The sequence below is a fragment of the Oryzias latipes genome, chromosome 14 (assembly GCF_002234675.1).
Source record: "Oryzias latipes chromosome 14, ASM223467v1".
NCBI lineage: Eukaryota > Metazoa > Chordata > Actinopteri > Beloniformes > Adrianichthyidae > Oryzias > Oryzias latipes.
Window position 1 is genome coordinate 28,788,220 of NC_019872.2, and position 142,498 is coordinate 28,930,717.

Consider the following 142,498-nt stretch of genomic DNA (forward strand, 5'->3'; position numbering starts at 1 on the left):
TCGAGCCACGGCAAAGCATCAGCCAGGTTCAAATGTGAAAGAAATCTGGAGATGTTCCAAATGAAAACAGACAAACTCTTCTTTATGTTCATGTTTACTGAGACGGAAACACAAGTCCAGGAATCAACAACTCATCAGAGAAATACATTTTAAAAAATGGCTCAGGTTTGATTAAATAACTTTTGTTTTGAGAAGCAAACTTCACATACAACTTGTTAGTTTAAAAGAAGAATACAGAAAACACAAAATTACACAAGAAAAGGCAGAATTAGCCAAATGCTAGTTTTCATCTATGGTTGTCTGGCCATGATGGAAAAAGCACAAAATATAACACAAAATCCATATATAACCGCTAACTAGATGGTTAAACATCTAATCTCAATATGAAATCAGGCTCATCTCTGTTGATAAGCCAGAGTTCTCATTTTAATTGAAGACCTCGTATGTTTGACAGTAATTTAATCTGCTCAGGTACTGAGTTACGTACTTTTTTAGTCTATGTCATAAAACAGTAGAAAATGGAGCATTTAAACATGTTTATTATTTGTTTACATAATGCAAAAATTACTTTTCTGCCTACAGTATGGATCACAGCCATGATTTCACAGGTTTCAGCAGGAAACACGAGAAAGTCCATCCATCTTCTGAACCCACTGAATCCTTTTTGGAGTCAGGGGGTTGCTGGAGCCTGTCCAGTTGGGTGGAGGCGGGGTTTATTCTGAACTGGTCACCCGTCTGTTGCAGGACCCCACTCTCACTCAGATGCACACTTAAGGGCACCAATTTGCACTGCATTGGAAGCTGGAGTGGAGAAAAACCCACAGATGCACAAGGAGAACATGCAAACTCCACAGGCAGGTCCCAGCTGGGATTCGAACCAGGGCCTGTGAGACAATACAAGGCACCGCCGAGCAGTGGTGCCTTGTAGTGGAAAATGTCAATGCAAAAGATAAAAAATCACTTCATCAATAGAATAAACACACCTTTAAAGCACATATTATTTCACAAAGGTGAAATTCAGTGCCTCGAATGTCTGCCACAACAGCTTCAGCTACAATAAAAAGCAAAAGCTGCCATCTAGAGCTTGGAGAAGGTATTACAGAACTGAACAAACCTGTGGGAACCTACCTAGTGACCTCCGGATTGAAGGACATTTAAAAACAAACAAAAAAACACTTGAAATAATTAAGTTCACCAAACAAACTAACACTCACCAAGTATTTGAACGTGAAATGAAAAAACTTGGCATCAGAATAAGAACGGACTTTAGGTCTGCTCCCAAAAACATCAAATATATTTGATGACAATTGTACTGATAGTGTGTTTTCATAAAACCTCATCATCTGATTTAATTTTTAAAAATAAATCACACTTTGGTCCGCTTAGCCAACGTATTTATTTTTTTCTTTTTAAGAAAGACAAAGTTACATCTACATAATCTATTGACAAGACAAATATCCTACTATTAAAGGGATTTGTGTTTAAATTGGACTTTTTAAGTGAAAACTTGCGATTTTTTTCACAATAACTGATGATGGAATAAAAAAATATATAAAATGACTGTGTATCTTAAAAAAATGAACTTAAAAATCTCTCTGTCATACTTGAACTTCAAATAGTTACCCCTAAAAAAAAACACACTAAAACAGCTCCAACAAACACAATGATTGAATGTTATTCACCCCTGCTAGGCCTTTCAGGACCTTTCAAAACAAAAGCACAAGTCAGCAGTAATTGTGCCCGGTGTCCAGCAGCACCCGGGGATCCCAATCAGTGTTTACTCCTCAGTCATTCTGCGCGGCTGTTGGTGATTCGTACAACTGGACCTGAGATTTGACTCGAAGAAGATTCTGGAGTCTCTCTGATCCAAACCCGGCCGGGGAACCCACTGAAACTGAACTTTGGAAGCTTTTTTGCCAAAATATTTCTCAGGTGACGATGATGATGATGATGATGATTTTCATCCAACTGCTGTGTTTTTGTTCATTTCAGGTGACAGTGGGGTTTCTGAGCAGGACCTTTAACAGGAAAACGCTTGTGTCTGTGTTTCTGTCAGAGGGAAGATGTCTTTGAAGCGCCGCCTGATGTCCATGCTGCTGTGCTGTGTGTACTGCGTGGCCTCGCTCTTCTGTCTGCATCCAAACCGAAACAACTGCTTTGCGGCGGGAACTCGGTGAGTCACGTGTTTGTCCTCGACTGCAGCCCAACGAGCCCCGATCTCAGCCCCCAGAACGACCCATGACCCCCAACGTTGACCAGAGGGGCAGCAGGCGCTAACTTTAGCGTTTTTGGTTTGAGCTGACTGTGTGGATTCAAACCTACAACTCAACCATTTTAAGAAGGCAGACGATGAAATGAAATACATTGAAAAAGGAAACAAACTTGAACCAAAATTCACAAATGTATTCAGATAATTTCATTTTTTGACTCATTCATGGTATTTCTACCAGCGTTTACTTCTAAACTGGATTTTTAGAGTCACTGAACATTATTTGCTGATATGACTAAATAATGTAAAATATATGTATCATAAATGTTTTCCTCATAATGAACCAAATCATTTCTGACAAAGAGTAATTTAAAATTTTGAAAGGACCTGCATTTTTTCATTTAGAGCCAAAGTGTTTCAGGACAGCGAATCAGGTTATGGAAAGATGTTCAACCACAAATCAAAGAGGCTAAATCCACAAACAAGCTTAAACACATAAATGTTAAAAATGTAATATGACCAACAAGAAATCCACATTTATGAATGTTAGCTATCTGATTTATTTGGGTTTTTTGTATGATTATTGTTAAGAGGTAGGGGGAAATAAAGTGTACTAATTCATTTAGTAATTAAGTAAAAGGGGCAGAAATAGTTTTATTTCTTCTGTTCCCTTTTTATCATCACAAAAAAGTTTGTGTGTTTTTACAATTTGTTTGTGTTATCATTTTGTGGTAAATAAATTCACCTCTTCTGCACTGATCCAGTTGACAGATTTTCAGAGACAGGAGTTAAACTTGGCGTGTTTAAATCATTATTTGTTTACATGCACAGAAACGGTTTTAATCTCATTTCAATGTAATGTCATTTTATTGTTATCTGTTTTAGGTACTGTTATTTTGAAATTCCTTCCTCTTTTTCATCTCAACAGGACCGTCCTGTTAAAAATTAAACTAATGAAATGATACAGAGAGAAAAAAAGCGACGCAGGAGGAGAATCGTGTCAGGAAGTAGAAAGTTCCTTTGGGTTCATCTCTGTGTTCGTGATCATCAGATCTGATTAAAAAGGGACTTTAGCTAAACACATTTGTATGTATATATTTTGCAATATAGCATAAAGGTATGTTTATGGTTTACATCGAACTATTTTGTCTAGAATAACTCAGAATATAGCAGACACGATTAATGCTTATCTGATTTCTTATTTAAGTCAGGCAACAAGCTTCCTTTATTCTACTTTTTCTAACAAGTTTTTTGAAGCTGATTTGTGATTTGGTTTCTTGAACTGATGGTTTTAGATAAATGATTTAGCAAAAAAAGATGTGAAAATCATTTCCCTTTCAAACACAGGAACATTTACCTTCTCTTACCTTTCATTTTCTCCTCTCCTGTCAGGAACCCAGCGTCAGTGGTCCAGCAGATTTTCCAGCGCATCATTCGGGTGTTGAGAAGCACGCTGTGACGCCCCCCCCCCTCTCTGAAGAAACCTGCTGCCGTCATCCACGACCTCCAAACACTAAGAAGAAAGGAGGGAGGGGCCTTCCTGCTGCTGGACTGCTGAGCTTCTTTCTAAACTTTGCTGCTTGAGCTCCGATCGCTCAGAACACTGATCTCTGACTGTGCGGCGACCTGCTGTGTCTGAGCAAGTCTCCTTTTCGACTGATGGCAGTGACTAGTTTCGGTGTGTGACTGGAGGATGAAGTGGAGCAGCTGCTGCTGCTGCTGCTTTTTAATGCAATCTGATACATGATGATGGAGTTTCATCAAATTTTAGATTTTGTCTGTAAAACTCTTCAAATTGTTGTCACAATGAGGACAAATCAACAAAACCCCAAAATCTGAACACTGAAAAGTACAGTATAATTCACTTTATTTCAGACTCAGGTGCAGTCCGTAGAAGAAGATACAAATACAACATACATAATAAAATAAAATAATAATTAAAAAGAGTATAATCGCTGTATCCAGTGTTTCCTCAAGGCGGAAGTGTAGCGGCAGGAGCTTCAGTCAGAGACATGATAATTGAGTTCTTAGACTTGTCCAGGCGTTCCATGAGGCTGTATGTCAGCTTAGGTGGGGATGTGAGCATCCACAAACAGCTGACTGGCTCTGTACCACCTGGGTACCTGTAGCAGAAGCCTGAAAGCCTTGTTACAGGCCACTAAGAATTTAAGGAATGTCCCACATCCACAGTTCCACCAAAGAGGAGCCGTGTACAGAGGAGTGCAGTGAGCTCTGAGCAGCGAACACTTCACTTGAGGAGAACACGTTCTGAATTTTCTCATCAGCATATTTGCCTGAGCATAGAAGTTACAGCACTGTCTCTGAATGTCTCCATCATCCCTCCAATCATCAGTAATGAAGTGTCCAAGATATTTGATAGTGGAGGTTTGTTCCAGAGGCTTTCCACAAAGCTTAAAAATAGGAAAGTTTACATTTTTGTCATCTTTGGTCCTTACAATGATGATTTTGCTTTTAGAAGATAAAGTTACAGATACAGATACAGTTTATGGAGGCTTTAGATATCTGTGATTGTGTGCGCGCTGCAGAGGAAAGCTTTTCCGAATGTTCAAAGATTTTCTAAAAGTTGGTGTGAGGAAGAAAATACTGGACTGCAGGGTGCAGATAGAAGAATGAGATATGAGGTAAAACTGTTCAGGGAAGGTACAAGACAGAAAGAAAAGACCTTTCAGAGTGAGACGCGTTGAGACACTAAAGAAAAAGATTGAAGGGAATCTTGAAAAGAGAGCATTGATGGAGAGTCGCAAAAACGGTAAATCAAAAATATTAGATGGAGGATTATAAATGGGAAAGATGTGAGGCTGAAAGATTTAGGTAAGTGGGTAAAACATGCAAATGTAAAAAAAATAAAAAAGAAGTGTGAGAGAATCAGAAAAGGTTCTTAAAGGAAAGATATTTTTAAAAAATTAGACAAAAAGTACTCAGACAAGAAAAAAAAGCAAAGTTTTAAATTAGAGAAAGAAGATTTGTAATCAAAATAGATTTGAGAGTAAATCAGTTGTATAAGAAAGGAAATGCAAGATGGGAAAAAGAGAGAAAAGCTAAAAACAAGAAAAAGAAAAGACTTAAAATACATCATAAATAAACTAAGAGTTTATTTAAGGAACAGGATGACCAAAAAGTGTAACATTTAGAGAACAGAAGAAATGTCAGTCATGAAGACAAAAACAGACGGATCTGATTGGATGAACAGTACAGAATCAACAGAAAGTTTTGGATCTGAATGCAGAAAAGAAAATCCCTCAAAAGCAAAGAGACCCTCAGCAGATGAAACCGCTTGTGGTCATTTCAGTCCCCTTTTTCTTTCACATTTTGTTACCAATTATGAACATGTTGTTTGTGTTCATATGGTTTCAACTCTTCAGCTGTTTCATTGGAGTTCACGTCTTCGTCAGCCTCCTCTGGCACAAAACACGAACGTTTGCAAGATAACTGAGTTTGTTGGTCTTTCCCCTATTCCTTCTGTTGATGGAATATCAAAACTGTTTGCATAACAGAATTCTGAAGTCGCAGAATCGCGACCTCATCTTAAACTGTTTATGACTGAGGATGTGCTGCAGAAATACCAAACATGTCTTTTAATTTGGAGCTGTCTCAGTCCAGTGAAGCACCAGTTTGGCTGATGTGAAGTTACTGAAATAACAACCGGCATGGAAATGTGTTTTGGTATTTAGTTTGATCATTAAATACCACCAGAACAATAAAGTTTATTCAAAAGTCACATACAGAATCACATTAAAGTCATTCTTTTCTATTCTTAAATACCCATACTGTCACACAGGTCAAATAAAATATATATTTATAAATTTATACATGATAAATGTTGATGTTCCAGCATGAATTTTTTGTGTTTTTGATTTGTTTGTTTTTCCAGATAATGTATGAAAATGGGAAATACTGCTGGAAATTTGTGTAGAGATGAGGGGTCAATAAATGGAGACAAACTAGAGAGATTTTTTAAAAAACTAGTCTTAAAATGACAGTTTTCTGTTTGTGGGCTGACTATAGGGAATAACTTGGAGGTAGACATAAAATAAGTAAAAATTATATTAAAATAAAACATGAGAGAAAATTCAGAAGAAGCTACCAACAAGAAAGTTATTCTTCTGCTTAGGAGTTGTCTCTTTTCTAAATATGTACAAGTAAGAGAGAAAATAAGTTAGAGGGAATGTAAATAATGAAAACATTAAATTAGTGTAAAAAAAATCTAGAGTTAAAGGGAAAATAAAATAAATGTTTGGCTGAAACAACAAAGACTAAGGTTTGAAAGGCTTTTGCTTCAACTCCCTTTTAAACTTAAGTGTAAAAAGGTTTTGTGCTAATTTCTTTTTAGTTTAACACTTTATTTTATTATTTTTATTTTATTTTCACTCATGTAGAGTCTGTTACTCTAAATGAGTAAACTCCATTACTGAGAATGAATTGTTAGTTACAAAATAAAAAAAAAGGCTTAAACTTTTTTTAACATTAAGTTTAAAAAAGGGTGAAAGAATGTGTCCTATTTAGTCATTTAAAAGGCAAATAAAAGCCTCATTTGTGTGCTGACCTTGATGAGCGTTTTATTTTGAAAGTACAGGCGGAAATCCAGTTTTGGTCATCTTTATTTCCATTAGCTGCGATGGGCAGCTAACACCTCAGGAGAAGTTTCCTGATGAGATGTGTTTTAAAGTTAACGCACGATTATGTTTGTAGAGACATAAAACAAGTTTGGACTGTAGACGGGGGATTTTATCCGCACACCAGGTATGTGACGGTTTAAACTTTAGCTTCACGTGACCCTAACTAGTAGTTAGCAAAGAGTAACCTTGCTAACGAGTTAGCTTCCATCTGTTAGAATTTGCTCGTCTGCTGTTTACTAAATAAGATTTTTTTATTATCATTATTTTGGACCCCCTATTTAAATGTATATTTTAGCCGGTTATGTTTGTATTTAGTTTTATTTCTGCTTCGTGACGCTGTTGCTTTCTTGTACTGTCACACACCGTGTGCCGTCTCATCCAATGGGATCGCTGTGACGTTTGATTGATTTGACTCCCAGCCAATAGAAACCCCTCGCCGGCCGTGCCGGCAGGCTTCATATGCCGGGCGTCTCTTTCCGGCGCAGTGTTGCTGGGATGCTGATGCTGCCGAGCCCGCTCGATCAGTCGCATCTGTAGACCTCCATGGTTGCCGGCATGCTGTACAGTCAGAGGTTGCGGCATTGCGTTGACCTCTGCCTGGGTCTGTTCTTGTTTTTAGCGGGGCTGCAGCAGGTGGAGGCTGCCGCCGCCGCCACGGACATGGAAAACTTCAACTGGAAGCCGTTCGTCTACGGAGGGATGGCCTCGATTGTCGCAGAATTCGGTGAGTGGCGGAGCCTCCGGTGCAGTCAGAGGCGCGCGTGTTGGTTAGGCGGCTGCATGTTTTATGCAGATCCTTTTTTTAGCTTCTAGAATTTGCAGTGGAGGGAAATTCTTGCTGCATGGCTGCTAGACGGTGGAGAGCAAAGGATGATGCACGCAGCTGATTTCACATTAGCGGACATAGATATTCTACATTCTAGTCCATCAGCTGAGCAGACAGAAGCTTAGAGCCTTCTAAACAGGACCGTTTACCATTGCAATAGGAGTTACGGGCTCTGCAATCAACTTCTTGGCCCATCCATTGATGTTTGTGTGTCAAAACATTGAAGCTCCACCTGCAAGACGTGGAAAGGGTTGGGAGGAGGACAGAAAAACAAGTTTCCTGAAGCTTAATTCTCTCCTGTAATGGGTCCAAATCCAGTATCGTGTACAAAAGGCGATATTTTCTGCACTAATAAATACACACATCCATCTGATGTTTAAGAGTCTGCCTGTTACAAAATCCCCCACGTAGAGACAGCGCTGTGGCAGTTGGCCTGGGTTTGCATCGACACGTCTTATCGCAGACGTGTCGATGCAAAGTAACAGGAGAGGCTGCCCTCTGTCATAATACTTTACTGGGTAGAAAGGTAACTCAAACTGAGCCACATTTGCATCTTTAAACCAGAGAACTGAAGGTTTTCATTTGGGTTTTTCAAAGAGTGTGAACTGAAGTGGTCAAAAATCCACCATAAATGGTTTAAATCTTTGCTTTTCTCTCCATATTTGTAGTGCTGTAACCTTTCTGTGTCCTTCTTAACCTTTGCTGTCCTTTTTCATTTCCAGGCACGTTCCCCATCGACCTGACCAAGACCCGGCTGCAGGTCCAGGGTCAGTCCCAGTACATGGAGGTGCGCTACAGGGGCATGTTTCACGCCCTGTTCAGGATCGGGAAGGAGGAGGGTATCCGGGCGCTCTACTCTGGGTATGCACTGAAGTTTTATGGTCACATGCAGGACTCCTTCCTCTTAAAATGTCCAGAGTTGATGCCCTTTCATGCTAAACTCACTCATCAGTGAGAAATCCTCTCCCTGAACCTTTGGCGCCTGTTTCCAGGGGAGAAAACGTCAAATTGCAGGCCAAACTTTTGTATCTACATACTGCAAAACACTTGTGACATGAGCCTCGGCCGTAAAAATGTGGTCTGTTCAGAATGCAGCACTGAGCTCACCTCTCTGAGCAGCTACACTTCTTGGCTGCACAAACTTTGATTTACTTGATGTCTGCTAAATTGAAACTCCAGATGGTGAAGCAGAGCAGCGGAGCAGCTTCAATGTCAGGTTTTCAGCAGCAGTTGGAACACGGCACACTTTTTCAGCAGCCTCAACATTTCTGTGTTCAATCAAAAGCAGAAGGCTGTCGTCATTCCTGTTGTCCTCCGGTGGATCTCAAAACTTCTTCTTCTTTATCTGCAAAAGTTTAGACTTCTGCAGGAAAATCGAGAATCTCTGATCTCGATACGTTTTAAAACATTTTCTAAAAATCGTCCGACTGTCTGTAACAGGAGCTTCCGTCAAATTTGGATCCACTTTGACTTTTCCTAAAACATTTTATATATCAACACAGGATTAAAAGCAAATTTAAACTTTTATCCCTGCTTTTTGCTGCTGACACATAGAAGGACATATTCCCATAATGGTGCTAAAAGCTGCACGGTGGTGTAGTGGTCAGCAATCGCAGTGGTTTGAACCCCTGCTTGGTCTTTTCTCTGTGGAGTTTGCATGTTTCCATGCTGCCTGCAGGTTTTCTGAATGATCAGGTTTGCAGCAGATTCTCAAACCATGAAGATTCTCTAGAAAACGGCAAAAAGACAAACAGGAAATTAACTAGAACCACGTTTTCTCTCTGCAGATGCTGAGGCTTTACGTTTCTTATAGGTTCTTATTTGGTTTTTATTAGTGTGGTCCTAATGTTTTTACTATTTTTATACTTGTGTCCTTTTCTTGGTATTTATTTTCTGCATGTTTACAGTGAGGACAGTTATTCATGAGCTGTAGCTCTTTTTCTGCTCAGGATCTCTCCAGCTCTGCTGAGACAAGCGTCTTACGGGACAATCAAGATTGGAACCTACAACTCTCTGAAGAGGCTGTTTGTCAGTCGCCCTGAAGGTGAGCCGCCTCCTTCTTGTTCTCTGCTCTTCATCTCTCTGGAGTCGTGGTGAAGACTCCAGGATGTGGACAGAAATATTTAATTCAATCCAATTTGCGATTCATCAAATCCATAAGTTGATTTCTTTTTTAAACTTTTTCTTGTTAACAGTTTTTAACATAAGAATTAAATAAACTTTATTAGCAAAATGCCCACCTTTGATCGGTCTAAACCACTGAAATGTGAAAACAGTTTTTTATAACCAAACTAAACTGTTTATTTAATTTTAAAAATGGACAAAGTGAATTATATCAAATGTAATCCTGTGAACTTGATATCCTGGCCTGTTCAAACATAGAAAGGCTGTCTTTGGCTTGTCAGATACAAAGTAGGTCCAACCTGAGCTGCTTTCTGTTTGACTCAGTCTGGATGAGGATGAGGAGGAGGAGGGGGAGGAAGCACACAGGTGTACTGCTTGTCGGTGACGGGGTCTGTGATGTGCACCTCTGTATCTGATGCTGATTGGCTGCAGATCAACACCTGAACGCTCTGTAGGTTTGAGATGATTGAGAATCAGAAACGCTGCAGCTTGAAGCCGTTTAGCTTTGAGCAGAAATCCCGCCGAGGTGATCCGTGTGGGATCAGATCAGGATCAGCTGAAAGTGAATAAAAGAACTAACTCTTAAAAAAACAACAACTAGTCATTAAAAATTCTAAGAAATATTGAAAATGTCAATTAAAAAATCTGAAAACCTAAAAGTGTTGCCATATGGAGAATGATATTTATTAGTAACGATTGCTGTATTGTTATTTACCAGTTTCTTTTTAATTTGCTTTCCATCCCCACTTTACAGTTTCAATTCAGACTTTTAGTTTTCGGAGTTGATTCTAATTTCAAATGGGGGGGGGCATGATTGACATCAGGTGATGGTTCATAGTAACGTCATTTCCGCTCCAGAACGGCGTCTGTTGTCGGCGCCGCTTGTGTCACTCCTCCTCTGATGTGGCGTGCAGCAGTAAGTTTGGTCTGATTTGAAAAGCTGCAGGAAACGGTCAAATGTTGACATGAAGTCCCTAAAACTGACAGACAAAGGGACCTGTACGGCATTTATCAGAGCGTGGCCGGCGCCAGCGGGTTCTGGAGGCGCCGCCGATGTTTACGACCACCTGGGTCCTTCTCCGTCTGCCTCAGTATATGACCTCTCTGTTGACTGATTTCTGTCTTATCTGTCGGCCGGGCCACTTATCCACGCTCGGTGACTGAAGCGGGAATCCTGATGATGCTCCTTCCAGGACGACTTTTCACAAATCGCAGCAAACGCAAACATCTGTGAATGAAAGAAGTCTTTTCTGTAGAATTGAAAAAGGGAAGATTTGATTTGATGCTGCAGGTTCTTCTGTACAGGCGGGGAGGGTCATGCAGAAATGTTGATTCCGTTTCACACGGCATTGATAAGGAGCTATTGTAGAGATAAAAGCCTTTTTTCTAATACATTGAACTGATATTGGTAAACTTTAGTAATGTGGCTGATGTGGCCGAAGCTCTGATGATGTTTGCAGAAACAGTTTAGCTCTGAACTTTCTGTGTTTTCACAATGCTGCATATTTTTTGGACAATAAGTTGCTCCGCAGCACTTAAAAGTGCACAATTAAGAGAAAAACTCGTATATAAGTCGCACCGGAGTATAAGTCGCACTTTTGGGAGAACATCCGGGAACAAGAACAGACATTTCATGTTGATAAACAAAACACAATAATGGAATAAATAACAATAATAGACTGAATATCTATGCACTTCACTACAAGAACACACTGATGCACTTTTAGCTTCAGGAAACATTGTGAGAATCTACTGGATTAGTGAAACACATGAACAATTATTCAGATCACTAATTTCGGTGATTTCTTCATCATCTGTGTCGCTTTGGAACAATTTCGCCAAGCCCGACGTCAGACGGAGTGCCGTTCCTTCTGCGTTGCTGTTGGTAGCAAATACTGATGCACGTCTACAGCGCCATCTATTGGTTGCTGCTATTTATTTTTGATAACATCACACAAGTTGCACCAAAGTTTAAGTCGCACCTGCAGCCAAACTACCAAAAACAATGGTACATAAAAATCGCTATTTTCATTGTGTTGCACCAAGAAAATCTTTCATTTGGTATCAAATTTCTAAAATTTGTTGAGGTTTTAGTCCAAATTTGAGCATAATAATATGAGAGCAGTTTTTCTGGAAAGAAGAAATGAAGAAAATTAAATCCTCTTTCTGTTAGAAATACTCCTCACCTGATCAGAACCGTCCCTCAATGAGCTGCTTCATCATAAGATGAGATAAAACTTTATTTATCCCACAATGGGGAAATCTTCTTATCGTCAGCAGCAAAAAAAGACATCCACAAATACAAACGGCAAAGAAAAGAAAAAGTGGCATTCACAGAGGATAAAGTGAATTTAAACAAAAATAAATAGTACAAAAATACGCAGCAAAAAACAACCGGCAGAGGGGGGTTGGAGGGTGGGTGGGCGGTGGCTGGTCTGGAGCTCTGAGTTGTTGGGGGGGGGGGTCCCTTTGTTTGAGTTGGAGGAAGTGGACTGCTTGAAGCTGAGGTGTGAATAGCTGCAGCTGGATCATCTGAATCTTTCTGTGTGAAGTGTAGTTTATTTTCCATACACAGTAAAGTTGAACAGATTGCAGTAAATGTCACTTCTTCTTTTCTTTTTTTGGACACTTACAGAAATTAATAAATGTCGCCACGATACCTGCAGAGAAAAGATCCGAAAACATCATCTTATTGCCTCTGTTGATGCTTTGCCTCTCGGCCTGCATACATTTTGCTGCATTGCTGCCTCTGTGTTCTGATGCAGGCCTGTTTTCCCTGTGCTTGTGCTGGGATCGAACGCCCGTCCCTCTGGCCTTAAAGCCGGCGGCGTGAGGACGGACGCTCTAACTGTTGGTCAGAACGAGCTGGACTTATTGAATCGCCACAAACAGGACATGGATCGATCTCCGGCTCTATGCTTCCCCTGACTGTAAACAGAACACCCAGAACTTCCTCTGCCCCACCTGAAGGGGGCATCCTGTTAACGGCATAAGAATATTTAAATCTTCAAAATAATCCTCAGTGGACGTCCTTGTTCTGCTCTAATAGAGAGATCCTCACCATAGTTTCATTCTAAACATAGAGCGAAGCAAAACAGTATTTAGTCAGCCACTAACGGTGCAAGTTCTCCCACTTAAAAAGATGAGAGAGGCTGTCATTTTAATCATAAGTAAACCTCAACTATGAGAGACTAAATAAGAAAAAAATCCATAAAATCACATCGTCCGATTTTTTAAAGAATTTACTTGTAAATTATGGTGGGAAATAAGTATTAGGTCATCTACGATCAAGCAGGATTTCTGTCTCTCATAGACCTGTAACTTCTTCTGTAGAGGATCCTCTGTCCTCCACTGGTTACCTGTATTAATGGCTCCTGTTTGAACTGGTCATCTATAGAAAGACACCTGTCCACAACCTCAGACAGTCACACTCCAAACTCTACTATGGTCAAGACCAAAGAGCTGTCTGAGGACACCACAAACCAAATTATTGACCTGCACCAGGCAGGAAGTCTGAATCTGCAACGGGTAAGGAGCTTGGTGTGAAGAAATCACCTATGGGAGCAATTATTTAGGAAATGGAAGACATACAAGACCACTGATGATCTCCCTCCATCTGGGGCTCCCCCCAAGTTCTCACCCCGTAGGGTCAAAATGATCACAAAAACGGTGAGTAAAAATCCCAGAACCCCACGGGGGACCTAGTGAATGACCTGCAGAGAGCTGGGACCAAAGTTACAAAGGCTACCATCAGTAACACACTACACCACAAGGGACTCAAACCCTGCAGGGCCAGACGTGTCCTAAAGCCAGTACATGTGCAGGCCCGTCTACAGTCTGCTAGAGAGCATTTGGAGGATCCAGAAGAGGATTGGGAGAATGTCCTATGGTCAGATTAAACCACAATAGAACTTTTTGGTAAGAACTTCTTCTCGTCGTGTTTGGAGGAGACAGAATGCTGAGTTGCATCCAAAGAACACCAGACCTACTGTAAAGCATGGGGTGGAAGCATCATGCTGTGGGGCTTTTTTTCAGCAAAGGGACCAGGACGACGTTATCCGTGTAAAGGAAAGAATGAATAGGGCCATGTATGGGCAGATTTAGAGTGAAAACCTCCTTCAATCAGCACTGAAGATGAAACATGGCTGGGTCTTTCAGAACAACAATGATCCCAAACATGCGTTGCCCGGGTAACGAAGGAGTGGCTTCATAAGAAGCATTTCAAGGTCCTGGAGTGGCCTGGCCCGTCTCCAGATCTCAATCCAATAGAAAATCTTTGGAGGGAGTTAAAAGTCTGTGTAGCCCAGCGACAGCCCCAAAACATCACTGCAGTAGAGGAGATCTGCATGGAAGAATGGACCAAAATACCACTGCTCTAGAGGAGATCTGCATGGAGGAATGGACCAAAATACCACTGCTCTAGAGGAGATCTGCATGGAGGAATGGACCAAAATACCACTGCTCTAGAGGAGATCTGCATGGAGGAATGGACCAAAACATCACTGCAGTAGAGGAGATCTGCATTGAGGAATGGACCAAAATACCACTGCTCTAGAGGAGATCTGCATGGAGGAATGGACCAAAATACCACTGCTCTAGAGGAGATCTGCATGGAGGAATGGACCAAAATACCACTGCTCTAGAGGAGATCTGCATGGAGGAATGGACCAAAACATCACTGCAGTAGAGGAGATCTGCATGGAGGAATGGACCAAAATACCACTGCTCTAGAGGAGATCTGCATGGAGGAATGGACCAAAATACCACTGCTCTAGAGGAGATCTGCATGGAGGAATGGACCAAAATACCACTGCTCTAGAGGAGATCTGCATGGAGTAATGGACCAAAACACCACTGCTCTAGAGGAGATCTGCATGGAGGAATGGACCAAAACACCACTGCTCTATATCTCTGTGTTATACACCATTTGCTGTCATTGCCAACAAATGGTGTATAACAAAGTATGGAGGTTAACTATTGTTATTGACCAAATACTTTTTTTCCACCATAATTTACAAATAAATTCCCTCAAAATCAGACTTTCTTGTTTTCTGGATTTTTTCTTCTCCTCATTTTGTCTCATAGTTGAGGTTTATCTGTGATAAAAACTACAGGCCTCTCCCAACTTTTCAAGTAGAAGAACTTTCACAATCGGAGTCTGACTAGATACCATTTTGCCCGACTGTAATGAAGTGTGATAGTTTGGGCCAGGACTTTTTTTCCTATAATTCACATTTAGTAAAGTTCTGTAACCGTCACGGATTATTAAATCCATCCATAACTGATTTATACATGTTGGTTTGACATTAACCCCTGGTTTCCTTGCTCCCACAGTTCAGCCTTGGACCAAAAAAATCCACCAATTAACTATAGCTTCGGTCATTTCTCTGGTTTTGTTTCACATTTTTATGACACTAACCATAAAGGTTTTGACCCAAACTCTATGAAAATAATACAAACACAAAGACAGGAGCTCGTAGGCAGTAACTAATGTCTTTAATGTTGTTTGCTTGTTGGATGCTTGTTTGTACAAAGTCCTGAATCGGTTTCCTTTTTCTCCTGACAGATGAGACCATGGTCCTCAACGTCTTCTGTGGCGTGGTGTCGGGAGTCCTGTCTTCTTCTCTGGCAAACCCCACTGATGTTCTCAAGGTGATGAGTCAAACAAAAGCCCCTTTAAGATGATTCATTCAGCTCCACTCACCAACCTAGACATTTGGATGTTCCTGCTTGTTTGTGTTTCAGATCAGAATGCAGGCGCAGGGCAGTCTGCTCCAAGGCAGCATGATGTCCAACTTCATCAACATCTACCAGACAGAAGGCACCAGGGGGCTGTGGAGGGTGGGTGCTGCCTGACCATCGGCCAGCTACTGGATTCGTTTTTCACTTGTCAGAAGTTTCAGAACGTTCCAGTTTTTTTAAGAATCAATGTAGAGATGAAAACACGAAAGAAGCCACTTTTTACAGATGTAATATGTAAACATAGTTACTCCATTCCGTCTCTAAGTCTTCTTCAGAGATTCCTTCCAATTCTCCTGCAGTCCGTCCCCCAAAGGATTGACTCTTGGGTTTCAGTCTTTAGTTTAGTTCGTCCCCCAAAGCATCTTGCTGGGAATCTGGAGTCCAGTATTTGCTGGTCCAGATGAGTTCATTTGTTTTATACTGTCTGATTTTTTGCTGCTGCTTCAAGTCTTCACAGTTCAAACTCACCGCGGCCACGTGAAGCTCTTGTCCTGTCAGGTAGAGGGCTGCATTGGGATTGGCGGGACCCAACCCAAATCTCGCGGGATTGGGCGGTTTGAATTGTGCTGCGAGTTTTGCGGGTGCGGGCGGGAGTGGACATACATATTGCAATATTGTTGCATAGTGCATATGCGTTACACGTTGCATAGTGTAACGCATACGTTGCGGGAGCGGGCGGGATTGGTCAGAAATTCAGTGGGCGCGGGCGGTAGCGGGATGAAGAAAATAGTCCCGCGCAGGGCTCTACTATGAGGCGTCCATCATGCTGGAGATCCGTCTCAGGAACTGACTTTCCTGGTTTCCCCCCCGACCAAAGGTCCAGTTTCTAGCAAACCTTTGATGCAAAAAGGAACTTTTCTGACTTTTTTTGCCATTCAGCTGAACCTCAGGAGAAATTTTGAACAAAAGGGACAAAACAAATGTAAATATGCCAGACTTTAGCCACGGGGTCCTTTCCAACTGCAGTTCCCTTTCAGGTTGATGTTACTGAAGAAATAAAACACATTTTAAGAGGAAGAAACTACAAAATGCAAAATAAATGAAGACGACATACAAAATACAAACAGAAATGCAGTATAAAACTGACTCAACTATAACATTTTAAAATCAATATGGGTTCCAGCTCTGCTTTAATGCAGACAGAGAAGGTTGGAGGTCATCTGGAATAGTTTGAAAGAACATTTTAAAGGGTCTATACTATGCTATTGTTAAATTTTTCAGAGTAGATCTGTAAATATGATCATTTGTTTCACCTCTGGCACACTAAAGAACCATTTGTTTTCATGAAAAGTAGTGATTTTCACAGCTCATTCTACCTGGAAGTAAGCTGACTTGGTCTCTGAGGCTCCGCCTTTTTCTCCATGTGGGTGCCGCCCATTTCATGCCATTAACCTGTGTCTGCGTTTCTCCCATGAAAACAAACAAACAAACCTTAGCAAAGATGGATGTGCACATTGCTCATAGGAAATGAAAGCGTTTAGCTAGCTCTGCAGAGAAAGTGGGCGTGTGTGTTAGCATGGGGCGGGGCTGGGAGTGCAGACTCTTCCTGGAAGGGGCGGTGCCTCACTTTGTGATGTCACAATGTGAGGAACTGCTTATTTTGGTGGATTGGAGGGGCTGCTGCTCAGAGAGCAGGATTTAGAGGAATGCTCAAAAATGTGTGGAGTGTGCAAAAGGCTGATTTTTGCCTGACAGTCCCTTTAAATCCTGATTAACTGATATCTAACAGATGTCAGTATCTCATGCATTTACATTCCCCTGAAAAGGCCCTTTTGTGTAAATGTGTGTAATTCTTTGGTTTTAATCAAACGTTCCTAATTTTTGTTGTCCAAAGCGTAATCTGGACTCCGTTTTCAAACCTTTTCTGGAAGCATTCCGGATAGTTGTTCTTTTTTTTCCTTTAGCGATTCATAAATGACTTTGGCTCCATTTCAAGCTTTTCGCTGGACTTTAAACAGGAAAAAAAAAACTGTTGGGAGTTTGAATTTTATAAAACATTTGTGAGTTCAGATGTTTTTTGGAGCTGCATTGTTCCTGCTTTTGTGTCGCAATCCAAAATCTTGTCACAATTGTACCAGCATGAAGTTTTTATTTATTTATTTTATTTTATAGTTGAGCTTTGATTTCACAAACGTATGTCCTTCCTCCTCCTCTTCCCCCGCAGGGCGTTATTCCCACGGCGCAGCGGGCAGCCATTGTTGTGGGTGTGGAGCTCCCCGTCTATGACATCACAAAGAAGCACCTTCTGGGCTCTGGCGTCATGGGAGACACCGTGTTGACTCATTTCATGTCAGTTTCCTGTTATTTCTCTAGGGTTTTTTTTAACTTCCTGTGTTGACGTGATTGGTGTGTTGTTGCAGCTCCAGCTTTGCCTGCGGCCTTGCGGGGGCGCTCGCCTCCAACCCGGTAGACGTGGTGCGGACTCGGATGATGAACCAGAGGGTTTTGTCTGGAAGCCCCACCTACAAAGGGACCCTGCATGGGGTGATGCAGACGTGGAGGAACGAGGGCTTCTTTGCTCTGTATAAAGGCTTCTGGCCAAACTGGCTGCGACTGGGACCCTGGAACATCATCGTATCCTTCAAACGCAATAGATGGGGAAGTATGAAGCCATACCTTCGGTTTGTAGAAAGAAACTTTGCATTAGACGTAAATAAACAGCAGTTGAAGATGTCAGTTTATCCATTAAAAAAAAAGCTCAGTCCAACTGGGATATTCTGGGATAACACGCTCCTACATATTGTAAACTGATCTTTGTAGCTCCTCCCACATCCCCCCCTGTTTGCCACCCGCATAGTTAGGTGATGCCGCTCTTGTTGCCAGGTCAACTCTGGTTTCTAATAAAACTGTAACGGAGCGTCTCGGTTCGTGCGGTTTCTTTACCAAGTTTAGAGGTGGGACCTGCTCAGAACACAAACAGGTGGGGACGATTCCCGTACTACACAATTTACATTTTTAAAAATTAACTTGGAGGTAACTAATATTTATTTACATTCAGGTATTCAACACACCGAACTTTTTATGAACACAAACAGACTCAGATTTTTTCAGCAGACTCCTGGCCGATGAAAGTCTCTGATTTAAAAAGTGACAAATTTAGCTTCATACCAAGTTTGTTTGTCATTTTTGTAAGATAAGTGTTTTCTATGGAGAGGTGTGAGGAAACAGATCATCCACTCCTGCCCTATAGAAATAATATGTACAAAATTGGGCGGTAAGGCAGGTCATCCAACAACCAAAGGGTTGGCGGTTCGATCCCCCCGAGCGCGGCTAGTCTGCAGCTCACCGCTCCCCCCAGGGGAATGACCAAAATGCGGAGAAGAAGTTCCCCATTGCGGGATAAATAAAGTATCAATTATTATTATTATTATTAAAATATAGAGTGGTCCCTCGTTTATTGCTGGAGTTGTGTTTTAAAAATAACTCACGACAAGTGAACTCCCCAAAGTAGACATCTTCATTTCCTACTTTAACCTTTAGATGTTTTAAGGCTGTAAAACTCCTCATAAACACTTTCTCCACTTTTCTCTCTGGTTGAAATTCTCAAAGTTCATAAAAAAATTAGTCCAGGATTTTAGAATTAAAAACATTAAAGATCTGATCGCGATCAAAGATTGATAGAAGTCTGGAAAGTTAATAGCAGGCGGCGTGGATAAGATTGATTGACAGTGGTCTAAAGCCAATAATAATACATCAAAGAAGCTGTTTGGTTGCTAAGCAGCACATGAAAGGCTTTTAGGGCAATGTAAAGACAACACTCCCAGCTGCATTTGACTGTACTGCTCCCTTGTGGCATGTTTGGCTAACTACAGTCAGGTTAAAGACCATTTCTAGTGAAAATTGTGTGTTTTTAACATGCTCTTGTAGCATTTTCCTCACTATATTAAAGTTAAAACAGCGTTTCTGACTATTCCTTTATTCAAATCGTGAATAAATTGAAAAATGCAATTTAAAAAAGCTCTTAGTTGCGACGCAGCAGCGGAAATGGGCGGAGCCACAGTCTCCTTCCTCCACCTGCAGACACATAGATCCATGAACGCCCATGAAGATCCCTTGTCTGAGCCAGAATCTGGATCTAAACTGTACGGCTGATAGCTCTGATATTGCTGCCGTTTTTGCGAGTGTGGGGGGGTGAGGGGCTGTAAGCTAGCAGGAGAGAGTGCAAGAAAGGGATGAGGGGATTTCAGCGGAAGCTTACTTCCACAGAGGGATATTTCTGCCACCACGCTGCACACAAAACCTTCTGAATTGCAAGTGAAAATATTAAATATTTGCTTTTCAATTATTTTTTATTTTGCTTTCACAAACTTTTTTTGCCTTTGCAAAACAGGTTTTCATGCGTTGTCTCATCTCATCTCATTAGTTTCTGTTTAGCGTGACAAAGCTGCCATCAAACAGCTGCTGATTGGTCCAGAATCTAACCAATCAAATCGCCGTATTTATCTAACATGGTGTCTGCTACCGAGGCTCAGAGGATGACGCGGCTCTTTTTAGCCTCAATGTTGTCTCTGTGGATGAAGATTTCATTTTTTTATCATTAATTCCAGTTGATACTTTCTTTCTTGTTTTAGCATTGGTTAATTTTTATGAAGTCAGATTTATGAACTTATGGCTGAGCATCTCCTGAAACTGTAAAGTTTATCTGCTGACATTAAATCAACAGGTCTGTGTGATGATCTGTGAATCCTGCAGAGCAAATTATTGGTAAAAAGTTTGATTTTCTTTAAGATATGTTTCTTAAAACAAAACAATAAAAGATTTAAAGCACATTATTTTATGCTGCACACGTGTTTTGGAATAGATTAACAGCAGTTTTTAATAGAGAATGACGGCTCACCAAAGGAGACTCGATGAATTTAACAGAAGAAGCTTTTTTAACTTTTATGTTCCTTTTCACAGTGTCTCATGTTTTAGAACTAGAAATGCTGTTTTCTCTTCATATTTCAACATTTATTGAATTTCAACATTTATTGAATAAAACAATAGTTCAGATACAAATCTTAAAAAGTGTTACTTCCTGCTTGACGGAGTCGGAGCTCTGACGTTTTCTTCTGCTGCAGACGTTTTAAACACGTTGGTCACTAAATAAATACAAAACTCAATTTTATTTAATTTGCTCCTTCTGGGTTTTACTCTGAGAAACGGGCCAAAATGGTTGAAAACGGCAGAATCCTGTACGAACAGAACCGACTCAAAGTCCATGTCTGCCTCCAAGCATATGAGACAGAGACACCTGATTGGTTAGAATCTGGACCAATCAGCAGCTGTTTGATGGCAGCTTTGACACGTCAAACTGAAACTAACTCGGCAAAATCAAAGATAGTAAAAAGACGAGAGAGGAAAAAAAGAGCAAAATAAAAAATACTTGAAAAGCAAATATTTAATATTTTCACTTGCAATTCAGAAAGTTTTGTGTGCAGCGTGGTGGCAGACAGAAATATCCCTCCATAAACTTCCACGCCAACGGAACCACACCTCACAGGTGAATTTCTACTGAACTCCTGCCGCTCTGCAGAAACTATGTTCTAGTTTCATCGTCATGAGACACCACTGGCTTTGAGTCCAGAACCAACAGTGTTGTGATTCCCGCCTGTCAGACTGTTTGACCCGTAAAGGAAGATGTTTAGCTGGGTTCCCCACAGGACGGCGAGCAGGTTCTCCCTCAGTGTCTGCAGCTTTTTCTTGACTCTTTGCTTCTGCAGTTCTTCATCACCTTCGAGCAGCTGAAGAAGCTCCCGTTCTAACCCGAGCAGAGCGCTGGACGGCCGGGGTCAGAGGGGGCGGGACCACAGCAGCAGCCTGGAGTTTTCTCACCTACACACCGACAGTCCCTCCGCCACATTCATCCGTCGTCTGCTTATGCTCCTTCAGTTTCTTTTGGGTTTTTTTGGGCTGCTGCTGCTGAATTCTGATGAAGAGAAGACCTTGGAGAGAAAAAGTGGTTCTTACTAAAGAGTTTAATGACTTGAAATCGGTAGGTGGAATTAGACTTTTGAAACAAATGTTTGTATTTATTGGGAAGTCCTGGAGTTTCCGAGCGTTTCGGATGAGCAATGCGTACAAATCCTGAATATTGGGAGGTAACAGCTGACTGTTGGAAACGGCGAGACGACTGTTACAGCGGTTTATTGTCAAACAGTGACTCCAAACGGCAGCGGAGTCAGATGCCATTCGCAATAATCATCTCATCTACAATCTGTGGATGACATGAGACTGAAACGTTTGACAGTTTGAGCTTCCTGTCGCAGACTGGAGAATCGTCTTAACACAACATGACAAAAGCGCACAACTCTGGATCAGAACCAGTCCTCAAAACCAGAATCCTCATAAACCTGAGGCCCCCAGCGGCCGCCTATCGGTAAAAAACCCAAAGCATTTCACCCCCTCTGGTGTTTCCACTGCTGTGGGTCATCCAGAACATCATGCGTTTTACGAATCAAGCTAACGGTCCCACTTTGACAGCCTCCTCTTTTAGCTGTGTCTGAGATATGAGGCCACCAACATTCATAGACAATAATATCTAGTTGTGTTTGTGAAAACATCCACTGCTTTACAAAAAGAAGCCCTTTTACAGATGAAAGGGTTGTGGTCCTAAAGATTTTCCCATGAACTGCAACAGCTACTCTAACTGGACATCGTTCCGTTAAAGAAATGAACTGCATGTGAGCAGAAGCAGACGCTCGTGGAGATGTTTGTCCAGACGGGGCTTTTCTCAGAATCAGGTGTTCGTACGACACCGTCTCTTCTTCCTTTGTGCCAATATTGTCTTCTAAAAGAACTGAAATGTTCTCAGCTCTCTGTCACAACACTTCAGTCTCGTCATGCTGCACAACCAGCCCGAACAAACGTTGGTCTCTGTCTAAATCTGACTCCATGACTCCACCCTTAAAGTTACTATAAGCTCCACCCTACTGAGTTCCAGGGTCTTGGTGTTTATAAAATCCACTTTCAAACTGATCGTTCTGTTGGACTGACGTTCTTTAAAGCCTTAAACGGTCATGTGCAGAAGTTTTTATCCTTCTAAGACCACAAATCCACATTTAGCATTTCTAGCATTGAGTGATGATGACACTCAGAGCGTCTCAAAGTAAAGTTGGCTGGAAAATGGTCTCAGGATTTGGACACTTCTGTTTTTTACTAGTTGGAAGCTATAAATCCTTCAACCATTGTTTTCCTGTTTCTCTTTCTTTATTCTAGTATCTTCCTCCATTTTTTGTCCCTTAACTCCTCCTACAATGTTTAATCTATTTCAACTATTCAAATGTTCAGCTCTTTCATCTTTTTCCAGCTGTGACTTTTGCTCCTTCAAATCCTTGAACTTTTCCAGATATTCCAGGATTTCCAGGATGTTTGCCTCCATTGAAATACATGGGGAATCCTTGGTGCAGGAGGTCGCTGGTTCGATACCCGGCTCTGGCATTTTTCACAAATATATCTTTATTGATATTGTGCTGTTTTCACTTTATTTATGGTCAACTTTGATCATTTCTTAATTTAGCCAAATATGAGCCTTTTTAGGTTTCATTTTCATTCAGCAACATGGCATCAATGCTGCGTTTTGTTCTGGAAGTGCAGCTCCTGCTAGTTTTGTTGCAAACCCTAGTGGCTGCTGCATGAACTGCATGTGTGAGTCTTTTCTTCTGTTTTCTGGTTTTGAGGTCACTCTGCTGAGGCGTCCTCTGGGACTTCACAGGAAAACTCCAAACCTTTAGTCGTAACTGACTTTCTTTAAAAAGTGAGGAACGCTTCTGCACATGACTGTTCTCTGATCACCTGTTCATGTAGACGAGGAACGATCACTTTGCTCTGTTGCCTTCTGTTTCTTTGTCCACACACTGTTTTATTGTTCAGGTTCAGATGAGGAACCTTTGTTTTTGGTTGAGTTTTATGGTGGAACTGCATTTGTGTGATCGGTTAGCTGAAGGACGGGTCACTGAGCCTTTGGATCGTCTGTGTACTGTGAAACTGTCAGGACAACGGCGGCAGCTTTAAAAACCCGAGGAGGTCCTTCTGAAACCCTGTCAAAATTAAAGTCAAAGGATTTTAGGGAAAAAAAAGCTTTACTGTGTTATAAAAGTATTATTTATTATTGTAAAGCTGATTATTTAAAAACTAATTCACGCGTTCATTTTAGGATTCATGCATAAAAGCGTCAAATCGGTTCATTTCAACACAAGTTTGTGCAGCTGAGAGATAAAGCTGATGACATCACAGCGTCTAGAGAGAAATCATTTTTCAATAGTAAGTCAGAGACGACCAGAAACTCCACACATGTTCAAACGCTGAGCTGAAGCTTGTAAAAAACTTTTTGCAGTTTCATGAATGTAAATGCTGTTTTCTATTGACGGGAAAAACAAAGTCTGTTCAATTTTATTTATGAAAACATTGAAAGTGAATGGATGTTTTTAAAAAATGCAAAATGTGTTTTTTTTTTTTCCTCTTGAGGTGAAAGTCAGAAAAATTAAAGATGGGAATAAAAGCGAATTGATAAATGTGGCTGACTTTAAGATGATCAAGTAGTTCAATGTATTCCTAAGAAAATGTATCTATTTGTTGTTTATTTATTGTGATTGATCATCTTTAATGCCACATGGTTATTGTCTTATACAGTTACAGGAATGAAACCCATTATTGTTGAAAAAATTGGGCTAGATAAAGAAAATCCAATGGAATTAAATGTTTCATTTAAGAAAGATAATCTGAGGGGTTTTGGTAGCAATAATCCTATTTAAAAGTGATAAAAATGCATTAAGTTTAAAATGAGGAGGTCCTTTATCATTGAAGTCTCCTCTTGACTTCCTGTTTGAAGCAGACTGAAAAGAAAAGCCAGGTATGTTCACCAGGTGACCACTGGGTGGCGTGTGAGTCCAGCAAATCTGTTCCTGTTACACAACAGCACACATTTACGGGAGACATGAATGATCCAGAATTAATCAGAAATTTGAGGTGTATTTTTAAGAAATGTAAAAATGTTTTGAGATTGAAAAATGTATTTTAGCCAGAAATCTAAAGTTTGTAGCTTTTCAACATTTTTGTCTCATCAGTTTGCAAACATTTTTATCCTTTTTTTTTGTTGCTTATTTTCTGACTTAAATTATTTGAAAAAAACTTTGTATTATTTTAAGATGATTTTTCTTTCAAATCATATTTACACCATTGATTAAATTAATCACATTTCCACAGCTGCATCTTTGTACATGAATCTTTATTTTTCCTTTAATGGTTGTTACTGTCGCAGCTCAAATGTGGATCCAAACGCATCTTTCCTGCACGTTCACACGCCGTTTCCTGTCTTATCCTGACCAAAACTCCATATTTTGCACTGAATTTGAAACAATATTGGGGATTAACTTAGTGCAGCTCAGAAAAGATTCCTCTATGTGACCCAAAAACAGAGAAGCAGACGGATTGCTGCTATTAAAATATGGAAATTGAATCATTTAAAACATAAAACGTCCTCAGATCCTTGCACTTTGCATTCTGCTCGGCTTGTGTCATTGTTGCTTGTTGATGAATGTTTTGATTTAGTTTTTTTGAACAATTGTTTGGATCCTATAGAGTTACTGTTCACTCAAATAAAACAAATGCTGTCATTGCTAAAGGCTGCTGTCTTCATTCCAATCAAACGCATCACACACTCTGAGAATGGGAGGATGATACCACGTTCGTCCTCACGGCGGCGCCGGATGCTGATGAGCAGCTGCAGAGGTCATCAGGTCAATCAGGTTCAGGTGTGAAGCTTCTTCAGCTGAACTCTGAAGAGTTGTGACGACGGCAGGTCACAGTATGAACCTCTGCAGAAACGGCTGTCTGTCACCCCGGTCGATCTAAATGTTTGCATTTCTTGATGTTAAGTAGAGTCAGAGAACCTCAAGTCCTTTTTATTGTTTTTTTTTTTGGGAGTAGGATCCCCCCTACGTTTGTTTTTGGTTTTTATGCTCTGGTTTAACTTTTAGCTGCACGGGTTGGACTTTTCCTCTGCCGGAGACGATGAAGGAGGAGATCGCCGCCGCCGTGTTCTTCATGGCTCGTCTGGTGAAGCGGTACGGCTGCCTGGACAACGACGGCAGGGAGCGCTTTGCTGCCGCCCTCACCTCTGCACTGTTTGAGAGCTACAAGAACCACTGGCACCCCGGCGCCCCTGCCAAGGGGCAGGCCTACAGGTCGGTGTCCTGGGCCTCCGGGGGGACGGGGAAGGCGGCTGAGATTTAACCACAAGTCGCTTCATTTTGGTCGGTCTTCTGTCCCATTTTACATCAAGTAAAGATGAGAAAACGGTTGAACTGATGCTGAACTTCTCGTTGGTTTGGGTTTGTGGGGGGCCTGTCCAGCTTCTCACTAACCCTTGTGCTATCTTGTGGGGTCCAGATGACCCCCCCACTCCCAACGTTGACGTGCCTCCAGTTCATCAGCTTCATGTGTGGCAGAACTGTAAGCTGATCAGAGGACGGGAGATGGTCTGTTTGCCTTTAAAATGGGAATTAAAAATGCGTTTTTTTTGAAAATAAACCTCGTGGATTTTGCAGGCAAATGCGGATGTTTTAACAAGCAGGAAGGTGCTCTCCAGGAATGTGAAAATCCTTTGGATCATAGCTAAATTTAAAAGTCTGTCATAATTGTAGGAGGGAGTGCACTGCAGGTTTTCTCCGCCTTCATCAGACGAAGAGTTCTGGTATTAAAGACAAAGTTCTGGGCTGATAAAATATTCACAATTGGTAAGAGTGTGACTGAGTAACATCCTGAAAGATGAAGGACTTTACTGTGTTCCAGGTGTTTGCGTATGAACCACGTTCTGCTGCAGGACCCGGTGCTTCTGAAGGCCTGTGAGCGCGGCGCCGTCCGCTACGAGGATCTGGGCCTACCTCAGGAGCTGACGGTGTGGGTGGACCCGGGGGAGGTGTCGTGCAGGTCCTCTTGTTTGTTTCACTGATTCCCTTTTATAACCAATTGGTATCGTATTTGATACGTGCAATTCTGAGCCCCCCGTCTCATTAGCATGATCCAAACTGTCCTTGGCAACAGTGGACCAGATTCTCTGCCGTGTAATTCATCATCGCTCCACTAGGGGGCAGTAGAAGGGCATTTCTGGCTCATTTCAAAATGGCTGCTTCCTTGAAATCTGAAACACTTTTTGGCTGAAAGTTTTGCTAATTTTCCAAATGTTGGGGTGAAAATAACAGCATAAATCAATAAAGTTGTTATTTTACAATTTAATGTTGTGCTTTTAAAAAAAGGAATCTCATGACAAAGTTGTACATTAGCGAAAAAGTAATGCAGATTTAGTGAATTCATGACCAGTGTGACGTCCATCCAGTTTCTCAGAATGTTTTATACTAAATGTAACATGTTTATTTTTTTTGTAAAAGTATGACTTTTTAAATCTTAGATTCCTGTAAATTTGATGGTTTTTTTTATTTTGGTTTTTTCATATTTGGTTTGTTCTTAATTTTGACTCAAATCCTCCTTGTCGGCAACGTATCATCTTTTTTAAATTGCTGCTTTGAACATAAAATGTGTTTTAGTTGTTCTTTATAATCCGGCTACATTAAAAAATGTTTCACATCAGAGACGTGGGTAAATAAGGGCCTTTTAAATAATAAGGACAAACATCCAACAGATCATAACCAATACTGTCTATATCTCATTCAAAAAAGGCTATTGAATGGAATTCCTTTTGTCGATCAATTAAAAGATTAAAAAAACATTATAAAGAATAGATTTTTCTGTCTTCGTCGTGGGCCTCACAGGCTTGGGTTCTGGTTGTAGGTACGGGGAGCAGAGCACTCCATTCTGCGTCTCTGTGCTGGACAGCTGCCCACGTGGCGACAGGGAATTTTCCCGCCGCATCCATGACGCCGTGGAGCGAGCGAGCCTCGAGGTCCAGTCGGGGAGCTCCTCTGATGAAGAGGAGGTGAGTAGGGACAAAAGTTTCAGCAGCACTTCATCAGCCCCATGTCCCGCTCCTGCCAGCACCGAACCCAAAACCATCCCGACGGTCAGCAACCCCAACAGCGTCTACAGGGTAAGCCGGCTCCGGACCTCATGCCCCTCGGCACCAGCTCGGCCCGGAGACTCTCACTGCTCACTCCCGTCCACAGTTCAGCGAGTTCTCCCCTGGAGCGCCCCAGACCTGGCTGAGAGACAAGCGGAAGGGCTTCGGGGAGGCCTTCCAGCCTCATGGCCCCACTGCTGGAGGTCCACCTTCCCAGTACCCCACCCAGAAAGGCTTCAAGTCCTACAGAGCCACCTTCACCTTCACCGGGCCTCGCGTTGACAAGTACCACTGGGTCAGCAAAACACGCTCCTGAGGCCCGGAGCTGCAGAGCGCTGACTTTGTGTTTCAGGACTCTTGTCAAATCTTTAAATGACTTTAATATTTGTAATTGGTTTAATGTAATGATTTAACGTAATGCTGTTTAAGCAGGTTTTTAGAGTATTTTAAAATCTCCTTTCTACAGTTTTTAACATTAAAGCAAGTGTGAATAAAGGAAGATTGAACTGTGAAAGAAAAGAAATAAATGTTTCCGTATCAACTCTGCAATGTTCGAGTCTCATTCTATCCCAAAAGGACCCATGGTGTCATTTATTTTTAATTTTTTTTTTTAATGTAGCAAGTTATTTTCAGTCATTTTCCGACCCTGAAGAAAGATGACTCAATGTCAGAGGCCTCGCTTCTTGTGGGTGACGCCCATTTCATGACATCATCCTCGGCAGCGTGTCGCCCACAAAAACGAGCATCTGAACTTTTCCAAAGCTAGCTGATCACCGCTAGCTCCACAGAGAAAGTGTGTGTGTGTGTTAGTCTGGGGGCGGGGCTGACAGCGCAGATTCTCACTTTGTGATGTCACAATGTGGGGTCCCACTTGTTTTTGTAGATTGGGAGGGGCTGCTGCTCAGTGAGCAGCTTTTAGAGGAAAACTCAAATGTGTCAACGGGTCAAAATATCGCTTTGGGGTTGTTTTGTGAGGAAAAAGCTCTAATTGATTTTGCTTGATAAGTTTCAGGCAACTGGAACTGATCAACTTTACCAAAAGTATTTTGTCTTAATATTATTGTAAAGCATTTCAGGTAATCATCAAATTGCAAATTATGCAAAGGTAACTATAAGATGCAGTTTGAAATACTTGTGTGGATAAAATCATTTCTAGGTTTGAGTTGGGATTTCAAAATAAATCTAAAATGGTTCCAAGAGACTTGAGGTGATCAAAGTGTGTCTTTGTTAAAACCATCTAGATCCCCAAAACATTTGGATCAAATCTCTGTTCACTGAGTTAGGATAAGAATGAAGGTCAGAGTTTAACAACTCAGAGGTGCACCAATCGACTTCTGTTCCCACGATCCAACCAGATCCATCTGTCAAGTCAATTGAATTAAATCAACCTATATGTACCATTATAATAAAATCGTTTCAAATTGAAATAAATCGATTATAATCAATCCAACAATTCTTGTTGACTTGTTTGGACACATTTCATTTACAGTTTATTATCTTGAAGAAATCCAAGAATCTGGAAAACGTCACTGTTCAGTAGCAGGAATGTCTGAGTCACACTGGCTGAAGTTTTGGATAAAGACGTCCTGGAACCGATTTAGGTCAGTGAATGGGATCCAATCGGATCATTCAAAATATTGACTATGAATCAGATGGGCAACAACAATAAAATGCATCGAATCGTTGTCAAAACAAATCGTTAGGCCCTTATAACTGTCTATTCCTTGACTGCAGACGTCTCAGTGCTCTCCCCCTAAAAGAAGGAAAACCATTTAAAAAATACATGTATGTCGATCAAATTAAGTTTATTTTTTGGTTGCAACAGATTTTTCTCTCATCTTTAGAATAATGTTGACAAATGTTGCATATTAAAAAAAAAAGTTCACATGTAAGTGTAGCTGTTAGTGACAGAGGCCTGCATTCAAAAGTGATCATTCAGGCGCAGCAAAGCAACTTTGAGTAAATTCAAACAATGATGTGACTTGTTACTACCAATCTTTCTTTTTCTTGCATTTTTGAGACATCGGCCACAAAGTTAGGAGAATTTCGAGGATTTTTAATGCCAATTTGTCCAAAATGCTTTTGGGACATAAAACAGGAAACGACCTGGGAAAAGAAAATTCTTGCAGGTCGTTTGTTCCTTGAACTGCAAACTGCCGGCAGTTAGTGAAGAACACGCACGGTTCCCACAGGTGTCTACATGTTGAAGCTTCCAACCCTACTCCAAACATAATTAATGCGTATCGATGGCAGACGGTCCAAACTACATTATGTGCCTCCAAAAAGGCCTATTTCAGATGAGATTCAAGGTTTTATATATTTTAAATAAAAATTGTGGGTTGGAGCAATTTTTCTGTGGCTCTGACATTCTGCTAGGGTCAAGAATAAAAGAAACTGTATGGAAATCAATTAGGAAATAACAAATGTGGCACATTTAAAAACTTTTTTATGGTGCAAAAAGTAGATTTTTTTTAAGTTCAATGTATGTGTCCACTGAATAAATCCTAAAGTAACTTTCTGGTATGAGAAAAAAGAAATAAATTGGTAATTAATAAGAAAATGCAATATTCTAACAGTGTATGATGCAATGACTGTGTTGTGTTTTTGGAAATATACCTAAATACTGTTTTATTCCCATATATCCTACAAAGATATCCATCACCTTAATCTCTGACATAAAGATAAAAGTCCGACATCTTTTTAACGGATTAACCAGCTGCCTCACGCTTATTTTGATTCGTCAACAACATTACCTCGATTAAATTTTTCTTTTTTAAAAAAACCCAGAAATACCGCGATTAGTTTAAATGCGAAGCAAAATTTCACACACCGAAAGGAAAATGGCAAGCACGGCCCTTTGTCGTTGCCGTTTGAGGCCTCAACCAATCAGGAGCAACCTTTCAGTTTCAAATAGAAGCCTGGCGACCAATCAGAGACGTTTTCTTTACGGTGTCCCGCATCGTTCTGTCACATCCGGTCGTATATATGATGCCACGAGTTAGCGGCGAATTTGGAGAGTGTCCATTTTGAGCAGCGAGTCGGCGTCCCGCTTTCTTCATTCGAAGTAAGACGATGGTTTGTTTTTGGGCCGCGCAAAAACACGCGAGAATTTTTACTGACTCGAGCCCATCATTTTTAGTTATTTTAAGGATGTATTTGGTGTTTGTTTAGCGCGCGGAGGCTCGGCTTTAGCCTCTTAGGTGGCTAGCTGCGTCTTAGCCGCGCGCTAGCTAACGTGCGTCAGCGCGGTTTTAATGTATTTTTGCACGTAAAGTTTGCGTTTACTTACAAAGAATTCATGCTAAAGGTTATTTCTTAATGGTTTTAATGTCTGTAGTGTTTTACCTGCGTCTCGGCTGCTCTGGTAACTGCCCGTGGATGAGTGTTTGCTGCTGAGGCCTGCTGTCCGCCTCGAGCGGTTAGGCTGCGAAGCGCGGTCTGCACGAACACAGGGAGCCGCGCCGGCTAATCTAATGCTGGCTTTTTGTTCGCTGTTGGCGTTTCTGCGGAGCTTGGAGAGGATCTTCTACTGCATATAAACGCATTTTGTAGAAACCAGGTCACTTTCTACTGACATGGTCTTTATTTATCAGTTAATTTTTATCAAAATTTGAAATAAATACAAAAGCTCGTTTTCAGAAAGGAGCGCCAGAGTAGCGGATCCTAATCTTCTCGTTTGGCTTGTTAAAAGCTCCTTAAGTGAATTTAATTCTGTTCTAACATATATGCAAAATGTATGGTAAATGTAAAATGTCAAAAGATGTACATTTTCCTGTAAAAAATTTAAGGTTTTCAGGGAGGAAACAAAGTTCAAAATAGATGGTCACTTCTTGTTCAGACTTGATTTAATCTGTTTTTAAATGTTTAAACATTGTCAGGATCCATAGAACTTAATTCTAGTAACTCATTGTACCATCCTGCAGACCTGCCATTAATAAATAGGCTCTTCATTTGAATTGCAGTTTAGAGTTTTCATTGTTTTCTCACTTAACCAGAAAATCTCAGAGGCAATTTTTCCCAAGTTACCATTTTCTGAATTCTAGTTTTAATGCCACACAGCCATGCATTAAAAGCAGCAGTATGTCATCAAATGAAGGTTCTCAGGAGAGCGACCGGGGCCTTGCGCTCTTCTGCACCAACCGGATTTCTCATGGTGGCTTTGTCCCGTTCCAGTCTCTCGACAGGACCACCGTCAGGATGGCAGACGCTGAGAACCAGTTCATGGAGACCTCTGAGCAGAACGGCAACGAAGGGGAGGAGGACCAGAACGGAGCCGAGCAGGAGGCGATGGGAGGAGACGAAAGCCAGGACAGCGGCACAGACGGCGGCAAGATTGATGCAAGTAAAGGAGAAGATGATGCTGGGTGAGGGCCGCCCTCTTTACAGGACGCACATTGGAACAAAAGCATTGTTTTGATGAATGGAGACGTTGCAGAGGCCTAAAGAAGTGACCTTCACGTTGCAGCAAAATGTTTGTCGGCGGCCTCAGCTGGGACACGAGTAAGAAGGACCTGAAGGATTACTTCAGCAAATTTGGGGAGGTGTCAGACTGCACCATCAAGATGGACTCCAACACGGGCCGGTCCCGGGGCTTCGGCTTCGTGCTCTTCAAAGACTCCTCCAGCGTGGACAAGGTGAGCCGCTCTGACCCATGTCTGGGCCCGGTGGATGGATGTGGCACACGGGTAAAATCTGGTGTTTCTGCAGGTGCTGGAGCAGAAGGAACACAGACTAGACGGACGTCAGATCGACCCCAAAAGGGCGATGGCCATGAAAAAGGAAGCTGTCAGGAAGATCTTTGTAGGGGGTTTGAATCCTGAGGCAACGGAAGAAGCAATCAGGGAATATTTCGGCGCCTTTGGAGAGGTCGGTGCACTGCAGCGGAAGCTGGTCTTTGTAGTCCTGGCAGGTCTTCTGATCGTGTCCACTTTGCCACTTTAGATCGAAACCATCGAGCTCCCCATCGATCCCAAATCAAAGAAGAGGAGGGGTTTCATCTTCATCACGTACAAAGATGAAGCCAGCGTCAAGAAGTGTCTGGAGAAGAAGTACCACACTATTGAAGGAGGCCGGGTATGTCCGCGTTTGCCGGGCGCACGTCCTTTGCTTTGAAGAGTCCTGCTTCTCTGTGGACCGACGGTCTGTCTGCTCCTCAGTGTGAGCTGAAGATCGCTCAGCCCAAGGAGGTGTACCAGCAGCAGCAGTACGGCGCCGGGCGCGGCGGCTACGGCGGCCGGGGAGGCCGGGGGCGCGGCGGTCAGAACCAGGGCTGGAACCAGGGCTACGGAAACTACTGGAACCAGGGATACGGCAACCAAGGTTACGGTGGTTACGGTGGATACGGCGGCTACGGCAACTATGACTACTCCTCCGGTTACTATGGATACGGCCCGGGATACGATTACAGTAAGGGCAGACCTCCTGGTCCTCCAGTCAAAAGATGAAGGTGTTGAGATGAAAATGACCGGTTTGTGCTCTTCAGGTCAGGGCAGCGCCAGCTATGGCAAGACCCCACGGCGGGGGGCTCACCAGACCAGCTACAAGCCATACTGATGACCGCCCGTTACTCAAAAAAAAAGTGAGCCCCGCCTTGACCTTTTTGTCCAGGATGTCCAGCTTTGTGTCTGACGTGTTTGTCCTTTTGCAGGACTCCAGTAAGACCGACGGCTGGGCAGCACCCCGGCCTCACTCGACCTCTTTTATGACAGACGACCATTTGTACAGAAAACATCCTAAATGTAACTTTTCCATGTTTTCTTTTTTTTCTTTTTTTTTTTAATCCTGTGATTTTTAAGTTTTAGATTTCCGCTAGTTTTTTTTTCTCTCTGCCCCCTCCCCTCCACATTTCCACAGGAAGTGTAATTTTTACTGTACTTTTTGGTACCTGTTTTGATTCTAATGTATTGTAAGGGTTGTATTTTACATGTGTGCTGGCTTTACAGGTTGGGAATCATGGCACTGTAAAGGAGCTTTTTTTGACAAATAAAACAAGTTTTCAGTAATTTTTTTTTTTTTTTTTTTTGCCCCCGTTTTGCTCTGATGCTTCCGCGTACCGGGGTGAAATTAGCCGTTTGTTTAAGATTAAAGTTCAGTTGTCGAGTTTCCCTTCGGCATGGCGTCGGTTTTTTACTTTTGCTAAAGAAAACGGATAAAAAAGTAAAGCAAGTTTGAATTTTAGTGGAAAACAATGAACCTCAAGGGAATATTTGAGAAAATTTTAAAGACTTTTTAAAGGTCCAGTTTACTAATGAAGGTCAAAAACCTGTTTAGGGTGGAATAAATCCATTTTTGCCTCTTGTGGGTGAAGGCAGGAGACATCCTGGACATTCCACCCGTCTTTTGCAGGGCCACGAATCACACAGATTCAGAAAAATCAATGAATCTGACCTAAATTCCATCCTTAGCTTCAAGATTTTCCCTTGATGCAGATTACAAACTGTTTCAAACTCAACTGTATTTTAGCATCTGAAAGTATAAAATGGAAAAATATCAGATTTGGAAACTAGTTCAGTTCTACCAGGGTTCATAAACGCTGCACAATAAGTAAATTTCTATTTAGAATGATTTACATTTGACATTCTGGGAAAATCTTTTTTGCCTAAATTTAGGAAAGTTTCTCCGGAATCTGATCTCTGACTCATCTTTAAAAGATTCACCACATAGTTCGACGGCCCCGTGGTAGAGTGTCTATCCTTAGGATGGTAGACTGGGTTTAAATCCATGATGGAGCCATTTAAAGGCTAAAAATGGGACCTGAAGCTGTCCAGCTTGACACTCAGCATTTAGGGCAGGGCTGCTCAATCCTGCTCTGGAGATCTACCACACTGCCTGCTTTCCGCTGGTGGTTACCTGGACCAGGTGTGTTCATTCAATCTGGTTGAGCTAATCAGCAGCTAACAAGTCTTGGAGATCTGGAAAACAGTCAGGGGGGGGTGAGCAGCCCTGATTTGGGGGTTGGATTGGAGGGGTTTAAACCTTCCAATGGTTCCTGAATGCGTTTGTGTCGGCAGCTTCAAACGTGAAGGACAAACGTCACACTTTGGTGTTTTTATAGCTTTTTTTAAGATGTAAATATAAAGAGGTTAAAGAAAGGACGTGGGTGGGGTGTCCAGGTGCTCCACTCAACTCCGCACAGGTGATTGATGAACAGCAGGCGTACCACCTCCATTCAATCAGCAGTTTCTGAGTCATTCAGGCATCCATTAGATCATCAATGGGATTTCCACAGGTTTAGGCGCCTTCAGATTTAGTCATGTAAACCTGAGAGAATACAAAAAAGGACTGAAAGCCTGGTCTCAGACTCTACAAGCCTCAGGTAAATGTGTTAAAAGTCTGCTGCTTCTGCAAGTCGTGCGGTTTTTGCTGCTCAACTGTATCACCAAATGAATGTTCTGCTGCGCAGTGAAGCCTTTGAGCAACTAAAACAAGTTACAGGAAATCTCTTTAAACACCACACTGGGTGTTACAGAGTCAAGTCTCAATGCTCTCATTTGTATTCCTAATTATTTTATAGCATTTTAAAAACAAACGCTGTAAAATGTTGACCCATTCATTCTTTAGACAAATATCTGAAGTGGGGTGTACACTGAGGCATGGCGGTGGAAGGATGATGATAAGTATTTTCTAGAGTAGTTAACACTTTTTCAGCAATTATGAATATATATATATATATACGTTTTGACCCACCCTCATAGGTGGACGGGGCGCCATTTATTCTTCCTTTCTGTCTTTCACAGTCATTTTCAAAATGGCAGTTTTTATCTCCTTAGCAACCATTTTAAGGGCGTTACGACCGATGTGCTTTTAGAAGAATCTGCAAACATTTTTACATTTCCCTGGCTTTCTTTTTGTTCACCACATTCCTAATATGGTCGTATCGTATGTCATATTCTTGAAGTAAGTTTTCGCGATATTCCAGTAAAAAAAAAAATGTGAGCAACGAGGAAACGCCACGTAAACGCCGTTTCCAAACTACAAACTTTAAAACCAAACTTTTTTTTTCTTCCAGGAGCTTCTTAAAATGCTACAGGAGGTGATGGAGTTTAAATTTATTGGAGGTACTAAAGTGGATTTCATTTACTTTATTATTTTATTTTAAATATCAAGAGGTCAAAGGTCAGTGAAACTTCAGTTGTGGTTGTAGACTTGATGGAACAGGTTTCCCAAATGTAGGGAAAATGGGGGGAGATATTCACACTTTGCCACAGAATGGCCAAGCTGCAGGTTCCATTTGCATCCCATAATAGTTTTCAAACATCCTTTGGATATCCTGACATCTGATTTTGATTTTTCGTTTGTGGATTTTTTTATGGCTTCTTCTGCTGTGATGTCGTCATTTTTGGGGTGTTGTTCACTATGATGTCCAAAATAAATTTTCATCAGGTACAAATTTTGGTGAGTTTGTGTGTGTGTTTGTGTGTGTGTGTGTGTGTGTGTGGGGGGGGGGGGGGTCACATGTTTGCCCAGAGGTGCGGGAAGAAAGAATTGTAAGAACAGCTGCTGGTTCTAATGAATATCACTTCAATAGAATTAAAGTTGTTTTTTTTTAATGACAAAATCAGAACAATCAAAGGTCGTTTTGGTGACATGAGACCTTCCAAAACCTAAATCTCAGTGATTGCAGGCAGAACCGGAGCTTTGAACCTCCTGCTCTGCCTGCAGGCCATCCGGCACCCTGAAATCCGGACGGACGCCCCTCCCGTGTCACGTCCAGCCCGGTCTGTCTGTCTTCTAACCGATACTGGGCCCTCAGGCGTCTGGTCAGCTTCAGAACACTCATCACCGCTCGGGCCAGCGGTCCTGCTTTTGGAGTTCCTGCTCCAAACCTCAGCTGGATTCAGAACTTTAATGGAGCTAACCAAACTACTGGACTGGCATCTTGGCGTGCTGGGTTCCTCCAGCCACCCCCCCCGGAGGAGGCGGGCTGCAGTGAGGAAAGAGTCCGTCTGGTTCTGTTGGCTCCTCAGGTGGCTCGAGGGCTCAGCCTGAACAGGTGTGGGGTTCTTTGGATCCGTGCTGCCCTCCATCCCTCTGACTCCCAGAACCGCGTCTGCAGACCGCAGGAGTCCCGGCGCCGATGAGGCTCTGTAGGACAGAACTGAGGATGAGCAGGACGTCCGGTTTAAAAGACCGGGAAAATCCAACATGTTGGTGCCATTTGCATGTGTGGTTGTGGAGCAGTAAAGTTCACCAAAATGTTCAAATGTCTTCAAAACAAAAATCCTGAATAAGGAAGATGCCAAAAAAAGTAAAGTCAGTTTGTAGTAAACCTCAATGACCAGTAGGAGGGGCTATTGCTCAGCATGACCATTCTGCATGAACCAAAACCTCAAACACAATTATTTTAACGTCTTTATTCTGTATTTGTCTAGTATTTTTCAATTGATATATTAAATGATAAAATTATTTGACGATTTGAGCAGAAACTGAAGTTTTTTTGTTATTTTGGAGTTACACAGAGCTTCCTCTCTTCCAGAAGTCAGCTAAAAAATAACACCTAGTCATCAGACAGTTATTTTACTTTCATTCAAATTAATTCAATTAAGTAGGTGTAACTCTGGTGCTGCTGTTAGATCGGCACTGCAAGGAATTGTGGGATACCATTCCCTTTGCCTGTCTGGACAGACTCGGGATTAAGTGTGGGTTTTTGACCAAATGTGTTTAGCTGTTTTACTGTGTTTTGCTGAGTTATTTGTCCTACTATACTTAAGTCTTTATGCACCATTAAGGAGAGGGAAGGAGAGGATAATGAGTTTATATAGTACCGCTACTAGTTAGTGGTGTAATGTTAAAGTTGGAGAAATGGTAAATTACATATATTGAATTCTTGTTTCTTTCATTTTATTGTTATAAAAATGAGCATATCTGCAGGCTCAAACTTAGACATATGAGAGATCAAGAATTACAATAAATTAAGATCGTAAAACATTTAACTGAAAAGGAGTAATATGACATTTAGTTAGATAAATATGTAATTTGAGTTGTAAAAAAATATTGATATATTAAATCCAGGAATCAGGATAAAGCCAGGATATTGTTATACTCAATTGTTACTTGTTGAATCAATTCATTTAAGTTGGATACGTTTTTTTAATATATATATATATATACACACATGCGTCACAATGAAAATAGAAATGAGATAACTCGTGCGTTTACTTTGGCCGTTCGTTCTTTTTCTCCAAGCAGAAACTCTTTCTTTTGTTGATGATACAGCTGTATTACTTTTTTGATGGACGTATAATCTTCATATGCCGTCATTAAAATCTCAGACTCCGTCTCACTAAAGTATAGCGCTCTCTTTGGTTCTCCACGCGTTTCCATGGTGACTCCGGAAATTGGCGATCCATTGAGAATGTCTTTATGTACCTGCTGTGCACGTGCATTAACCCAGGGTTACCAAGTCGAGCGTAATTACGCTAACTCATATCCGGCCTTTTGGAACCGACATACCCAGAGTAAGCAAGTTCAGGTGGATTTCAGCCAGAGTTCAGGCTTAAAGTCAGGGGAGTTTAAACATGCTTTCTGGAATACCCCCCAGGTCTACTTTTGTTTTGTTTTTTTGTACTCCTGGTTTTGGAGCTGATTCTGCATTGTTCTGGCATTTCTGACAAACTCAAATGTACTCCATTTATTTGACTTGAACCAGTTCTGTGTGTAATGTTTGAGTCAAAATTGTGGAATTTCTGGCAGCAGACGCACACCCAGAAAATACCGAAAAGAAGAATTTGCGGGTCAATGGAAAAAAGTGAATAAATAATATGGTATATCAAATACCATATTGATGCGTTCTATGACCAACTCCACCAGGCTATTAGTCTAATTTCATCGCACAACATCCCCATCATCCTTACTGATCCCAATGCCACTATATTCTACAGGGACCGGTCCACCGGCTCTCCAGTCGGCACAACTTTTGCTGACATATTCACAAACGACAACGGCGACCTCCTCCCCTTACTCTGCCACCATAACAACCTCTGCATTGCTGATACCTGGTTCCCCCAGAAACGTATCCATCACTGGACCTGGTACAGTTCAGATGGCAGAACTCGGAGGGCACTGGATCACATCCATATATCCCGACGTTGGAAATCCCTCATTACCAACTGTCGTGTGTACAGAGGAGCAGAGTTTGGCAATACAGACCATCGCCTGCTGGTAGCCCACATTAAACATTAAACTAAAGCTAAGAGCCAACCAGCTCCGGAATACTCAGCCCTGTCTGAACTATTTCCCACTCAGCGATCCTAACATCACCACAGATTTCAGCTCCTCCGTCGCTGCTAACAAGGTAACAGACTGGAGGACATTCAAGCAAACTGTCATCCAGGTGGTGCACACTGTCCTCAGACGCTCCCAACCCCCCCCCCCCCTCCCAAGAAAGTATTGGATATCAGAGAGGACTTTTAAGATCATTGATCAACGACGACAACACCGGCTCCGTGGTAACTTGAAAGAGTACCGCCGACTGACCCAGCAAACGTGGCCATAGCTGAGGACAGAGAGAGGTTCTTGCAATCTGAAGCCCAGCGCCTCGAATCTGCATCTCAAAACAACAACATTAGCAGCATCTTCAATCTGTTGCGTCAAGCCCGCGGTGGTCCACGCATAAAGACAGCCCTGGTGAAAGACGCCGATGGCAAACTTTTTACAAAAGAAAACTGCCTTAAGCGCCGGAAAGACCATTTTAGCCGCCTCCTGCAGCACAGCACTGTCTCAACCGACTCCCATCAGCCCAGTGGCTGCAAACAGTGCTGTCCTCAGCGCTGTTTGTAAAACAGATCATTTCACATCCCAAGAAGTCAGAGCCACTCTAAGACATCTTAAGAACGGGAAAGCTCCCGGTATTTGTGCCATAACTGCTGAGATGTTAAAGTCAGGTGGAGAGGGCATGATCGAGTGGCTAACCCACATCTTTAATGAGGTGTGGGAGTCAGAGAGGCTTCTAATGGACTGGACTAGAGGGGTTATTCTGTCCCTCTGGAAAGGCAAGGGTGATAAGCTTATCTGCAACAACCACAGAGGCATAACACTTCTTTCCATTCCTGGCAAGCTCTTCACCAGGATCTTGCTCAACTATGCTCTCCCAGCCATCAGAAGCAGCCGACATCCCCAGCAGGCCGGCTTTATGCTCAACCGCTCCACAACAAACCACATCTCTGCCGTCCCTCTACTCATAGAGAAGACCTTGGAATTCCGTAAAGATCGCCATCTCTACATTGTGTTTATAGATCTAAAGGCTACATTTGACACCGTCTGCCATACCTCACTGTAGAATATCCTAAAGACCTTTGGAGCACCACCCAAGATTGTTTCTCTGTTTAGTCTGCTCTACAGCAATGCAGAAAGCTGTGTCCGCGTAAATGACAAAGACTCAGAATAGTTTCCCATCTCCAGTGGTGTTCGAAGCTCCTGAGCTTTTTAACTGCATCATAGATCAGCTGATGTCCCGGGTCTGTGAGCAAGTCCCTGATGTGTCTCTTGGCAATTACCATTTGACGGACCTGGAGTATGCCGACGACACCATCCTGTTCAGCACATCCCTCAGCCAGCTAAAAAACGCTCTAAGCATTTACAGCGAAGAAGCAAAAAAGTATGGTCTCTAGGTGACTGGACAAAAACCAAATTCATGCAAGTTGGTGATAGCCCAGACCCACCCCCCCTCCGGCTCCGCAACGATGTCATCGAGCCTGTGAAGGGCTTTACATACCTGGGATCCATAGTGAAGGCTAACGGTGACCTAAAACCAGAGATCACCTGCAGAGTGGGCTCTGGCAGCATCAGCTCTGCAGTCTCTCAAAAAAACACTGTGGCGTCATCAAAACATCACGCGCAAGACAAAGCTCCGGATCTACAACCTAGCTGTACTCTCCATCCTGCTTTATGGTTTGGAGACATGGCCCTAAAATAAGAGCTTAAGAATAGATGGCTTCGACATTGAGACCATCAAGTGGCCCCAACAGGTCTCTAGAGCCTTAAGAGCCCAAACCTGCCAGCCCCAAGCCTCCTGCCTGGCTGCGCAACGCCGCATCAGATGGTTCGACCACGTTCTCTGTCTTCCCTCTTTCCATCCGACGCGAGCCATCTTGCAGTTTAACCCAGGGGCTGCGGGCTGGAAACCACCTCAAGGCAAACCCCGTACTCGGTGGACAGACGTTATTGCGGGAGATGTTTAACCTTATGGGGTTGTTATGAAGGATGCTGAGCTTCTGGCACAGGAAAATATGGAAGACCCTTGTGTTTTTTGGTCGGCTCTACGCACCGGGAAGGGGCATAACCCCCCCCCGATGATGATGATGATGATATCAAATTCATGGATCAAACAGTTTGTTATACATCGGTATTCTTGATTTTCTTTTTCTTTTAATTTAGGAATCAGAAATTCCGTTATCATTGAGCATGCAGCGACGTTAAGACTTTTAAAAGAATTTCTAAAAGTCAGGATTCGTATGAACAACTCAAAATTGTATAAAGTCTAAAACGTGTACATCTGGTGTGACCGAAGGATAGTAGGAGACTCCTGAAGGATGAAGTTTGAACCAACATTCGACCGATCACAGGAACTTTTTCCAAAGTTGATAAAGCTGCAACTTTTCATTCTACTTTTGTCATTTTTTTTAATAAAAAAACACTTTTCTGTCGGGGAAAGACAAAGACACAAAAGGAAAATGGCAGCATCCTTTCCTTCCAGGTTTTTTCGTTTCATTAGTTCTGGAAATGGAGCACCAACCTGGCTGCTGAAGGGCTGGACTTGAAGGAGAGTTAGAGTTCTGGTCCTTGTTGGACCCCGGAGACCCAGACCAGCAGTCCTAGCTGGGAGAGAACCGAATGTTCCTGTGGAGAGATCGGAACCAGGGTCTCTGCTGCAAATGCTGAGGAGAAAAGAAAGAATATAGAGAAAAACTGAATGAACGTTTATTACAAAAAGAAGAGTTTTTGACCCAACATGGATTTAGAAATCCTTTCTGAGACTTGTGTTCAGTTACAGCTGTCAAGTCAGCAGCCTCAACATCAAACTATCAGCAAACCTGCAGCTTTCCCTCTTTGAATGTTTTGTCCCATAACTGCCTCTTAAGTTTCTGAGCAACACAAAAAAACAGCAAGATTTCCACAAATCTACAGATGTAGCAAAGAGATTCAAAAGTACCAGATAGCAGTAAAGATCCTCCGTGTGTGTGCTCTGCCAGACTCACTGCTTTACTCTGCTGTCTCATTTCAACACTAATCCCCCCCCCCGCCAGCTTTTTTGACCCAGATCTTTTTGGGTTCCAGGTTCATGAGATCATGTGCCGGATTTAAAGCCACAGTGAACCTCAGGAGTAACTGTGGTGAGTCAGCAGCTCAGTTTCCAGACCTCTGCAGATTTTTTTGTTCCTGCTCTGGGCTGCAGGGGTCTTCACAGACCCGTCCTCATGCTGCGAAACATGTGTCTGCATCCAAGCTCTTCAAATTAAAACCTTCAGATTGCTCAGAGAGGTGCTGTTCTATACGCTGCACATGTTTTCAATTTAATATACTGTTAGGAAGTGCGGAAAGTGGGTCAACCAGAAAAAAAACCTCAAAAGGGGAAAATCTTCCTGCATCTGCAATACTGTACTGAAAAAAAAGTCTTCTTTCATATGGAGTCAAACATTTTCCCTGAACTCTGTTTAAAATGTTTTTTTATTTTTATTTCTGAGGAACTTATTTTTTCTATTTTTGCTCAGCTTTTTTCTTGATTTGAAGTGCAGTTTATGCTCATGATAAACTTTAGAAGATTCAAAGTAGATTTATGGATAGTTTCCTTCATAGATAAATCTTTTTTGATTCGTCTTAAAGCGAACAAAAAAAATCATCTAAAAATAAACTTAATTCCTAAAAAGTAATTCTTTAAAAAAATATGTGATCTGACATTTAGCAGCATTTTTTCACATTTTGCAGGCTTTTCATTTCATTTGAATCTAAACTGCACCTCCCCATGCTGAACACCGGGGGGCGAAAATCTCTTGTCCTTTGGATGATTGCTGTAGTTTGTAGCTTTCGTTTTGTTTGTCTCATTACTCTTTAGTATTGCTTTGTTTTATGCAGCTGCAGCCTCATCTGCAGCTTCATCTGCAGCGTCATGCGCAGCTGCAGCCTCATCTGCAGCGTCATGCGCAGCTGCAGCCTCATCTGCAGCATCATGCGCAGCTGCAGCCTCATCTGCAGCTTCATGCGCAGCTGCAGCCTCATCTGCAGCTTCATGCTGAGCTCCAGCACGTGAATGAACCGTGTTTTTCATGTATGGCTGTTTGACTTGCTGCTGAACTTGTTCACCTGGCGGAGGCCTCGTGACGGTGGTCCAGTGTGCAGCCGGCCGTGCTGAAGGTAGACGGACGGTGAACTGCGCAGGCCTAAAGGGCTGCAGCTCTGCCGGCTGTTTGCTCTGATCACGCAGGCGCTGTTTGCTCCTCGCCCCTCCAGTTCAACAGGTTTATCTGCAGCACACTCAGCAGGAAGGGAGCCCCACATCTGAATTGTGTGTTTGTGTGTGGGTGAGTGTGTTGAGACTTGCCACAGTGAAGTAAAAACCTGATTTAGCCCAGTGATTGTGACACTTTTTCTTGTTCTTCGAAACCTCGTCTTCTTTTTTCGAATCGACCTTCCCTCCTGACTGATTACTACAGACGTTGGGAATTTTATATCTTCTTACGGTCTTCTGCCAGCAGTTTTTATTTTCCAGATTTGCAGACAGCAGCTGAGAAGAGCTGCTCGGTTTTATCTCAGCGTTTGAAGGGTCAGTGGATTTATTGAGCTTGTCAGCAGCTGGTAGTTCTAATGTCTGCTCTTGACCTGCCTGAGAAGAAAACAGTTAGGACTGGTGAGCATGTGGGGGTTTACGAGCGCTGTAGAACGCCTCACAAACTCCTGATGAAAAGCTTTCCAGGGACGTCTGAACCATCAAGGAGGTTGGATTTGATGTTTGCTATTTTTTAATCAAAATTGGAAAAAGTTTGCTCTTTAGCCTTTTTACAGGGTGACAGAAGCAAACCTTCAACCTCATAAATCTTTCTTTACATCTTCACAAAACACTTTGGTAAAAACCTTCTTTTTTTTTTAGGTCTTTTTGTCGATTTGTGCATAGTTTTAGCCTGACTTCCATGTCAGCATTTGAGCCACATTGTTGACCCGTATCCTAATATGTTGAATAAAAAAGACCATACTGTGGCTTTAGTCTTCTTCTCTCCTCTAAATGAGATGTTTTGACTCCAGAATGAGTTTCTGTCTGAAGCTCCTGGAGTTTGGAGCGTCTCCGTCTGATCCACAGCTTCTCCCTGAGGAGGTCGTGTCTCTCTGCTTCATCAACAAACCAACTGCTCGCTGTCATTTCACTTTTTTACGGGTCAGGGAGGGGTTGTACTCAGATGGGAGGGGGGACATTGTAAATAAGAAAACAGGAAGTATGGATTATCCGACTGACCTGTTATGTCCCAATTTCTTTTAGAAATTCTTGCACTTTTAAAAGAAAAAACTTTTTTAACCCTGTTTTTTTTCTTTCTGTTTATATTTCTCTAGTTTTATTTTTTGGCTGCTGTTAGTTGCTGCCATTACTAAAAAGAACAGTGGAAAAAAAGTACTTTGGTTCTGCTGTAAAATGTCTGTGAAAACATGTAAATAAACAAAATTCAGATTTTTGTGCAGATGCTGTTCAGCATATCTATAAAACCAAGAGGGAAGCAACTTAAAACAAGCTGGAGATGCTAAAATTGCACAAATTAAAAAAAGGGATTTGATGAAAACCTGCAGATTTAATGAAATAGTTTAGCATAAAAAGGTGAATTTTTAGGTTAAGTTCTTCTGGGTTCACAGACATACCAGGAATCGTTGGAGAGACTGAATGATTTGCTGTTTCTGATGCCAACATGAGCATAAACTGAAAGATTTTTATTTCTTATCAGCCCCTGAATGTAAAGTACAAAAAAACAAAATCAGACACTTTCCTGGTTTCTGTGATGCTTCCAGAGCTGCACATGCTCAGATGGTTTAAGCGTGTTTGTGAACCCCAGAGCCGCGCGTTCATTGGCCTGTAACGTGTCACGTGTTCTGCAGCTTTATGTGGTTTGAGGTCAGCGGGGGAGAGCCGCAGCAGCAGGATCGGGCTGAACCCGGCTCGGTTTATCACGCCGCGTCTTGCAGCCATCAGTCCAGATCAAATATTGGGAAAGCTTTATCAGCGGAAGCAGAGCGGCTGCAGAGGTCTCGCCTCCACGTCATGGTGCCAAGTTCCAAGATCACAAGCTTTTGCAACCATCAAAGAAATGCATGATGGTCATTTTTTTTAGACGATCATGAAGCTTGTGGGGTCTGTGGTAAAGAGAGGGAAGGCTGGTTCTGTTCAGAGCATGCTCAGTGAAGTTCAAAAGGAGCGTTGACTGAAACTCAAAAACCTCCCAAACAACTCAAGTTTCTCCACAAAAGTGAAAGTAAAATGAAAAGAAAGTGTTGCTGAATGACACATCTACCTGCAGATTCTTTCAGTCTGGAGGAAATGACTTCCTTCACATTTTCGTTTCACAGCACAGCTCTGGGACATTCACTTCACTTTACTTTTCGTTACTTTACTTTTAAAGTGTTTTTTTCTGCACACTTCTCTTCCTCACAGCTTGTCAATCAGGTACAAGTGGAGCTAAAAAATATTCAGTCAGCCTCCAATTGTTGAAATTCTCCCACTGAAAAAGATCAGAGAGAGGCTGTGATGTGAATGAGGGATGCACTATGAGAGCCGGAACAAGAAAAAGAATCCAGGAAAATCAAACTGTTAATAAAAAAAAAAGGAGACATTTAGTTTTTTGTTGCATCCAACAGATCAGTGCTTGGATGCTAAACTCAGATAAGACCGAAGTCATCGTCTTTGGTCCACAGAAACAAAGAGAAAGTGTCAGCTGTCCACTTCACTTCACTCGCTGTCTCTAAAAGCTTCAAATCAAGTCAGAAACCTAGGGGTCATCATACTCTGACCTGAACTTTAACAGCCATATCAAGGCAAGGCAAGGCAAGGCAAGTTTATTTGTGTAGCACAATTCGTACACAAAGTAATTCAAGGTGCTTCACAAAACAGAAAAATGCATTAAAATCACAATACATCATAGAAATAATCAACGTAAAATTTACTTTAAAAGAAAAGAAAAAATTTGAAAATTGATTTAAAAATAAAGGAAGGAAAGGAAAGAAAAGTGTAGATAGGACCAGATAGGACCTTTCAGTCATATACACGGCTAAACAGAAATGTTTTAAGTCTAGATTTGAACATGAACACAGAAGAGGCCTGTCTTACGACTTCAGGGAGGCTGTTCCAGATTTTAGCTGCAGAATATTGAAACGCTGATTCCCCTTGTTTAGTTTTGACTCTGGGTATCAACAGGAGGCCGGCCCCTGAGGTATAAATATTAAAATATTCCTGTTCAGCTGTGAATATAACTGAAGGGTCCTTATCCACACATCTGTTCATGTTCTTTTCTCTTTACCGTCTTTTAAAGTAAATTTTACAAGGATTATGTATGTTTTTAATCTTTGCACAGTATTGTGTTTTTATGCATTTCCTGTTTTGTGAAGCACTTTGAATTACTTTGTGTATGAATTGTGCTACACAAATAAACTTGCCTTGCAAAAATGAGTGTACTACTATGAATAGTTTATTGTTCGTGCTACAAGGAAACACACATTTGCCCTTCTTTAGGCTTGAACTATTGGAACAGAATGAACAAATGTTCCTTCCATAAGTTCCCTTTACATGTGCAGAAAGGCGACATTAATAACAGAAACGACAAACTTTTTAATTTTCTACATTTCTATCCCCACCCTAAACCATCTCGGTCTCCAGCTAACATATGTCTTGGTTCATTTTTCTGCTTGTATTTTTTTAATATCCCATACTGAAACGTGTCTTTGAGGGAAACTGTTGGTAGTTTCGCTCATTGTGAGCTCCATGCAATAGAACCTGTGTCTGTCTCAAAGTGCAAACGGGAAAAAAAACGGACTGAAAGATGTTTGGGAGAGTTTTACACTTTGGTTTGAACATAAACAATAAAGTTTTTAAATCAACTTAATCTGCAGACGTTTTCAGATTATTAGTGTTCTCCGCTGCCTCCGCTGCCTTTTTATAGACAGAAAAGGCTTTTCCCCAAACTATGAGGCAGTCACTGCAATACAGTAAAATAAAAAACAATAGAACTCTCAAGAAATCTATAAAGAATTAAAATAGCTTTTATTAATTGTCTTTTTTTAAAGGATTAATGTGAGATTTTCATTTGAACTTTTCAGCCAACATAACCCCAACAATCTTTACTTCTCTCACTTTGCAAATGTTAACTTGGCAAATATTTGAATTTTCATCTGTTTGGTGATTTCTAGAATTCCTTAACGTTGTTTTTTCTCCAATTCAGAAATATTTCTTTCCATAAAAAAAAATTTCACCTTGGCAATCTCTTCTTTTAAAGTGACCATAAGTTCAGGTAAATTTGTTCTGGAGTAGAAAATTCATGTGTTTTTTTTTTGTGTTTTTCGTACTTTCCAACTGCTATTTTTTCTTGTTTTTGGCTGCTGTGACAACCCAATTTCCCCCTGGGGATCAATAAAGTCCTATCTTGTCTTATCTTATCTTATCTTATGTATCGTCTGCAAACAACAGAAACTGAAGTATTTTAGAAACTGTCATTCATGAACAAAATGAAAAGTTAGGGACCGAGGACAGATCCTTGTGGAACCTTTTGCTGGTTTGAATTCTGTCCATTTACCTGCACATACTAAAAACATTTTAAATTCAAAGCAAACCATTTTTCAAGGATTTTAGAAAATTGAGAGAGAAATGTCAGAAGTCTGAGCTCTGGTCACCAGTGGGAACCACCTCAGCGCACACTTCCTGGACGCTACACGCCTGACTCTCATTCATTCAATTACCCACAGCATACTTAAGCACTGCACTGGGTGAAGCTCAGTGTGCACACAGGAAGTACTTTTTATTGGATGTGAATTTTACATGTTAAGTTCAAGATTGTTTTGTGGCACTTACCATTTAACCCTTGTTCTATCCTAGACACTTTACCATTTGGGAGTTGGGTCATCTAGACCCACTAGACAGTGCTCTGAACCTTTTTTCTTCAATGATTTGTGATCTTCACTGGTGTCCATGGATTACATGAAATCTTTTCACCTTTATCCACCTTTGTCATGGTAGGGAGAACACGTCAATGGAAGGGGGGGTCATAGTATAGGACAAGGGTTAAGATGACTTAGTACTCAACAGTGGGCGTGGCCTTCTGAATTGGAGGAGAGCTTCACATCCTCAGCCCTTAAGCGGCCTTCCTGGCCGTGAGTAACAGTCGGACTCGTTTGTGTCGTCCGGCTGACTATTGTTTGATCAAGTTTTCGGTTATGTTTGGGGTAAAGATGGCAGAAGCCGTGAGGTGGAAAAACTGGCTTCAGATCAGCTCGACGCACTTCAACGCTTGCTGTCAATGGAAGGGGGGGTCATCTAAGATAGCACAAGGGTTAAAAGGACATAGTAGTTTCAGAGAAACTACCTTTTTAGGTACAATGAAACTGGTCTGTAAAAGAAAGTCAGCCCAATTTCCACTTTACTACATGGTACTTTCAGTACTAAATGCTGGGTATGTTTATGTGAGTATTACTTTCCTGTTCAGTGTACATACACACTTAGTCTTCTGAGCTTACCCAATGAGACAATGCAAACTTTTTGGTTAGGGTGAAGTAACTGCATTGTAAAAACATATTCTGCTCTGATTACTTCTTGTCATGTAATCTTATCAAATTCTTTGTTGCATGTTGCTGTGTTTTCTATGCAGTTAGCATAGAACTGGCCAAGAAAGATGTGTTGCTAAATAAATCTGAGAATTTCTAGGATTGCAAGACAAAACTGAACAGAGAAAACAAACCGGGTCTGTTTGGGTGTGGCTACTTTGTCTCCAACAAATATTGATCAACATACACATTTTCTTTGCCATTCTGGTGTTGTTTTCACAGTACTTCCACTGTAGTTTCTGTTTACCTGCTATCTTGATACACATGGTACTTACCTGGAGCCGCCACCAGTGTGTGAATGTGTGAGTGAATGTGTGTGTGACTGGGTGAATGGGTCTGTGACTGTAAAGCGCTTTGTCCTTGTAGGAAGAAAGGCGCTATATAAGTATACGCCATTTACCTTGTTCTTACATGTGCTAAGTACCACAAAAGACACATTTACACAGCATGTAAATGCCCAGTAGGTACTATTTAAAAACCCAGTGTGTACAACATAAATACCCAGTTGGTGCCACATAAGTATTAACCAAATAGTACCACATAAACACACAGCAAGTACTATGTAAGTACCCAGTAAGTCCCATAAAAAGTACCATGTAAATACCACTTAACTACGCTGTAAGTACTATGCTTTAAAAGAAAGCGTTTCCCCTAAGGTTTACTTGATTAGACTATTGTTTGCTTGTTTATCTCAGTACTTGTTTTATGTTTTTTGTTGGTCCATTCTTCCATGGGGGGCCGGTTTAGCTTGTGCTGGTTTGCGGCGTCTTCCGTCCGTGAAACCTGGGTTCGCATCCGGGCTGCTCCCTATTCCCTTCTCTGCTGCTGTGCCGGTCCCAAGCCCGGTTGGATTGAGAGGATTGCCTCAGGAAGGGCATCCGGCGTAAAAACATTGCCAAGTTGACCATGCGACTCATCCTCGTGGAAGGGTTGTTTCTCTGTGGCGACCCCTGATGGGAGAAGCCGAAAGTGAAAGAAGTTGGTCCATTCTTCCATGCAGATCTTCTCTAGAACTGTGATGTTTTTTGTGGGTATCAGACTTTCAACTCCCCCCAAAAAGTTTTACTTCCCTCTTTTATTCTGATAGAAATCTTTATATTAAAGAGTACAAACTAAAAAACAATCAGATCAATGAAAATGCAGGATTCAGAGTTTTATTTCCAGGAACCTGAATCCCTCCATGCGGGTCTGGTCTGCAGAGATCAGGACTTCTGACTCACTGTAGATGCAACAATGTGAGGAAGTATTCAAACTGTGCCACACTGCATCTGTACATGTATGTCATTACTGTAATACATATGAACAATGATCCTGGCTGAACTTGGAATGGCTGAGCTTGCAAAAAGTCTGTGACCCGAGGCTGTTTGTGTGTTCTTGTGTGATTGACTCCTTGAGTTGTGACACCAAAAAGCCCTAGACGGTGCTGGAGACTGAACTCATCTCCTAATGCATCTTGATTCTTTGAAACCAGAACGTGTAAAGACGCTCCTGAATGGATTTGATCTACAGAGTCTGAAAGGGAAATATGTGGCGTGAAGGAATGAAGACGTTTTATCTACAATAACAGAAACAGGCGAGGCATTCAGGTGCAGCACAAAGACCTAAGGTATGGAGGGTTTTCTTTGAAAAAAAGATCAAAAGTTGCACAAATTCTTATTTCCTTTGTCAAAGTCATCTAAATGTAATTGTCTTTAAAGTTTGCTCTCTAAAAAGGTAATTGAACCCTGGGAGAAGAGTCGTCTTTTATCTCACACACAATCACTGCTCCTGTCTGCAGTCAGCTGTTGCATTCTGGGAAGCTGTTGTTACTGAAACCAGTTTAGAAAGAACGTCTTTTGGGTTCCAAGCCGACGCTCATCCTCTTGGTGACAAAGGCATGAAAACCTCACTGCTACCTGCCCACAAAAGTAAACACCCCCCTGATTCCTCGCTGTGCATCACTGATGGAAGAAATGAAACTTTCAGCCAGAAAAATACAACTTTTTAATTCATTTTTTAATGTTTGAGCAGTGAGTCAACATGACGCTACAGCTCCTGAACTCACCTTTACAAAGGCTCAGGGAATAATCCTGACACTGAACGTGACTCACCTAAAAGCTGTAAAATTTCAAGTCTCAGCTTCAGATCCAAATGAGATCACAAGCATAAAAACTTTTCACACGTTGGTTTTTTTACTTTAAAATTATTTTCTTTCTTTCTTTTCCTCACACAGAAATAAATGTTGTCTTGTTTGTTTTGACCAAAAGCAACTTTTGAACTTCCTTTTTTAACTTAACTTAAAAACCAAAGTAACTGGAGACAATTGAGTTTGTCTCTGGGGGCGGGGCTTGTGCTGCTGCTCACAGTGCGGTGGTCCGACTTGACATCAGAAACACATTTACAGTCTGCTTCCAGATGGTTTTATGCGCCACAGCTGGTCTGTCAGTATTTTAGTCAAATCTCATCTTTAAAGTCATATGTAACCCTTGGTCTATCCTAGGCACTTTACCATTGGGAGTCGGGTCATCTAGGCCAGTGTTTTTCAACCAGTGTGCCGTGGCACACTAGTGTGCCGTGGGAGATGGCCAAGTGTGCCGTGGGAAATTGTCCTCATTAACTGATCTAAAAACATTTCCCATCTCCAAGATTTCAGCTCTCTGTTCATCCAAACAGGCCCTGATAAAACACTGAGGAGTTAGGAATATAAAAGATGTAAAATACATTTTCTTTGCGTTTATTTTATTTTATTAAAGACATTTTGATAAGAATGACTGTACAGTACCGCGATTCAGCTGCACCTTCGGCTGTATTTTGGAAAAGTCCCGCCCCTTTAACTGTCTCCACCAATCATTCTTGGGGAGCTTAATCACATGTAATCAGTCTGACCAATCAGAAGTGGTTAAAGTCTTCACTTCCTTGTCCCGATTTAGCTCGTAAAGTCGCTCAGTTCTAACAAAAATACCAGCTAAAGCTCGTCTTAAGCGGTGTAGCTTTGCACAGAATCCGGTATTAGACCGTGGAACAAGTGAACAAAACACTGAAGCTCCGAAAACCGATCTCCAGCCGTTTTATGCACTACATCTCCCATGATGCATTGGGTCATGAGATTGACAGCGCACAAGGAGATCTGTTGTTAAACGTCTTGAAACAACGAACACACATCAAACTGTTTTTAAATCTTCTAACTTAACTTTTATTGCATTTTTTAGAAAAAAAACAGCTGCAGTTTCCAGCTTTTTCTGACACAATTATCTCAAAAATGCATGTGAGATTGTGGAGGGACTGTAGATCAATACAGACCATGAGTTTCGCCTTTTTTTTTTTTTTTGGATGCTGGTGTGCCGCGGGATTTTTTTTAAGGTTAAAGTGTGCCGTGGCTCAGAAAAGGTTGAAAAACACTGATCTAGACCCACTAGACAGAGCTCTAAACCTTTTTTCTTCAATGATTTGTGATCTTCACTGGTGTCCATGGATTACATGAAATCTTTCCACCTTTATCCACCTTTGTCATGGTAGGGAGAACACGTCAATGGAAGGGGGGGTCATAGTATAGGACAAGGGTTAAGATGACTTAGTACTCAACAGTGGGCGTGGCCTTCTGAATTGGAGGAGAGCTTCACATCCTCAGCCCTTAAGCGGCCTTCCTGGCCGTGAGTAACAGTCGGACTCGTTTGTGTCGTCCGGCTGACTATTGTTTGATCAAGTTTTCGGTTATGTTTGGGGTAAAGATGGCAGAAGCCGTGAGGTGGAAAAACTGGCTTCAGATCAGCTCGACGCACTTCAACGCTTGCTGTCATCGCACAAAGACAAATGTTGGAAAAATGTGTTTTTTTCCAACTCCAGTGACCGTCAGAAAGCAGGATTGACTTTGACTCTATGAAATATAAACCTTTAAAGAGAAATAAAAAGGTTAAAACTAGGGGGCGGGGTTAAATAATGATTTCCATGTCTTTTTTATCTTATATAACCCTTCTGACCTAGACTTTTTTACAATCTTTTTTTTCTGTTTTCCATCTAAAAGAGGCCAAATCCAGCACTTTGATATTAATTTTAGACATTTTAACAAATATTTTATTACTAATTTTGTGACAGTTTATTAACCCAATTTTTAGCTTTTCCCCTGTTTTTACATCCTTATTGCTTCCTTTTACAACCTTTACCAACTTGAAAAAAGTATTGAGTTAAAACTTTAGTGTAAAAGATGTGATGTTAACAAAATAAAAGCCTGCAGCAGATTTTTTTATGATGATGTCGACAGAATTGAGTTGATGTAATATTTCCATCCATTTTCATTCAAATAAAAACACACCTTTTTCTTAAAAAAAAAACAAAAAACTTTTTTTCTTTTTTACGAGAAACATTTAAATGTGTCTTTGAAGCGGAGTTACATCGCTTTTTCCATGAGAGGCTTAAGTGGTTTCACAATATAAAATGGTTTTCTACCAGAATAGAGCGAAAGTAGGTGGAGGACAAACCGGTGCGTCCGGCTCCTTCTCTGACACATATTTCTGCCGTGACTCCAGGAAAGATTTTTCAGTTCTGGCATCCGCCGTGACTAGAGATCAAACCCTCTGGTGTCGGACGAGAACCACAGCCGTTCGCTGGTCATCTACTGAACAGGTGAGTCTGCTGAAAACACCTGAGATGGACGACGTTCCTAGAAATGGAACCAAAAAAGTCTTTTTCTGTTCATGTTTGAATCTTTTCTGATGGAAAAAAATCTGTATAAGTTGATAAAGATGCTTCGTGAGGATTTATCTCATTTAGAATAAATAGATTCTCCAAACTTTCTAATATGAAGTTTACATTTTGGGGTTTTAGGATTTCACTTTTTTTCTGCTTAAATGGGGTTTTGTTTCACAAATGGAGTCTTTTAGGGCTAAAGGTTTTCATTTGGTTTAATCAAACTAAGCCGGACTTTGCTGAATCCCTGACCGTCATCTCTTCTCTGCCAGACGTCATCATGAGTAAGTTGGTGATCTCCCAACCTCAGCCGGTCATGGAGTCCAGAGACTCCCAGGAGTGGACCTCGGAGGTGTGCGACTGCTTCAAAGACCTGCCCCAGTGTGAGTGTCTGAGCTCTGCAAACTACCCGAAAAAAACGCTTGGATGTGCTGGAAAAAATGTACACTAACATTGAATAAAGAACTGAACGTATAGTTTTTATTTTAATTGACACATTGAGGTCAAACTGGGGCCAAGCCACTGTTTTGTTGGAAACCGACCATGTATCAAGAACCAGGTCAGTACCAGTACCAGGCCAGGAAAAGGGAACCATCCAACCTCCAAACAGAATGGGCCCGACCAGGATTTGAACCTTTGACCTGAGGGTGCTGACCACACAAGGAAGCACAGCATATTTTTTTAAGCATTCCTGTCTGCTGACACCATGACCTTTTACAAATGTTACAGTTGCTGACAGGAAGTGGCACAGTCGCATTAAACTTTTAAAATCCTTTCAAAATAAAACTACGAAAAGACCTGAACCTTTTCTAAATGAAAAGGAGCTGAAAACTTTGAGAGGGGAATCGGATTAGAAAGCTGATTGGATATTTGCCAAAGATTTTTCCCAGACCATTTGTTGATTTTTGTTTTTCAGTTAGAATTTCCCTCAATTCGTGTGAAAAGGTAAACGGAGAATCTGAATCTGAATCCAACAAAAGATGCTGCGTTTACAAAATCGGATTAAAGATTTCTATCCAACAACAGATGTTCAAAATAAACATCCTAATAAGTCATTTCTTAAGGTGAGGATTTTAAAAGGTTCGACCCCCTTTGACATCTTTGACAAGTTAAAATTGGGATGTGAAGAAATGTTGAAAGAGATGGATCAGAATTTGCTCAGTTTCCCTTAAAGGTTTGATTAGGCCTTAAAGTTCTAAACTAGATTTGTATTTTTTCAAAACTTCCTTTAACCTTTGTGCTATCCTACGACCCGGGCCCTCTAGTGGGTCTAGATGACCCCACTTCCAATGTTAAAGTCCCTAGGATAGCACAAGGGTTAAAAGGGATAAAAACATCTACAGAGGGGGGTTAGGTTTGGTTAAATACACATAGATGCCTTCTTAAAGTGTTTCGACATGAAAGCAACTTTTGTTCAAACCGTAACTACTGTTTGTGTTTATTAGAGATGTGGTTATTCTACATTTTTACCAGAAGCCCCGCCTCCTCAGTTTGGACAGTAGGTCACGCTGTCAGTCAGCATCCTGAGGCATTGATGGAAACATTTGTTCATTTCCTCATTTCTCTGATTGTTTCTCAAGTTGTCGTTCTGGTTTCACGGTTGTCTCTGCTTCTCTTCTGGGTGTCTGTTGTCCACTGAAGGCTGCTTTGCCTTCTGGTGTTTCCCATGTTTCGCCTGCATCACCTCCAAGAAGTTTGGTGAGCCCCTCTGTCTCCCCCTGCTGGAGTTCTGTTTTGGAGGCCTGATCCCACCCATCACCTTGGCCACCAGGGTCTCCATGAGACACAGATTTGGCATCAAGGTGAGCCGCTCTCTGACTGGTGGCTTTCTGCAGCCGCATGTTCTCCATGATCTGAACCCGGTGTGTGGCCTGCAGGGAACCATCTGCAGGGACTGCGTGTACTCCACCTTCTGCACGCCCTGCGTCTGGTGCCAGATGGCCCGTGAGATGAAGAGCAGAGAGATTACAGTCGTAATGATCAACGCCAAAAACACATGACCTCAACGCCACAGCAGTCGGTAAACGAGAAGGACAGCCACTTTCAGAAAACAGAACACCTCTTTGTAAATAAACTTTTAATGAAGGAGGAATTTACCATTAAATGCAGGATTTTGTCATGAATGTGTCATAAAAATGCTGCCAAGAAATGAAAAATCACTTTTTCACTAGAGCTGATTTGCCAAAATAAATCTGTAAAGAATCAATCAGCTTGAAATAATTAACATTTATTGCATTTTTTTCCCTTTTATTAACAATAAAGAAACAAAAAGCAAATGAAAGTTTTTGCACCTTGTTTGAAAATGCAATCTTTGTATCGGATGCTTCAAAAGTAAGAATCCATAAATTTAACGAGCTCGACGACGTCGGTTCCAACAGATCGGACCGCCTCCAAAACGCCAGTTCTGTTTCATCTGCATTCTCATGAGTGTTAATGATGCGGGGAGAACCTGACGGCTGGGAAGGACCGGCCTCAAGGCTTCTTCTCATTGGTCCTTTCAGGACAAACTCCGAACCGTGACTTTTAGTATGGACCACTCTGTGACATCATTGGACCACTCTGTGACATCATTGTCTGCTGGACCGTCTCAGAGCGAAGGCTCTAATTTGTCAGCAGAATTTCTCACTTCAGACTTCAAAACGGGTTTCTAGGCCAGAGTGTCTTTTTTTAGGATGCAGGGATTGTCTGGCATGGAGGCTCCAGAGTTTGCTTTGTTGTGGGAAAAGCTGTGATGATAATGATGATGATGATGATTCAGTCTCAGTGAATCACATGACTACTACTGAACAGATGATACAGGAGCTTCAATTAAGTCTAAAAGCAAACCAAAATGGTTATTTTGTAAAGACTCACCTTCAGACATTAGTTACTTAAAAACAATTCATCCATTTATTCATCCATTTATTCATCCGTCCGTCCATCCATCCGTCCATTCTTGCATCCATCTATCCATCTTGGAGGAAAGTGTGGTTACACTCTTGTTTTAGTCATTGTTTTCCTCAAAGAGTTAACCCCTTTTCTAAACTAAAGATGTTTTCTCCTTCAATCAGTACAAAATACTCCAGTTGCTGTTAATTCCTGATCATGTCATTGTTTTTTTTTCTTTCTGTTTTTGACCACTAGATGTCACTGTAAGGATTCTTGAGATGAATTCCAGTCTTTCTCATGAAGAGTTTCAGTGCTCAGTGCTGTCAGGAACTGAGGTTCCTGGAGGAAACATGGAGGCCGAATCAGTTAACCCTTGTGCTATTCTAGACACTTTAACATTGGGAGTGGGGTCATCTAGACCCACTAGACAGTGCTCTGAACCTTTTTTCTTCAATGATTTGTGATCTTCACTGGTGTCCATGGATTACATGAAATCTTTCCACCTTTATCCACCTTTGTCCTCGTAGGGAGAACACGTCAATGGAAGGGGGGGGGGGGTCATCTAAGATAGCACAAGGGTTAAACCACGTAGCTCATTGAAGAAGGAAAAAGTCTGTCATTAATGATGCTTTTACTTACTTTTCTCAGCGGTCCTTTGGTCTCCGGGGTCATATATTTATAAAACACACGGATTGAAATCCTTTGTAAACCTTTTGGATTCCACTAACAAAAACCCTCCATGGCAGCAGCTTGAAAACACACAATAACAAAAGGCATTTACTGTGTAGTCTGATTACTGCAGTTACTGTTTTTATTTTTGAAAAACACAAAAATATTTTATTTTATTTTTATTTTAACTCTTTTAAATGGTAAAATATTTAATTGTTGCTTTAAATAATGTCAATCTTTGTTTCTGTGAGCTTTCTTCGGTCAAACTTTGTTTTCAACATGATCCATGCTGCAGAACCACCACTAGGGGGAGCCCGAGTCCATAGATAGGTTTGTGCGAGGCAGAGGTCAGAGAAGGTCGAAGAGACTGAAACTCTTCATCACTGATGCTTTTTTAGTCTTTGATCAGCACCTGTCCATCTAAAGGAATTTATCAATGTAAAATATGAAAACATAAAAAACTCTGATAGGAAATCATAGACGTGAAGATGAAAACGTCACAAAATGAGCAGTTTAAAGATGCACAAAAGGACAAAAATGTTCTTTGTTTTTAATAAATGTGTTCCTTTTATCCATTTTCTCAGTTTCTGGATGACCTTAAAATTTTAATTTCATACTAAAATATTTAATACTCCTTAATTACGCAATAAGTATTAGTAACATTTTGGAAATGTTTTATTCTTAAAATAAGAATTGGCTGTAATTTTTTCAAGAAATCTCTGTGTGGTGAAAATGCAAAATCTCTTGTGAATCTGTCCCAAAGTAGTACACTGTTAAAAAAAAAAAAAATAGAATAAGCGCTGAGCTGCAGACGGAGTCTGTAGAAGCGGCAGACGTTATTCTGTGTAAACAAAGCCAAACGGTGAAACATGGGGTTTCCATGCCAGCAATTATTTACCAGCATTTGGAGCAAAAGGACCTCTAATTTCATCCCAGGGGACTCAAATCAAGGGACCAAGGTAGATAATTTTAGTTTCAGTTTTTTTCATTCATCAGTAAGTTTTAGTCATTGGGGCATCTACCTTAAGAGTTGTGTGTGCTCGTTTGTGTTCAGGCGGTCTGTCTGTAAAAGTTTAAATGTTTGAAACAGAGCAGAAATGTTTCAATAATTTGAAAAATCTTTGCACAGTCTTGTATTTTGTTCAGGCTTAAGGAGAGAAAAAATAAACCTTTTTACTGTCCGACCTGCTAAAAAACCTTTCCTGAGTTTCAGAGAGGGAGTCTGGAAATCCAGTTTCCCGCCTGTCATCGAATGCAGCACCTAAGGCTGAAATGAAGGATTCAATCAGAAATGTTCAACACTTTCAAGCCTCACCTTGAAATCCGGATGCTGGTCCTGCCTCCCCAGCTTCAGGGCTCCTCTGGCGGTGGTGGGGGGGCTACATGTCCTCTCCTGGAGGTGAAAAAGCTGCCTTTTCTGAGCTTTCCTCCCCTCTGGCGGTCAGCTTGAGCTCCCGTCGGCACTGTGTGGTCACATAAACGCGTGCGACTTGAAGAAAAGCCGTTTTCTGTTGCTCACGCTGGATGCTGAACTCCTGGAGTCTCTGTCTTGTCAGATTTTGTTAAATTATCCCCAATAAAACGTCCCACTTGTTTTGTCCATTTGGCGTTGCAGCGGGGGCACTCCCTACCCACTGCTGGCAAACTTGGCTCTGGTGTTCACTGTAAATTGCTCAGTGGGTTGTTTTTAATGGGATTATAATGACAGTTATGGTTTGCAAGAATTGATGTTTGTGACTTTTATGAAGTGTGAGTGGAGGGGCGGGTCCAGGCGGCTCATAAAGGCCGCAGGAATGTTAATTGGTGGAGGCCACTGCGGCCCTCTTTGTTCTGCTCTCTGATACTGGGCTTCTGTTGCGCCGTTAAAGGCCAAAGAGCTGATTTAAAATCTGTGACTTTCACCTACAACCCCCCCCCCCAGCATGCACACACATTACATCCCACCTACAACAATCCCCTCCCAGTCGCCCTTTTTCCTCCCCGCCCCTGAGGAAAATGGAGGCCTTTGCTTCTCTCATTTCCTCCATATTGCTTAATCGGGTGGTGGGTGCCCCCCATACCCCCACCCCCTTCTCTGCTGGGGGTTATCCTCCAGTGTTGGGGGAGTCGTTTTATCACATCATTTTCCTGCAGCCACACAGACGAGTGAAGCTCCACCATAATGCAAAGAAAAAAATGACCTTTTGGTGTTTTTGTGGCATTTTTCTGATGACGGAGGACATAAAGAACGAAAATTAACATTAAAACTGTATTTCTGAGTATTTCTTTAGTCAAACTGTTATTAATTGAAAAAAGGTTGTTTGAAAAAGATTGTATTTGTGACGTAGAAAATACGCTGGGTGGGGCCACCAGCTCCCTTCTCCTAGCCTAGCATGGGGGGGCTGCTCCACACCAACAGACCCGCCCACAACTCAGAGGTGAATTTCTAATGTAATGAACTCCTGCTGTTCTGCAGAACCTAAGTCCTTGAAAACAACATAAGTTTTTAGATTTTGGCTAAAACCTGCAGAATGGGAACGCTTTGAATACAGAACAGAAGATAATCGGAGTTGGACTTTCAAATATTAAATTGGGATCAGTTTCCTGCTCAGTTTAAATGTTTTTTTTCTATGAAAATGTTCTGCTCTGAATTGAATTAAATATACGCAGTCAGTCTACCTCATTTTATTCTTTAACTATTTTAGTCATTTTCACATCTTTTGTTTATTAAAATTAACCTAAAATTAAGAAAGCAAACTTGTATTTTTCAAAAAATCATATTATATTTTTCTTATATATATTTCTTTCACATTTCTTTTGCACATCTCTTTACCTGCACTGTTTTGTAAATAGCTTTTTAAATTATACCACATTTTCCTTGTTCTTGTTTTTTATTTTTATTTTATATTATTCTTAGTCTTTTTTTCCCCCGTCAGTTGTTATGGTAACGAACAAATTTCCCACGTGTGGGATCAATAAAGTATTTCTGCAATTTTTTTAAATTAATATTGAAATGAAATGTTCCATAGTTTAAATTTGGACGGTTTATTGTTATTGTCAGTCATAATCTGTTAAATATAATAAACAGAAATGAAGGACTACTGACATCCTTATCCTTACTTCCTTTAAACTGGCTTAGCTCTAACCTATCAGGTCACACTATCTTCATTCAGCAACACCAACTTAGATTGCAGTCCTCTCCTGTTTTATCTGGTGTGCCTCAGGGCTCTCTCCTAGAGCCTTTACTCTTCCTAACCTCTCCCCTTTGGCAATGTCTTCCATATGAAACAATATAAATTTTCATTGCTATCCAGATGACATCCAATTTCATCCACTGACTTTAATCCCAACCCCTCACTTCCTAAGTTATGATCAGTTTTGATCATAATTTTCTTAAACTAAACGATGACAAAACAGAAGTAAAAAGTCTCTTCTGCCCACTAAGTAACAGTTTCTCCTTTTCCGTTGATAATTCTGTCGTTTTCACCTCCCCCAGGGTTACTCTGATGCTCCGCTCACACCGCCCTTGGTAAAACGTGTTCAAGCGACCACTTCCAATGAAAAATCCATGTAAACGCGCCTATGCATCCTATTTTTATTTCACACAGGTAATCGTGTAAGACTTAATCATAGAAGAGAAATTAATAATTATGCTTTGCGTCTGGCAGTGATTCTATCTTTCATGTCTTTCATGTATCGGAATAGAGCTGTGAAAGAAAAAGCCTGGAGAAAGACTCACCAAATTTGTTCCAAGCCTCCAACTGTGAGTACCTGCTCTAGTATCGGGTACAGCGACAGTCCAGCGTGAACACAGTATGCTAGAAGTGCGTTTAGGGCCCACATTCAGCACGTTCCTGAACCTGCCCGGTGTACAGAGCAGGAGTCATTCTGGACAAGAGTCTATCATTCCATTCTATCACCTCCCCAGGTCTGCATGTTTGCATCTATGTAACACCTCTGCCCCCCTCCATCCCCATCTGGTCTGTAATCTGGTCCACGGGTTGGCCCCCTCCAGCATAGATTTTTGTCATTTTTGTTTCTTGAATCTCCCTGAGAAAATTCTCCATAAACTTTAACTTTAACTAGAAGGAGCCGCATTTCCAGAAGAAAAAACAAGGTTGATGCTGTGTTGCTGAATGAAAATGAAATTTAAAGGGTAATATTGGCAAAAAAAAAAATTAAATAAAGAAATGATCAAAGTTGACCATAAATAAAGTGAAACAGCACAATAACAAAAAGATATGTTTGGGAACCTAGAACCATAACCGGCATAAACCGTCTGATGTAAACATGAATGGCTTTTATGGTCAACGTTTTATTGGTTAAAATAATGCAACTTTTTTTTGTTCATGATGAATTTTAATTAACCCATCAATTGTTGCACCAAAATGGACCAAAACTCTAAAATATCTGTTACAGATAAAAACTGTCTCACCTTCACACCAAAGAACAAATTTGTTAAACTTTTAGATAATTCAAGCAAGTAGACATCCATCAAACTATGTAGGTAAAGACGTTTATTCAGACAAATGCTGCCTAATGCAACAACCACACCCCTCAGTCCCGCCCCTTTTTTCCTGCCTTGCCAATCAAAAATCAAAGTTCTCCTCCCTAAAGAAGAGCGCCAAACCAAAGCGGGAGAGTTGCTTCTGAAACTGCAGGAAACTCTTAATTTAAAAGAACATGAAGAGTCTGTTTATGACATGAAATACCTACAAATTGTATTCTCTCAAAACATCAAGATGATAAAATAGATATGAGGTAGAAAAAAATCTGCCCCCTTCTAGCCCCCAAACATCATTTTTTACTCATCTCATTGTAGACAACAAATAACTTTTTACCCCTTTTGGTCACAAAACCTCACGAAGGTGGTGATGGGTCATAACAAGCTCCCCCAGTTATGGTCTGCTTTGGCCAATTTACCTCTGATGGACACCGGAGGTCATGAGATGGATTTGAACCTGGACCAACTGGAATCCCGCTGAAGCTGCCGGGTGTCAACCTGTCTGGTGTGAGGTTCCCACAGTGAGCGATAGACAGTCTATCTGCCCGTCTCTCCATAATTTCCTGGGGAAGTGTTCCTTTTAAAAGACAAGGTTGGAGTTGCTGGGGAGTCGGCTGATAAGGGCTCAGGTTAAGATGAGGCGGGGGGAGGCGTCGTCCGACGGGCTATCAGACGATGGGGCTCTGAGCAAACAAAAGCCCCGACCTCTCAAAACAACGGCAGCAGCAGGGAGCAGCTGATAGGGAGAGAGCGATAGGCGGAGGTTGGTGTCCGAGGGCGTGTTAAGGGAGGCAGAGAACAGGGGGCAAAGGTGCCTGCAGGGCAGGGATTATCTGAATGTCAGCTGAAATGCCAGGCAGAGGGAGAAAATTAATTAGCTAAAGAGCGCTGAAACTTTGCATCAGGTTCTTGGAGCTGAACCCCGTGCACGTGTAGACTGAATATGAGTCCAAACACTACATTTAAGGCTCCAACGTCTCAATATGTGATATGTTGGATGCCCTAAAGACAAAATACCACATTTTACCCAGTAAAACCAGACAACAACACAGAGTTTACTGTATTTATTATGACCCAGGTACGCTGGGACCACTTTGGACAGACTAAAAGCAGTGGAGCTGCAACATGGTTTTCACAGTCTCGCTGTTTCTCTGATTATTTTTTTGCTGCTTTGCAATTTGGAATGTTATTTTAAACAAAACATTGGGTTCTCCTTTATGTTGCATCTCTGGTACAGAATGTGTTCCGTTTGCCAAATCTACAAAAATGTTCAGTTTTTGTACAAAGGTTTGAGAGTCTGAAAAGAAGTTGTAGTGAGGAGTTTTACAGCCTCTATAAATATTGTAAAAAATAAGGATAACTACTTTGCAAATTTCATCTGTTTTAGGTCAATTGGAAACTCTAAATTGTCCCTATATCCAGGGTGCCCTCTGCCTTCGCCCACAAGTAGCCAGGATAGGCTCCAGCAGCCCTGTGACCCCAAAAGGGACAAAACGGAATAGAAAATGAATGAATGAGTTTTAGAATGTAACTCCCGTAGGGGGGTAACCATGAACTGAATCGATGAATCGATTTCCATTCCAGTGATCCAACCTGATTGATCTGTCTGAGACTTGTTCATTTGACCTTTGTGCTGTCCTAGACACTTTAACATTGGAAGTGGGGTCATCTAGACCCACTAGACAGTGCGCTGAACCTTTTTTCTTCAATGATTTGTGATCTTCACTGGTGTCCATGGATTACATGAAATCTTTCCACCTTTATCCACCTTTGTCATGGTAGGGAGAACACGCCAATGGAAGGGGGGGGGGTGTCATAGAATAGCACAATGGTTAATCATCTAATACCATCAAAAAATCATTTCAAAATGGGAAAATGCTATTTGGATTGAGACAAAGTAGGTTTATTTCACTATAAGGTAAAAACGACCAATCACAGCGGACAACACTCATGTGATGCAGCAAAAACTGATCAACCATCCTTCCAGTGAGATGTGTGCAAACACTTTGAATTTAGCAAAGACCAGACCATTATTATTATTATTATTATTATTATTATTATTAATCGGTGCTCAGACAGAATCAGGTGATTCACATTGTGAGTCACAGTAGCTCAAATACACTGTTATTTAGGCGTTTAAGGGTTAAGAAAAAAGACAGAATAAAACTTCTTTCTAAATTCCAACCACATTTCTAAATAAATCCCAAATTCATTTAAAAATGTCACTTATTAGAACAACTATTTTTGCTATTCTATTTTTCAGGTATTAGGAGTTTTACATAGTGAACGTTAAAATCTAACCATTTAAAAAATAGGAACAAAACAATTTCCAACTAAGACAGAGTTTTAGGGCCACAAAAGTTATAATTACCAGAAAAAAGGCTTATAAATTTACGAGATTAAAGTGGAAGTGAGCATACGGTGCAGCAAGTAAACGAATAATGTCAATGGAACAAATGTTCAGAAGCTTCTTTCTTTGATTTACGGTTTATTAACGTTCCATTCATTGATTGGTGGCTTGCAGGATCTCTGCAGCCCGTTGATGAAGTCATTGGTGTCCCTGCAGCTGTCCACTTCAATCCTTTCTTCCTCCAAAATATCGGTTCTCTACCCCCAAACGTGTCTCTGAACTCTGAACTTCATTTAGATATGAAACTCCACTTTCCTGACACCGAGCCCCGGAAAACCGGCAACAGAATCAATAATTTGATTTGGAGTCGCCTAAAGGATCAGAATTTCTCTGTTTTTGAAACCTCTCCGGAACTAAAACTTCAGAAAACGCTTCATATCTTTCATGTAAATGAACTTTAGTCTTTTTACTTGTTAAATCATGACTTCTTTTCTCGTTAATTTACTCGTTTTAAATTATTTTCTCGTTTCTCGTTGAATAAAAAAAGCCAAAGAAGTCAAAAGGACGTTAGGACTTCTAAGAACCCAATTCAACGAATGTGTGACAGTAATTGATGCTCAGGCAGATCAACTACACTTGGCGAGTCAAAGAGGGACCCTCCTTTGGGATGCTGGAGGCTCGGACGGTTCATAGATGAAGTACAAGCAACAACAGTCAGTGCTGAGTTTGTTTGTCCTCCTGAACTCCTCCCTGGTAGAAACGGCAGACATGATTACAGATCAAATGGGTGTTTTGTGTTCAAAATAACATTTGGAAATGAAATGCTTCATGCAAACTTTAACTCTCTGCGACACTGCATGAGAGTGACGGTCGCAGACAAAGGAGAAAAAAGAGGAGTGGGAGTTGTATCAGTGGGGGGGGGGGGGGGTGTCTTTGATTGCTGAACCTTCATGTCATTTAGATAGAAGACTTGAACAGACCGGAGGCAGCAGATAGATCCTTACGGTGGCCCAGAAGGGTCGCAAGGCACTCAATGTGATTTGCACATTTTTATCATGGTGTACCTGGATTATAAAGAATTAATTATCAACACATTTCACATTTTTCAATACAGCAAGAATTCATTAAGAAAAAGAATAACAATGAATGAGTTATTCTCACCATAAAGTTTCAAGAATTAGCAAATTTTTCCCCTCAAAAGAAAAATTGAGATTTCATGGAAGCAGCCATTTTTAAATGAGCAGGAATAGCCCTTCTACTGCCCCTAGTGGAGTGATGATAAACTACAGGACAGAAAAAAAAACAAGTTATAGCCAATGGGAACTTTATTTATCTTACAGGGAGAAATTCACTCAGCTTTTATAGAAGATGTTTAAGGAAAAGCCTAATTTGCAAACTTTTCAAGGAAAGTTTGCAAATAATGTCAGAGTCTCAAAAATGTGTGTATTAAATATGATACGAAGGGTTTTATAGGGCTGAGTTTGACAAGATGAACCTGTTTGTGAGATAATAAAACGATCCTGGTTTTGAATTTAAACTCTAAATTGAAAAGTTAAAGCATGATCAGTGAGTAGGCCGTGTCACGCAGCCACTACGTACATTTTGTGTTTCATGTATGAAATGTTGGTTTTTCGTGATTCATATTTAATATAGGTAATTCACAAGTGTTTCATTCGACAATGTGCGCAGATTGCCGTCAACAGTTTCGGCCGCTGGGTCTTTACGTAATTTGGGTTTTGAGAATTTTGCAGGTTATGGGTATTTTACGTAGTTCATCTGCTATTATTACGTAAATCTTACGTGATTTTTGCTAGATGAATATGTAAATTTGTGGTTTTCCACGTCCGTTCCACATACGACTGAGGACTTTTCACGCATGTACCACTGATGTATAACTTTTATATCACGTATACAGCGCACATATCACATTCAGATTAGGTAATTGACGCTCAAAACGCTAATAAATTGCATATAAAAAGTGCAATAATCATACAGGGTTAATGTTCTACGTTGGTTTAGGTGTTCTTTGCGTGGTTTAATTGTACTTCTTCCGGGGTTTTAACGTGGTTATATTCACATACAGTATGTCCAATTTTTATCCATGTAATATGTGCCAAATGTGCGTAGTGGCTGTGTGACCTGACCTTAAGGTTTCCCTCAAGCAATCAAGTGGACATTTTGCTGTTTGAAGTTTTTTCTGTGACTCTCACTCTTCTAACTGCTGCTAGTGGGCAGCAGTGAGAGTTAAATTCAGGTCAAGCTTCTCTGAGTGGGATCAGTGTGGTTAGCTGTGATATACGGCCGCAGCAAACAACCTCTAAGTGCATCTCGAGGTTCATTGAACGAGTCAATAAGATCTTTAACTCTTGTAGCCGTTGCCTCTCTTCTGCCGTGCTGCTGCACGTTGGAGTTCAAAGAGTTTAAACTGGACCGAACCATCTTACTGAACAGGAATCACGAAGGAAAGTGGCTGTAAAGATGTTTACTTCCTGTAATCCTGCTGCAAAGACCCTTAAAGTTTAGTTTACTTTGGATTTGGAAATCCAAAGTAGTCCAAAGTAATCCAAAAGAAAAAGTTTGGACTCTTGGAAAATTGAAAGGTTTCTGAAACAAACTGAAGGCTTTGGTGGGGGGGGGGGTTGCGTTCCCCACCCCTGCAGTGAAAGTGACGTCTCGGAGAGCTCAGATGTTTGTGGGGAAATTAATGTGTGTTACATTTAAAGCTCGGCTCTGCCAGAATTACCTGTCACAGTCATCAGGGCTTTAAACTGTCCAGAGCTGCAATCCGGAGACTGGCAAGGGAGGGGGGTCGCTCCTGCAGGCGAGTGTGTGTGCATGTGTGTGTGTTCTGCTCTTTTAACAAAGAAAAGGTCGATTTTTTCAGATTCTGTCTCAGACGTCTGCACGTTTCCTTCAGGAAATATTTCATAGTTAGGGAATATTTCTGTTCCTCCGTGGCAAAACCTCCGTCCTCCCCATGTTTTGAACGTTGCAGCATAATCCACTGCCGTTCATTTCAAATCCAATCTATATGAAACTCTCGAAGTCTACATACTTTCACGATGGGCGAATCACAATAGAAAAGAAGAAATCCCAGGTCCAGAAGCGGATTAGGATCAACATGACAAATGCATCTCTTTTGGTTTGGACCGAGGCCATGTTTCGGTGAAGACTCTCGTGCAAATCGGCGCCTTTACCTTTTGTATAATCCTGCCAGCAAACACACAAACAAACCAAACCAGACCTCCACAGTGAACGTAAATTGAAAGGGTTTTTGACAGCTTTACATTGACGAAGAGATGGCACATTAGGATGCGTCTGTTTTCCAGAACATGTGTGGTTTTTTTGACCTGCAAAAACACAAATAAATCTGAAGATGTACGTTTTCGGGCTGGCTGAATGAATCTGAAATCTAGTTTTTCGATGTGTGGTATATACGTATCATGATGGAAGGGCCCATGCAGACTCACATGTGCACCACAGCGGCTCTGTAAACAGCGCTCAATCACTGCAGTTTGAGGAAATGGTTTGTTGTTGTTCCCTCTTAATTTGAAATGTGTCACTTCCTGCAGACGAAGAAATCAAAAAGCCAGCTCGCACCGTCAGGAGGACTCTTCTCCAGGTTTTTTTTTTACACATCTTCCTGCAGCAAAGTCCCCCCCCCCTCACCCACCCCCTCCAACCATCACCACCACCCTCACCTCCAGCCCCCAAACCTAGACTCTTTGTCACCGTGGTGATTGGTAGACTAAACAGCGTGCAATATTCACCAGATCCACATCCCGCAGGATCATTACAAACATTAAGACAAAAGGAAACAAAAGTCAGGACCCCGCCTGAGTTTGGTTTCAATTGTTAGTGGGCGTTCACGCTAACACACATACCGAAATCTATATGCTTAACATTCTTGGAGCGGTAAACAAATGGTCGGGCAGATGCATCACCCCCAGCAGACGGACAGATTTGGAGGGCTGGGAATGTTTACGGGGTCCTGTCGTCCTCATTCAGAGCAGAGACGGACTCGGACCGAGGAGAGGGAAGCAGAAGGCGAGGACGCTCATTACTCCAACCGATGATTCTTCTGATAAAAAGATGTCCTCCTGATAAGGCAGCTGTGCCGGCTAGAAAGCTTCCCATCTATCCGTGCAGCTCAGACTCGCCCGACACGAAACATTTCTCCAAATCTGTCTCCTGAGCGAACATTTGTGACTGCAAAATGCCAAATTTATACCTTCCTCCCCTAAAAATGCTCCATACACATCCAGAATAACACTTTCTCCTATATGCGGTAGATGTTGCTATGGCAACCACACACAATTAGAACAAATTTTGCTTTCGACAAAAGAAAACATTGGAAATTGTCTTCAGTTGTTTGCATTATTATGGTCCTTGCAGTTCTTCCAACCGCCCCACAACATATCTCACCAAAATTTATAAATAAATAAATTTATCATCCAGTACACGGTTGGAAACAAATTCCAGGCAACCCTCACCCCCCCCGGAAAAGAAAAAAGAAAGATGACATCATAGCAGAAGAAACATCACAAAATAGAATGGGGCCAAAATAATTATGTTATGTTAATTAGTTTTTATTGTGTAGTTTTGTTTATTATTGTGTCACATTGTGCCTTTCTTACTATTGAGGAATGATGTGATAGCATAGTATTGTTTTTCAATGCGTTTACACAGTACACATTTTTCAAAAGATACCGTCTGCATTTCCGGGATGAATAAATAAATAGAGTTGTTTAAATTGAATTGAATTGAATGAATCTCTTATGGGGCCAAAAAAGGATTTCAAATATTTCCAAACACCTCGAGGATTATACGGAAGCTACTTGGAAAAAAAAACTTGCATTTAGAGGTTTAATTAGATTAGCGGCATTAGCGCGTCAACCACACAAAAGTTCTTTCATTTCTCACACGTTTTTTTTACTGAAAGATTGTAACAATGTAAGACATGACTCATTGGCTGTTGCTGAATAAAAAAATGGCATTTGACATGGAGATACCAGGAATGTGGGCGCGGTTAATAAAAAAACTCTGTTGCCAAGAACATTCTTAAAATTGCTTTTGCCGATTTTTCTAAAAATGACCAAGACCTGTTCATCATCCCCAGGTGGCCAAAAAGTTAATCGATTGTTATGGAAAAAAACCAAGAGAAAAGCCGCCATTTTGAAAAAGTAGGGGTGTAGCAATTCATTTTTACGGACCATAGTTTGTGGTTGACGATCCGATTCGTAGTCGATATTGATTTGTTTTGAATGATCCAATTCAATCACCTAAAGTTGATCCAGGACATCTTTATCAAAAACTTCAACCAGTGTGACTCAGAGATAAATACCTGGGGCCTCATTTCTAAAACTTTGCGTAGGATTTGCGTCAGAAGTGGCGTACGGATGAAACATAGGACGTGCGTACGCACAGAAATATTCGGATTTATTAAACCGTGCGCACGCACATCCTACGCATCTTTCCCTTTATAAATCATAATCAATTCTAAATGCAGCGCAGCTTTTGCGGCTACATGACACGCCCATAGTTGCCCATAAATAGTTCGTGAAACGCCCACAAATTAATATTCATGGCTTGCTAAATCATGGCAAACACAGAGGGGAAATCAAAAAAACGTAACTTCACTCAATGTGAAGTAGAAGTTATCGTTGGCGAGGTGGAAAAGAGGAGAAAAATATTGTTTGGAGGGCACAGTGTGGGCATTACTAATGCCAAAAAGGCACGTGAGCGGAAAACGGTGGCAGACGCCGAAAATGCTGTAGCCTCACAACCTTGGACCGTGGCCGAAATGAAAAAGAAATGGTCGGACATCAAAGTCGAGGCAAAAAAACGTCTAGTGCTGCATCGGCAGAGTGTGTCCGCCACGTGGGGGGGTGGGGTGGGGGTGGGGGGGACCGGAGCTGACCCCTCTTGATGAGAAACTGACCGCTATTATTGGGGAATCCCTATTAAGTCCCCCTTATCGGCGTCCTCCTCCGCCTCAGTCACCTGACTGAGACGGAGTGGCCCCCGACGCGCCAGGGTCAGGCTGACACAGGTAAGAGAAATAATTCAAATGAATGCAGTCAAGTCACATGTATGCAGGCTACACAATTACAGATTATTAATATAGAACAATTTTATTTTAGTTGCTGGGTGTTCCAGCGGGGCCAGTGGTTACGATGCTGCAGCTGAGCAGCCGTCTGGACCCAGCGTCTCCATGGCACGCGGCTCTCAACCCTCCAGCAGTGGACGCGTCCTCACCGATGCAGTCCTTGAAATGCAGAGGGAAGTCAGTAGTTCAATCAGAGAGGTGGCCAAGGAGTTGGGCGAAATCAAGATCGCCCTGACTGAAATAAACTGCACGATGAGGGAATTCTTAAATAAATAATATTTTCCACACCTCTTTTACTTTACAAGCATCACTTCCAAACGCTGGCGCACAGCAGCAGCAAATGGCTCAAATGCGTGGGGATGGGGTTCAGGGTCGGGGCCAACACAGCAATCAGCGCCAGGGGGTAGAGGCACGTTTTTAAGCTGTGCCACATTGTGTAGCACAGCACATGCCAGCACGATTTGGCACACACTGTCACTTTCACGTGTTTCTTCCATCTGCCGACGGTGTCGCCGTTTCTCATTTCACCCGTTTTTGTGCGTACGCCTGGGTCAGAGCTTGCGTGGAGGACCGCACATTTTCCCGTCAAGTTTGCTTTTTATAAATCTCAACTATTGCGTAGAGAGTGGCGTACGCCTTCTTTTGTGCGTACGCAACGTTTATAAATGAGGCCCCTGGTACTGCATGAACAGTGACGTTTTCCAGATTCCTTGGATTTCTTATAAGATAATTAAGTGTTATTGAAATATGTGATGATGGACCGATCAACTTTTGCTGCATCACGTGTGTTGTCCGCTGTAATTAGTCGGACAACACAGGACGATACAGGTTCGAGCACAAATGGTATTTTCCAATATTGGTTGTGATAATTGGGCTGCACGGTGGCGCAGTGGTTAGCGCTCTTGCCTCACAGCAAGAAGGCCCCTGGTTCAAGTCCCGGCTGGGGGACATGAAAAACAACATCAATGGGGGACCTTTCTGTGTGGAGTTTGCATGTTCTCCCCGTGTATGCGTGGGTTTTCTCCAGGATCTCCGGCTTCCCCCCACCGTCCAAAAACATGCTTCATAGGTTGATTGGCAACTTTAAATTGTCCATAGGTGCGAGTGTGAGAGTGAATGGATGTGTGATTGAGGATATTCTACCCTGCGACAGACTGGCAACCAGTCCAGGGCATCCCTTGCCTTCGCCCAAGTGGCCGGGATAGGCTCCGGCAACCCCGTGCCCCCGAAAGGGAATAAACAGTAAAAGAAGATGAATGAATGGTTGTAATAAATTTTTTTAATTTTGAAACAGTTATATATAATTATATACTTCCATTCGATTCACAATTTTCTTCAGACAGATCGATCTGGTTAAATCGTAGGAATGGAAATCGATGATTTGATTAAGTTGACTCATCATTACATCCCTAAAAAAAATTTGTTTTTAATGTGTCAAGTGCAGCTCGATCAGGGTTGTAGGGAATAAGGGGGAAAATTAGGCTCGTATAGCAGCCACTTAGCCAGTGAGGGCAGGGCAAAGGTGGGTTGCATGTGGCATCTGCGGGCAATGCAATGCTGCTTGCTGCTTTAATTTTTTTTTTAATATACTTTTTAGATTGATCATGTAATTGGAGTGAGTTTGAGCAAATTTGTTTTTGTTGATACCACAACCTCTGTATATACCTCTCTCTCTCTCTCTCTCTCTCTATGTGTATACATAGGAAACCCGGGTTCGATTCCCAGGGTCGGTATAAACAATTAATGGAAATGGGTCAATTACCATAACGATGGAAATGGGACAATTAACAATGGCGAGCAATTGACATCACCCAGTGAGGGGTCCTTGGGCAAGACCCTTAACGCTACTCCCTACCTCACAACATAAGAGACAATGAACCACATGTCATGCCGGCTCAGACGTCGCCCGGCCAAACAAGGTCTGCGTCAGGTGCTGAGGGACCAGAGCAACCTGATGGAAAGCGGGCTACTGGAACAAGATAGAAATGGACTAAATGTGAGAACAAGGTTCGGTTAGAACGCTACTACTCAAGTAATCCCACCAAGACGGGATACATGCAGAGAATGTGGAATGAATGGACGCTTCGAAACCCACAATCAAGGCTAACTGCCGAACAACTGGTAGCCCAATGCTCTAACATCCACAAACGGCAACTCCTATCACAACTTGAGATTGAAGCGATACAATACAATGGCAATACCACGGGAGAGCCAGAACAGCAGGTCAGAGGGGACACTATACCACACTCCCACCCTGAGCTTGGGTACACAGCCCCAACAACTACAGATATGCTGAGCGAAGCAGCAACTAACCTGAACCTAGAATGAACACTAGGCAATCCCGACACCAGCTACAACAGTTAAGTGATGTACCGCCTGAAAGTCTTCTGGAAACTGTGAATGAAGCATTGAGGGCAATTCCTACCACAACAATCACAGAAACAAATGAACTGCTTGGCTAAATGCTTGGCTATAAGAGCAACCATGGAAGAAAACAATACCCACCATGGAAGCAACGGTTAGAGGCCAAAATCAAGGCAACTCGAAAGGATGTGAGTAAGCTGACAGAGGCTCAAAGAGGTACAATGAGAAAGCAAGTACCTAAGAGATACAGCCAGATGTCCATACCTGAAGCACTGGAAACTGCCAAACAAAGGCTCTTAGCCTTGAGCAGCCGCCTACAGAGGTACACAAGAGACAATGAAGCCAGACGGATAAACAGGCTGTTTGCAACTCAGCCTGCGAAAGTGTACGCTCAGTGGCAGGGTCAAAACAGCCGAGCACACCCACCAAGGCAGGAAATTGAACAGTACTGGAAAAGCATATGGGAGAAAGAGGCAGCACATAAAAATAATGCCCAGTGGCTGGTCTCTCTGAGAAAAGAACATAGCAACCTCCCTGAAAAGAATCCAGTATACATCACAGTGGCAGACATCCAAGAAAAAGTCTCAGGTATGAAGAACTGGACAGCACCGGGCCCTAACATGATACATGCCTACTGGCTAAAGAAACTCACCGCACTCCACGAGCGCCTGGCAGCACAAATGAACCAGCTACTAAGAGATGGGACTATCCCTGAATGGCTAACGGAAGGGCGAACGATCCTAATCCAGAAGGATCCCTCAAAGGGTGCAGTCCCATCCAACTACCGGCCAATAACCTGTCTGTCCACAACATGGAAGCTCATGTCAGGCATCATCGCAACCAAGATAAATAGGCACATCGATCAATACATGAGCAACACACAGAAGGGCATTGGCAGAGACTCCAGAGGAGCCAAACACCAACTCCTGGTTGACAGAACAGTCGCTCAAGACTGTAGGTCACGACACACCAACCTGTACACAGCCTGGATTGAATACAAGAAAGCCTATGACTCAATGCCACACACGTGGATCACTGAATGCTTGGAGTTGTACAACATCAATAGGACTCTAAGAGCCTTCATAGGAAACTCAATGAAGCTGTGGAAAACCACCCTTGAAGCTAATGGGAAGCCACTTGCACAAGTGTCCATCAAATGTGGGATATACCAAGGTGATGCTCTGTCCCCACTGCTGTTCTGCATAGGCCTGAACCCCCTCAGCCAAATAATCAACAAGACTGGCTATGGATACCGACTCAGAAATGGGGCCAACATCAGTCACCTCCTCTACATGGATGACATCAAGCTATATGCTAAGAGCGAGCGTGACATTGACTCCCTGATCCACACCACCAGGATCTACAGTACTGACATTGGGATGTCATTCGGGCTCGAGAAATGCAGCCGGATGGTGACAAAGAGAGGCAAGGTAGTCCATACAGGAGGGGTCTGACTCCCAGAAGGAACAATAGCAGACATTGAGGACAGTTACAAGTACCTAGGAATTCTGCAGGCAAATGGCAACCTTGAGCAGGCAACAAGGAAAGCTGCAACAGCTAAATACCTCCAATGAGTAAGGCAAGTCCTGAGAAGCCAGCTCAATGGCAAAAATAAGACCCGGGCAATAAACAGCTACGCACTGCCAGTTATCAGATACCCTGCAGGAATAATAAGATGCCCAAAGGAAGAGATACAGACCACGGATGTTAAGACACGAAAGCTCCTCACCATGCATGGAGGGTTCCATCCCAAATCCAGCACCCTGAGACTGTATGCTAGCCGCAAGGAAGGAGGCCGAGGACTAGTGAGTGTAGAAGCCACTATCCAGGATGAAACATCCAAGATGCATGAGTTTATCAAGCTCAAGGCCCCAACTGACAGTGTGCTCAGTGAATGTCTCAGGCAATGGAGAGCAAAGGACACAGTGCTGGAGGACAGATCCTCATGGGAGGACAAACCCCTGCATAGGATGTACCACCGGACCATAACTGAAGTGGCTGATATCAAGAATTCTTACCAATGGCTAGAAAGGGCTGGCCTACAGGACAGCACTGAAGCACTCATCCTGGCAGCTCAGGAACAAGCCCTGAGCACCAGAGCAATAGAGGCTTAAATCTACCACACCAGACAAGACCCAAGGTGTAGATCTACCACACCAGACAAGACCCAAGGTGTAGGCTGTGCAAAGAGGCGCCTGAAACAATCCAGCACATAACTGCAGCGTGTAAGATGCTGGCAGGTGAAGCATACATGGAGCGCCACAATCAAGTGGCTGGAATAATATACAGGAACATGTGTGCAGAATATGAACTGGAAACCCCAACGTCAAAATGGGAAACCCCTCCGAAGGTGGTAGAGAATGAGAGGGCAAAGATCCTGTGGGACTTCCAGATCCAGACTGATAGGATGGTAATGGTGAACCAGACATTGTAGTGGTGGATAAAGAACAGAGGAAAGCCGTTGTGGTGGATGTGGCAGTGCCAAGCGATGGGAACATCAAGAAGAAGGAACATGAGAAACTGGAGAAATACCAGGGACTCAGAGAAGAACTGGAGAAAGCATGGAAAGTGAAGGTGACAGTGGTGCCTGTGGTAATTGGAGCACTCGGGGCAGTAACCCCCAAGCTGGAGGAGTGGCTACAACAGATACCTGGAAAGACCACAGGCCTCTCAGTCCAGAAAAGAACAGTGCTTGGAACAGCTAAGATACTGCAGGACCCTCAAGCTCCCAGGCCTCTGGTAGAGGACCCGAGCTTGGAGGAGAAACCACCCGGGGAGGGTGAGAGGGGCGTTTTTTTTTGTTTTTTTTTTATATATACACACACACACACACACACACACACACACACATATATATATATATATATATATATATATATATATATATATATATATATATATATATATATATATATATATACACACACACATATAAATAGATAAATAGATAGATAGATAGATAGATAGATAGATAGATAGATAGATAGATAGATAGATAGATAGATAGATAGATAGATAGATAGATAGATAGATAGATAGATAGATAGATAGATAGATAGATAGATAGATAGATAGATAGATAGATAGATAGATAGATAGATAGATAGATAGATAGATAGATAGTGATCCCTCGTTTATCGCGGGAGTTGCGTTCCAAAAATAATGCGCGAAAAGTGAAATCCGTGAAGAAGTCAGCTTTATTTTTTTAATTATTTTACAATGCAATACCGGACTATAGAATGAAACCAAAAATCAAAAACTGTTTTAAAGCCCAAAATTTGTTTAAAACAATAATTTTAATATAGTAATACAAGGTTGGAAACATCTACACACATATATACATGTGTGTGTGTATATATATATATATATATATATATATATATATATATATATATATATATATATATATATATATATATGAATGAATGGAAAGATGAATGAATAAGTACTTCGTTCTTTCTTTTTTTTTTAATATCCCTGAAATCCCTGAATCAAAAAAAAATCTTGTTTTTCCTTTATTTAGGAACCAGATTAGATTTTAGTTGTATGAAAACCTGTTTTAGATAAACCTTTAGGGAGGTAACGATGAAAAAGAAAACTCAGTGGAGACAGAAGTGGAGACATCTCAGTGTCTTATGGAAAACTTCTTTTGGGATTTTAAAGGAAAAAAAAAAATAGTTTGTGTGTTTCTCATTGAACTGATCAGATCATTTCATAAAGAAACGTTTACAAAATCTTCCAAAACATGCATCAAGCCGATGGTAAGCTTAAGTAGTTTCTTAACGAAAATTTAAGAATGTTTTTTTTCTCTGTTTTTGTGAACACAAAATAAATAAATAAAATAAAATTTATCCTCAGCAGGATTTAGACAATTAACCAAAAGGGGAAAAATGTCTGCAGAACACAGCCTTTTATTTTGAAATTGAAATGAAATAAAAATAAATTTGTTTAGCATTTGTAATAAAACATGTCTATATAAATACATCGTAAAGCAATACAGGCTTTTATTGTGGAACACATAATAAGCAGCTCAAGATAATGTTTGAACAGAAAGTAAAACTAAAATCAAAGACTCACATGGTACGAATACTCCCAAACTAAAGAATTTAGATTTATTTTAGAAGTTAAAACTTTTTTAAATACTTAATATATTAGTTGTGCATTTTTAACATGTTCTTGCAGCTTTTGCTCCTTTTCTTTGTTTGCAGAAGGATTTTTTTAAACAAGTACAGTAGACATGCAGTGATGGTCTCAGTTTTAGTGCTTCTTCTTTTTTGTTTTGTATAATTTTATGAACGGGTCTATCTTTAGCTCTGCTTTAATTCTGGTTTTGTTTCTGGGATGTTTGATTTTATTGCTAACTTGCATTTCTTTAAAGATCAGATTGATGTTGTTTCTCTGCTTGGAGCTCCTCTGGTTTATTGTTCACACCTGAGTTGAATCTGGTCACCTGCTGCTTGTTCCTTCATCACACCAGTCAGTATATAATCAGCCACGATAGATCCTGTTCTTCTGAACATCTCTGAAGAACGTAAAAACATATTGAATGTTATAATTTTAAATGTTTACCTTTGTTACTTGGTCACACCTGAGCCATTTCACTTTCTTTGTGTCAAGTATTTAAACCGGGGTCTCCAACTCAATTTCTTTGGGGGCACTGAAGGCAGGGTCTAGTTCAGGCTGGGCTGCAACTTCAGCGCAAACGCATGCACAACTTGTGAGTGTCTGAGAGCCAGTAAATATAGTTTGGAAAATATCCTACTATTAAATGAAAAAAAACAATAAGTAAATAAAACAACTTCTTTTCTGGGGGGGTGGGGGCTTGTAAAACATAATTGATAAGCACTGGGTCGGGGTTAATGTATGCTGCCGCCCGTAACCGTAACCTTCTTCCGGGTCTGTGCGGCCCAGAAAAACGTTCAGCACTGACTGCATGTATTTAGAAAATTACGAACAAAATTGTATTATAGCATGTTCTTGTAGCTTTTTTATCATGCTGAAAGGGGAAAAATAACATTTAACTGGGTTTATGAGTATTTCTTTATTCAAAATGTGGTGAATGAGGAGCAGACAAAAAGTGCCGTTTGAAAAACTGGTAGTTGAAACAAAGAAACCACAAGCTCCGCCCCATTCTGATGCATCCACCTGCAGACAAATGGATCCATGTACGTCTTTGTTTATTCCTTATCTGAGCCAGAATCTGGATCTCAACTGTACGGCTGGATAACTCCAATACGGCTCACCGTTTCTGTGGCAACGATGATGTTAGGTTGGGGGTTTGAAGACCTCCAAGCTAGTGGAGCTCCTGAACATAAAAGGCGTGAAAACAAAAATGGAGACGGCTCAGTTCAGCAACGTTTCCCTCCCCACTTCTGTGGGGTTCTGACGCACCGGTGGTGCTCGTCCCATCAGTAAAAGATGCATCAAAAAACGTTTTTATGCATTCCTTTTTATTTTCATACTAAAGGAGTTTTTTCTTTTTTTCTTTTCAGAGTTTAGGTCAGAGTTTTACTTTTAATTTGTGGAAACATAAACAAAGTTTTTCATGTTTTTTTTTAAATGATTATCCTGAACAAACAACATTTAGCTCATTTCTTTCTTTTATCTCTTTTTTTTTTTTTTTTTTTTTTTTAATTTCTAGCTGCAGCATGGATGCTTGTTTTCTTCACCTATGGTCTGTAATCCGGGTCCTAAAAAATCCTGCAGCCTCTGCTGTCAACCTCACAGCACATCAATGAAAACCTTCTTGGTGTTTAGAATGTCTTTGTGGGAATTTTGTGATTTAACCAACGAAATCTGCCAGATCTTAACCTGGAATCAACAGATCCACCAATCATCCTGGTCTTCTTTGAGTCTTTTAGTTCTTCTCACAGGGATTTTCACATCTTTATATCTTGTTTTACGTCCTATTTTTGATTTGTGGCCTCTCCTCGGCCCTCCCCAGGCCAGAGATGTGGAAGATGGATTTTATTTTCTGCTCAGACAAAATGCTGAAGAATGAAGCTCAATGGATGAACTGAGTCTGTGTTTAAATCAACCACCAAAAGAAGATGAAACTGTTTGAATGAATGAGTGGACTGCATGAAAGCCGACAACATTTCTGAAAACTGTCCTTCTGAAAGCCTGTAGACCCCCCCCCCCTTCAGTCCCACCAATGGTAAAGTGAAGCCCCGCCCCCTATTGACTAAAAGCAGGGCGCTTTGATCAACTTTAGTTGCTGCAGAATTGATTTGATGATCCTAAAACTTCAACACAGATGAAGTTTCACAAGATGTTTTTGCATTTTTAAAAACCGAAGTCATCAAATCTTCTTTATCTTTGGGGTTTTGTGATTTATTGCAGCTTATTTATTATTTTCATGGCTGAAATCACAGCAAATGTCTATGAGCTGACAGGATGCGGCTGTTCAGTTTGTGAATTCACGTGTTGAACAAAAAAAGAAAACTACAGATTTAGAAACAAACGGCTGCCGTCGCCTCCAGGTTGCTTGAAGGAAGAGAAAATAAATATTCAAAACTTTTGCATAGTAAACCTTCAAATTAAATGTAATCACAAACTGAAAATTTGATGCAGGAGAAACCAGATTTTCTAAGAGACTAAAAGTTTCACAAATCTGTTGAGAAAATGTAAATTTAAATCTGTCCTAAAAATATTTTCCCTTTTTTGTCTTTTTTGTGTTTTTGTTTAACCCACGAGGCCCAAAGATTCCTCAAACAGAGAGACGTCTGCAGTTTACTTGAATATAATGCAACACTTGTCTACAATCATTTTGAAAAAACTTCCTCTCTGAAGCTGCTTTGAAAACAAAGATGGGGTCAGCTCAGTTCAGCAGCCAATCACTAGGCAGCGTTTTCCACAGGCGTGTTTGTCCCCAGTAACATAAACAGATTAACGCAGCGGCTTTTTCCACTTTTGTTAACGTTTTGGTTTTTTATTTTAGGAAACAAACCATGCTAACACTGGGGAGTGACCTTTTGATTGACAGGTAACCCCTATAGTTTTAGCTTTTGAACGTACCACTGAGCATGCTCCAACAAATGAACCCATCTCTTTGCCCATTTTTGGAAAAGTAAAAGTTAAAAGGTGGAGTTTTCTAGCAGAAAACGGATTTTAAGAGTCCAGCGTGTCGTGTGAACACAGACTTCATCCGGCTCCGATCAGAAAAAAAAAGATGCTTCTTGTTTTGATCCGACGATGATCGAAACTAAAGTTGCAAATGTTTTCTGAAGTTTCAAGCCTTAGAGACGAACTCGTTTACTGACTGTCAACCTTCTGCTTTTCACAAATATTTAAAGTTCATCTAAATGAAGTTCATAAGAAGTAATTTTAAACAGGAAACGTTCCTTTATTTCTTATGAAACACGTAAGAATTCAAAACGGCAAATTTGCTCCAAACCTGCAGTGCACCATGGGAAATAACTCAAACTCAGGTGAATTGTTTTAAGTCTGTAATTGGCTTTGATCAACTGAACTTTGTATTCTATAAATGCAGAAGTCTGGACAGGAAATCTAAACTAAATGTTGTCTTCTTTGATCTGGCCTCCTGCCTTAGAACAGTTTGGGGAGGCGTTTGATCGAAACGAGAAGACGGGAAATGATTCCTACAAATCAAACTGTCTTTGGAGTTTTTCACACTAAAACCACATTCCTGTTTTATTTATTTCATGGAAAAAAAAGCTCTGAAGTGACATTTTTTGGAGGGGCTCATCCTAAACTTTTGCCACAGAAGCTTCCTTCTCGCGGCGCGTGGAGGCGGGTCACGCGGCGGAATGAGGAGCAGCCATGCAGCAGACATGTTGGAGGCCCCGCGGCCCCGCATGCGAAGGAGCTGACTGCATTCTGGCTGGACTGCACATCAGTCAAAAAGATATACGCCACTTCCTCCGCGCACACATGCCCACAGAGGCCCCCCCCCCCCCCCCCCCCCCCCCGTCGCCATCAGTCAAGTCCCGCGGCCGATGAACTTCCATCGTCTCCAAGGTTGATAACAAGCCTCTTAAGCTTGGCGGCTAATCAAGCTGAAAGGAGGGAGAGGAGGGCAGATAGCGGAGGAGAAGGATACAGAGATGTCTCTCTTTCGCTCTCCTTCCTCTTCATTTTCAATTTTCCCTTATCTTCTGCTCTCCACAGGGGGAGGTGGAGGGAGGCCTAATAGCTTGGTTAGGAGCTCCCCCCCTCCCGCCTCTCCAGAGTCTCTCTGCATACCAGTCATTCACTATAACTGGAGGGGAGGGGGGTCTTGATTAATCATCCGGGGTCACCCAGCTTCCATGTTCCCCCGAATCGCAGAGACAGAAAAATGAGAGACGGAAAAAAAAAGAAGGAAGGAAAAAACCTGCAGCCATCCGTCTCTGACCTCCTCTTTGATGTCCGTCCCATCAGACCAACGGGAAGAAGCGGCACAGAGTTCAGCTCCTCTGACCACACGGCGTCCCGCTTCTGCTGGAAAACACGCTCTGGAAGACAAACGGGAATCCTGTCGTTTACGTCCCATCGGGATTTTTGTTCCCTGATGTAGGGAAGCTGAGGCTTCAGGATGAAGCAGACCTGCTGTTGGATCACGACCACGATGGCTTCACTGCAACAGCTGCTCACGTGGGCCGAAAAATTCATTAGAGCTTAGAAAAATGGGAACATCTTGTCATCTCGGCAAAAAATAGAGTAAATATTAATGGTTGAATCCTATAAAGTATTCAACCGTTGTTTTTTTCTGTTTCTATTTCTTTATTCTAGTATCTTCCTCCACTTTTGCTGCTTAACTCCTCCTGCAATGTTTCATCTATTTCAACCATTCAACTATTGAAATGTTCAGCTCTTTCAGTTTTTTCCAGCTATGACTTTTGGTTATTCAAATCCTTGAACTTTTCAAGATATTCAAGGATGTTTACCTCCATTGAAATACATGGGGGATCCTTGGTGCAGAAGGACGCTGGTTTGATACCCGGCTCTGGCATTTTTCACAAAAACATCTTTGTTATTGTGCTGTTTTCACTTCATTTATGGTCAACTTTGATCATTTCTTTTCCATTTTTTACCTTTTTGCCAATTATTACCCTTTAAGTTTAATTTTCATTCAGCAATATAGCATTAAACGCTGCATTAAACTCCTAGAAAGTTATTGTGGATTATTATTAATTTAATCTATTTTTGCCATTCATTTCCTTTTTCTCTGCGTTTGCATTAAAGTATATTTTACTCCTCATTCCAAAATTTGCTTTTAAAGAAAGACTTTTATTTTGGCGGGCAGCATCGTATGTTTGCAGCCTAACCCAAAGCAGAAGGAACCATAAATACTTTTTGTCCTTTAGATTGTTTTAGACATAACTGAACACAGAAAAAGTGTCAAAGCTATAAACAAATGTCCTGCTGTTGGCTCATCTGTACCCCATATTTTTTGGATTTAGTCAGAATTAGTTTTTTGTTTTTTGCTGTTATGGTTAGTGACACAATGTCTCTCACACTCATCTTTTTCCCACGCCTCTCCTGCCTCACCACCTCCGCCCGCAGTTCCCCCTCTTCTTTTTCAGGCCTTGTCATCCGCCCGTCCCACATCGCCTGAGCTGACGTCATCCCATCCAGCCTCTCCACTGCCTCTGTTTACGGTCGCTAGTTTCTCCAACAGTCGTAAAAACGTTGTATTTGTGCAAATAAAAAAGTTAAAAATACAAGAACAGAAACTGCAAACTCTGAATCATTTTGAAACCTTTATTTTTTAAATAATTTACTTTTTTTTCATTTATCACGTCAGACGTTTCCTGAAAAAAAACAGACTAAAAAAACTTTATTGTTCGGTGTTCATGATATTTGATCCTAAAAATAATCATGGAAAACATCTTTTTAACAGTTAAACAAAGCTTCTTGGGGTCAATGAAGGCATCTGATGACTCAAAGATGAGATTATTCACACAACGATGACACTCAAAGTTAAAAAATAAAATGATTAAAACTCTGAGATCTTAGTTTGAGTCCAAAAACTGTTTTTTTTTAACAACAGTTCAGTTAAATGAAGTTTAAAATGAGTCTTTTAAAGAGTCTATGGGATTTTCTGCCTAAAGCTTAAATTAAATGTTGCCTTAATTAGGAAAGCAGTCATTTTCTCAGTGGAGAATTGTCAATTTTAATAAGAAAAATCTTTAAACAGAATTAGCGTTTTCTTTAAAAAGAAGAAAATGTCTCAAAAGTCTGATTTCAATTGATCCAAACCACGCAGTGCATCATGGGTAAATCAAACTAACAGACTGCTCAAAATTATTTTAGTTCCAGTTGCAGAGACTAAAATAGTAAATTGAGTTTTACATTAAACTTCCACTCTGATCTATTTTCAAAGTTGTTTTTTAATGATGATGATGATGACGTTTTTAGCTAAAATCGAAAAACCTGTGTCGTTTTCCAAGACACAGTTTCTGCAGAGCGGCAGAAGTTCTTTAGAAATACACCTGAGTTGTGGGTGGGACTGTTGGCGTGGGGCAACCCCACCCCCCCTTACCATCACCCATCTGTTACGTGGACTCCTGCTAGCTTACAGCCCCTCACAACCTCAACCTAACATTAGCGGTGCACCAAAAATCTGAAGAACACCAGAAACATTTTCATCAGACTCCAATTTTAGAAATAGAAAATTTGATTTTGATCAACTTTGTTCCCCCAGAATTCACACAGACTGAATCACAGGTTCAAATAACAGTCAGTGGTAGAACATCATGTTTTTAATGATAATGAGTCTTATTTTCTTGTTTTATTTGTTTTTGACAGTGTTTTGATTAAAATGAGTTATTTGTATTATTATGTTTAAGGAATTCAATAGAAATAAAGACCTCTAGCAGATGATGTACAGCTGATGTTGCTGGTTCAAATCTTGGTTCCTGAATTTTGATTCTGGGAGTTTTGACTCCCAGTTCCTCATCCTTAAGTCTCGACTCTTATTAATGTTTATTATTATTTTATATTGACACAATACAGAACAATTTAAGACATGCAACAATTCAACTTCAAATTGGAGAACTTGTGACTCTGAGTAAAAAACAGAAGTGAATTTTGCAGGAAACTCTTCTGATGATGAAGTTTGTTGTAGCTGAGGGCTTTAAATGTTACTGAACTGCAACAGCGTGTTATTCCACCAGAGGAAATACCAGAATTCATCTTTTTGCAGCACAAAAACCTCTTAACGTCCACAAAATTTAGATTAAACCAACCGAACGTTGTCATGGATGTCGCTCAACTTGCAAACACAAAATATCCAATTCTCACTTTTGTCTCCACAAGTCACAATCTGCTCTCACAATCTACAAACAAGTATTTAAATGGGTGAAAAAACCTGCAACAACTTTGATTTGTTTCTTTAAGACACTTCAAACTATATATTTATGATAGTATTCAGAAAAACAGATCTGAGGTCAGACGGAAGTCAACGTTTGAGGCGAGCATTGGTTATAAAAACTGAATTTCTGCATAAATGATGCTGAATGTGCTTTAACGGTGGGAGGCTGCATGTTTGGGTTCATAAAAACTTCAGAATAGGTTTGATAAGGAGTTGAAAGGTCAAAAGTGTCTCAGCATCAGACGAGGGGGGAATAAAAGTGAAGTACACTGTTAAGAGTGTGTGTTGAAAAGAGAAACACACCCTTCTCTGTATCAGCCCCCCCTGGATCTGTAATGTCACTCCTGCTGTGCAGATAAGGCGGAGCAGGGCTGTCGGCGGACGCCATGTCCGTCACTGTCCTCGCACACAGACAGTGCACAGATGAATGCACGAGGGCATCAATTACAGTCCAGCGCCGAGCTTTGATTGAGCCTAATCGGATTGTTGTGACCAACATGGCTGCAAATGCCCCGGAGATGCACTCAGAGAGGACTGGGGCTTGATTGTCCCAGCCAGCAGTGACCCCCCATTAGCTGCAAGCAGTAAATATAATGGTGGTCCTCTTCTGCAGCGGGGAACAAAAGCAACAGGCTGGCAGCTCTTTTATAGCCCACAACTGTTGAATTCACAACGCAGACTCATTTGTTCCTGAGCCGCTGGAGCCTCGGAGTCCGGATCAAACCATTCAGGTCATTTTATCAGCTGTTTCTGCTTCAAGTCACTTCATTTCAAGGCTTTTACTGCATGTAAAACCTTTAATATTCAAACAGTTAATGGTCAGGAAACGTCATAGAATAGAGATTCAACAACTTTATGCACAAGAGAAACTCATGTTAGACACATTTTTTAAGATATTAAAAGAGGATTTTTTCTAAATTAATGAATTCCATGTCAGACTGACACACTATAAAATAATATTCTTAGCCTTTTTGTTAAAGACTGAAATAGAAACAACGCAAAATAGAAGAAAAATGTGCAAAAAACACAAACTGCTTCAAATAAATCAGCTACTTTTCTCCTCATCGCCTCTGGACAGGCTTGTCTTCCTCAGCAGCTCAGACTTTTCTAAAATTAGGTTTGGTTGGTTTCTGTTTGCCGACATAAAAGCAGGAGAAAAGGGATTTAAAAGTCTTTTATTTTCTTAATATTTGGAAGTCTGTGTTCGACAAATTCAAGTACAAAAAAAAAGTAATTTGATTAAAAACGGAGCAAAAATCTCACTTTTGCAGAGAGTTTCCTTTAAAAAAGCAGGTCGATTTTTAGGGGACTTTAAACAACCTTCTGTCTTTTCTGAACCATCACTGTTTTTGATGATGATATACAAAACCTCTAATCTACATTTCTATATCAATATTTTAACAAACTTATATGTGAAGCAATTTTTCCTTTTTAAAGTTTAATAAATTACAAAATGTTTGTATCTTATTAACTTATATTTGATTGAAATGTCTGAAAATGTTCTTTTAGATTTCCTCCTTTTTCTTTGAATCAGTAGTAGTTAAAGAAAAGGAGTTCCGTTTTACAGCATATTTTAAACAGTTTACAAGGTGTTAATTATAATAATTCACGTCATTTCATGTTCAATTGTGTCAGGAAGTGCATTCTGTGTATTTTATCAGAACATTCTTAATTGTTTTTCAGCACTTTGTATAAAAAGTGCTTCATGAATAAAGTTTGCTTTGATCTTTTACTCACTTTTTCATTGATGACCCTGGGTATTTTTGTCCTGAATTCCTTATTTGGAGGAAAGGTAAGGCATCCAAATGATTCCTATTTTATTTTATTGATTCATCATTTCGGTTGCAAAAGTAGAAAACCCTGATAAAGATGAAGAACAGCAAAAAAGAATGGAAGCAAAAGTAGAAACAGAGGAAAAATCAAAGCTAGAAATTCACACAGAGCCCGTTTGGATCCCTGTTTCTGAGACTGAAGCCGAGGCAGCATACATCATTAAGGCAGCCACTAATCACAGTGGGCCATTTCCCCACCACATGCCTCAGACCCCCCCCCCCCCCCTCCCCGTCATATGCACAGTCATTACAAACCCAAAACTCCTACAAATAATTCCTGACATTTTTCTAAAATTGTTTGTTTTTTTCAACATCTCTCCTGTAGCTTTTTGATTTTTTTTTTTTTACGTTCCACCGTTTTGCGGCGGCTTTGCTTCTTCATCAGCGATTCAATCAGGAGCACAGCGGGAAGGGGGGGGGGGACTGAAACTAATGAGGGAGCAACAAAAAAAAGTGAAATAAAAAAAAAAGCAATAAAACCACAAGAGGGAGTGAGGAATCTGAAATGTTGGACATAAAAGGGTGAAGGTTCAGGACACCAGGAGAAAAGTTCATTTATTTACTTTCCGTCCTCCAGCATAAACTGATAATAAGTCACCCGGCGGGGGCCTTTGGATCTCCTTCCAGCCGTTTTACAGTAAAGGATTATGGGTCGTTAAAAAGAGGAACTGGATCAAAACAATGTGCTGCCATGAAAAATGGAGATGCCTGCCCAGGCACGCTACGCCAGCGACGTGCACTTCCGTACGCACCGTTCCAAAAAAGAATCCCATGATTCTCGGGGTGTCATCAGCCCCTCGCCCCGTAAACGTCAGCCGCGCCGGAGGGCGGGAGGACGGCCTTAAATCCTCCAGACCTCGCCGGCAGACATTCTTCTTCTCGGCTTCACCTTGTGCTGAAAAGTAAATGTTTAAGTGAACAACGATAAACAGCTTTAAATCACAGCGGCGTGCCGGTCGCACACACCTTATGTGGGAATGGAGGAATTCTGGGAAATAAACCTTGGGTCTTTATTGGAGTGGAGACGGGGTATCTGACATTTCTTTTTAGAGATTCAGTTATAGGTCAGTGACCTTCAGGACGACGCCGTTGGGTCGTCTTTCAGCCGATGAAGACGCCGTTTGTGAGAATCGTTATCGCGCCCGATACTTAATAAAAACACGTCTTTGCACAGGATGTAAACAAAGATAAAAACTTTCATTTAACAGCAAATTTTGCTCGACCATCTCCTTCGAAACCCAAACAAATCATTAATGTAATCGTGCTTCGTCCGCAGGCCGGAGGCTGCGCCGCCCGGAGGTTACGCGCCGCGGTTACAGCAGACGATTGGCGACATCCAAACTGAAGCTGATGGGAAACAAACCCTGAGGGAGATTTCACCAGTAAAACCACGACCAGCTTTAAAAATGTATCCAAGGTAACCATGTGGAAAAAAAACGTTTTATATTGACAGCTTTGTCTCTAAAATAAAAATGATGAATGTGGCTGATGGTCGGTCTTCAATAAAACAAAAAAACACCATTTGAACACAGGAAATACTATCAAAGTCACAACACTACCATGAAAAGTACCATGAAAATGCTTTAAGTTGGACTTTTTCTTGATAGTAGGGAAACTAAACCGTCTCACCAGTGGAACTGCGGACGCCACCATTCTCAGTTTAAAACCGAATCAAGACAGAAGTGAATGGTTGCATCTCTACGGAAAACTTTGACATGTTTACGTTGAACGTGTCAAACACGGCTTTTTGTGATGAATTTCATATTGTTTTCAGTTGGTGGGGGCCAACTCAAGGGCTTCTCTTTATTGGTACTTGCCTGTTAGCAAATTTGAGAAGGATTTTTATGATTTTTGGGGGGTGGGGGGTTGTTGTTATATACATAAACAAATCATGTATCAAACAGAAACAAAGCTTAGACCCAAAAAAACAGGTTTGAACCCAATCATGGGGAAAGTGAATCAATGCTTTCCTGGTAACTCGCCACCTAGTGGTCACTTGATGAGCTGATCTGGTTCCACTTCAGTTTTTCACACGATTGAACAGTTTTATTTAGAAAAATATTAAATAAAAAATACAAAAGACTAAAAAAATACAAAATACACAAAATTCTATCTTTTGGTAATCATGAATTTGGCTTAAGATTGAACTTTTTACCTTTTATTATTTTGCTTCTATTGTTTTGATTTTTTAACTGTATTTAATTTAGTGTTTTGTGTCTATAATTGACTCACCTGTACATCACTTTGGTTGCTCTGGCTTTTTATAAGTGCTCTGTATAAACGGATTGATTTAACTCTTTATTTTTAAGAGTTTAAATGACTGTTTTGGGAAAATCCTAAAAATTCCACAGTGTTGGTTCATGGTCAAACCACCTGGTTTTCATTGCTTCTTTTTAGGGTTTTTGTGTCTTTTTGCAGCTCAGAGCCTTTTTGATGAAAATTCCAGTTTCCTAAATAGCTCAAGAAAATATTTTTATCTGTTTTTCAGTGGCATTCATTGATGTTTTTTTATCCGTACTTTGTAAATTTGACTCCTTTAATGCAGAAATGGCTTCATTTGCGCTGCAGGCATTTAAAAAGGCACCACATTAGATACTGTTATCACTTAGCAAGTGGCGTCAGTCCTCAGCGTTCTTATTATTGCATTTGGCAGTCCTGTTCTAGGTAATTTCCCCCTAAAAACAGCCCCCCTCCCCCCCCCACCACCCCAGTATCTGTGGGCTCCCAGGAAGCTGCCGGGCTTGGCTGGAGCCAGAGTTCTGCCCCATCCATCATCCTTATCAGGGAAAGTCTGGCTTCACCGAGGAGAGGAGAAGAAAACAGCAGAGGAGGAGAAAAGTGAAGGGTGGGGATGGTGGGGGTGGGGGGTGGGGGTCTGGATTTCTACTGGATTAAAGGCAGGAAAAGAAGGAAGTGATGTCATAGCCAAAACGTTCACAACCTCAGTGGTGAATGTGATGTTGTGGGGGGCATGATAGGGCCTGATGCAAACATGAGAACGTCCCATCAAAGCCCCCACATTTACATTCTAGGTTCTGACGGGGGGGGTTAGACAGTCGCTCCACCGCTCTGCCTCAAATAAACAACAGAAGTGACTGGAATGGGCCTGGACGGGCCGCCGCGGCGCTGATAAGGACTTTACGGTGGAGCAGATGGAGCTGCTGGTCACCGCTGCTGCCAATAAAGAGCCATGACCGTCAAACTGCCGGCGGCTTTAAGCAGGCAGCCGATGCTTTCACCTCCAGGAGCCAGCCGACGCCGCTTCCATGGACCTGAACTGAAACCAGCAGATTCAGAAGCTTAACACAAGAGTTTGTTCAAGTAAACTTCTGCCCGCTTTAATCAAGTTCAACAATTTTCTGTTTTCCACTGTTGCTAAGCAACCTCTGAGCTGATGATCTCACCTGCAGCAGGTGATGCTTTAACTCAGGATCCACCAGGTAGGATGATGAACTGAGTCTCTGCTGTGAATGTTGACGACTTTGGGCAGAAAACGACCTGAAATCTGCTTTTTGTTCACTAAAACCAGGTGATAAACAAAATGTAGAAGGAATTGAATTAAAACGTGAAAACAAAAATAAATATTCCAGACTGATGATCAAACTTTTTTTGATTGACTTTGTTTTTGCTGATTTGTCTGAAATAAAATCTCTGTTTTCCTGTATTGTAAATATTCGCCAACATTTCCAACTTCAAAACAAAAGGTTAAGTTGGACTGCAAAAACACAAAATCTAACAAGTATCTTTGTCTGCTTTCTGGTAAGAATTTAATGCTGTCATGCAATTACTTTTTTGTACGATTAATTAATCTTGACCTGTAATTAATATAAATAATCTATTTTAATTGCAATCATTTTTAACCTAATAATTGCTGTAAAAAGCCTAATTTTAAATCCATGATATTATGGTGCAGCAAAAGATTTGAAATGACAACTAAAAAACTGGCTTTATGAAGTTTTACCATAACAGACTTAAAATCTTTATTTTTACACCAACTAGGGGGATTCTTTTGTAAATCTTGACCAATTAAGACAAAGAAAACAAAAAAGCCCACAAGAACCAAACATTACGTCTAGAGTCTCTAATTTATGCAAACAGCAGAAAAACCTTTGAGCAATTCAAAAACTGACCACAAACTTGGTGTTAATACAATAATATAAATGTTGGCCTACCTTACTCCACAGTTTACCAGCCCTCTGCGTACCACATTCATTTATGATCATCTTGTCGGGCCTTATCCCTTACATCATGCTGTAGATAACAAAGGTGGTGTTGTGGGCTTGTTTGCATAAGTTCTGTGAATTACTACAAAGTCGCACATTGATGACATCACAGCAGCACCACGGCGCCTGCCGCGCACGCGGAGGAACACAGACGCAAAGATGTGGAGTAGGAGTGATGTGAGAGGCGTTTTCAGTTCCAATAAGAGGTTCACGCAAATAAAACGCTGGACATTTATTTCTATATTTGAGAACAGGACAATGGTTATAGAATAAAAATGAGATTAACACGATTTAAAAAACAACATACTAACTTACGTCCAGCTGCAACCAAATGAAGTCAAATCAGTCGCCGTTTCTGGCGTCACCAGAAAGCAGTGATTGTTCCGAGTTGGTCTGAGTCCACGTTTCTATGGTAACCACTCATGCCAATCAGGAATAGGTTTGTTGGAAGACCACAGCCCTTCCACTTGATATCTCCCAAACGTTTTGAACGTCGGACGTGGGGGCCAGCAGGCTCCTCCTACTTTTTTGAGACATCTGATTGATCAGTTTATATTGAGTCATTTGAACTACAGAAACATTTCATGAAAAAAAATTAAGATTAGCAGGAAGATGTTAAAAAAAATCTGATCAAGACTGGTTATTCTGACCAGGAACAGCTGTTCATTTCTCCACAGAAGACTTTGATTTTGGCTTTTTGGGACCCGCAGGTACTTCCTGTTTGGAACACCAGGGGGGAGGGGTCACTCAGTCCAGCTCTCATTTACGGTCAGTGGTACCGCCTCTCAAGAGGACACCTTTCAGAGGTATCAAACCTTAAGCAGGTGTGTGGAGGGTTGGAGCTACATGTTCAGCCGTCAATCGACATCCAGGAAAACAAAAAACGCACCAACAATCAAATTCATGTCCAAACCCAAACCCTCCCTCCATCAAAAACAGATTACACCCAGAGCCAAAAAAGGGAATTACACATTGAGGCTGTTGTGGTGATCAGCAAGATAAAGATCTATCTGCATGGAGTCATCTCGTTTGGTCCAGAGATATGTAGCTCCTCCCCCTCGCTTACAGAGCACATTTATCTCAATGATCACCAAAAACACAAACAAGAGCAATCCATCAGTGCAGAGATGAATGGCCTTCTCCAGAGCTGGAAACGTAATAAAAGTGGCTCTCTAATGCTGTAAACTAGTATTAGGGGCCTGCTCCTGAGAGCCATGATGCCGATGTCAGACAGGCGGGAAATACGGCGTCGTTACAGAACCGTACGCGGATCAGCCGCTGATAACATTAAAGCAAAGCTTCCTTTGTGCGGCGGCGGTCTGCTCTGCACCACGGTAACTGCTTGTGGCGTGAGGCAGGCCAGCGGCGGCTTTGAAGCTCAGCTGACGGGTCGCTGCTCCACCTGGAGCAGCTCCAGGCTGAGACTCTGTGACTCTACACACCTTTAATGTTCATGTTTACCAAAACAGAACCATAGACCGCCCTAAAGTCTTATTTTCTCAGAAACCTTAGTTGTTATTCAGACACAAGATTTCCTTTAAATTTTTTAGGACAATAAAATTCTGGGAAGATTAAACTTAAACTACAGTAAATAGCAAGAATGCTTTCTTAAATATTTACAAAATAAGTGCTGTGATCTCATCAAACAATAACTTAGACATTTCTCACAATTTGTGTTTTTTAAATGTACTATTTACGTTTGAAAATGTAAATAGAAAGATTTTCCTGAAATCAGTTTTCAGATTCTCAGAATCTTTTGTTGTTATAATGCAATGCACAATTAAATTTTTTCCAGCAGCTGCTTTCTAATAAATATTAAAAATAATTAATACCAAAGACTGCACAGTAAAAAAAGGTGAATATTGCACACATGGAATGAGTATTGCATACATGATTAAAAGTGCAACCAGAGGAAAGTCAACTGTCAACGGTGTAGTGACGGGATTAGTGGAGGTGTTCAGGACGAGGTTGTTGTCGGCACACCATCCTGTTAGGTGCTGGACCTCCTCTCTGTAGAGGGTCTCATCATTGTTCTATATGAGACCCACTACGGTGGTGTCATCAGCAAACTTTACAACCATCTTCTTGGGATGAATAGTAGTCATGGGTGAACAGAGTGAAGAGGGCGGGGCTGAGGACACACCCCTGTGGGGTTCCTGTGCTCAGGGTCAGTGTGGATGATGTTGACTCCCCGATTCTCACCACTTGAGGCCTGTTGGTGAGAAAGTCCCACCAAAGTTTTCCACCAAAACCTGTCTATTTTTACAGAATCTACATAACCGTAACTGTTCTTTAAGCTCGGAGAACCCATGGAATCAAATATGGCCGCTGATTTCTTAAAAACAGTCTTAGTATCACAAAGTGACTTTTTTAGTGTTTATTTTGTTTCAAACATGCTATTAAAACAACACAGATGAATAATCATAAAATCTGGTCCTTTTAAGTTGAGGAGGAAGAATCTCCATTTGACAGATCTCAGAAAAGGAGATGGGCCGAAGCTCCAGCTTCTAATGTCTTCTTTTTCCGTCAGGGGTCGCCGCAGCCAAGCAGCTTCCTCTAAATGGGTCAAATGTTTCGATTGGCAAAGATTTCCTGACACAACCCTCTGTATTTACCCGGACTGGGGGCCGGCACAGGGAGACCCTGGCTTGGGCCTCCTACTGGCTACATTGTTGAAGCTCCTAAAGTCATTCATATGATTTCTTTAATATTCTAATTCTTTACTTTAAAAAATTATTGCATACTTAATTTAAAACTCAAGTCTGTTGCTGGTGAGTCATCACTCGCCATCGATCACATTAGAAACACGGTCATCATGGGGCTCATCAACAACAACCAATGAGCACATGAGCAATATCTATTGCATTTTTCTGTGAAAAATCTTTTGAACGTTCCAAGTTTTAGTTTTTGGACGTTCAATGTCCCCCCTTAATTTGTGTCCGCCCCGTCTTTCCTTCATTCATCTTCTAAACCCCTTTTTGTCCCTTTCGGGGTCACGGGGCTGCTGGAGCCTATCCCTATCCCCCGTGGACGAAGGTGGGACAGGTCGCCAGTACGTCGCAGGGTCACATATATCACACACCCGTGCACACTCACCTAGGGACAATTTAGAGTAACCAATGAAGCAGGTTTGATCTTATTTTATACAGAAGCATCCTGAAGGCTACGATAGCTGATCATTTTAGGATGGGCGTGTTCGTGGTAATTGGCGCGCTGAGTTTCTGATTTTGTAGCACAGAGGACGTTTAACATGGCGTAAATGGTGGTAAATGGCGTATACTTATATAGCGCCTTTCTTCCTACAAGGACAAAGCGCTTTACAGTCACAGACCCATTCACCCAGTCACACACCCAGTCACACACACATTCACACACTGGTGGCGGCACCGCTGCCAAACACAGGCGCCTGCCTACCACCAGAGGCAAGGTGGGGTTCAGTGTCTTGCCCAAGGACACTTCGACTCATGGGCGTGCAAGGCGGGAATCGAACCTGCAATCTTAGGATCATGGGTTGACCGCCCTACCGCTGCACCACGGCCGCCCACAACATCAGTGACCGACCTCTGGCTGAATGTCAGCTGGTCGAGTCCAACTCTTATGCAAACATGCAGCAGTTTGGAGGTATGGTCAGAAAACTTTTCACACACTAAATTTGTGTGAAAACAATAATGAAACAATCATTATTGTGTGTTTTTTAAGGTGACTGGTTTTATCCAGCAAGAGGCCTTGGTGAGAACTGTGACGAAGCGATATATAACTCCTGAAGTGGCAGAAAATTTTATTGACATTTTAAAACAAACTCCTGCTCAGATTTTACCTTTGTCCTGCGATTCTCTGACTGATGATTTTAACGACAGACTTAAGTCTGCCATTGATTCAGCCGCTCCAATGAAAACAAAAATCTTGACACATAAACCGAAGATGCCTTGGAGAAACGGTGATATTTTAAATCTGAAGAGAATTTGTAGGAGAGCAGAGAGAAAATTTAGAAAAACTAATTTAACAGTCGACTATGACTTTTTAAAAGATCAACTAAAAACCTACAACCACGCTGTTAAACAGGCAAGGACACTTTATTTTTCAAATCTCATCACAAACAATAAACACAACCCCCGGTTTCTTTTTAAGACTATTGATTTTTTACTAAACAAAGATTTTAATAAATCCATCATGCCTCACTCACAAACTGCATGTGAGGACTTTGCTGACCACTTCAGGAGTAAAGTCAATGCTATTAGATCAAACCTTCAACCGGTACATGACAGTAATCCTAGCAGGTCAGTGGCATTGTCTTTACCCGAGGAAACACTGGAGAGTTTTGTCCTGGTTGATGCAGAGATGCTTGGTCGAGTTTTTTCCCAAGCAAACACTACAACCTGCCTTTTAGACCCTATTCCTACTTCTCTTTTTAAAGCATTTTATAAATTCTTTGAGTCAGAGATTTTAAACATAGCTAACTGCTCTCTTCAGACGGGGGTCTTCCCCTCTGCCTGTAAGACGGCGGTGGTGAGGCCCCTTCTGAAGAAGAGTAACTTGGACCCAAAGATCATGGACAATTACAGACCTGTATCCAACTTACCATTTTTAGGAAAACTTATTGAAAAACTTGTTTTTATTCAATTACATGATTTTTTAAATGAACATAATGTTCTTGAAAAGTGTCAGTCTGGTTTTAGGACAAATCACAGTACTGAGACGGCCCTTTTAAAAATTTTAAATGATCTCAGACATAATTATGACTCGCAGAAACTTTCTGTTCTGGTGCTGCTGGATCTGAGTGCCGCCTTTGATACAGTGGATCACCAGATTTTAATTGACAGACTTAGGAGTCGGGTCGGCCTCTCAGGAACTGCTCTTAACTGGTTTCACTCCTATCTCACAGATAGACACTTTTTTGTAAGTATGGATACTCGTTCCTCAGGAGTCCATGAAATAAGTTGTGGGGTTCCCCAGGGTTCAATCTTGGGTCCAATACTTTTTAACTTGTATATGTTGCCTCTTGGGGATGTCATCAGGAGACACGGCGTTGACTTTCACAGCTATGCTGATGATACACAGCTTTACATCGCCGTGTCTCCTGATGACCTTGAACCTGTCAACACTCTTTTAAACTGCATTTTAGATATAAAGCTGTGGATGGCAGAAAACTTCTTGCAGCTCAACCAGGACAAAACTGAAGTTTTAATCATTGGTCCTGAAGACAAGAGAGAGATGATTTTAGCCAAAGTTAGGAATTTTAAATCTTCTCAGTGTGTGAGAAACCTGGGCGTTCTTTTTGACTCTGAGCTGAATTTTACTCCTCACATTAGAAACATTGTGAAAATAGGATTTTATCATCTCAAAAACATTGCCAGAGTCCGCCCGTTCCTCTCTCTTGCCAGCACAGAGGTGCTAATGCATGCTTTTATTTTTAGTCGTTTAGATTATTGTAATGCCCTGCTCTCTGGTTTACCCCAAAAGTCGATCTCAAATCTACAACTTCTACAGAACTCAGCTGCACGAGTTCTGACGAGGACCAGAGGGCGGGAACACATTACACCGGTTTTAAAGTCGCTGCATTGGCTCCCTGTGCGTTTCAGGATTGATTTTAAAGTTCTTTTAATGGTTTATAAATGTTTTTATGGTCTTGGGCCCTCTTATTTAAATGATATTATTTTAAAATACGAACCCTCGCGGACCCTGAGGTCCTCTGGCACTGGCCTCTTAGTTGTTCCTAAGATGAGAACCAAAACTTATGGTGAGGCTTCATTCTGCCATTACGGCCCTCGCCTGTGGAACGGCCTGCCTGAGGGCCTCAGGGCCGCAGAGACTGTAGAGGTTTTTAAGAAGAGGCTCAAGAACCACCTTTTTAGTCTGGCTTTTATATGACTTTGATCATTCCTTATGTCTTTTATTATTCATCTATTTATTAATTGAGGTATTTATTTACATATTTATTTATTTATCTATTTATTTATTTTCTTGTAAGGACTATTATTATCTTTGTTTCTAATATGCAATTCTTTTTATTGTTATTTTACCAATGATTCTTAGGTTATGTTTTAATCACTGACGTTTTTATTTTTTTATTTTTTAATTACTAACATTCTTATATCTTATTTTATTTTTTATCTTTTTCTATTTTTATTGTTGTTATTCTATGATCATTTTTATTTTTTATTCTGATGTTTTTTACTCCAGTGTTTCCTCTGGGGGATCCATCGTTCTTGGGCACCACCAGCTTGACCTGTAGGGCGTGCCGTTGCTGTGGTGCCCGTTCTGGTTGGGCGGGCTGGGGTCCCACTCTGTGGTCTAATAGCCATGGATGGGGCCCTGGGCTGCCCTGTGTTGGGCGGGCGCTGCGGTAATGGCCCCTGTGGTCCGGCTGGGCCTTGGAATGAATGGATCCCCATGATATCGTTTCCTCACAGCAGTACCAAGCCAGACCTTCTTCAACTGCAGTTATTTGTTTCTGTTCACTGTTCTACTGGGGTAACTGGGTGGGTGGGGATGGGGGTGGTGAGGGAGGGGTACCTTCTTTGTGGGATTGTCCTTTGTTTTCTGTTTTGAACAACTTTCATTTTTTATGACTGTTTTATCTGTTTTTATGTTAAGCGCTTTGTGTTTTTAACCAAAATGAAAGGCGCTATATAAATAAATAAAGTTTGAGTTTGAGTTTAAATTATAATGAATTCATGTTTACAGAGTTATCTAATGCAACACGATTACCAAGATGTTTCCACAAAGGCGTTCATCTGGTTTAAGAATAAGATCACTTTTACTCCAAAATGAAAACAAACCATCTCCGAAGGTCCTGTAAACGGCTAAGAAAAGCTCCACTTGCTGCTTTTATCTCTTCGTGTTTCATGTCCTTTCCCTCCCCGAAGACACGAAAAACAAACTGATATCCTCAGTAAAATAATAAGCTTGTCATGCAGAGAAAAAGCGTCTTGGTGTCGTAAAGATCAAATCTGCTGCTGCTTTGCCAACTGTAAAGGAAACGTTAAAACTGTTTTCCACGTTGACTGCAGACTAAGCAGAACGACCTGCTGGACTAGAAGAAGCAGAACAGATCAAAGTTGGTCACGTTTGAGTCTGTTATCCATCTGCACTGATGGGAAAAGAAACCACTTCTGACGGCATCGAGGTAAAATTAAATTACACTTATCTTTTCCAAAGATGAAAGTAGGTTCTTTACAAATCTACTGCTCTTATTTACTCTCTGAAGATTTACGGATCGGACAAGAAACAATATTTTAAGAGACAAAATCCCAGCAAGAACAAAAGAACCATTAAAAAAGGATTCAATCAATTATAAAACTCAGATTTTACAGAAAAATCTATTTTATTCTTGTCATGCATAATTTAAATGAAAGAAAAAGATTTTGTGTTTTAAAATAAAAGGTTCTATAATAAATCTGTGTTTAGAACAGGATGAATTTAAATGATGGTTTTGTGACAAAAATCATTCGTCTTATCTGTTGTTTAAATGTTTAAGGTTAAAAAGAGAAATCTTGTTCCATTAAAAACAGTGCCAGCTTTTCAGGCCTTCATATCAGGGATTTTCTTTTTCAGACTTTTTTTGAGCCGACACTTGTAAACAGGAAATGATGGAAAACATCACGACGTTATTCAACTATTTTGAAATTGCTCTGAAATATGCACTGGAATATTTCTGTAGATGGAACAAATGCAAACAAAAAAGTTATGCAGAATACTGTTCACATCAAAGTCTTTTCACTCATATCCTTAATGCAGTAACTGATTGTCTTTATAGGTCAGCGAATATGACGTCATCGATTTCACGAAGTTTATGAATCCACTGTCTTCTGAAGATAAAAATACATTTTTAGGCAAAAACTGTTGCAAACGCAATGCATTGTGGTCTACATTAGGCAATTTAACCCTTGTGCTATCCTATGACCCCCACCCTTCCATTGACGTGTTCCCCCTACCATGACAAAGGTGGATAAAGGTGGAAAGATTTCATGTAATCCATGGACACCAGTGAAAATCACAAATCATCGAAGAAAAAAGGTTCAGAGCACTGTCTAGTGGGTCTAGATGACCCCACTCCCAATGTTAAAGTGCCTAGCATAAGGGCTAGTGAGCATTGAGGCACACTGGTTTTTCGCAGAGACTTCTGGGAAATTTCCAGGGCAAACGCGCTATATAGCGAATAGTGAAAGAACTCGGACACAGACAAATGGGAAAATACTCCATCTTTAGGAGTCCTATAAAAACATGAGAAATTATCTGAGTAATGAGAAAAGGGTCATCAATTTTGAGATTTTTAAGAATCTTTTGAATTTATTTAGGATTAAATCATTTTTACAAGAACAAAGAAGCATTTTTATTGTTATTTGGTGTGCTCTGTATTCCTGAGGTTTTGGAAAACATCTGAAACATTTGAAGATGCCGAGTGCTGTCTGGAAAGACTTGATAAAGATCTAATAAAGACTGGAGATGTTCTGTAGAAGCAAGGGAACGTTGTCTTCATTTACAGCAGAAACTTCTCGTCATTTCCCTCCTTGGTTTGCTGGGACCATGAAGATTTCACATGAACTTTAACCTCTTTCAGAACTTGAGATTGACCTGGACTTGTGACCAAAGACTTGAAAGTTGACTTCGATTATTGGGTAGAAATCTATCTCAGACTTCGCCAAGCATGTTGGAGGTCAAAGTTGAACTGAGATTCATAAAACTGCATCAGGACAAACTACATGACCTCTGGATCCGTGTTCTTTACCACATGTTTAGGGTTAATTCGCACTGACCTGTGTGGAGACGATGCAAACATGTCAGCCTCCTTTAAAGCACGGCAGGGGAGGAATGATGATTTGAGCTTGATTTGTAAAATGTTGGTATAAACTTGCACATAAACCCTGAGATCTGCATTCATTTCAATGAAATAATTGTTGACAGAAAATAAAATGTTTTTTTTTCTTCAAAACCTTAAAGTTCATCTGGTGGTTCAAATCCTTATCCTTAATGCTCCAAAACTCAGTCTCGGGGTGGACACTGTACCACACTAGACCATGGAGCTGCAACCTTAACCCTTGTTCTATCCTAGGCACTTTAACATTGGGAGTTGGGTCATCTAGACCCACTAGACAGTGCTCTGAACCTTTTTTCTTCAATGATTTGTGATCTTCACTGGTGTCCATGGATTACATGAAATCTTTCCACCTTTATCCACCTTTGTCATGGTAGGGAGAACACGTCAATGGAAGGGTGGGGTCATCTTGACCCCACTAGATAGCACAAGGGCTAAAGCAAAAGGTGTTTGTACTCTGTGTAAGATTAAAAACATTGTAGCAAAACTATTAAAATGGGGTTTTTGTTGACAGAAGCAGCGGAGGAACTAATGACTGAGGATTTTAGTCGGTCTGAGCTGTCTGAATGATCGGTTATTTGCTCTTTCATAGTGAACATACCTGTGAGGACGAAGGAAGCAGGAGAATCCGGTTGAAAATGTCTAAAAGCTGAAAATCCTATAAAAATGCAATCCAAGGCTGCGTCTGACGTGAAGGTCTGGTCGGCTGGTTCTCATGAAAAGCTCAGAGGCCCCGGACAGATATTCAGGTGTAATTAGAAGCGTGTGGTGCGGCGTGTCAGCCCGCAGCCTCAGTGCTTCTGTCTGCACGTACAGAGAGATTCCGACCTGTACACACACTTTAAGTTGAGTCACAGTATATCACGGCCCCACGTCTCAGCTCTGCTTTTACACTGATCTATGGGCTGTGAGAAAGCGTGGGAGAAGGGCGTCTGCAGAGGACGCTCAACCACGAACGACGCAAAGAGACGGGAGGAAAACACCCGTCGCTCAGATGCTTCGGTCTGTTTGTGAGGATTTCACATTTCAGTCAAAAACATTTTCAGAACCTTAATTAGCTGGAAATGGTTCCAGAAAGGTTCTCCTCTTAACTCGGAAACAAAAAACCAAACTGAGGTTGATGCAGATTCACCAATAAAGCCGCCACTGCGATTATTTTAGCAAAATGACCTATTTACCCAAAAGAAACTCCACTAACGTCACACCAAAAACCTTCAACTTAAATGAAAACTCACAAACCCTAAAAGTACATGTTATTTCAACCGTATGAAATGATGTAAACAAAGAGAAAAATTATAACTTAGAGGAAGAGGAAGAGGAAGAGGTGGTTTGGATGGATCTCCCTCCTGTAAGGATAAAGCAGGAAGACCTCATACTCCACTGACTTCAGCAGATCTGTGTCGTCCATAACAATGAAACTGAAAAAGTGAAGCAAGAATAAATAATTTAAAATGAAAGAGTTGACTATAGAACGGACAGTCTGTTAAGGCTGGGCTCCAGGTTTAGCACGATCAGTCGTTCATAAACGCTCTTTACAGTGCGGGCCCTGATAAGAAAGTAACAGAAAGTAAAAGACAAATACTCTGTGAAGCACTGCGGGGTTCACTGAGCTGTCTTCTGATACTTCATGCAGGTCACCTGTGTGGCCATTTCTCACCTGCAGACGGCCCGCATCCACCTGCACGGACAGCTGGGACGAAGGTTTTAGTACATGACAGCACAGCTGAGAAACAGACTTCAGTCACCTGAAACCTGAAACCAGAATTGACAACTCTGACTGTTTTAGGAGAGTTTGACACAATTACTTCAAAACATTTAACAACATGAAACAAAATTCTAAAAATGACCCATTTCTGAACATTTTTGGACAAAGAGAACAAACCCGTGTCAGCTCTCTTTCCTGTTAAAGTGCTCCGTATTTAGCTTTCATCCCAGCGTTTAAAAACGGCTACGTAAAGGGTGAGATGACAAAAATGTGCTGATCACGCCAGAAGGAGGCAAAGATCCCGGTGTGTCTACAGTCTGATTCTGAAGCATCTGTTTCATGTTTGGAACCCGGATTTTGCCGTATCACTGTTGTGTGAACATTTTCTCCAGGCAAGTCTTTGTGACAGAGTTTCTCCAAAACCTCTTTTCTTTACACAGAAAAGTCCTCATCAGACACCAGGAATCCCAACATTTCTTCCCCCAGGTTTCCACCTCGTTATCTCCGGGGGAAATCTTCCAGGACAGAAGCAGATACGGGCTTCAGCAAGGGAACCGCGGCGAGGAAAGGCTTGGCCTCCATCCATTCAGCTGGGATGTTACGAGCATGGGATCTCTGATAGCAGAGCAGCCCCCAAACAGCAGTGGCACATGCAGAGTCGACCATAAATCCCCTCCACAGCTCGGTGAGAATGAGAAACAATGAGTGGCTGAGGCCAATGGCCAGATGTGCGGCGGTGCTGCTGAGGAGCAGGACAGATTTATGGCCTCTTCTTTAATGAGGTAACATCCTTTTCACTCATAAGACTTTTAAGAACTTATTTCTTTGGCTCCCACGTGCAAGGAAAAGCAATCCGGCTGCAGGTGAGGCAAAGATGCAGGAAGGAGGGTGCAGGAATGAAAGTAAGACGCAAAAACGAAAGCTTTTGTCGTTCTGACGTCATTTGAGCAGCCGGTAAAGTCAGGAGTTCTGGGAGTAAAAGGGAGGCTGGGAAAGGAGAGAAGCAGCAACATAAACAGTGCAAAAATGATCTATAGTGCATTTTGTGAATGGAAAGATTAGGAGTTTTCACCCCACAGATGATGGGAAAACACAGAATTACAGAAGAATATTTATAGGAATCTGACACTAAACTCATGAGGTCATCAGCAAAAGAATGAGGGTTTTCACACAAACATAGTCTCAGTTTCTGCAAGAACTCCAGAGGGAACTCCATCCTAATGCATGTTTGATGTCATAAGTATGACAAACCGAAGCTCAGCAGCAGAGAGGATGACACCAGATCCTGAAGATCATAGAGGGAATCTACGGTGGCTATGAAGGGCAAGAAAAATCCCTCCAACATGTCATAAAACATGAACGTTTCCTTTTTAATTTTTTTTAAATCTAGTATAGAATTTTGTTTCGATTTCTAAAATCTAATTTTTTTTTTATATGATTTGTTTTGCCTTTTTTTAACTTGTCATAGTGATTTTTAGTATGTTTTTGCGTTGAGTGACTAGATGAGATTTGGGCTTCCGGGCCACCGTACTTGCCTCCAAAGAACCCTTTAATGATCCAGCGAGCGCACAATGAAACCATCTTCTGTCGTCTGCAGCCTCACCACGTCTGAGAGCTGATGGGCTGGAAAATTTCTCCTTCTAAAGTTGATTTCTGTCAGGAAAAGTCTGAGTTTTCTCCCTAGTTTGTTTGGACTCTTCAACTTTAGGAAGCTGGATCTCCTTGTTGCAGATGTTAGAAAGTCCATTAGCAAACAGCAGGGATTCCTTTCAAAAGCAAAGATTTAACAGAGCCCTGAGTGTTTAAAAAGTAAAAAGAAACATCACAAAATAATGTGCCGCTGCAGGTTTGTGGGCTGGATGGTCGTAGAGAGGAGCTACTGCATCTTAAGGGATGCCATGAAAATGGAACGTACCATTGTTGTGCGTGTGGTAGGTGTGCTGTGAAGTATTTGTAAGGCTAATGGAAGTCGGACGTATGTCGTACGAGTGATGATGAGTCCTTTTCTTCCTCATTTCTAACAGTTTGGTTGCAGCAAGAAGCGCACAGCGGGCGCAGCTTCGGAGGGGCTTGAAGAAATGAAAAATTCAAACGACACGCCTGTGTCTCATGTTGGACACGTGTTCACTATAACCTGTCGCCCACAGCACGCCCAAATGAAAAACATTTGCATGAATATTTTCTTTCTATGGGGTCACTGAGCGGTCTACCACCTTTGCTGGGGGGTCACCTGTGTGGTCCGTACAGGTTGGACCATTTTTCACCCACAGAGAGCCCGTATCCACCTGTAAGGACGGCTGGGACAGAGACACAAGAAGTCATAGAAGTGTGAGAGTTTCTAAAACCAACCAAAACAACGCAGCAATGCAAAGAAAAAAGGCTAAAAAGGAAGGTTTTGTTTATGTCCAAACCACCAAAGTCACCTGAATGCACCGTCAGAGAGAACTGATTAAAATAATCTGGGATTGGTTTATTCCAGCCCTGACTTTCCAGTCTGACGTGTTGTAATTGAAAAAGCCGTTATAGTCTAACAGAACCAAACTCCCTGGAGAGTTTGGGTGAAAAATAGAATCTGGACATTAGAGCAAATTTATTTTGTTTTGCTTAATAGTTCTTTACATTTATAGAGGATTCCTTTTTTCCATGTTAAGATATAAAAAGTGCTTCACAAATAAAGGATTAATTGGTCCAGTTCTGGAAAAAACACAAATTGTATCTTTACCTAATCTGTGAAAAATAAATGAATTGAAACACTGAAGATGGAAATATTCACATACTAATAGATATTCAATGGAGAATGTGGTTTGACACTGACTTGCTTCGTTAAGCGGCGTGGAACCTGAAGTAGACGGCAGCACATGTCGCCTTGGCGTGGAGTTCCCGCTGCCTTCTAAGGGCCGGGCGGACGGCGTGCCATGTGCGCTCATGCAGCCGCTCGCACTGTTTGCTGACACAAAGCTGGGTGGTCCTCGTCTGCAGACGTGGTGCCCGCCATTTCCCAGAAGTCTTTGTAAACGGGATCAGACTGCAGCTCTGACTTCTGTTCACCGAACTCCATCAGACCTGATGTAAGGTGTTTGTGTTGCTGCTCTCATCCTGAAAGGGCGTCGCCCCTCTGATTGGATGAATGGATGTGAAATGTATTTCATTACTGTTGGAACTTCAACAATTCCACTGTTTTTCTTGACATTGATGCTGTTAAAAACGTTTTGATCTGTAGTTAGATCTAAATCTGTCAACTTTGGAAAATTCTTTCTACTGCTTAGAGTTTGAAGAGAAACACACTTTGAGAAACTGCTGTAAAATAAGACTAAAACTAATTTTGAAAAAAAAGAAAAGTGCTAAAACCCCAGAACTCCTTTAAGTGAAAGACCTTCAAGTTTAATCTGGAATTTTAGCTTTTGTTTTTTTAGAGTTGAAGCCCCTCCCACAAGTTTATAGAAAAAAAAAAACTCCTTAAAAGTGGCATTGGTGCTGCATGAATATTCCCTGAAGATAACAAAGAGCCTGAAATTCCAGTGACAATGATGAAAAAACCAAAAGAAAAGTGCTGTTTACCTGTTGCTCACCTGTGGCCACAGCTGGACGTGCAGGTACATCGTGGAGACTGGCCGACTCTTACAGGTACGGAGGCGAGCTCAGTCCAGAGGAGGCTCCTCCACATTCAGGAGATGAAGCCTTTAAAAAGCCCGTCCGTCCATCGGGGCAGCGGTCTCAGCAGTGATGCCCAGACGTCCCTCTCTCCGGCCACTTCCTCCAGCTCCTCTGGGGGGACCACAACGTGTTCCCAGGCCAGACCAGAGAGTCTCTCCTGCGTGTCCCGGGTCTTCCCCAGGGCCTCCGCCCATTGGGTCATGCCCAAAGCACCTCCCCAGGGAGGCGTCCAGGAGGCGTCTGGAGCAGATGGCCCCTGGACCTCAAAAGCATCTCTGGGTGAAACACCAGGGGGACGTCCTGTCAGGAGAAGGGGAACCTCAGAATGTGTCCTACTATGAGTCTGGGAACGTCTCTGGGTCTTTATTGCTGGAAGTTCTTGGAGGTTCTGGAACATTTGTAGAGGAGTCGTTCACTTCATTTTGTCCAGGCTAAACGGAGCGATCACAGAGACGAACCAAGGTCAAAGGTTAAAGGCTAATGTTGAGTCTACCATAGCATGCATTTATTTTGAAAAGTAGTTGAATTTTTACTGTAGAACGGATTCTTTTAACTTGAAATTCTTTAATGTTTTGTGGTCATTGTTCTTTGATGTGAATAAATCCACCCTCAGCTTCCATGTCTGCTCAAACCCGAACCTCCATCTTGGTAACAGTCCTGATTGTGGCCCAGCTTGGATGTCCTTTTCTGAGCCGCCGGGCCTGATGACTCCTCCTCTCCTCACCCTTCCTCTCTCCTGTCAGCAGATTTGGACCAGGATGGGAAAACCTTCATGAATGGGCGCAGAAACCACGGTGGAAAAAGGGAAAACCCAAAGTGGGCAAAGTGATCTGAGAGCTGACTGAGAGCGACAGGAGCCGAAATTGAATTTCCGTGTTCAGGTGATGTAATCCGTCGGCCGTGGGCTCTCTGAGATGTTATTATCTTAATTTGGGGTTCATTAATCGCGGGCCGATGACAAGGTTTCCACCTGGTCCCAGCTGCCCGGAGCTGCCAGCTGATTTAGGACGGCTTCCCGCCTCGGCATGTAAACCATGTGCAGCAGGAATGCATAAGCAAGCCGTAAAAATAGGATTTGCTTTGAGGCCTACAAGACAGATCGCGCTGTAAAACAACGCTCCACATCTTCACCAGTGGGGGGTTATCGGGGGGGGGGGGGGGGGGGGGGGGTATTGGTTTGGGTCTTAGTGACAAGTTGGAGATTTGAGGAGGGGAGGGCTTGTTTAAAAATAAAAATGGATTACAATCCCCAGAGGTTCTGATCCTCCTCACAAATAAACAGTTGATAATGATTGACTCCCACGAGATGGCTTCTTTTGGGGAGGGGGCACCTTCACATGCAGGCCAATCACCTGCACTCAATGTTTATGAAGTGCTAAAAAAAAAGAAAATGGTGCTTAATCTCAGAGCAGATCGTAATCCATCATAAACAAGAGAAGAATTGAAGTGAGCAGCTCCACCCGAGTCCGCAGAGAGGCGACCTGTGAGGAACCGATTCGTCCTCGATGATCTGTGGGACCTTCCAAAACCCAGAGGGACCCGAACGCACCGCGGTTCGTCTGCCAGGGAATGTTTAAGGAACCAAAACTTTAGGCTAATCCTTTACCCAAACATGCCAAAGCAAAGCGCGGCCTCGCTGTACACGCGTGACGGAGAAGCACATCCGTCACGGCGCTCTCCTTTAAACAGCAGAGATGGTGAAGATGATTGTGGATGAAGAGCGAGATTTACAAAAACAGAAGCAGTGTTCTCATCCTCTCAGGTGAAGCAGCTGAATTCTGCTTTTGCTTCATAACCAAACATTTATTGAAAGCTTTTACTGCAGTTTTATTCTTTTAAAAAATTTGTTTGTGTTTTTGGACACAAACAATCAGAATTTTTGATTAGTCATCAAAAACAGAAATTCTCTAACTTGATTAATTCTTAAAATTTTTAAAATAAAGAATTCATTTAAAAAACATTTAAATAGAAAAATTATGTTTTTTATACTTAATAATTTATACTTAATAATTGTGAACAAAAAGTAACTTTAAATCCTTCTAAGAATAATAACAATAATTAATGTTAAATGCTGTATTTTATTTTATTTTTTAGTCTCCTTGAAAGTGTTTCAAACTTTTCAGGACTAAGAAGTTCAATGAAATCTTAAAATGTTAAGTCCACCTCGCTTTATGTTTCAACTGTTGCTTCAACTCGTGCACTTGAACTTCCTCTATTGTCGTTATTTGTGTTATTATCACACTTCAACCTCCTAACCTACTTTAAAGAGACTTAATTGTGACCTGACTTTGTTTTTCAGAAGTCGCCATCAAACTGTGAAAATATGTGAGAACCAACCTTCCCGCTCGACTAGACTAACGGGTAACTTCACTGAAGTGAAATAAAACATCAAAACCTCCTGAACTGGAAGACCCGGCGGGTCACGCTCCAGTTTGGATTAGAAAGACTCGCTGCTCTTGATCATTAATCACCTCTCCTGGTCGGTTCCTGCTCCGGTTGGGACTCAACTATTACATTTAAATATTTATAATGATGCAAGAACGCAGCTCTTCAGAATAAATGTGGTGCAACGTCTGTCTGACTGATGTTCCTGAAGCAGGTTCCCGTTTACGCAGCGTTATCTCCTTCCTATATACAGCTGTGTCCCTCGGTCGGACTCCCGGCTGGACCAGGAGCTCATCCGTCATGTTGCATGCGTGGAAGAAGGAAGGGTTTCCTCTGCAGCTGAGACTTGACGTGCCGTCCTCGGCTGCGTCAGGCCTGAGGAGGAGGTCTGGAGAAATTCACGTCAAGGTTTGGTTAGAAACGCGCCGGAGACGCCGCGGGCTGTTATTTCACACCAGTAAAGTTATGCCTTGGAGAAACTGTTTGTGTTGCAGGAAAGACAAGAGTTTTAAAGAGGTTTTATGCGTCTGTGTGAGGAGATTTTCTGCCAGACTTTTACAGGAGGTCTGAGGTCAAGTGTCTCCAGCACGCTTTTGGTTTGTGTCAGAAACTCTGTTAACTGCATTTCAGATTTACTGTTAATTCCCTCAGTTTTAGTTCTGTCCGTGCTGCTCCTTTTACTGCTCCAGATAAACTCAATCGGAGTTCCTATTTGCAAGAACTTAATCTTCCGACGACCAAATTTAAAGTAAGTTTCGGCTACGACTGAGAAAGTCCAGATATACTCTTGCAAACAATAAAATCCGTTCTGAAAGTGTCCCGGAGAGTCTCTCCCTTTCAGCTGTTGGACAGATGGCCCAACGCATCCCTGCAAAACAGAAGGTGTTCAAGTCCTTCAGCTGCTAATCGATCCCACATCATCATCCCTCCATCCTCGTGCTTCACAGTGGAAAAGACTTGAACACGTTTTTTAGAATAAAACGCAGCAGCCGACGTTTCTCCTCTGAGGTCACAGCTGTGATCGGTACCACAGCAGAGCAGCAGAATGGAATTTTGTGAGGTTCTGGATCCCAGCAGGCGGTTCTGTGGTTCTGCTGAAACCACCACTAGCAAATTCCAGGTCAGATATGTTTGTAAAGCGCATTTATGACGGCTAAATCTGCTGTGCGGTTAAAACATATGAAAGATGCAAATTAAACATAAAACAGGTTTATAAAAAAGTCAAAGCAGACCATATATGGTGTGTCTGTGTGTGTGTACTGCATGTATAAATACATACGTGTATATTTATGATTAGTAATGTTAAGAAGATGGCATGTTCTTAAAATGTATCTTTTATCAGTTTATTAAATATTATCCTAATATCTTTATGCATTTATATTGGAATTTTCCTTTGTTTTATTGATGAAAATTTATTAAAATAGAACTAAATAATAATCATAGATAAAAATCAAACAAAGCAAAGTTTAAACCAGCTATGGTTGGTTTAAACACGATAGAAGTGCTGCTGTACTTTGCCATGCCATCCACATTTATTTCTGTTTTATGAAAACTCTTTTAATCAGAAATCTTATTTTTAATTTATGTTATTTGTATTTTTATGTTGTTTTTTTTTAAAGTTTCATTAGTTGCATTCATCATAATGAGACATGCTTTGGTGTTTGGGAGTCCTACCTCGTCAATTCGTAACCTTTTAATTCAGGACATTATTTAGAATCACCTTGGACAGAAAAAAATGCTTTTTTGAACAGGAAATGAGGGGTAGAAGGGGTTAATGTTTTTTTTTATTTCATTTAGTTTAGTTTTAGTTTTTTCTGCTCATTTGAGGCCAGACTTAAGGTTTCCGGCGCAGCATCTTCTCCAAAAGCTGCAAAGAAAATTCATGATTTGAAGCGTCATTGCTGCAGATGGCCTCAGATCTTGTTCCAGGTCCTCATTTAACATACGTGTGCTGCCCCTGATGAACATGTGTCAGGGGGAAAATGGCCGCTCCATCGGAGCACTGAGGTCACTCACCTGGGACAAAGACGCCACGAAACTCCACGCCACTCTAATGAGCTGCACCCTGGTTTCCCAGCAGCCCTCATAATTTAACCTCCACTATTTAGATTGAGGTTTCTCTCGGCTCGGCGGCGGCGGGCAGCAAAGTTGTTCTCATGCAAATGAGGTGAACGTGTACGCCAAATTACAGGCTGTCGTTCTTCATCAGGCGCAGGCGAAGCAGACGAGCAGCAGAGTCCGGTGCGCAGACGAGGCGGCAGGGGAGGATGAGGAAAGAGCCGAGTGAAATACTGCACACGGCAGAGATGATTTCTGACTCTCTGTGGCTGCCGTTTGATTGGATTACAGTACAGATGTGTTTTGCAGAGGATAAATCAAAGTTTTGCTATCGCCGCTGAAACCTGTCGAGGATCTGGCGAGCTGGACTCACAGGACGACTCTGAGGAGGCGAGTAAACATTCGGAAACCCGTCCTTGCACATTATCAGTCTGCTCGGCTTGATTCTGGCTGTTTGGTTGTGTACATGCAGCCTAATGCATGGCAGAGGTCACATGTTAGAAGCCCTGCCATAAAAAAGGCCCAAGGGGCAAAGGGGGGAAGGAGAAGAAAGCCGGCACAGAGGGAGCAGGGGGGGACTGGCGGCGGCAGAGGAGGCGTCTGTTTTTCCTCAGGAGTGAAGCTGCAGAGCAAAGTCGACACGGAAAAGCCGGGGAATGGGAAAGTGGTGCAGAGAGCGGCGGGATCGCGCCTTCAGCCCGGCTCCAGAAAGCCTCTCTGGCCCATCAGAGCCGAGCTCTTTGGTTCTGGAGCGGCTCAGCCGGACCTGACAGACAGACTGTCACTGCTGGAGCCTCATCACAACTCAAATCCTCTTTTGTGTCTCATTTCTCTTCTTTTGTGTTCTGTTTTTCTTTATAGAAGCTGCTTCTAAAAGTCCAGATCTGACAGGAAGTGAGTCCTGAAGATGAACAATGAAGCGATGCAGTCGCAGCAAAACAGTCGACGTTTGGTTCCTGAAGACGTCTTCTTCCCGTGTGCGTGTTTGCATGCCTGACTTTTTACACAGGAGGACAATCATCTGTTTTTCACTCCAGACAACAAAGACATTTAAAACAAATCAAAATATACTTTCAAACAAATTATATCTGTGGCTTCAAAATACAATTACATGTATTTCATATGTAGATACACAAATTAAAAAATCCAGCGTGTGACAGAAAAACACAAATAGACAAGAAACAATTGCATTAAAAAACTGCTTGTTTTATTCAGACTTTAACAAAAAGATTTCAAACTATTAAAAATAAATGTCATTGGTTACATGTCATTTCTTTTTAAACGGTACATTGAAAAAAATGTGAGAAAAGGAGCAAAATGAATAGAGCTATAATCGATTTATCAAAGCAGATCGTCTTAAGCAAGCTGTTAATCAAAATGTATAAAATTAACCATTAATTTTTTTTAATTAAATAAATCAAATAAAATCTATCCTGGAAAATCCCATTTGGATTGAAGTCCAGTACATTTATTTGACTAAAAGGTAAAACCGACCAATCACAGCAGACTACACATGTGATGTCATGAACACGGATCAGTCCATCATTCCAGTCCAATGTGTGGACAGACTTTGAATAAAGTCATGTGACCATCCAGTGTCTAGAATGTTCTAAGAATGTTCCCTTTGGATTCTTTGGATGTGGAAAAACAACAGTGGTGAACTTTAGGAAACTAACATGTGAATGGATTTGACATTCATTCTAGTTTACTTGTTGGTTTGGACACAGATTTCATTTAACTTGATGATCTGGAAGAAATCCAAGAATCTGGAAAACTGTTCAGTAGCAGGAATTTCTGTCTGAGTCTCACTGCTGGAATTTTGGATCAAGAGGATCTGGATCCACTTTAGGGCAGACAATCTGGATCAATCAAAATGAACCTAAATTAACTTTAAATCAGATCGAGACATGGTAATAATAATAATAATAATCAAAAATATCTCCAAAAGCTTTTGACAAAAAGTCAAACTGGGAAAACGTCACAGCAGCAGTCAGACACGGTGGTGGTAGTGTGATGGTGTGGGAATGCGTACAATTGTAGGACCAAGACAATTTGTTAAAAATTTCCTTGAATTCTGCGCCGTTCTATAAACTCCTGAAGGGAAAATTCTGGCTTAGTCCATCAGTGGAACAGGGGTTCTGCTGGAGAACACAGACCCAAACAAACAGCAGCAAGAAACACTCAGAAGAAGAAAACTTGATGACTGGATGTAAAAGATGAAGGTGTTCATGCTGTGAAAACCTTTACTGGATCTAAACTGAAATCTGCAGATGGGAAAACTTCTCAAGTGCAGATGTTGCTCTAATACACGTGTCAAACTCAAGGCCCGGGGGCCAAATGTGGCCCTCCATTTCACTTCATGTGGCCCGCGGGAGCATGAAGGTTTTTCATTTCTTAAAATAAAAATTGGTGTGTATTAATTCATATCTGGGGGGAATTGGACTTAAAATATATGGGCAACTATACATTAGGACCTAAACACTGTCCATATAACCTAACCTGACAGAATCAAATTTAAACGGATTCATGGTAGAATAACAAGCAAACATATGTTTTCTATGCAACTGGAATTGTCACTTCAAAAAGTTATAATAAATAAATGAGTTATTTAACATTAAGGAGTAGTTATTTATTTTTCATTACATTTAGTTACAAGTATAAGTTATATCTGGTCCTTTGAGGTCAACCTCTATACTGATGTGGCCCTCGGTTAAAATGAGTCTGACCCCCCCACCCCAATAAATGACTCATTTTCGTGGTTTGAACAGATGTTTCACTCAATAATAATTCCGATTGTCCTCTTGTGACACAAAATTAGTTCTGATGAACCAAATGATGTAAAATTGCTAAGAAAAGAGAGATTTCTTTCAATTAAAAAGACGGTGAGGACTTTGTGTCTGAAGGTGGATCCATCTGTCGGAGGTCCAACCGCCTCACACTGTTTTTCTTAGACAGTACTTGACCCGGCTCTGCCGTCTTCTCCGTCTCAGGGTCTTCCAGGAGAAACTGGGCTCTGCTGGCACCAGTGGGGCTTAGCCCAGATTGACCCCGAGCCTCTCATCTCTCTTTTCCCACAGGACGACTGACCTGGGCAGCCACAAAGCACTCACGCTCAGATTTATGTCCCGGCCACATCGTCCTCAGGTTATCTCTGTCCTCAGAGCAATTTAAGGTGGAGTGCCTCCTCGAGTCAGACCGCTTTAAATTTGTTTAGGAGTACGGCTTTGGCTTCAAACTTCCAGAGAAAAATTCCCAGGAATATTTAGTTGGAGCCACAAAATACAGACGCAAACTTTTGTCTCACATTAAATGATAAACACCGGTTAAATATAGTATGTATTCCATAAGAATATTTATAAAAATGTCTGATATACAGCAAGAAATCCAATAAAAGAACATTTTCACCTTTAACATTCTGGAAGCTTTGTTCATTTCCTGCATGCTTGCATTAGCAAATCTAATACCATTGTCCGGGTGAATCCTCGATTCTAATTGGCTGCTGGGTGTGCATTTAAAATGTTATCCACAGTGACTACCGCACGCCTAAAAAGTAGTTCCGGTCTCATTGCATAAATGTTCTGTATCATTGCGCCGGCTTCTCTCGAACAAACTTTATTCATCATCTGGACAAAAACAAGCGGTAAGAGGAGAACTTTCTCTCCTAACTGATGCTGTATTCAACACATGGTGATCATCAGCATATAGATCGCTTTCCTTTGCCGCTGCACTCGAGATTGGAGGTCGTAGTGGCTGAGCGCGTTGGCACCACGCTACAAATAGTCCGCTTTTTGTGGAAAAAGCGATCCAAACCGAAAAAATAACAAGAATAAAGTACTAGGAACTGGTTAAATATTTGTTTCTTTTGACCGTGGTATAAGCGGGTTAATGGCCGACAAAGTGTGCATCATCAGAATTAACGCATTTGGGGGAAGCAACCGTCCTCTGCCTCCCTTACGTAACGAGCTGCATGTTTGCAGCAAGTCTCTCCATCTGTGCACTGAAGTGGGCCAAATTGCACTTTAAATGGTAAATGGCGTATACTTATATAGCGCTTTCTACCCTCTTTTGAAGACCCAAAGCTCTTTACAGTCACAGACCCATTCACCCATGCACACACACACATTCACACACATTCTCACTTTCTCCCCAGCGATAAAACAAACCCGTGGATTTCCTGTCACAACTACCTGGCTGCGTTCTTCTGTTGACTACCTGGTGCACGGGTCCTCATTTCCAACAGAAATGATGGATTTTATGATAACACGCTGAAAATGAGAGAAAACAGAAACATCTGAAACCCATATTTTATGTACAAACGCCCAACACTTTCACTGCAGTCGCACAACTTTCATTTGCATCATGAATTTAGACTAAAATAACTAAAAATGAAAATACTCAAATGACATCATCATACTTATCCTCAGAGGGTTTTTTCTTCTTCAAATTGACTCAAGAGTATTTCCAGTGGTTATCAGTGCACTGGCATCATCAGGTATCACTGCAGGACTTTTGACTAATGACAAAAACCTGATTATGATGGAAATCTTATCATGCATGTCACGGGTTCTGCTGACCTCTGATGGCCCACAATCTGACTTTATTGCTGGAAGGTCATTAAGGTCCCACTTTGCAACAAATAGAAACATTTAACATATTGTCCTCATTTAAAAATATAAAGCAGAAACAGAAATTAATCTGCCAAAAAAAGCTCTGACATGACTTGGCCTTTCAGTCTTTCCTGACTAGAGACTTGACCAAATGAAGACACATTTACTGTTCAAACTGTTCTCAATTTTAGATTTTAAAAATGAAACTGACAGAAAATACCAAAAAAGATTTTAATGACCAAAGATGGATCCAAACCCAGTATAATTTGGGAGCATTCACACTGCCAGCTTTGGTCCTGGTCTGATCCGGATCTGCTTTTTAGACAACGGCGCCTCTGGATGAGCAGCGGTTGGAACTGTCCGATTTTTTTCCTCGATGGATTGATCCGATAAAAGTTCAGATCAGTTCAAGTTCAGCCGTTAGACTGAGAATCAACTGGCAGGCTTAAATTTTAAAACATTGACTTTGGTTTTGATCTGATGCAGCGACAAAGAAAGAGAATTCCAAAAAATTTAAAGGAAAGAAAACATCTCCTCTTGTTCTGTGGCGACTTTTTGGAATGTTTGATAGATTTTGGTTTGGAGACGTAAAGCATCTGGCTGAAGAGTCAAAGGTTAAAAGGTCAGCCGCCGTTTGTCCAAGCAAAGCTCTAAAATCTAAAATGAAAAGTAAAAATAAAAAGTAAGAGATGGTTGGAACACTGAGAAGCAGCTTTGTGACAGAAATCATAGCAAGGATGGACAGCTGGCGGGTTTTTTTAAAGATGGGACAAAGACTGAAACTTTACAGATAAACTAATGTAAAACTTTAAAAACCTCCACATAACATGAAAACTGTAGAAAGAAGATGAGAAAAATGATGAAGACTGCAAGCATTTCTGTCAGTGGTGAAAAAACGTTACAACTAGTGAAAATGTGAGGAATTTTTTAAATAAAGCTTTGGAGAGAAAAGGTCAAAACATTTAAAGTTCTTAAATGGTTTTGATGTTTTTCTTTTTTTGTTCTTGAGAAAGAAAAGACGCAAGTAAATGTGAAGGATGGATGGAAAGGATGGGTGTTTATCCAAATAACAAGGAGTTTATTAATAAATGCACGAGTAAATGAAGGGGCGGGGCTTGGGAACATTTTTGCTTCTTCCTGGTCTTTTGAACAAAAGAAGCAGCTCAAGAATACGCTTTATTTATTCAGTTCTGCTTCTTATTGTTTCATTAAAAATCAAGAAATGAAACGGTAAAAAGTGGATGTGCAACAATACAAACCTGCAGTGCAAAGGAGGCATGCGCCTGAACGCATCGGCCTTAAACGCATCGATAATCAACTTCAAGTTCCTTCCTCATGTTAATCGAAATCCTCTGATGGAGTCTGAGGAAGGCTCCAGAAAACAGACGCTAACAAGCCTGAAGGAGTCAAACAACTTCGGATTTGGTTCAACTTCTTCCTGTAACCATCGACTCACAACCAACGTCGTCTCAAGATCCTCCAGCAAGAAGAGGGGCGGAGCGGTTTACAGCCCGGAAATACAGAAAAAACACCCAAACAAATGTAAAAACCAAAGGATTTCAGATCATTGACCTCAATTATCAACTATTTCAAGCTTTAGCAACTGTGTTGTTGTACTTTGACGATGAAAGATGGACCATTTACTCATGTTATTATTGCTATGTGTGTATGTAACCCTTGTGCTATCCTAGGCACTTTAACATTGGGAGTAGGGTCATCTTGACCCACTAGACAGTGCTCTGAACCTTTTTTCTTCAATGATTTGTGATCTTCACTGGTGTCCATGGATTACATGAAAACTTTCCACCTTTATCCACCTTTGTCATGGTAGGGAGAACACCTCAATGGAAGGGGGGGGGGGGGGGGGTCATCTAAGATAGCACAAGGGTTAAAGCTGAAATAGCATAAAAAGAGTTGATTTCAGTTTGTTACTCCGTGAGTTCAGAGGGACGGCTTCACAAATGCAAAAAAACTCAGCTATTTTCTGACTGCCTTTTGCCAGTTTTTTTTATTTTGTTTTGGTTGACAATGTGACATTTTTGGCAGCAAAAACATGATTGACCATCACGTTTAGTCAGTTTACATTTAAAACACAATCATAAATGAACAGAACTATCTTTTTAGTCGACAGTGTGAACTCCTGGAAAGTTACTTTTTCAGTTTCATTTCCTCTTTTTTTTAATTAGTTAAACTCCTAAACGCTAATCCTGACCTCCATGTGCAGCCCATTTTTGGCTCTGTATGACCTTCAGAAATGGTAGGAAAAAGCGACGCCTTGACCCTTAAAGCCCGTTCCGTTCGGACTATTTAAGGTTTATAGCGTGGAGAAGGAGCCTAAATGCGTGTGAAGTATCTGGGGAAGTCCGGCCGCCACGCCTCGCCCTGAGAGGGAATCCAGCGCCTGATACCGCAAAGGTCACTCCGACAACAGGCTACGCTTTTGATGAGCATCCAATCAGAGCCCTCGCCGCTTTGATAAACATCCAATCTGAGTGCGAGGGCTTGTCGTTGCATTCCACAGGCTGATCCGACACCCTCAGAGGCCTGATGCCAGCTGGGACTCAGAGCCGGAGCGCTATTTTAGGCTCTTTGCAGATAGCAGAGAGTCTCAGCCGGACCAAGACCAACCGAGACAAAACGTCAACCACTTCCCGCCGTTCAATCTGTCGTGAAAATCAATCCACACCTGGACTGTTCTATTTGGTAAAATGTTAAGATGAACATTTTAGGAGTAAAATGATCCGTTACCGATCCGCTTCAACGTGTTCAGGTACTTTTCTTTTAGTTGGTTTAAAATTTTGTTTTACCATGAACCATTTTACCATCAACTCTTCTTAGACCACCAGAGGACCTGCAGGTGCGTGCTGATACCAAAACCAGATGGACAGTACCTTAACATAAAAGGCTAATTCTGACCGGCGTGTCTTTGTTTTCTGCTGCAGTTCGCTTCACAAAGACCGGAAACATTTTATTATTGTTTAGGTAAACTGGAGCGGGAGGCTTCACCGGGAAACCACTCGGTCCAAATCAGCCTGTCTGTGCGTCCAGCTGTTTACAGTCATTCCTTTACAATGAAAAAACTGCATCTTAAGGATGACTTGATGTAATGTGTGGCGACACCTAGTGGCAAAAGCTTCACATTGCAACAAACTAAAAAAAATCCCGCTTTGTTTTTCTTTCGAGGAAAAATAAATATTTTAATCTTTAAAAGCAAACATTTTAAAACTTTTTCCTCCATGTTTCTGTTTTTTATATAAATAAATACAAACAATGTAAAATAAAATAAGAGTAACCAGAAGAATCAACAGAATTTGCAAAAAGGTTGAACAGATATGAGTTGTGTTGTTCTTCTACTCCAGCTTCATGTCAGATTTTTGCTATTTTTTTAACTGCTTCATCATAACAAAGATGATGTCATTATTTCATCTGATCAGGATCAGCTGACAGCAAACTCTAGATGTCGGCTGTGCTTCATGTTTTCCCCCCTGCAGAGCCGAATAAAACAGTTGCAGCATCAAATATCTAAACGTTTGAAAATCGTCATAAATGGAGATCAAAGTCTCACTTCTTTTTCTGCTGCTCATAAAGCTTCAGCTGTGTGGCTGGTACCGCTCGGTTCTGATGGTCCGAGGGGGTCTGATGCCTGTGTCTGGGCACCAGCCGGGTGGATCGGCCAAACACACTGCAGCTCGGAGCTCCGTTTGGATGTGGAGATCACTGATGGCAGAACTCAGAGGTCTGAAAGGTGAAAACACACAAAGCAGCTGTTTTCAAGGGGAAATTTCAAAATGTGACACTAAAAAAAAAATCACAAAAGTGTCAGTTTAATTCTGGATCAAATGCTTTCTCTTGGGTAAAAGCTCAGCTTTGCTTGATGCTGCCTTCGTCTTCTGATGCGTTTTGTGTTGCTTGGTCGGCGCTTCACAAAACCGAGGCTTTCCTCCATAAAAAACACCTGAAGACAAATTTGTTCCCCAACTCTGAGAAAGCGCGAGGAAAGCTCGCAGCAGCTTGGACGTTTCTAGCCTGGGTGGCCTCGGCGGGGAAACGACGCTCTCACCCCGATGTTTAACTTCACTTCCTAGCATCACCTCTCCCAAACCTCCTCCCAGGTAGAGGCTAATGGGCAGCCCCACATCTGTGGCCCATTCAGCGTTTTAATGAGCGGGAGAGCGAGGCGGAGAGACCCCGGCATGAATGGACAAACACAGACTTTAACTAGCTGCCTCTGCCATTAAGAGCCTGTGGGGCAATTATGTCTGCAGCACAATGACCTCAACACAACTGCAGAGTGTTAGTCCATACAAACGTCCTTCAGAGGCTTTTATTCTCTCAACAATCCAGCTTTCTGAAGATCGCCGCGTTCAAGGGACTCCTCTGAAACTTCATCAGAGGATGCAAAACAGAAGATTTTTATTCAAATGAGCCTTTATGTCCAATCAGAAACAAAAGTTTACCTCCAGGGCTGAAAATGTTTAAACATTGCAATTTCTGGGGGAGTTTTGACACCCTGAAACTCAGTTACTGATCTTCTGCATCAGGCTGGAGATCGACAAGAGTCTGAAAACTTCCAGCTAAAGTGGCCGACTTCTGGAGAAGTGGGTCCCTGAACTGTCTCCACCTCAGGATTTCTGGAGGTCAACCTCTTTTGCTGATGTTTTGACTCCGAGCTGGGCCTGAAGCCTCTGGGGTCGTCTGACACAGAGCAGCCACCCTCTGTTCAATCTGCAGCAGTGATGATGTCATCAGAGGCCGAGCCGCCGGTGGTCCGTCGGCCTGGAGAGCGGAGCCGGAGCCCGTCCGGATCAGCGTGTGGTGTGAGGAGGAGATCAGTGACCACAAATGTAGATTTATGTTTCAAAATGTGAAAAAAAACAACAACTTTAAAATTAAGTTTTAAATGTAAACCTTTATGTGAAAATGTCAAAGAAACCTGCTTTTAAATCATTGAAATACAAACAGCATGATGGTGAGTCCTGAAATGATTTTTAATGAAGAATCTTTTAAGTTTGAAACACTTTGTTTACCTGTTTTAGTTTTAAAATCTAAAAAGAAAAGCTTAAAGCAGAAAATCAGTGTTTGTGATTCCGTTTAAATGTGACACTAAAGTGCTGTATTTAGTACAAACTGTACATTTATAACCTAAATACTCAAAACATGTCATCATAAATCCAAAACTAAGTTCTGTTCAAAGCTGTTTGGGATTTTATAAATAAAAAAATAAAAAAGGAGAGTCTCAGCATTTCAGTAAAACAGGAACCACTTTACAAACGATTCCTTCAAACCATTTTTGTAACTTCCAAGATATTTTATTAGGGTTAAGGTTCTTCTCTCTGTTCAAACCTTTTCTCAAAATCAGTACAGTCAAGATTTTTATCTTTCTAAGAGTTAAAATCTGGAAATAAGAAATCGTTATTAAAGATAGATAAAATCCAAACTTTTAAAAAATATAAATGTTTAACTCAAAACCTCAAATGTCTCAAATGTCCCTATAATTTCCGGCTTAATTTTAAGGATATTATTTTAAAGTTCAATAAGTGCTGACAAGTTAGAATGGCATTCGGAAACCAAAACGTAGATTTATGATTTAATAAGATGGACTAACTTGCACTGAGGTTCTCATTTTGTTCTAAAACGAGTCATTTCCAATACTTACACTAGCTTTTTTGTCACTGCTTAACTACAATTAGAAACATAAAAACTCCAAAAATACAAACCATTTGCTTAAAACAATGAGAAAATGCTTCTCATTGGGCTGTAGAACCCTCACTTTGAAGTCATTCTAGCATTTTTCCTTGTTGTGATTCTCGTGTGGAACTTCTAGTTTCTAGATTTTGAAATAGTACTACAACATTTCTTGTTCAGTAAAAAAATACCTGCTCCATGTGTGGATCATTTTATTCCTATCCATTGAGTTTCTTATTAAGATTGGTGGTCCTTTTTTGGGTTTTGACCTCTTTGTCAGTGCAGGACAACAGTCAGAGATGGTGGTGGCAGTGTGATGATGTGGGCTGCTTCACTTCTTCAGAGGGATTTTTTTTGTGATCATTAGAACTGTAAGTTTTGAGCTCTGAGAATTTTGTCCTTCATTTTCATTTTTAAATCATTAAATATATTAAAGGTTATTTTTTATATTTTTACAAGTATCTTGTAAAAAATAAATTAAATGAGAAATGTTTCACATCAATAGGGCTGCAATATGCGATATTAGTGATCAATATTGCAATGACGATGTAACTTGCAATACATGAACAAATAGTAAAACAACTAAATACATCATTTCCATTTCACTGCAACCGTTTTGTTTAAATAAAAGTCAACATAACTTAAATTACACTCCAAATGACCCTCGTCTATAGGAGGCAAACATCTAACATAACAGGCTCCATCTGATTGGTCAAAACCATAAAGGGATTTATTTGACTCGTTAAATAGTTCAAACTGCCGTAAGATTGTTTTAGGACATTTAAGGTAACCATTTATTCCCCTTTTTCCGACTTCTACGATAGTGATATTGCACGGCTTGACACTGCGATAACGATAACTTTGGGATTTATTGTGCCGACCTACACGGCACAGTGTAAGGTTTTCAGAAGGAAACATTATTTTAGTCCTCAATGGTCTTCAAAACTGGACAAAAACAAAAATCCGATGTGAAAATGAACTTCTTACAAAAAAATACATATAAATTTTAAAACTTTTAGGAATGTTTTCCTCCACAACCAAAAATCCCAGAAGTTTTAAACCCCAAAAGCTGCATCACAGACACTACAGGCCTCAGGTGGGGAAAAACTCTGCATGTTCAAATAAGTTTGATCTGCATTAGTATTTTGGTTTTCTCTGTGTGAAACCAAACCAGACCTGAGGAAGACTGGAAAGTCTGGAGTCAAACGTTTCTCACATCTGTGAAAAAAAATGCAAAAAAAAGTTCTGTTTTCATCCAAGTCAATCATCATGACGGCTGAAGAGCTCTGCTTCAAATGTCACTCAAAGTTCTTTCAGACTAAAAGCATCTAAAAGGAAATGAGGATTTCACAGCTGAATTTCTGCTCACAACTGATGTTAATGACGAAATAAAAAAGCCTTCATTTGCTAAATAAAAAAGAGAACAGGATTCCAGCACGGCGTCTGAGCTTTCAGGAAAAGGTTTAATGCGATTTTTGGATTTTAAGCCGTCGTCAGGTAAATAATTCCAGGCTCCTTGAAGCCATCTCACACTGTGAAAACACCTGGGTTATTTCTGCAGTTCATGGGTTATGCATGTTGGGATGTATTTGGGGGTTCCTTTTTGGAGCAATGCTAATGTTGGGGGGTTTGGTGGTTTCATTTTAACCCAATTTATGTTTTTTTTCCCCCTTCGATAAAATAGCACAGACATAACCTTGTAGTTGGGTTAAAAACAACCCAACTCCAGTTATTTTGGACAGAGTTTTTAAGTGTATAAAAGGTGATCTGCTGACCTCAGAAAGGTCATGCTTGAAGTAAAACGGCCTGATTGTGGAGGAGGCATGGCTGGATTGTTTTGCTTCATGGGAACCTGCTGCCTCTCTCCCGCCTGCATCTGTGATCTGAGGTACTGTCTATCTGCAGCTAGACTGTCTGCACGTGTAAAACCATCATGAGGTGTTTGGATCGTCGCAGCGAGAGCTGCACAAGTTTACAAACTGTCCAAACAGAGGCTTCAAATAAAAGGTAAAAAGGGGTTTGACAGAAAGTGTTGGACTTTACGTCCCTTCAGCTCGTCTCTGCCACCTCTCCGCTCCACATTCCATCCATCCCGCTCTTATCTTTATTGGCTGAGGACGGGCAGAATTACTGCAGTTAGAGGACCGTTTCTGGGGGCTTCGACACACAAATGACCAGACGCACACAGAGACGACAGTCGCTTATCAACGGATAGCTGGCAGAAGGACATAAAGTACAGGAGATCAGAAGGAGCGGCCTGAAACATGTGGAGAATGCTGCTCCCTGATAGCAGAGCAGGATGAGGAGAAGCTGCTGTGGAGGTTTGCAGTAAAACTAAATGATCCGGTTAAGATCCCTAATGACAAACCGTAAAAAGCCACATCTTTAACTGGTTGCAGTCTGAACGGAGTCAGCTCAGGGGGGAACATTCGTTTGCACTCAAATCTGTGTTTTCGACGTATTTGGAGATCATTATTCCAGTGAGGAGAAGATAAAAACACAAACATGAGAATCCAGAAACTTGAGGTGAGGAAGATGGTTAAAGTCAGAGCAAAGCCACATTTCTGCTGTTCCGGCGTGAGCTGCTGCTTGAGAGCTTCATCACGTCAGGGCAGAGCCGCTCTCCACCGTCTGCTGGCAGCAAAGTTCCAAACCGGTTTCACTTTTTCTCATCTTTGCATCTGAATCGCTCTGATGTGGTGAAGACGCCTAGCAGTAAAGCGTTCATTAAACTTTATAATGAACATGTTCAAAAACATAGTTTTATCTACGCATGGGTTAAAAAACAGCATTTTTAAATAGTTGTTGCAATCTCCTTGTTTTATCTTTTTGCCAGATAAAACCAGGCTAATTTGATCACACAAAAAAAATCATCATAAAGATTTAAGCAACTGAAGAGCATGGAGGTGGAGGGATAATCATGTCATTTGTCTTTCTCAGATATCGGTGGATACGTCTGTTTTTCAGAGTTTAATCTTTCTTCAAAAAAAGTTAGCCTGCAGCTCTCATCTGAATTTTTGTAAATGATCTTCGTTCGGGTTTAATGACTGAACAATGATTGATTGTTTTACTCCTAAAATAGGTAGAAATCTCAGATTTTCATGAAATGTAATTCATCCGAGCATTTCACTGAATTTGAAGCAGGTTAAACAACAGCTGTTTATTCTTTTTATTATGCACTAATAATAAATTAACAATAGATTTGTGCAAAAATGCTCAGTATTTCAGGCGTTCAGTTGAATTATTTCTGTTGATATTTAGTAAGATCAATGGTTGAAGTTAAATGCAAAAGTCTGCCTGAAACAAATAAAAATAATTACTTAAGCTATTTAAATTTTTAACAAACTAAATATTTACAAAAAGGTTTTTTATCATGTGAATTTGATGATTTGTTTTTTCCATTTTTGGAGTTAAATTATCTCATTGTCTGAATATTTGACCTGCAGCATCAGAGCAGGAACAGTTTGACATATTTGACGTTTTGTGTGTCTCGCAGGATCTCACACATCTGCACAATAAGAAGTGGACATCATGCATCTCAATGTGATCCGCGAAGGCTCTGCACGTGCGGCGGGAAGAACACTTGGACCAAAGGCGCTGGGCTTTGAATCAGAGCAGAATATTTGTTTGGAAATGTGGAGAAGAGGGTAAGCACTCTGAAGAGGAGGGAAGCCATGTCTATTGAAACATCTACACAATATGACACAAACAATCATGAGGAGAATTCATAGCAGGCCCAGCATGGCTTCCGTGACCGTTTATGGAGGTTTCCTCCACAGCTGAGCGGCAGGACTGGAGCCTTCTGGGCCTGACAGAGGAGCACAGAGAGCCGGTTCCTGCAGCACCGAACCGGGGTGGGTGGGTCAAAAGATTGCAGAGGATGCACTGAGAACACAGAAAGAAAGACCGGGGGGGGGGGGGCATTTCATCCCTGGACAGTGGATATTTTAATCGACAGTGTCAGGTTTTCTTTCTGGAGGCTGCATGGTGTTTTTCACGCTGACACCGGAGGAGGAAGCGTCTTCAGAAGCAGACAGTGACGCGCGCGGTTTTCCTTCAGATCATCTGTTTCTGAAGAGCGCGGAAGCTGTCCTCAGATGTAGGAGATGCAGATTCTGCAGGGGAAAAAAAGAAACCATTCTGAGATGTAAAGACAGATCGAAACACCTGAGAGGAAACTCAAACTAAAAGCAAAACAAAGGATCCAGCTCTGTACTGCGCATGTCAGATTCTTTCTTGAGGAAACAAGTTAAAAGAAATATTTGTTTTCAAACTTTAATGATAACTTCTTACTCTAAAATGTTTAATCATTTCAAAGCTATAAAAATATTAATGAAAGGTAAATAAATAATTTAAAACAAAAATAAACCAAGTACTGATCAGCGCGCAAAAGGAGCGCGTGCGCCGGGTAGTTTCGGGAGGATGCAGGCCGCTGGAAGCTCAGCGTGTCTCCGCGCGGGCTGGTGCGCGTTCGTGTGAAATACGGTTCCACAAAGTTGTGACGGACAATAATTTATTGCAACTCGGCTGGACGGTGAAATATGCCGCAAACGGGCGTGCTGTAAACAGAGCGCGGGCCAGGAGAGCTTTTATGGAAAACGTGCAGGGGAACACCTCCTGATTCATGGCTGTATTTAGATAAGACGCCGCCGTAAATGGTTCCTAAATAGCGCCAAGGTCACGCAATGTAATGGGATAATGTTTTTAGGCGATGGCGATAAGATGATGTGTTTAGTGTGTGAGGGAGGGGGGACCGGGGCGCGAATGAAGCCCGTGCAGGCCTTTTTCTCTCCTGGTGACCTGCGTTCAGGCCGCAGAGTTTGGGTTTGAAACCCTCCACCACAGCAGCAAATAGCCCCCATCCGCGTGACCATTTCCATTCATCACGGCGGCAGTGCATATGACTTTGTTATAATATTAGTTATAATAGAAGCTCAGTCAGGAAAGGCGCGTTTACTCCGCAAAAGGTGGTCAAAATTACGCACGAAGCTGCTACAGAAGAAAACGCTTCAGAAAAAAAGATTAAAAAAAAGACTTTATTTTTACAATAACTTGGTAAAACTGTATTACAGGCTTACAAATTAGATTTTTTATTACACAAATTTATGTACAAGGGAACCTACTTTTCGCACAAACTAACATTTCAATTACACAAATAAAATCTATTTTTTTAAATGAAATTGTTGCACGTATAATTCTATTTTCCACACTAAGTCATTCTGTTCAACTTTATCAGCTGTTTTCTGTGAAACTTTTCCCAAAACACTTCATCTTGAAATTCGCTTGTAATTTCAATTACAGTCAAATGTGTATACATTTTCCAACCCCCAGAATAATGGATTAAAAACAGAACATACAGTAAAAGGCTTTTATTCTACCCCTGAACTGCAGCTCCTGTTGAAGCAGGTGTGCCCGCGCGCAGGTGGTGCGTAAATTTCGCGCAAAATCTCCACAGAAGTTGAAAAGTTCCAACATTCCAAAAAAAAAGTTTTCTTTTTTTAATGACACTGGGATCATCCTGTTGTGATGTTTCTGCAAAGATGGGTGACCAGCCGCGCGCAGCATCATCAAGCAGATATGTGCTCTTTGTGCGCGCGGCTCGGGGGCTGTAGCTCCTCGGCGCATGTTGTTTCAAAGCTCTCCAGACTCTCCTCCCCATCCTCTCCTTCATTGGCTGCCTCCTCTGCGCGCTGACATCCAATTCATATAAACCTGGGGCCTCACACCTTCAGCGGGGTCAAATTTCTCCGGCGGATCAGAGCAGCCTCTTCAGGGCAGCGTGCGGTGCCACAGGAGTCCCGCGCATCGCAGGAGTTTCTTCGTGGAATTATGACGGTGTTTGCGGCCTGTTCCGTCTCGGCTCGCGGCGCCTTCAGAATGTAAAGCTCTGCGCTTTGGTTCGGTTCGGCTGGCTGCGTAGATTCAGAGGTTTCTGCGTGTTGGATGCGTTTCGTGGGCGCGCAGCAGCAGCGGAAACACGGAGAGCGGCCACGGCTCGATCTGCTTTTCCGCTCAACATGAACCTGATCGGGGGTTACCAGCATCACCACCACCTGATGCACGAGCCCTTCCCGTTCGTGCAGCGGTGCCACCAGGACGCGCCGTACTTCCAGAGCTGGGTGGTGAACCACGGCGAGGTCCCGCCGGACTTCCAAATCCAGACGCCCTACCCGGCCGCGGAGCTGGGCGCGCCGGGAGTGCCGCACGACGGCCGGTTGGAGGGGCTCCAGGCGGGGATGGGGAAGCGGAGAGCGTCGGGGCCGAAGAAGGAGCGTCGGAGGACGGAGAGCATCAACACCGCCTTCGCGGAGCTGCGGGAGTGCATCCCCAACGTCCCCGCAGACACCAAACTGTCGAAAATCAAAACGCTGCGCCTCGCCACCAGTTACATCGCCTATCTGATGGACGTCCTGGCCAAAGACTCCGGGGAGACGGAGGGCTTTAAGGCCGAAATTAAGAAATTTGAGACGCGGGACCTGAAACGGAAACGGGAGCTGGTGAGTTCTGCTTTTCTGAAATCGCACGCTCCCGCATTCAGCGCCGTCATTTAGGAAAATACAAACAAAGGGAAAAAAATAGGGAATATGATTTTTTCCCCCCATGCTTAATGTCACTTTTTATTTTTCTAATCAGCAAATATTATTTTTTTATGCTAATGTTAAATAAAAATAGCATGACGTTTTTAAAAGTTTCTATTTACATAAAAGTCAAGGAAAAAGTTTCAATAATTGTTTTGCAACTGCTTTTATTTATAAATTTATGTACTTAATAAATATGTATTTTATTCTTTTTACAATTTTATTGCGATTTAAAAGTTAAATGGTTCCAATTGTATGGTTTTTATATTAATGTAAAATATGAAAATGCTAAAAAAAACTAATCAAATCAAACTTGTTAAATAACACAGAGCCAATTTATGAATAAAGGTTTTGTATTTAATCAAACAACGTTAATTTTATTTAATATTGTTTTGTATTTTGAACACCTAAACATGTTAAGAGATGAACCGGATTTTTTAATTTGTTGAAATTCTATGTTAAGATTAAGTATGTCACATTCCTGGTCACTTTTAGATTGTTTTTATTTATTGATCTATTTTGGATTTTAAAAAATCTTTAATTTGTTAATTTATTGGTTTGATGGTGATGGTGCGTCTTCCTCTCACAGACCGACGGCCTGCAGGAGTCCATAGGAGCGGAGAAGAAGGCGAAAGGCCGGACCGGGTGGCCGCAGCAGGTCTGGGCTCTGGAGCTTAACCAGTGACCCACCCCACCCCCCAACAAAGAAACCTTCACCCGCATCTTCTGGTTTCAAACTGAACACGCAAGCGTGCACGCGCTGACAATGTCTCAGAGGCTGGAAAAAAGACCAGAATGATGAGCACTAGAGGAGCGATGCACGCGCGGCAGCTGCGGCCAAAATCCCGCATTTCCACCTTTTGCGCTCTGCGGCCGACCTGACCCCCCCGCAAAGAAAAAGAAAGACGTTTCTGTTTCTTTTCCACCTGTGCTCGTGATTCAGCTCGAACAGAGACGCGGCGGCAGGAACATGTTCTGATGCAGAGACGTCCTCCACGCGCCGGATGAGGAGCAGCCGCGCGGCCTCAGAGCTTCTTGTAAATACGGTACATGCTTGTTGTCGACGCGCGCGGCTGCTTTTTGTTGCGGGATCCCGTTGAATCTACCTCAGGCCCCAGGAGTGTCCGCGCGCCGCCTTCACGCGGCGCAGCCGAGACCCGCAGCTTTCTGGCACTAACAGGCTTCAACCTTTCCGCGTGCGTGTGGATGGAAACGTGTGTTTTAGGTGTAAAGTTATCTATGGTTCCGGGAATAAATGAATTATTTTAAGACACGCGGGTTTGGGATTGTTGTTTCCTTTGGTCTAAGTTTACTCTCCAAATGTTTTTGTGATTTGTTAAAAAGTAAAAGAAAAAAAATCGCCTTTACCCCAGGAATTTTTAATTTTATTTTTTCTCATTTGTTTATGAAATTTTATTTTGAAATGTTTTAAAACATTTTCTATAATTTCAAAAGCTTAACAGAAACATTTTAAGTGAAGTTTTTTGAAAAAAAAAACAACAACCATCAGCGACACCTGGTGGCAACTAGCGGGAGCAAAACAACGTTTATTACAAAATAAAACCACAAGGGAGGACTTCCGGCTGTACAATACATTTATTAATATTTGGAGCAGTAAGCAGTCACTTTAATATTTGCTTTTTCTAATACAACAGTGGGGTTAATGAGGCATGACCTACGCGTGTACATGATACTAACAAACCTACAAGCAAAAACAAGACTTTCATAAATGTCCAACACAAATTCTAATCCATGACGTCACTGGCAGAGAAACGGCAGGAGGGATGGTTTCAAAATAAAAGTCTGAGTGTAAATAACCCCTGGAGTGTTTGCTAAAGTTGGACGCTAACAGGCGTGAAGCCGTAAACACGTGAAAGCTCCTCAGCCTTTTAGCTGCAGATGTTTTTAGTTTTTTGGGGGGGAAAAAAAGCAAAAATCCGTGAAATCCTTTTGGTGAGTCCTGTCAACACTTCTCCCCAAACATCCGCCGGGATGAAATGGAAGCGAGAACCTGGGAATCGTTTCAGCGGCTCGTATGAAGGCAGAGCATCCGGCTTTTATCCAACACAGGAGTTACATATTAAAAGATGCAACCTCCTCTCTCCAGCCGTCACTTCCTGTAAGAATTTCAAAATCAAAGAAATCTGCACAAAGACAAATAATGTGTTTCATCTGTAAGGGAAACAAAGTCAGCAGCCGCAGCCTCTACAGTCAGAAGCAACGATCGGCTGAGGCAGCAAAGGGAAGGTCACGGCCTCATGCTACATCATTCCCACCGCCCTTGAACGCATCACGCCAGCTCTGGAAGAGGCAACTCGGATCTGTTCCGTTGCTGTTTGACACTGAAGGTGTGGAAAGAAGTCAGTCAGAAATATTTTGGAATAAACAGAACAAAAAGGACTTCCTGTTTGCCCCCCCCCCAAAACAAAGGACAAAAACATGTTGCTTCTTTACTCTTAAGGCAGCTCTTTTGAACATTGCATGTCTTCTTCCATACATCTGGACAGATAAATTACAGAGGGACGGCCCGGTTCCTCTGCAGTCCTTCTGGACCGGGCTCGCGTGGACAGGAAACGGCGGGCCGGGTCAGGCTGCGTCGATGGCGCCCTCCGTTTCTCCTCCGGCTACGTTTAACGTCCTCGAAGGAGGAGGAGGGACGGAGGCGGAGCCGCTTTTGGTTTCTGCTGCTTTCCGGTTGTTTTTTTTTGTAGCTGCTGCCGCTGTTTTCTCTCTCGCCGCGGCTCCAGTTCGCTGCTGCGGGGGGCGCTTAGGGGAAACTTTAGTCCAGCGGTTTGCCTCCTTCTCCTTTCTGGTCCAAGCGGCTCTTGCTGCTCTTCACCATGTAAATAAAGTAGGTCAGCGTCTCCTTCTCGTTCACGGGAATGTTCCTGAAGTGACGACTCACCGTCTGGCAAAGAAAGCCGTCACCGGAAAAGTTAGCTTCAACAAATCAACTTCTTCTCTTCTCTTCTCAGTCTCTTATTTTGAAATCAGAGCACTTGTAAACATGAGACTATTTAAAACCAAACAAAGAAAAACAAAACTTTTTATGCAAAAATAGATTTTATCCCTGCAGAGAAAAGCTATCTTTTAGGGAAAAAGTGTCCTAATTTGCTGTGATGCCTTCAGGGTTGCAGTTATTTTCAAACATCTTTGTTAAACACGTGTGGAAAATGTCAGACTTATTTCAGAATAATAGAAAGAACTGATTTGATCACATTTGCTGTGATAGACTCAAAAAGCCAAATGATGTAAAAATGGATTCTTCAAACAAACAGATTATCATTCAGTTGCAGCTTTTTCAAACAAAATCCAAATGAATCGATTAGTGGATTTAAGGAACAAGGTAATGAAAAAGATTTTCTGCCATTTAAATTTGTACTTTAACCTTTTGAGAGCCTTTTATTAGGATTTCAATTAAAACTAAATACAGTTCAAAAACAAAACTCCCTCTTAAGTATTTTTTTCCTAAAACATCTGCATTTGGCGCCCCCTGCTGGATGTGCTCGGTGCCAGCAGCATGCTCACAGTTCTGCAAAGATCTGGGTTGTAGTTACCTCTGCCAGCTGGGCCTTGTTCAGACCCGGTCTGGTCTGCAGCTTGTAGTGCCGCTTGTAGCGCCGGAGCGTGTTCACCTGCAGCTGGAACAGATCCACCTGGAAAGAGACGAGCAGTCGGATAAAAGCGGGACTTCTCTGCACTTCCTTAGGTGAAGAGAGGAAAGCGTGACCTCCCCTGAACCCTGGAATCCATGCTTTTTTGACGGACCGACCCATTATTGAGAAGAAACTGCTCGTCTTTACAGTTTGAAACTCATTCATTCAAACTGGATGGAATCTTCTTTGTGTTTTTGCCGCTCGGCCCGACAGACTAACTCAACTGCTGCTAGACTCTTCAGTCACGAGGACCCAAAAGTAAAACGTTATTTTAAAAACGTTTAAAGAGGTTACGTCCCCTTTCCGGGGAAATCGGATAATTAAGTACGATAAAAAATATTGAAACCAGGAGGGATAAAACAGTAGCACAGACTTTATTGACCAGTGAAGGACGTAAAAAACGATTAAATTCAAACGACCCGGACAAAACCGAGCGTGGATGTGTCTTCATGCTAGTTATCTGGACATTAAAATGATCAACAGAACTAGAAGGAGCTGATTTATAGAAGAAACTGCAGGTTTAATGCTATGTTGCTGAATGCAAATGAAACTTAAAGGGTAATAATTGGCAAAAGAAAGAAAGAAAGAAATGATCAAAGTTGACCATAAATAAAATGAAAACAGCACAATAACAATAAATGCCAGAGCCGGGTATCGAACCAGCGAGCTTCTGCTCCAAGGATCCCCCATTTATTTCAATGGAGGCAGAAATCCTGGAATATCTGGAAAAGTTCAAGGATTTAAAGGAGCAAAAGTCACAGCTGGAAAAAGCTGAAAGAGCTGAACATTTGAATAGTTGAATGGTTAAATAGATGAAACATTGTAGACGGAGTTAAGGGACAAAAAATGGTGGAAGATACTAGAATAAAGAAAGAGAAACAGGAAAACAATGGTTGAAAGCTACCCACAGAGGAGCCTGCCTAAAAGTGCTGGTAACCAGGCAACATTCTCTCGGTGAGCAGAGGACTGAAGCTGAAAGCTAATAAACCAGTAGATCAGCAAAGTCAGTGAAAAAATAACAGCTTAGGTTGGTAAATACCAAAGAGCAGACTCCAAAATCCACCTACAGAGAAACCAAAGCAGAGGCATTTTGAAAGGAGTCTGAAGAATGATAAAACTCCAACCCACTCTGTGGCGGTTTCCACACAAAGCAGACTCCTCTGAGGAGCAGAACCTGACTGCCGCTCTCACCTCAGGAACCTCCACATCGTGATCTGGAGATTCGCCTCCATCGTCGCTGGTCTTTCTCTTCCTCTTGTTACGGACGCTCTGGATGAAATTCTTGTGGAAATCACAAATGTAGAGATGTCTCACCTGTTGAGAGGAGAATGTGTATTAATAATGCAGTCAGAGAGGTGAAAGTCTGAGTCTTTACAGAAAAACAACAAACAAGCACGAGCAAAAAGCTGCAGATAAACCGTCTAATTGTCAATATGCAACAATCTACTGCTATAAACCGCTGGGGCTGCAGGGTCAAATGCATCCGCAGACATTTCTGCAACAGTTTTCTCAGCTGAGAGCCAGAAGTGCAGCTTTCAATCCACCTTCCTGCATCCCGTCACATGATGAGGCTCAGCCTTCCTGGAAAAGCCTCCCAGGCAAACAGAAAACTGAGCAAATAGTGCAGCACCGTGAACGTTACAGAGCAAGTCGGACGGAGAAGACCTTCATGCCTCGACGGGAAACGCCTTTACCAAATCTGAAGATATCCTACAAGCGATGGCCGCAAAGATACGGACTTACGCAACAGGAAAACCTCTGTGTTTCCATTTCGGAGGAGCTCGGCTGCTGGTTTGAAATCGACGCGTTTCTGCCAAAGCAGCGGCAGGAGATCAGCTCTCACCGAGAAGAAAATCTGATGTTTGTTCCATTTTCCAAGAGCTTCCAATGGAAAAATTGAAACAAGTTTTGCCAGAGGAAGACGGCAGCTTTACTGACCCTGGTGATGAAGACTGTGCTTTGTTATGCAGTTTAGATGAAGAACATGCATTGTTTCAGCTTTCAGTTGGATCAATCAGATATTTTGAATATGATCATCTTTTCATCTATGGTTAATGATGATGATCCCCTTTTGGAATCGTTTTCTAGGACATAGTTTCTGCAGAGCAGCCGGAGTTCATTAGAAAAATCTCCTCTGAGCTGTGGTGGGGACCGTTGACATGGAGTGAGCCCTCCCCTGCTTCCCAACATCCGTTTGTTTGAGCACAGCCCCTCAAACCCCCAACCTAACATTAGGGGTGTAACAAAAATGGCAGCAATATCAGATCCATCCATCCGTACAGCTAAGATCCAGATTCCAGCTCAGACCAGGAAAACAAAGACGTTCACGAATCTATGTGTCTGCATCAGAATGGAGCAGAGCGGGACGCTTACTGCTTGCCGTAGTAGGTTTTTTTTTTTTCACATCGATTTGAATAGAGAGAGAGTATTAGTTTATTCAAACAGTTTTGTTGTTGTGAAAAAGATAAATGGGTAAATGTGGTTAAAGGGTGATTGTGTCACTAAAGGAAGTAGAATCAATAAAGTTATGAGTTTAGAAACTAAACATAAGAAAATCAGGCCACAGCAGCAGCAGGGCTGTGGTTCAACTCCTGACGGAATGCTCTTGGGCAGAAAAAGCCTTCATCAGTCCGAGCTGCTCATCATCATCAACTACAACAGCAGCAGTGAGTGGGGGTTCGTGTCACGCGGCGTCACGGATCCCCCACGAGGACGAGGCTGCTGTGGAAAAACCATGAATTCCAGCGGGGGGTGGGGTAGGTGGGGGCATCGGCGTTACTTTTTCTTTCTGCACCGTCATGGAAGCAGCTTCGATCTTTGTGTCGTTTGACGTGAACCTCGGTGGGACGAAGCCCCGCTGCAGGCTCAGTCACTGCTGCGCAGAAAAACAGCCATTTTACGAAGCGGGGGGGGCGGGGGCGGGGGGTACTGGAGAAAACGGCCCGAATCTGAGTGGAGCCGACACCCCCCCTGGCCCGAACAGGGCTGACATTTACCTGAGAGGCGAGAACACAGGTGAGCCTACAGAGACTGGAGTTTTCCGCAGCAGGAACTCCACCGGAGTCGAAAAACCGTCTCTGCTGATCAACCGGCTAGCTTAGCTAGCATTAGCTGACAGCTAGCTGACAGGACGGTTCCCGCGAGCCTCCCGCTCTCTGCCGACACTCCGCGCGAGCTCAGAAAATGAATGACCAAATGAGAAATGAACAGCTGCTTACGCTTTTATCGATGTCCAGCTTGAGCTTCTTCTGTGAAATGCTCTTCTGGATCCTCTTGCTGAAGGAGGCGTTTCCTGCCGAGCGGCCGCAGCGCTCCCCGTCCTCGATCAGGCAGCAGCTCTGTCCGTAGAACGGCGGAGCAGGCGGTCCGTCATGACTGTCCTCTTCCGTGCTGAAGCCGTTCATGGCGCGCGGCTGTCACCAACTTCTCGGGCCGAACGGGGAAGGAAAAACTCACACTCGGCGGCCGGCTCCCTCGTTCACGCGCGGCGCTTTTGTGTTCCAGTGGAAGTCGTCCCGGCAACGTTAGCTTCGCTAGCTAACCTAGCTAGGTGGCTATTTGTCGAGATAACAGTCTTCGTCCTTTGGTCACTGTTCACGGTTTCTCTTGATTGAAGCCATTTCTTTGTATCCCCAACAGATCAACGCCAAAAGCCCGTAACGTTACTGCGGACCGGCCTTACTTAGTTCGTGCCAACCGGGGAGCAAGGTGGATGATGCTGGAATTCCTTCGGTGAGAGCACCGTAGTTCGATAGCTGCACTAACCACCAGTTACTTTCCCATCATCCCCCTCGAGTCCTTCTGAAAAGTGACAACAGTTCTCCAATCCAGCGTAAAATTATAAACAAAATCGCGTATTCACTGCCTAAAACAGCAATATTCTTTCAGAACTGCTCGTACAAAGGAACATGCTCCGTCTTTGTGAAGGAAGTTCTCGTACTAAATATAGATTGGCCGACGTTCAGCCAAGGCGGGCTCAGTGTGCGAACTCTGAAATCCTATTGGCTAATGCAAATGCCAATCACCCCCCAAAGAGCTTTTCCTGGTAAACTCCCGTCATATGCTTTTTTTTTTCCGTCATATGCTTTTTTTTTCCGAGTTAAAGGTGACGTTGTGTCCAGACAGTGACTTTTAAACTACGCACCAGACAAAAAACAATCACCAAAACTATTTAAATGATTCACAAATCCCCCAACGAGCACACCGCTTATTCTGATCATTTAAACCGAGAAGTTTTTTTTAAAACGACCGGAAAAATAACGAGGTGTAACTTTCGGCGTCCACGCGCCTCTGCTTCAGACACTGGATACACATCCTGCTAGGATCGCCTCTTTATACATCTTAGCGTACTATGACAAAAACCGACGACAACAATAACAAGCTTTGCACTGATCACTTCTTGTTGCTTCGTGTTTTGTGACGAACAAAAATGAATGAACAGATGTTGACATCGACACACTGTAATTCCCTTAAGCACCACAAGGGGGAGACAACGCCTGCGAAAAGATCCAAAGGGAAATCTTGAGAAAAGTCACAATACTGCAGTGCTTAGTCACAACCTATATAATTTAAAAGAGATGGTTGTTACATCTGTAGCACAAAAATGTTCACAGGGAGCTTGAATTTGGGCAAATTCAACTATATATGTGCCTATTGTGAAGGAAAATACTTATGCATAAAATAGGTAAGATATTAACAGGTTTAGATATGTAAATCTTGTCTCAAGATTCAAAGGGTTTATTATCATATGCACAGTAAAGAAACGGGTTTCCCTGCACAATGAAATTCTTTCTTTGCTGTCTGCTCCAAATGCCAAACGTATAGAGGAAACAAAACAATTCACTCACATCATACACACAAAACACAAGATGTCGAGTGGCAGTTGTAAAAGTGCAAATGTGCAAAAGTGACAATGACAATAGCAACAATTAGGATAAGCAAAGGTGCAGTTTGTTTTTTCCAGACTCCAGTCAGCTGTTAAGGAGTCTGATGGCAGAGGGAAAGAAAGAGTTCCTAAATCTGGTGGTCCTGCACTTCACACTGCTGTACCTCCGTCCTGAGGGGAGGAGAGTGAACAGTCCTCGTTGCGGGTGGGTGGGGTCTTTGATGATTGAGGCAGCTCTCCTGCAGACCCTGCGTTTGTAGATGCTCTGCAGCGAGGGAAGAGGAGTCCTGGTGATCTTGGACGCAGTCTTTACCACTCTCTGCAGGCGTTTGCGGTCCGCAGCGGTAGAGCTGCCGTACCACACTGTGATGCAGCTGGTCAGGATGGACTCAACCATGCAGCTGTAGAAGTTGCTGAGGATCTTTGGGGACATGCCGAACCTCCTCAGCCTCCTCAGAAAGTACAGCCGCTGATGAGCTTTCTTCACCAGCTGTGACGTGTTTAGTGTCCAGGTGAGGTCCTGGCTGAGGTGAACCCCCAGATATCTGAAGCTGCTCACCCTCTCCACTTCCAGACCCCGGATAAGAAGCGGCTGATGAGGGTTCCTCCTCTCCTTCCTCATGTCCACTATCATCTCCTTTGTCTTGTCGGTGTTGAGGGTTAGGTTGTTGTCCCCACACCATGTCACCAGACTGGCCACCTCCCTCCTGTAGGCTGCTTCGTCCCCGCCAGTGATGCGTCCTATCACAGCGGTGTCGTCGGCGAACTTCAGGATGATGTTGTCCTTGTGAGAGGCCACACAGTCATGGGTGAACAGGGTGTAGAGGATTGGGCTGAAAACACAGCCCTGTGGTGTGCCAGTGTTTGTGATGATGCTGGCTGAAGTCCTGTTCCCTATTCTGACAGACTGAGGCCTGCCAGTCAAAAAGTCCAGGAGCCAGTCACAGATGATGGGGTGTATTCCAAGGGAGAACAGTTTGTGGGTGAGCTTGTGGGGAACGACCGTGTTGAAAGCAGAACTGTAGTCAATAAAGAGCATCCTGATGTAGGAGTCTTTATTCTCCAGGTGTGAGAGGGAGGTGTGCAGTGCTGCAGCGATGGCGTCTGAGGTGGACCTGTTGGGCCGGTATGCGTACTGCAGGGGGTCTAGTGTGTCTGGAATGCTGCTCTGGATGTGGGTCAGCATCACTCTCTCAAAGCACTTCATAATGTTAAACTGTTAAACTGGGTTTATACAAAGTCACTTGTATAAATATGAGCATATTTTGTGTCTGACTTGAGGCAAACCCCTTATCATGCACCTTTTTATCATTATTTTTTGCCTATTTTCAAATTCAGTTCATAAATAAAGGCAAAACTTTGTCCCAAAAAAAGAGTTGGATCACCTATAAAATGTTCATCAAACAGAAAGGGACCTTTTTAAAGGAATACTTAACATTTAGCTTCTGCAATATAAGTTTTCAAGAAGTTAACTCAACTTAAAAGTAATTTTTTATATAGACAGTCATTTCACTTTGTATACCCAGCCATAGAGACTTGCTGTGCATGTTAGTCAGACTGAAACATTCAAATAATCAATTGAATGTCATTATTTACACAATATCCACAGATTTTTTACTAGTATGTTTGATATGGAATGTGTATGTCCGACAAGGAAGAGACGTTTTGAAAATATGTGAAGGTGGTGTGCGTGCGGGTGGGGGGGTTCTTTGCTCATGTTGCTTCACTCCATTATCCAAACAAACATAAAATGATGACATTTAATGGATTAAACATCTTTTCTTTGTACAATAATGTTGAGGAAATGACTGAAACATAAATGGAAACAGCCCATATACATTCGTTTTCTTGAGAACAACTTTTGACTATTGTGGCAACTTCAGAAAACGTTTATTTTAAATTTTGATAAAGAGAATTCCAATCTGAAAGCTTGGGCTATAAATAGGCCTACACAAGAGAAAAGAAAACTCAGAAAAGAATATTTGATTGGTAAATCAAATAGCTTTTCTATTTGCATTTACAACACTTTAACCTGTTTGACCTTTAACAGCGAAGCTTTTGCTCCAGTGTTGACATCTTTTGGACTACTGTAACTCTTCAACGTAATGATTCTGAAGCGGAGAAAAGGAGCTTTGCGCTGAAATGCAGTCCCGTACATCAGTGAAGGATCTACACAATCAACATGAATCAGCGGATCCTGTCGCAGAAAGAATTGGCTTTAAAGCCACTTTTCTCCACGGCAAAATAAACAGATTGATGTCGATTATTCACACGGTCGAAGAGTCACAGTACGTCAAAGAGCGTATGCTATTTGGGTGTGGCTGGTGACATCTCCAGTGTTTAAGGGTTGAAAACACCACCAGTATGAGCCACCAATGCATCTTGGAATGTATTCACACCAGACAATATGTACCGTACCAGCGTACATTTGAACGTGCTGTCTGTTGTGGTGTTCGGTGCTCAGAGGCAGCTGTGGTCAAGACCATGGTTCAGTGTGAAAGCAGCAACGTAAACTAAAGTGTAAACAACATCACACTGGACAGAACAGACTAAATGTACGATGCAAAGTCTGTTTTAGATTTACTTCTATCTGCTTGTTTTCCACTTTATCCCTTCATTGGTGTTTGGTGAACGAATGAAGAGTGCACACTGCCACTTGGTGCATCGGGGTGAAACTGTGTTCTGGCTGGGATTTTGGTATCAGTGTGAGCCAAGTTCAGAAAAAAGGTGAACAACAGTGCTCTGACATGGCGTGTAGGGACCGCCTGGTGTTGGTTGGCCCTTAAAGAACTTGTTTTGCTAATGATAAAAATGTTGGATCCATTTTTTGTGTGCAAACCAAAGGTTTGTGTAAAATACTTTTTTTTTTAATTTTGGCAAAATTTGTCCTTCCATGTACATTTAGATTTGGAAAACCGAAGGCTCTTTGCCAAACTCGGCAGCTGATCTGGCACCAGTAGCTGCAGAAACATCCTGAAACATTGTGGAGGTTGACTTCAGAGTGCAAACAAGCGCTGAAGGCTACCTGCATTATCAGGAAGTTTTTTTCTTCATTTGCTCAATGTGTGTAAACTGCTTTATCACTGTGAACCGCTAGCAGAAAGAGGAGGTACATTTCATTTAGGGATAAAACACATGAAAGCAGGCCAGCCTTATAAGGAGTATTAAAGACAATCGGATGACTTTTTGTCGTAAATGACCACAAGCTTCTTTAAAACTCTCAAATGGATGTCTTTCATAGCAGAAGGCGGCAGAATGAAATGGGCCGGCACCTCTCCTTGAGTGGAGGGGAATGCTGATTGTGCATCCGCTGATTGACTTACAAAGTGAACGATGATGGAGCGATAAAACATTAACAGGTTTCTCACTTTGCAATTTAGAGGTTTAAATCATCAGGCAAATGCCTCCAAGAGGCTATAACATTTTAAGTGCACTGTGGATGTATTCAAAGTTGTCTCGCCGCCTCCATCTGCGAGCCGGCGTGACCGGCTGAACGTTACGACACCCCAGGGACTCGAGGAAACGGGCCCTGCTGACGAGCCACGTTCACCCAGGAGTAAATCACCACAAATGGACCAAAGCTGCAGCGCTGTCTGTGTGGACCGATGAAATGATTAGGATATTAACATTTATTACCGGCATGTTCCAACACCATCGCTCACAAGATGTGATTAAGGTCATAAAAGAAAACCAACGGTTCGAGGGGACAGTTATGAGGCGCCGGAGGACCCCCTGATGAGAACATAGCCCGATCGTTTGTTTAGAGCAGTGTTTTCAACCTTTTCTGAGGCAAGGCACACTTTCTCCTTGACAAAAATCCCGCGGCTCACCAGCATCCAAAATTTTAAAAAGGAGAAACTCTATAGTCTGTACTGATGTACAGTCCCTCCATGATCTCACATGCATTTTTGTGATAATTGTGGCAGAAAAAGCTAGAAGTTGCAGCTGTTTTTTCTAAAGGATGTAATAAAAGTTAAATTAGTTTTCAGTAATAATTTTTAGCTCAATTATTTGAAATTTTACCCTGGTAGTTGTTTTTCTCTTCAGTTTTTTAACATGCAATTTTATGTAACCTCACAAAAAAACAAATGTATTCTTTCTAAATAGTGATTAATTTTTTATATTTATTTCAATGTTGGTGTAAAGGCAACTGTAATTTTGAACAATTATATGATCACAATATGTTTGATAAATTTTACACAAAAAGATTAACATTATATTTTTGTTTTCTGTGGAAAGTGAACATGTTGAAGTTGTATTAGTTTTTCTTTTGTCTTAATCAAAGATGAAGTCTTTGAAAACTTTAACAAAAATGTTTTATTTCTTTTTAGACGATTAAATTGTTTGAATTTAGTTTAATTGTCTGTTTCACCTTAATCCTGTTTCTTAAATGTTGTTTTTACTTCTTCTTAAGTTTAACATCTAAAATAATCCAGACGTTCATAGAAAAGTGTTTCAGTTAGAAAGATGACTTGGACCAAACTCTGGGATGTTTGGCTGTTAAGAAACACAAACCTTGAAGGAGAACTAAACTGTTGACCTCTGACCTCTGATTTCATCAAGAAGATTGAGAAACTGTTGTGGTTTAGGACGTTTAACAGGGAAGACTCATTGTGCGCTGAGACACTCACTTTAACCCAATGCATCATGGGAGATGTAGTGATGGCAGACAGACTCTCTTCTCTGAGCTTCATGGTTTTGTTCACTTGTTCCACAGTCTGACACCGGATTCTGTGGAAAGCTACACCGCTAAAGACGAGCTTTAGCTGGTATTTGTGTTGGAACTGAGAGACTTTATGAGCAGAATCAGAACAAGGAAGTGAAGACTTTAACCACTTGTGATTGGTCAGACTGATGACGTGTGATTAAGCCTCCAAGAATGATTGGTGGAGACAGTTAAAGGGGCGGGACTTTTCAGAAAACATCTTTAACTGCGGCTAAATCGCGGTACCGTCATTCTTATCAAAGTGTCTTTAATAGAATCAAATAAACACAAAGAAAAAAGTATTTTATGATCTTTCATATTCCTAACTACTCAGTGTTTTATCAGGGCCTGTTTGGATGAACACAGAGCTGATATCCTGGAGATGGGAAATGTTTTTAGATCAGTAATTTCCCACGGCACACCTGACCATCTCCCAAGGTACACTGGTTAAAAAAACACTGCTATTTCTGCACTCCTGTCCAGGCTCTCTGGCAGCAGGTATGTGCCGATTTATCAGTCTGGCTTAAGGTTTCAATCACTGCCTCACCGTCACTTTGTGTGCTTGGTGACATGAGTGCCATCGATATAGAAGAAGGATTAGCATCTATCATTTTCACAACTCTTTGTATTGCCAAAAAAACTATTTTAATAAATTGGAAAAACAAGAAAAATATAAACATAAGTAAACTTAGAAATCTGCTGTTTGATCATATCAGCTTGGAAAAAATGTCAGCCCAAAGCTCAAGTAACTTTGAAAGAATTCGGTCTCTCTGGTCTCCTGTGGTTGACTCCATGACTTAGGGGGTGGGGGGCTTGGTCGTCGCTGCTCCTTGCCCTTCTGCCGTGGTTTGGGGTGGGGGTCGGGGCCTCCGGTGCCTGGCGGGGGCGGTGGGGGCTCCGTTGGTCGGGGGGTCGGGTCCGGTGCCTGGGTGGGGCGGGCTGGGGCGCTGCGTGGTCCTCTGGGCTTGGGTGTGGGGGTGCGTGGTGGGGGGGTGGGGTGGTGGTCTGGCTTGGCTTGGGGGGGTGGTCCCTTTGCCTGCGCTGGGGGGGGGTTGGTGGGGGGCCCTGCTCGGGGGGGGGGGGGGCATCTGCACCTGGGGCTGGGATCGGCCCTTCCCTGGCTCTGGGACGGGACGGGACAACCCTCTCGGGGCCCCCGGTCGCTCTGGGTGTCATCCGCTTCGGCTGCGGGGTCTGGGGTGGGGTGGGGTGGGGGGCTTGTCGGCCCTGTCCTGTGGGGGGGCGTTCTGGGGGGGAGGGGGGGCTAACGGGTCAGGGTCTCCGCTGAGGCAATCAGTGGTTGCCTCGGCCGGTTGGCCTCCTCGGTCCCGTCAAGGCCTGACCAGAGCTCCTCTAGGGCCGGCGTCTGGGGGTGGGGGCCTGGGCTTGCTCCGGGGGGGGCGGCGCTCTCTGGCTCCTCTCTCTCTGTGTGGGGTGGGTGGTGCCGGGCCTGGGGTGTCGGCGTCTCTGGGGGTGGGGCCCCTGGGCTGGGTGGCCCTGGCCTCTTTGCTGAGTGGGCCCCCCTTCTTTCGTTTTTATTTGCACCTTAGACATGAAGGGTCCTTGGTAGGGGGGGTGCTTGGATATCACTGCAAGCAAGCAGCAGATGTCCTCCTGGCACCCTACCCGCCAATTTTAACCGCACCTTAGACATTTAGGGCCCCTTGGTGGGGAGGGTGAGGGGACTTCACTGTGAGTAATCAGGAGATGTACCCTTAGTGCCCTACTCACCAATTTTAACTGCACCCTCCTCAGTACACACACCCCTCCCCCTTCAATATATACATTCCAACATAAACACACACAGATGCACACACACACCCTCTCATACACACATACACGCACACACATTTTGCAAGGAAGGTGGGACCTGGGTCCATCTGTCCCCTACCCCTTCCCTGGTGGGGGGTGCGGGCCCCTTGGCGATGGTGGCCGTGTCCCTTGGGTGCCGGCTCCCTGGGCCCGGCGGTGCTCTCTCCTCACGGTGGGGGGGTTCATATTACACCTGAGCCGGGGGTGTTCGTGTCCCTGGGGGGTGGGTCCTGGTCCTTGCCCCTGAGCGCTGGGCCCCGCCAAACTTCCAACATGGCCGAGCCTGGTCGGGCCATATTTATAACACCCCTTGTGGGCCACCCTTTTTTCCCCGGGGTTCCCCCCTCCTGGGCGGGGGCGGCGGGCCCCTGCCTTGCTCCTCCCTGGACCAACCGTGGGCCGGGTGGGTGGCTGCCTGGAGTGCGGAGCGGGTCTCCCTTGGGGGGTCCTGGCTCGTACCTGGGGTTGGGGCGGGGGGATGCCCGGAACTCCTGGGTGGTGGTGGGGTGCTCGTCTGGGGCTGTGGGCGTCCTTCTCCGGTGGGGCCCTGCGTTGGGCTCTTCAGGCGCGGCGGGGGGGGGGCTGCTTTCCTGGCTGGGCTGGGGCGGCGCTCTCTTTCCTTCCGCGCCTCCCTGCTCTCTGGCTCTGGGGGCCTCGCGGCGGTCCTGCTGGCCCTGGCCTGGGTGGCGGTCTTGGTCGCCCGGGGGGCGGTCGTTCCCTGCCTGTTCCCGTGTGGCGTTGGGGGAATTCCGGCTGCCGCTGCTGCTGTGGCGGGGGTCTGGGTGTGGGGGTGGCTGGGCGCTCCTCCTCCTTCTTTTCACATTCCACCATCCATTTTAGAAGAACATAAACACTCACCTGAGCACAGATGTTAGCTCACTTTGCACTTATAGTTTGCATGATTGAATGAATGAAAGATTTCACACTAGTTGGTTTAAAGACATAGGTATGCGTTCGTGAACACTATCTGTTTTGTGTACATGTTGACAAGTGGACATTTTTTTGCAGCTAGCAGGTGTGTTGATAATATTTGAGTGTGTGTGAACAGGCCCCGCCCTTTTTGTACTACATTTGAACTGTACCGTAATGATAAACAACCAGTAAACCTGTCTGCTTTATGCTGCTTCATGGTCTTACCCCCCCCTCTCACTATCACCCCCCCCCCCCCCCCCCCCTCTGACATCCCTCCCTCTTCTTCCCTTCTTTCCTTTTCCGTCCGGTCCAACACCAAAGATTTTCAATCATGGTTGAAATGAATAAAAGTTTGGCCTCAATTACAAAAGGGGTTTATTCAGTCATACCTTTGGTTTGTTTGAAGATTAAAAACCCCTCTTGTTAAAGTAAAATATGTCCAACGCAAGAGGCCCTCAGCTCTCATCTGCCTGCCCAGCTGTTGGACAGGACAAGTTAAAAAAAAAAAAAAAATAAAAATAAAACACTGCTATAAAGTATTCATTGTTTTCCTGTTTCTCTTTCTTTATTCTAGTATCTTCCTCCATTTTTTGCCACTTAACGCCTTCAATTTTTCAGCTGTTTCAACAATTCAACTATAAACATGTTCAGCTCTTTCAGCTTTTTCCAGCCATGACTTTTGCTCCTTCAAATCCTTGAACTTTTCAAGATATACCAGGATTTGCAGAATGTTTGCCTCCATTGAAATACATGGGGAATCCTTGGTGCAGAAGCTCGCTGGTTCGAAACCCGGCTCTGGCATTTTTCACAATTATCTTTTTTGTTATTGTTCTGTTTTCACTTTATTTGAAAATGGGATAAATTTAAAAACAAGCTTTAAATCAGCTGAGGACTAAAGTCAGTATAGAATAGTTTTCCAGTCAGGAGGACTTTCAGAATTTCAGAATAAGAGCAGACCAGAAAGAGAGTGCGCTGTTTTGCAGATCAAATTTTCTGCCCTTGCAAGAAGGGTTCTTGAAAACCGTTTTATTTTGAATATTTTTGTGTTTAGTGAATGCTTGTAGCTGACAGTTGGTGCATCTGTGCTTAATTTCTGTTTCCATCTCCTTCAGGCTCAGACGTTTTTGTCCAAGCAGCCAATTTTTCGATAAACACCAATTTTTGCTGCAAAACTGAGTGTGAGGATCTCCGCTGAAATGAGTCTGGGCTTGCTGTAAGAGAAACAAAAAATGAAATTACAAAACAGCAGTTGTTACAAAGAAATATTGTTTTATTGAAGTATTTCTTGTTTTCTGCAAATTAAATATTTTTTCATCAATTTTTTTTTTAATTTTCAAGATTTCCTTTAAGTTTACAATGTATCTGTCAATTAGACATGACGTAGGGGCCAGCAGGCTCCACCTACTTTTACTGAGACATCTGATTGGTCAGTTTAGAACTTGAACTACAGAAATGATATCATGGAAAAAAAGTTTGGAATAACCCTTGTTCTTCCTAATTCTTCATTTAATTTAGAATCTAAACCAGCTGTTTATTTCTCTGTAGAAGTTGTTGGGATTTTAGCTTCTTGGAGCCAGCGGGCACTTCCTGTTTGGACTGCCAGGGGGTGGGGGGTGGAGGGGGGTTACCCACTCCAGTTCTCACATACAGTCGATGGTAATAACCAACAGGGCTGTTGTAAAACAGCAGGAATCCCACCAAATAGAAGTGCTCACCAGAGTTGTGATGCTCAGAAACTCAACCCTCCATTAAACAGGAACAGAATTCATTTGAGCAAAGAAATTGTTTGTTGTAAAAAAATACAAATTTTTAGAAACTCCTCACAGTCAAGCATGGCAGTGTTGCAGTGATGGTCG

The 142,498-nt window shown here is 42.0% G+C and overlaps 6 protein-coding genes and 3 long non-coding RNA genes across 11 annotated transcripts; 6 read left to right on the forward strand and 3 right to left on the reverse strand.

The window, feature by feature from the left end:
* The first annotated feature begins 1,687 nt into the window (after positions 1-1,687).
* LOC101158470 lies at positions 1,688-6,180 on the forward strand. Its single transcript, XR_177501.4, has 3 exons — positions 1,688-1,932; positions 2,057-2,173; positions 3,602-6,180. It is a non-coding gene; the product is annotated as an uncharacterized LOC101158470 (long non-coding RNA).
* A 630-nt stretch (positions 6,181-6,810) lies between these two features.
* slc25a14 (solute carrier family 25 member 14) lies at positions 6,811-22,706 on the forward strand. 2 transcript variants are annotated; one of them, XM_004076811.4, is made up of 9 exons: positions 6,811-6,970; positions 7,466-7,570; positions 8,395-8,533; positions 9,622-9,716; positions 15,363-15,448; positions 15,542-15,637; positions 17,703-17,827; positions 17,899-18,112; positions 21,241-22,706. In XM_004076811.4, exons 2-9 carry the CDS (start codon positions 7,507-7,509, stop codon positions 21,280-21,282), a joined length of 861 nt encoding a protein of 286 aa, XP_004076859.1. In that variant the 5' UTR covers positions 6,811-6,970; positions 7,466-7,506; the 3' UTR covers positions 21,283-22,706. The 2 variants fall into 2 exon arrangements, with proteins under 2 accessions (XP_004076859.1, XP_020564832.1); XM_020709173.2 differs by lacking the exon at positions 6,811-6,970 and having other exon boundaries at positions 7,323-7,570.
* Positions 22,707-25,287: 2,581 nt separating this feature from the next.
* LOC101158966 (maternal B9.10 protein) lies at positions 25,288-28,072 on the forward strand. Of its 2 annotated transcripts, none has more exons than XM_020709174.2 (5): positions 25,288-25,388; positions 25,495-25,701; positions 26,309-26,446; positions 27,305-27,560; positions 27,637-28,072. In XM_020709174.2, exons 2-5 carry the CDS (start codon positions 25,529-25,531, stop codon positions 27,844-27,846), a joined length of 777 nt encoding a protein of 258 aa, XP_020564833.1. In that variant the 5' UTR covers positions 25,288-25,388; positions 25,495-25,528; the 3' UTR covers positions 27,847-28,072. The 2 variants fall into 2 exon arrangements, with proteins under 2 accessions (XP_020564833.1, XP_020564834.1); XM_020709175.2 differs by having other exon boundaries at positions 25,289-25,371.
* Positions 28,073-30,466: 2,394 nt separating this feature from the next.
* LOC101170948 (heterogeneous nuclear ribonucleoprotein A/B) lies at positions 30,467-33,634 on the forward strand. Its single transcript, XM_023962404.1, has 8 exons — positions 30,467-30,594; positions 31,704-31,894; positions 31,996-32,164; positions 32,238-32,396; positions 32,472-32,603; positions 32,687-32,936; positions 33,013-33,108; positions 33,178-33,634. The coding sequence occupies exons 2-7, from the start codon at positions 31,728-31,730 to the stop codon at positions 33,081-33,083; spliced, it is 948 nt and encodes a 315-aa protein (XP_023818172.1). The 5' UTR covers positions 30,467-30,594; positions 31,704-31,727; the 3' UTR covers positions 33,084-33,108; positions 33,178-33,634.
* Positions 33,635-33,762: 128 nt separating this feature from the next.
* LOC101159215 (cornifelin homolog B) lies at positions 33,763-55,251 on the forward strand. The gene is made up of 5 exons (XM_004076813.4): positions 33,763-34,845; positions 52,811-52,907; positions 53,243-53,353; positions 54,612-54,772; positions 54,848-55,251. The coding sequence occupies exons 3-5, from the start codon at positions 53,251-53,253 to the stop codon at positions 54,968-54,970; spliced, it is 387 nt and encodes a 128-aa protein (XP_004076861.1). The 5' UTR covers positions 33,763-34,845; positions 52,811-52,907; positions 53,243-53,250; the 3' UTR covers positions 54,971-55,251.
* On the reverse strand, positions 36,055-41,807 carry LOC105355700. The gene is made up of 3 exons (XR_910046.2): positions 41,680-41,807; positions 41,263-41,404; positions 36,055-36,614 (listed from the first exon to the last, which is right to left on the reverse strand). It is a non-coding gene; the product is annotated as an uncharacterized LOC105355700 (long non-coding RNA).
* A 66,503-nt stretch (positions 55,252-121,754) lies between the features above and the next one.
* On the reverse strand, positions 121,755-123,710 carry LOC110016431. The gene is made up of 2 exons (XR_002291744.2): positions 123,452-123,710; positions 121,755-122,209 (listed from the first exon to the last, which is right to left on the reverse strand). It is a non-coding gene; the product is annotated as an uncharacterized LOC110016431 (long non-coding RNA).
* An 89-nt stretch (positions 123,711-123,799) lies between these two features.
* On the forward strand, positions 123,800-125,945 carry hand1 (heart and neural crest derivatives expressed 1). The gene is made up of 2 exons (XM_004076814.4): positions 123,800-124,591; positions 125,262-125,945. Exons 1-2 carry the CDS (start codon positions 124,112-124,114, stop codon positions 125,355-125,357), a joined length of 576 nt encoding a protein of 191 aa, XP_004076862.1. The 5' UTR covers positions 123,800-124,111; the 3' UTR covers positions 125,358-125,945.
* Positions 125,946-126,249: 304 nt separating this feature from the next.
* Positions 126,250-132,333, reverse strand: sap30l (SAP30 like). The gene is made up of 4 exons (XM_023962277.1): positions 131,547-132,333; positions 129,520-129,642; positions 128,230-128,328; positions 126,250-127,580 (listed from the first exon to the last, which is right to left on the reverse strand). Exons 1-4 carry the CDS (start codon positions 131,730-131,732, stop codon positions 127,452-127,454), a joined length of 537 nt encoding a protein of 178 aa, XP_023818045.1. The 5' UTR covers positions 131,733-132,333; the 3' UTR covers positions 126,250-127,451.
* Between the last annotated feature and the right edge of the window lie 10,165 nt (positions 132,334-142,498).

Excerpts from the sequence above, each read along its gene's own strand:
- sap30l (XM_023962277.1), bottom strand. The coding sequence starts at position 131,732 with ATGAACGGCTTCAGCACGGAAGAGGACAGTCATGACGGACCGCCTGCT. Across the intron at positions 129,643-131,546 it reads AGCTGGACATCGATAAAAGC|GTGAGACATCTCTACATTTG; the intron begins GTAAGCAGCTGT and ends TCCTCTCAACAG. Across the intron at positions 127,581-128,229 it reads ACAAGGCCCAGCTGGCAGAG|ACGGTGAGTCGTCACTTCAG; the intron begins GTAACTACAACC and ends TTTCTTTGCCAG.
- LOC101170948 (XM_023962404.1), top strand. The coding sequence starts at position 31,728 with ATGGCAGACGCTGAGAACCAGTTCATGGAGACCTCTGAGCAGAACGGC. Across the intron at positions 31,895-31,995 it reads AAAGGAGAAGATGATGCTGG|CAAAATGTTTGTCGGCGGCC; the intron begins GTGAGGGCCGCC and ends TTCACGTTGCAG. Across the intron at positions 32,165-32,237 it reads ACTCCTCCAGCGTGGACAAG|GTGCTGGAGCAGAAGGAACA; the intron begins GTGAGCCGCTCT and ends GTGTTTCTGCAG.
- LOC101158966 (XM_020709174.2), top strand. The coding sequence starts at position 25,529 with ATGAAGGAGGAGATCGCCGCCGCCGTGTTCTTCATGGCTCGTCTGGTG. Across the intron at positions 25,702-26,308 it reads GCCAAGGGGCAGGCCTACAG|GTGTTTGCGTATGAACCACG; the intron begins GTCGGTGTCCTG and ends ACTGTGTTCCAG. Across the intron at positions 26,447-27,304 it reads CCGGGGGAGGTGTCGTGCAG|GTACGGGGAGCAGAGCACTC; the intron begins GTCCTCTTGTTT and ends TTCTGGTTGTAG.
- hand1 (XM_004076814.4), top strand. The coding sequence starts at position 124,112 with ATGAACCTGATCGGGGGTTACCAGCATCACCACCACCTGATGCACGAG. Across the intron at positions 124,592-125,261 it reads TGAAACGGAAACGGGAGCTG|ACCGACGGCCTGCAGGAGTC; the intron begins GTGAGTTCTGCT and ends TTCCTCTCACAG.
- LOC101159215 (XM_004076813.4), top strand. The coding sequence starts at position 53,251 with ATGAGTAAGTTGGTGATCTCCCAACCTCAGCCGGTCATGGAGTCCAGA. Across the intron at positions 53,354-54,611 it reads CTTCAAAGACCTGCCCCAGT|GCTGCTTTGCCTTCTGGTGT; the intron begins GTGAGTGTCTGA and ends TGTCCACTGAAG. Across the intron at positions 54,773-54,847 it reads GACACAGATTTGGCATCAAG|GGAACCATCTGCAGGGACTG; the intron begins GTGAGCCGCTCT and ends TGTGGCCTGCAG.
- slc25a14 (XM_020709173.2), top strand. The coding sequence starts at position 7,390 with ATGGTTGCCGGCATGCTGTACAGTCAGAGGTTGCGGCATTGCGTTGAC. Across the intron at positions 7,571-8,394 it reads CTCGATTGTCGCAGAATTCG|GCACGTTCCCCATCGACCTG; the intron begins GTGAGTGGCGGA and ends TTTCATTTCCAG. Across the intron at positions 17,828-17,898 it reads ACCGTGTTGACTCATTTCAT|CTCCAGCTTTGCCTGCGGCC; the intron begins GTCAGTTTCCTG and ends GTGTTGTTGCAG.